Source organism: Dromaius novaehollandiae, chromosome 12 (assembly GCF_036370855.1).
Source record: "Dromaius novaehollandiae isolate bDroNov1 chromosome 12, bDroNov1.hap1, whole genome shotgun sequence".
Taxonomy (NCBI): Eukaryota; Metazoa; Chordata; class Aves; order Casuariiformes; family Dromaiidae; genus Dromaius; species Dromaius novaehollandiae.
This window is the reverse complement of record NC_088109.1, coordinates 13,970,631-14,114,809: the sequence shown is the minus strand read 5'-3', so window position 1 is coordinate 14,114,809 and position 144,179 is coordinate 13,970,631.

The following is a 144,179-nucleotide window of genomic DNA, read 5'->3' as shown; positions in this document are numbered from 1 at the left end:
CCATGACTTAACTTCCAGTGCTAAAATCTTTGGGGGCAGAGGCAGTCTTTTTTGTTCTACTTAGCCTGTGTCTAAATCCTGGTTATGGTCTCTAAGTGAACCCACAAGACAAATGTCAAGAGAAGCAGCAGCTTTTTAAGGAGCAAAGCTAGAGTCAGACTGTGAGGAGGAAGAACCACTGAGGAAAGGGAGTTATCCTCAACATGTTTTTCCTAAAAAAATTTCCTTGCTAAAGCAAAGGGGCACTTTAGGTTGGGCCTTATTTTTTCAGTGTAAAATACTGTGAAGTGGAGCATGCTAGTCCTGCTGTCCCGCTCCTCTAGTCCTCAATGGGAACTGAGGTGTTTTACACTTCCCTCTCCATTACTTGTGACTTCTGTGATGCACATGCTGCTTTGGGAGCCAAGGAAGAGGACAGCTCATAATGAAAAAGAAAAAATTAAAAGGGATGATTACACATGGGGAAGAAATGCTCACTTTTTTCCTCACAAAGGAAAGCTGCTGGCTGATTGCTTTAGGCAATACACAGAGGTTACTTTGCGACACGGTTTCCTAACCAGGCCCTCTTTTAACTGCTGCCATAGAAGAGGAGGGAAAAAGAAAGAGTGGAAATGGATTCAAGGCCTCTTCACAGAGAAATGCCCAGACCACTATACAGGGCTTTTATCCACTCTTGTAAAAAATAACTAGATTTGGCTGAGACTCACAGAGCTCCCAATTCTCATTGTTACCAACAATCAAGCCCTGATGGCCAGCCTGCTTCCCTCCGGAGTCTGCCAAACACCTCTCATCCCTTCCTTTTCTTTCAATGGCTGAGTTTTCCTTAATCTTCCTTGCACAGATATCACTGTGTCAGGTCAGACCCGCTGGGCTGGCCGGTGTCTCTGCATATGGTGAGAAAACGGGCGTATTTTTAATGCTACTGTCACTTCATCTAACTAAGTAGGGTTAGAGGTGATGGGCGGGGTGAACAGCTAAGATATTTTCCCTCAAGAAAAAGGGCCTCTGTGTCTCTCCAGAGCAATGTCCCTCTGGAGTTTCTTGTTCCCCACCTTCCATTGAATCCTATATTTTACACCATTGCCATTCTCATTGGCATCACATACATTATTCCCATTTCCAGTAAAGATTTTAGCTGCTGAGAATGGAAGAGGCCTCCAGAGTGCTGTTCTTTTCATGTGCATGAACTTCTCCATGTTATCTACTTTAGGAACCGATCCAGGATTTCCAAACCCCCCAGCCCCAGTTTCACTACACAATTATTTACTAGTCTCCCCATTGTCTTACCCATGGACTCTCTTTACATCCTGTTATTTATTTTGGGGAAGCAGATTTCCCTTTTGAATGATGTGAAAGAATTTGCCTGGCATGGTGGGAATTTATGTGTCGTGACTCCCAGCTCTTCCCCAGGGCCCATGAAAGCAGTGCATTACAGGGGCTAGGAAAGGAGAGCAGCATTTGCAGATAGAACCGAATGGACGTGGCTTCCTGGTGACAGGAGATATTTATGTATTTGCCAACATTTTAGTACAAAAATAAGGAGAGTTACTGAGGTGTGTGTGGGAGTGCAGAAGGAACAGTAAACTAAGACACAGCCATCAATCTCCTGCCTGCCCAGGGTGGGAAGTGGAGGATGGATCTGAGCTACTCCTCTTTGCAAGCACTTATTACATAAAAATGCAGCTGATGGAAAATTTTCCCAAGCTCCTGCTTTTTTCTGCAAGGTCTTATGCCCTAAGACCACAGCATGGACAAATGGCTTGAAGTGGACAAGCCCTGTCTGTGCTAATACATTACCAAAAGTGGTGCAGGAGCATAGAGAGATGGGGTGGTGCTTCTGGTGCAGAGGCTACATAAAGACGAGAGAGAAATTCTGTGGCTCTGTGATGCCAGTAGTCCTTGGTCTCTGAGGCTATTCAGACCTATGTGTGGTGGGACTGTTTGTCAAGTGGGGTGTGGGCCATGATTGTCAACTGATTTCAAATTAATGGCCATGTGTGGTTATTAACTAGCAGCCGCTTACAGCAGTAGAGTTGTTATTACCATTTTGTCCCTTTGAAGAAGTGTTCCTAGGTTGTTTCTCTTCCTCTTCTACCCTTATGGCTTTCTATCTCCTTTCTTCTTTCCTTCTCTCCCAGTGGTTGCTTTCTTCCTGAGTCTTCACTGCAGGTGAAGGAGCAGAGCTGAAATTTCTGCCTTTCAGTTCCATACTCATCATCCTGCTTTGTTTCACCCAGGTCAAGAGCCTCTCCAGCCTCATGGGGATGTTATTGAGAGCACTTCAGACTTTTATGAGCTCGGAGAACGTTCCTGTGGACTCATGAGCTGCTGTTTACATGCTCTGGTGTGGAATGCAGCTGCCCTTCAAGGCTGTAGTGAGTTCCCCCATCACTAGGTTCCTCCCCGAGTCGTGTGCTCGGGACCCTGGGTAAACATGGCATCTTTACAGCATCTCTATGAAATGAAGATATTGGCACAGAAGGATCAGCCAAGGTCCCAGGGAGCTCAGCATGCCAGAGGGAAGGTGCTATAAATGGGGGATCATGCTGTCAAGAAAACTTGAAACAGAACAAAAAGCATTACTTATTTTCTATGGGACTTTCTTACCTTTTCTGTCTTTTTTTTTTTTTTTTCTTCATACTGGCTTCAGTAACAAATGGTTAAACTTTTGTGTGTGTGTGAGTATGTGTGTTCACAAATTCTTTATGGATAGCCATTTGGCTTGTATCACTGTGCTTTAATTGTTAAGGATGAACACTTTATATAAGCATATTTCAGTTTATAGACTACCCATACAGTGTACACTGAGGATACAGCCATCTGTGGGTTTTTGTCATTCACACTGTGCTGCTGGTCAATGAAGTCTTGTGATATTTATTTTACCTATCTGCAGAAAGAAAAGTTCCTTCACAGAAGGCTGATGTGTTCAGGCAGAAAGAGAGGATTCTGGATACCCACATTTACATCCTCTTGACTGCATCGTTCATGCAAGCATTCTCAAGGAGCTAATGAAAGAGGCATAAATATGGGTCAGTCAACCCACTGCTGCAAATTCAAGACATTCCCACCCACCACGGGTTGTATTTTTCTGACAAAAGCACCAGTCAGCTCCTGAGACAGCACATGTTCTCCTGAGGGATCTGCAATCCAGTTGTGCGCATCACGATGCACGTGGCCGTATCACACTGGTGGCTGGAGAACAAAATCTTTTGACTACAGGCTTTGTGCTACTAGATCGCCATGAGAGGCTGAGGAGAAGATACTCCTATGACAAACAGTGCCCAGATTAAAAGGAACAGCTCTCAAAGCTGTATGGCTTTTTAATTTCCCTTTTTTCATTTGGGCCATGCATTCTGGAGGAGTGATGAACTGCTGGTTCTGCTGTTAAACTGCCCTTCCATCCTCCCCTCCCACCCCTCTGTTCAAAATCGACCAGCTGTGCATGGAAGACACAAATAACAACTCGAGCGAGAGTCAGCAGCAGAGAGATGGGGAAGGAGGGTGGCTACGTGGCACCCTGGGACTCGAGGCGTGCAGTTGCCACATGAGATCTGAAGCATGCCAGCTGTTGGGACCCACCCCCACAATCTGCTGGTGCACACAGCACTGCAGCCATGGGCTTCAAAAAAGGAGGAAAAAACCCACAGAAACAGTAAAAATTATTTACCCAAAGTTCAGGAATTGGTTATTAATGATTTCTCCAGGATCTGCATGCCAGTGCAGTTATGAATGCCCACCCTTTCTTTGCTGCAAGCAAGAGTGAATACAGAGCAAGGCAGCACAACACAAACAGCTTCCGAGCACCACTGGCATTGCTTGTCACCACTTGCCCCCAAAGCAGGGATATGGGCAGAGTGCATGCAGGCAATGCAAACCTTTGTACCTTAGAGCCCCTTCAAGCCTTTTTAATTTGAGGCTTTCCATCCAGACTCCCAGCAGGTGTACAAACATATAGGCAGAGTGTGTTTTCTCAGTGGCTCCACAGTTCACGTACTGAAAAGCAGTTTCAGATTACTGCAGACATGGGGCACAGCAAAAGGCTTTCCCACAGAGCAGATACTACTGCTAGCCTGCAGCATACAAGTCTGATGGTAGCTATGGTCAACCCATGTTTGCAGGTGCAAAAATGTGCAAACTAGAGGCCAGGACTGTGGGGCATCTGCAGTAGACATGCTCAGACACCCCAGCTCTGATGGGCTTCTTTGATATATTTATCCTCTAACTCCTAATTAGATACGGAATATTATAGATGGTGAGCTGAAATGGAGAGACTAAGCAAGGAAAGAGTTGTATACTGGATAACTGAATTAGGGAGCTGGTCTCTCTGCTCTGAACTGGTCTCCTGAGGAACCCAGTCCAGGCACTGGGCTGACACTGAGACTAAATCTCACCTTCACCACAAAGCAGGTCTCCTCAGGATAAAGATCTTTCTTACATTCAGCACACCCTACAAATCTATCCTACCAGTGGCCTGCAAATATCTTTTCTAGGGATAAAAAAAATCTTTCTGGAGTAATCTTTCCTTGGCTGAGACTGCCACCCAAGAGTTGTCCTTATCGATGTATTTGTAGTTCTTGCCTAAAAATGGGAACCAGATTTTAATCAACAATTTGTTTCTCCTCAGGGCTTCCAGTAGAATTCGGGATATGACCAACACTCCCCTATCCTTCATTCATACAAATGAGCAGTGCTGTTGCTTACCAGTGATTTCTAAGAAGTTACAAGTCTAAAACTGGCCCTTTAGACCATTTCCTCCAACGAGACAGGAGGAAAAGCAAGGTCAATATTAGGGAAGGAAAGAACTGAAGCTTGTAGCTCTCAGTGCCAGCTGTTGGCACCAGCCACTGACTGAAGAATATGGGGAAAAGAAACGGTAATAATGATCTTGTTCCCAGGAGTTGAATTCTTTCACTTTTCTTTTCTTTTAGGTCCATTCCAGTTGGGGCATGTTTCCCTGAGAACAGATCTAGACAAATCTAGGAACAACGCCATGGGACATGTCATGGGAGGTTCCTCCATTCCATACTCTAAGCCAATCATGACAAAACGCAAACCAATAGCTCACAGAACAACACCCACACAAAACATTTCCCTCTAACATGCCCAGTTTCCCGGAAAAAAAAACCTTGAGGCGATTATTGATCTTTTTTCTGGACAGAAAGAAAGATGATTTTGATTCTCTTCTGCAGCTTCTTCCACTGCTGGGGGCTGGCTTTCTTGTGGGACACCCATTCCTCATTCCTGCCCCTGCAAACTGCCCTACAAGTCTCACCAGTGAACACACACATATTTTGGGAAGGTAGTTCACATTTCTGCCTCTTGCGAAGGCATGACCACCCTTGCTCACCCTGCAATTAGATTGTGCAAAGGGACTGGAGCCCTCACCATGTTAGTTTACTAATTCTCAGTCTTACTTTGAGCTTCCTGGATTTAATCTGAACTTTTCTGTGTAACACTAATGTTATGGAAAATCAGTTGTAATAGACAAGAACCATTATTGTTCTTCAGGTCAAGCAATCAATGCAGTAATTTCCTTCCACTTTAATGCTATTATTTGGCTGTAATCATTTCCAGTTGAGTTTGCATGAGAATCAAGTTGAAACTGCTCCTGGTCACATTCACCTGGAAAATTTTCAAGACTGTCCTCTAGAAAATCAAGACTTTCTTCTGATGAGCTTTAATGAGCTGTGATCATGACTCTGCCACTCTCTGAAGATTTCTTAGCTTCCAGATATGTCACTGAAGACACTCAGGGGATGATGTAGCTCACTGTGTAGTTCTGTCTGAGAGAGAGCTCTTCATGGCCTTGGATTGCAGCCTGCCCACTTTTTTTTTTTTTTTTTTTTTTTTATCTTTTTAGCAGTAAAGCTAAAACAGAAACAACCTCTCTCTTTTATGGATGGTCACATCAGCACTTGGTGATTAAGGAAACCCAGAATACTGCCTGGAAAGCAAGGCTCAAAACACTGCCAGTTTTCTTCCATAAATCCTGTTCCTTAAACAATACATTCATATATAATAGTTAAATAAAGCAGGGCTAGATACAGTCCAGAAATGGAAAGTAGCAAAAAAGGATGCCATTCTTTAGGGCCTTTCATGATGCAACCAGCTTTGCTTACGTGCTGGTGTGGGGGGTCTACAGCCCTTTACTTTTTCTGACAGGCTTATGGCCAATTATCCTTTCAGAAACTGCTTGTGGTGTTTGTGCTGCGCTATCTGATATTGCAAAAGTTACACAGAATTTCAAAAAAGATCCCAGCCTTTTTTGACCAGATTCCCAGATACATCTTTCCCCTGGTTTGGCAGATATGGAGTAGGCCTTATGCACAACATACCCAGGGTTCTTAAGTCAGCAGGAATTTATTCCAGCTGCGTACCTGATGTGATTTGACTGCCCAGGATGCCAGCAGATCCTGACCTACTTGACAGCAGGATGAGGAGAAACTTTGACCCAGTTGTTTAAAATCAACATGGAGACGTGCTCCAGTAGTATTGCTGAAAGCAGCAGCACTTCATAAAGGCCATTGTTTGCTGAGATAGATTTGGCCTGGCATCCTTGTGCCTGTTAGAAAGCGCCTTCTGCATCACAAGGATGGTGTCCAAAAGCAGAGGGACTGGTGGAGCAGAAAATTTGAGGCACACTCGGAAAAGCACGGAGTTGACTTTGCTAACCAGGTTTCCCTTGTGCTTAGCAACAGCTCCAGTGGGCCCCTGGGAGTTTTCAGTAGTCAGGAGCCTTGTTCCTTGGCAGGAACATAATGTTGGCTGTTTAGCATGCTGCTGAACTTGTAATCTACAGCCAAGCAATGGCAAATGTTGTAGCCAAGTGAACAGCAGGCTTGGAAGGGGGCTGTTTTCGAGGGTTGATTTCCTCTGCCATTTGCAAAAGGGCATCCTGCAGCCAGGCCATATGATTCAGGATTCTGCCTCACCATGGATGTGCTGCTTCAGTGCTCTGCATGTATAAAACCCTACACTGCACATGGCAGATTCAGGTGACATAAGGTGACTCTGTTCTGCAGGTGTGTAAGAGGCTAAAATCAAAGAATGCATAGCCCCAAAGCATGCACAGCGATAACAGAGACAGAGTATGTTTTTTCCCCAAAGTGCTGACCAGAGCATGGGTCCCTGATGCACCTAACACCTTCTGCAATTCTGTTTCATTCTCCTTTTTCTCCCATGACTGTTACTAAACTTCCACCCTATTCTGGCCAGCTTTCCTCTTTCATGGAGCCACTTGTGGGTCTACCCCACTCCTAGTGCACACGCATGTATATCTGCCTATCCAAGACCGTCTTTGTTATGATCCACAACATCCTTCACTGCTCCTCTCCCGAATAGGTTTGAAGCAATGGACACCAATCACACTGAATTGCTTCGAATGGCACAACAGTTTCTTGGTATGGAGAATGATGAGCAGGACAACAATAGATTCATTTTCACTTGTATACTCAGCCAGAACTGGTATGAACTAATGACTATGGCAAGCTGAGCAAATTCATTTTCAGCTGTGACCTCTGCCAGGATTTGGATGCAAGAAGGTAAAAGTCTAGCGCACTACATGGCTACCAGAGGAGTACCTGTATGTGTGTAGAACCACATCAGCGTGCACACTTCTGGAGAAGTGTGTGTGAGGTATATTTCTAATGTAATCCAGACTTGGGGAAAATTTAATTTTCTTCTCGCCAAGAGCATGTCATTTATTTGCATGTAGTGAAAATAGGCACATCCTCTGCTTGTTGAAGAGTTCCCCTCCTCCCCTCTATCCACAGTGAAAGGTGAAATTTCTCACCCAGAAGCATTCTCTGCTCCATTATGTCCGTATCACTGTGTGTTCCCACACCCCTTTCCCTTCCTGTCATTTCCAGCAGGGAACTGGGATCGCTTGTACTAAGCTTTGTTGACTGAGGCAAGACAAAAATAAAATTGACTACAGCATTCTGCATTCAAAACAAACCTGGGCTTCCTTTTTAACTTACTGAACAAAAAGGCAGGATACAAACACTTTGGGGAAATTCTAGGCTGTGTCTGAATTGTCCTATTTTCAGTCCCAGGCCAAAATGAGAGGATTAATGGGCTATTTTGAGACAGACATAGTCAACCCTTTTGACCTTAGGAGTTGTACACCAAGTCTCCAGATGGGCAAGAGCTGCAAGACAGCATATGCATTGAAGAGCCAAGGGGAAAGTGGCTGATGGCTGGTTCACATCCAGGAAATGACAGCACATCTCTCTGCATAGCACAGGGGTCTAAGCTAGACTGAGCTTCAGCAGGTTATCTGGGCAACCCGCTGACTTTGGTATCACCAGACAGTGCTGGGTCACTTCCTTACACAGGTGTCAATGAGATTACCAAGCAAATACCACATGCTCCAGATTTAGACCAGCAATTGCACATGTATCCAGTGCTATGGGTTCCAGGACAATCTTCCCCTGGCTGCCATATACCTCACATCTCATAAAAGAGCTAAGGTGGGTCTGCAGGTGGGAAAACCCAGGCCTTGGAGTGCAAAATCCTCCTGGGGTTTAGGCAGCACCTTGCACAGTCCCCCACGCCAAGCTGCCTGATGAAGTTCTGCTCTCAGCACCAACTGGCTGGGCAGGAGTCTGGTGCATCCAGTGTGAGCCCTCATTGAAGCAGATACGTGACAGACAAGTGCAAGGGAAAACATGAATGCCTTTGTCCAGGCAGGTTAAATTCTCACTAGCTTCCTTGAGCTTGTTTCTTCACACTTCTTCTCCTTCTCAGCTCTCCCTCCCTCTGTCTATGTGTCAGACCAGTCACTACCCCAGGAATAAACTCCAGCTGACAGCTAGCTTGCAGGCTGACAGCATCACAGGTGACAATAGAAGGTCCATAGATCGCCCTTTTGCCCTCATTAACATCTGTATTACGAGCAGCACCAATGGCAACATGACAAGTCAGAGATACATGGATGCAAACCAACTCCCAGCAATAGCCATGAGAGAGTCACTTGCATCATTATCTATTTCCTCATTACCTGCCAAGGATCAGGGCATTTATTTTTTCACCATGTGCTGCTAGTCAGTTTAGTGGATGCAGGTTTAATTCTCCATCCTTTGTTGAAGAGAAGAAGGAGAGTACAGAAGGATGAGAAAGGCTCACAAGGGTTGAAGGAAGGCTGAAGTTCATCCCCAACAGTGGTGCCAGTCTGGTTATGAGTTAAGGGCACAAGAATTAGAAATATTCAAGCTGTAAATCAAACTTCCTCTTAAAAAAAGAAGAATTGCAGAAAACAGGAGATTTCTTGGGGCAGCAAATGATAAAGATCATCTGTGAAATTCAGTGAGTGGAAACAAGGGGAGCAGATGGTAACATCACACAGGCTCCCAATCAGCATCACAAGATATTGAATTGAAGGGAGAAAGAGTAATACTGCCCAGGTGTGGAATTTTCCTCTACCTGGGGTGGCAAAGGGACATTCTGGTCAGCATCCAGGTCTCTCATGGAGAGATCTTGCAGTGGGACAGGAACAGACCTGGAAAATGCAGCCAGAAGCTTCTCTCCATAGGAGCTATAAGAAGGGCAAGAGCTATGTGAACTGGAAAGAAGGATGGGCCATATCTCATTTCCCTAAACATCAGCCAAAAGTCGGGGTTATCCTGGCATTACTCTCACTCCCATCATCTGGAGGCCTCAAAACCAGAGGTGAATGAAGAATATTTTCCTCAGGCTCCTCACCAGCTGGAAGAACATTCTGTCACTTTTAAGCATGGGATGCAGAGGTAAGGAAATAGTGTAAAGCACAAGCAGCATGTGAACATGTACTATCTTCATGTTAGACCATTTGGCCAGTCCCCTGGAGGGGGAAAGTGGCTTGCAGAGCAGGAGCTCCACAGAGCCAGAAGCTAGAAAAACACTGAGTACATCTGCAATTAGGTCACCTGCAAAGAATGAAGAGTGTTAAATGGAAAGTCGAGAAGGAGAGCTGAAGAGAAGGTGCAGGGGTAAGGTAAGGTTCCCCATTTACTCCTCAATAGTGGTTTTTGATTGTAAGAACAGTTCACCTTTTGTATCCTATTCAGGCCTTGGCCTCTGCAGGCTTTTAGCTATGCTGCCAGACAACATGAATATTGTTGTCTTTGCTGAAATGGGCAGCTTCGTGCTGGAAGCAAGACAAAGGCCAATAGTTTGTTAGACGCAGGCCAAAGAGTATCTGCAAAGGGGCATATGCTGGAGTGCCATTGGCCCTTAAGCAACATCAACTGCTGATGGACATAACCAGATAGCCAGGCAGTAAAAGCTCTATAGCCCAAATGAATTCTTGCACTTTAAGCCGTGCCCTTCCTAGTAATGCCAATGCCCCTATTTCTCCACACAGGTACCCAGAGTCTGTCTATATAGTCCTGCACTGTACATGAACTGAATCTCTTATACTTTTCTTGACATTAAAGTCACCACCTCAATTTTAAGGCAACATTTTTAATACAGGTGGTGTTACCTTTCACAGGGCTCCTAATTAATTACTCCAAAGATCTCCCCAGGAGCATCAAAGCCTGATTAGAAACAAATTTGCCCACTCTTGTCAGTAATATGAAAATCCCATAGAACCCGATCCATCTGGGAAGTACTGAATCATGGCATGCAATACAACTACATATTTTTACAGAAATCCAGCCATCTGGATTTTTTCTAAGGTGCTGGAAAACATTTCCCTATAATAGAGCTCACGCCTTTATATGCTTTTCATATTTAAAAACAAAACAAAAATACCCCACCAAAAACTGAGATTATGCACAGGAAGAGGTTAAAGAGTTTTACAGAGAAATGTGACAAACTATTTATGATCTATCCTACACTTCAAGAGCTATTCTATGCTTTTACTGAAAGACCCTCAGGATTTTCTTCATTTAGATTTATGAAAGGACAGTATATTGATTATGTAACTGCCACCTGAGGTTTAATAATATATACAAGAAGTAAATGGAGTTGCCAAGGAATTTAACTGGCCTATAAATAGAGAGTGGCATCTCCATTAATTCATTAAAGGTATATGGGAAATGTAAGGTATTCTAATTAACATTTCATAAGGTGGTTGTAGCAAGTTAGTTATGAACCGGCATTTGTCATTTTCTTTTTAGCAATTAAATGATACCTAATTCCCTTGCCAGGCTGGAGCTGTCTCCTTTGATAGTTTTCAAAATTCCTAAAGAGGGTTTATACAAAAGGTAAAGAGATATTTCTCTCTTTCTCTCTTTCTTTCTTTTTTCCTTTTCTCTTTTTCTCTCTTGCTTTCCTTCTTTCAATTAGAAAACATTGTACAGTCTGCATGGGTTTGTTCACCCATCATCCAGTTAAATATCCGCTAGCTAGATGTATCTTATTTAACCACAACAACTGGCCTGGTACCAGATGAGCTTGATATTTATTTAACAAACAGCCCTGCCTTCGTAGATCTAAATTAGAGCCTTATTTGAAATACTTAAAGTGTACCCATTACTGTTTGCCCTCAGTGAAAATCCAAGTTCTGGTTACGTCCCTGCTCGCTAGGATTAGAACTGTCACAATATTTATTTAACAGGAGGAGGCATGCTAAGCCATGCTGCAAACATTGCTGTGCCAATATGAAGAGGAACTTACTGCTTTTAAAGTGTTTCTTTCGCTGTACGTGCTCTCTCTCCATTCCCTCCCCCTTTCCTCTTCCTCCTACCACGGCTGCTGGCCCCATGCTCTACCACCCCACTGCCCCTCTGTGCACCTTCCACCCCTCCCTCTCTCAGGTCTGGCATTTCTATTGCCCATAAAGTGAATTTGAGGGAAAGACATGTTTGAAATGAGTCTGAGAAACCTGGGTCTGGTGTTGATGGAGGAAAAGGGGGCCATGCATGGCCTGTCTTCTCTGTCCCTGCCTCTCCTGGTGTCCCCTGCACCCTAAGCTGCCTGATCAGGAACAGCAGAGAGGGCGCAGGGCGCACTGTCCTGTCCTTTGGCTCCTCATCCTCCTGTATCAATCCACCCTTGGTGAAGCTCATGCAGCACCACAAAACACTCTCCAGCTGCTGGCCTGAGCAGCAAACACCCCTTAATTGTTAGTTTGGATCCATTGCCACATCAGCGGGGTCACATGCTGACTAACTGGGCCATCAGCAGGCTGGTATTAACGGAGAGCCATGGAGGGGAAAGAGTCCAGGATCAGCCCAATCTGAGAGTGACAGGTCCACCAAGAGGGACAAAAGCTCTCCTCCTCTCTTGCCCCGGCACCGACATTTTAACCACCCTGTGGCTTGCTGCTGGCACCTATGGGCCCCCACGCTCTGCTCTGGCCAGAAGCAGGATTAGCTGCTGCCCTCTCCAGCTTGCCTTTGTTACACAGGCGTTTGCCCCATGGGATTGCTTTGGTTCTCTCCTGACTTTCTCCTTGGGGGCTCTTCTTGTGGGGCTTGAGCTGGGGAGACTGGTTGTGCCTCTGAGCTGCCTTGCTGCCTTGGCATGTCCAGGGAAAGCATGCAGCTTGTTGAATTTCTGTGGCTGACCGTGGTATATCCCAGCAGTGCTACTGCTAACCTGGCTCTCGGAAGATCCCTTTCCGCCTCAATGTCATGACAAAAATCTCAGTGTAAATTATGTTTTGTTTTGTTTTGTTTTGTTAGTTTTTCTTCTGTTTCACTGGGCAGTGCAAATTCACATTCCCTATGGGGAACGTGTAAGAAAATGCTCTTAATATTGGCGCTGGGATAACCTAGTGATTTCCCCTTCTTTCCAAGATACTAAACACAAATCCCTTCCTCTGCTCTGTGAAGCCTGTTGAATTTCTGGAGTTAGACAAAGAGATAGAGAGATAGGTTCACATCTCCAACCGTCTAGATAGAAAGCAGTACAAGGGAAGGAGAAGAAGCAGTGAAAAGGTAGGAAGAAATCTGTGCTAAGCAATACCCTTTTATTTTATGCTGATATTTCTGAAAGAACAAAGTTGCTATCTCAGGAAGTTAATATTTTTAGCCTGATTTCCTCTGCAATCATTCTGTCTGTCAGTTCTCCTCTAATAACTTTTGAACCAGTTGGCCAATTTCAATCAAACTTGACAGACAGCTGAAAATCGGAATGGTACAAAGTTCCTACAGGATTTATTGAGTTCGGTGCCTGTGCTGAGTGGAGAGACCACAACCCCCCACTGAAGGAAGCATCCCATAGGAGCTGAACTCTCACTAACACACAGGAGGACCTACACCGCTGATATAAAGAAGTCCTCTGTACAGGAGACCACCCTGTATGACATTAGCACCTGGAGCCACCATGATTTTGGATGATGAATAAAAAGGCTTCCAAACCCAGAATGAAAACTGAGATACTGCAATGAAAAGAGGAGCAGAGGATAGTGCAAGTGAAGGGGAGGGAGAAGGTTTATCAGGAGCCCTCTGGGGCAGATGTACTGCAAAGGGAAGGAGAGTCAAGGCGAGCTCCAGGGAGTGCTTTAGGCCCTTGAGGAAGGGTAGAAGCTGCTTAAAAAGCAGAGTAAACCCTACAGAATCACAAAAATGATAGGCATGGAGAAAATACTGCCATTCAATCTACTAAGGGAATAATGAGGAAAGCAAATCCAACTGCTTTCAGATTACCCACCCGGTCTCTGGGTAAAGAACACTCCTTTCAAGGGCTGAATTCCAGAGCTGACAGACTTGTAACAGTCAATTATTGTTACAGCTACAGATGGGAAAACCTGATAAAATGAGTCCTGTATGGACAGAGGATTGAAATAGAGCTTGGGCAGGGATTGTAGCCAGAGAGAGATTAGTGGCCGTAAATACATCAAAAGGAAACGACTCTAAGACACAAGCATAGCTCACCATAGCACCACCATTTATAAACTGCCATGTATCTCAATTCATACTTCACCATTCATGGGCATTCTAGGAAAAGCTGCACAGATCAGACCCACAGTCTGACTGAAGAAAGACCCATTTCCTTTAATGTCACTGCAGTTTTCAGAAACACTGGCTTTTTTTCCAAGGCCAACCAGAAGAAGCAGCTGTGCCTGTTAAGATATTTCTCATATGGTGTGCTAAGTCCGTGTTAGAGTTAACTCTGCCGTCTGTATCTTCATCAACAATGTGACATCCTTTACACCAGTTTGATTTTACCTTGTCTGGGAGATGAAAGCAATTTATAAGTTTCAAAGAGCACAATCTGGCTGGGATCCAAGCCCAAGAGAGTAGTGTTGAAAAGAGAATTGCTGGAGACTTTTATGTCTGGCATATGGCATGCTAGTTTGCTTTCTAATCTGGATAATGAAGGTCAGTACAAAGTGCTGAGCTGGTCTTGTTGGCCAAGACGTTTGATGACCTGCTCACACAGATGAGGATTTCAAACCCCCGCCAGCATGAACTAGGAAGAGGGAGTCTAATCACTCACTTCAGTGACAGCTCTGAAATATGTGTTTTCTTCATCATTTTGGCTATATTTTTTGAAAAGCAAGACAGAAGTCATGACTGGGCTACAACAATGCAGATTTCGTACAAGCTATGCCACATGGGGCTATTTGGTAGCTCACCTGGTGGATCCTACTAGCATCTGTGACTAATTGCAAAGATAAATCCATTTTGTTGGAGTGAGTTAGATTTCCAAAAGTCCTTCATTCTATTCCAGCTGAGCTGATTAGAGTCCAGCTCACTGGGAGTCATTACTGTCAATCCCATCAGCTGGCCTGATTTCGCAAGGAGAAAGAAGCAAGAAAAATACATAAAAATGAATAAATCTATATTTCATGACTTTATGCAAACTGATTTCCTCCAAAGGGGGTCCTATTCCTAACACTGTCACATCCCTGTGACACTCTTCTATGGCTTGGATGGGTAGTCGATCTTCTTCAGAAAGAGAAGAAGCATTTCAAGAGTTAAGTGACAGCAGCAGTGTGTTTTGGATATAGATGAGATAAGGGCATATACAGCCTTTGGATATAGACACATGTAGAAGTAATGAATTCAGTATCTAACTCAAGATCTAAATTCTTGCATTCAGCCAAGTTATATTTATCACAGACTGTGCTTCTTAGAGTACAGTCATAGCTGGAGCATGATTGGAAGTGCAGTTCACTCCAGTTACCTCAGACTACTTAGCAGCTGTATCTGCCATAGATTTTGCTTGTCTGCCAGTTCCAAGATTTAGTGGCATCTCTGTCACTTCTTTTGCAAAGAGAAGGAAGGAGTTTTTGGAGCTAACCGAACCAGCCTGGGAGCTTATGTTTGGATAAACCACCACATCTTCTTACAGAGAATTATTTGGTGGTTGTTGGTTGTGATTCCAGTAATTGCTTACTCAGCAACAAAGGAGTGGGGAAGATCCCTGGGAAAAATGGACTGAACTGGAGGGGAGGCTGGGATTCAATAAACTCCATGTGGGTCTGTTTCAAAGAGTGGACTCATGTTAGCATGCCCTAAGGAGCCTGTACCACAAATGGTGGATCCATAGGATCGTGATTGCTCAGGACCTTCTGATGCAGAACTGACTATTGAATGACTACCCTATCTCCTACAGCAGTCAATACCAGAGACCTATTTCCCTCGTCTCCCTTTAGAGATTGGGCAGAGAGCTCCTCCATGTGCTCCCTCCCAGGGTGGGCTGTGGGACAAGACCTGGAGTACTGCCCCCCAGTCCACCCCAGCACGCGCACAGAGCTGTTGTGGGAGCCCTGTGCTGAGGAGCATCCGGTCCTGACCAGCGACCAGAAGGGTTGCTCAGCTGAGGAGGAGTACTAAAGAAACAGAAAATACACATTTTTGTAGTTCCACATATATCTGAGCAGACCCTCCACTTCATGAGGAATAAAGAGATTCTACTGACATAGAAAACCCAGTCAGAGGGAAATGAACAAAGATGAACTAAAGCAAGTTTCTACCTCTTTTTTAACAATTCAATTTCTCTTCAAATACTGACGGCAAACTGGTGTTTAGGAGTGGCCTCATGAGAGGATCAGCCTCCCTGACAACAAGGGTGCCTGTAGCATAAATAGCTACAGGCAGTTGCCACCTGATTTACCCCAGAGCAAACCATCCCCTTTGGTGATACACCGCCTCTTTCAGCACATGCGCAGGTGACATGCTGGAGAGGTGTCCTGGGTAAGCAGGTATTTGTCTTGCTGTGGTTATGTCTACACTGTAGTTGCTGCAGAGTAAATACATGCTGAGTGAATTAACCCATGCTGAGCTCCATGCTGCTGCCATTAAGCTATCACTAGTATCCAGGCATCCTCAGGCATTTCTGCTCTCTCATATTTGTAATCTAAAAGAAAGCCAAGGAATGGGTGTGCAAGTCTAAGGAGGAGTTTAGGGAAGAGGAGGGAGAACTGGAGTAAGTACACCAATTTTAATACCTACTAAGATTCACTTTCTGGTGCCGTGTCTTCCTCCACCTCAAATGTGTATGAGTCTATAATTTTTTCCAGAGTCTAGTGGGCACCAGCATGAGATCCTTTTCCGCTTCAGCATTAGTTTAAATTATTCTTCCCTCAATCTCAGACACTTCTTGCCATTCCAACAGAGGGATCTGTCACTATCCCCATCCCCATCGCAGGGAGATGAGCCTCCATCAATCCCAGAGAAAGGGTCAGGATTTTTTTGTCACTCAGTTTTCCTTTTTTCTTGTTCCCTTTTCCCTCTAGTAGCTTATTCAAGCCCAGAGAAAGAGCTTAGGCCCCAGCTCATGTAGAGCTCTGATATATGCAAATCCTCCTTGTGCTCCCATGGCCCTCTTTTTTTCCCCCTTCTTTCCTTTTAATTCTAGATTTGAAAATAAAATGTGAGCTGGCTGCACAGAGATCTCTCATGTGTGCAACTTCCAATTGTGGCAAATTGGAACTGTCGATGCAAGCAGCTCAGATTTATTTATATATTTAAGAGGAAGGAGGGAGGAGAGGGAAAGGGAGGGGGAAATGCTAGTGGTGGAAAGGAAAAGAAAAATAACAGATCCAAGCAAAAAGGGATTTGAATCTCAAATACTGCTCCCTGGCCCATATTACCCAAATCCCTCCAGCCTTGTCTGTGACTGCCTCTTGCCTAGTTAAAAACAACAGGCAAAAGATCAAAAACATTTTTTTCCCCTGAAACACTAAGAGTTGTTGAGTTGTGCAGCTGCCATTAGCCAACTCGGAGTCTAACACCGAGACTGATGCAATTAATACTTGGTGCTTCAAAACATTAACATAGCTATTTATATAAATTAGTAACCTTAAGCCCAGGCGGTAGCATTATTACAGCATTACTAATTAAATCACAATAAGCTTAGTTTGCAGTAGTATTAATTATGAAGCTGACATAGTGATACTGGAGATCCAATTGGCCCATTGTCAGTCATTACCCGATCGGTAATGAACCAGACAGGCAATGAAAGTCAAAGCTGCCACTCCAACAGTGCTGCTCCCACTTCCCAGGAAGAAGGACCACTGTTCCAGCAGAGAGAGCATCAACATCCTCAATCAAAACAGCCTTACAGTGTACACAGTATTCATCACTGTGGGAAGGCACCTGGGGGAGGTTGTCTCTTGCCATCTCTACAATTCCCAGACCCTGGGAACAAAAGTTACTCTTTTCTATGGCTAACAAAGAAGTTGTGGGCCTCTTTTGTGAGAGCAAGTGATTGAACATGCCTTTTTCACCTCTCATGGAAACTCTGATTTGATTGGAATAGAGAACATCATTTGGGGATTTTTTTATGGGTAGGCAGTTATTGTAGGGAAGGGCATTGATTGGATCAGTCTGTTGTGGTCACCTCTGTGTTAATTTATAAAAGGTTGTTTATGCAGAACTGGCTGAAGTGCTGCTTTTGACAGAAATGGCAGTGGGACAAAGCCACCATCTCAGGAGAAGGAACTGGTCCCGCTGCAGGAAAATGGTGCTTTGCACAGGGACAGGAGGAAAGGAGGGTCTTACACAGCAGAGGTGGCACCAGAAACCCAGCAGTACCAAATGGAGAGAGGGCAGGCCGGTTGGCAGGGTCTGTAGGGATTTACACTGAGTGCATTCCCCATTGAACACGTGTTCTCCCAATGCTGAGGCTGAAGAGAGGGCATATGGGTAGTAGGAGGCCAAAGAGGAGTCAGAGATGTGGAGCATAAGGATGTCTGAATCTACCCTTCTTTAATAAGGCAGTAAGAGATGAAACTGGGACATCTGCAGAGCAGTGGCAGCCTCTGCTCTAGATAGGAGGTGATGGACTGTTTCATGACAACAGACTTTGCTGGGGAAACTCGAAAATCAGCTTCCTCAGACTTGGTTGGGGCTGGGGTGTCCCAGGCAGACATGTAGCAGCAATCTTCTCTCCCGTGTTGCAGAAGGACTCCTGCCCATCCAGAGCTTTTCAGAGTGAGCAGCCCATAAAACAGAACAAGAGTACACTCTATGACAGCCTATGTGCATTTCATTAAAGAGAGAGTAAATGATTGATGGGTGTCAGTCTGCACCTGCCTCTCCTCTTTCCTGATGGGCCTAAAATGATGAGTATGCCATGGCAGTGCAAGCAAGCGAGCTGTCTTCCCCTCCTGTTATCCAGGACAGTGATTCAAAGCAACAAAATACTCCATGCTGGGGACAGGGAGGGCAGATCCCACTCTCTGATTCAGAGGTATAGTCTGAACTCCTGCCCACAAAAGGGAACTTCTTCTGAAAAATGGAGCAAAATGATTTGGGCGTAAACTTCCAAGCAGGTGGAAGGTTACTGTGGAAAGATCTGGTACTGTGGAAAGATATGGTCAGCTTATGGAATTGGAGAGGAGAGAGAAAAAGTCTCACTTAGCTTCTGCACCACTTAAATATACAGAATTTGCAAGGTTTAAGCAACTGGGGATCACCGCCAGCCATAGATGAGAAGGGTAGGTACCAGCCCCTGCTGCCAGCTGGCAGATTTCTCCTCTCTCTCAAGGGGGACTCCTTCCTTCCTTTGACGAAGGGCAGGAGGATGCTGCAGGTTACATTTCTATCCCAAATTGCTTCCTTATGACACCTGATGCCAAAAGCTGCTCTATGTTCGCAAGCTGTATCCTGCCAGCCCTCCCCCCTCCAACACATTTCTTAAAACACTGACCTGCAGCATCAACAACAACAACAAAAGCTTTGGTCTATCCAAAACAGGACGCAAAGAAAATGCAATGTCAAAACGAAACAGCACAAGGATCCCAGACTGCTTTATCTGTGCTGGGGATACAAGTCCCACCACACTTGAAGCAGGCACACTCAAAGCTGCTATGGATTTTTTTTTCAGTGCTGCAGCATACAGGGCCACTGCTGCAGATTCAGTGGGGCGGCAGCATTATCTGGAATAAATCACTAGACATGCTGTCTCCAGGACACCTCTATGAGTTTATGCCAACTGATGATCTGACCCTTTCTACGTCTAACCGATGATAGGGGTCCTAGAGTCACAGCCCCAGACCTATGGGCATTCTGTCTGCATCAGGCTCTGCAAACTAGCAAGAAAGGGAATGACGGATACGCTCTTTCCGCAGGTCCTGACTTTTACAGGCTTACATTCCTGTTATTGCATAGGTCAGCAGATGGCACTGCTACATTTAGACTTACAGTTTTTTTTTTTTTTTTCTAGCACGCAAATGTGTTTTCGGTCCTAGAAGAAATGCTGCATTGCTGTTACTGCCCTCTCATCGCTGTCCAGTTGTTGAAAGTCCAGTGCTCCGCTGGCGTCTTAGAGCTCCCTAACCACAAGACACTGTTGAACACTGGGTGATGGTATTTGAGTGGGACAGTTTGGAAGTGGGGACTCTTGGCAGGTTAGTTTTGGCCAGGTCTGTTCCAGGACAGTAGAAAGACTCCTATGCTAAGGTTATATCCAGTTTATATATAACACCAGTTTCTTTTTCAGAGTTGCCACTTGCTTAAGGTGTGCCACAGTATAGCAATATCTTTAGAATTTCAATATCTTGAGATAATGTCTAGGAATAGCTATAGTGGTTCAGATCCCTCTAGCTCATCATCAGGTCTCTAAGCCTGGCAATAAGCAAATGCTTAAGGAACAGTAAGCACATAGGATATTTCCCCTTAGTATTCCCTCTGCTGTTTACATCCCAGGGGGATCCTGAGCCAAATGTGATCTCTTTTATGCCCTTATCCAGTCTCCCCTGAAGCCCATGTAATTTGGTAGTACCCACAAAATCATTGAACAAGGAGTTTCACTGCCGAGCAGCCTGGTGCATGAAGAATACCCCTTTTGCTGGCTTTAAGCCTGATTCCTGCATTTGGAGGAAGCAAAAATAAGCTGAGGCAGTGAGATAAGTAACACAAAACGTGGACAAGAAGATACTCTCAGCTTCATACAGCCAGTGTCTTTTGGCAAGCTTGGTTTCATTGCAACGACAAAGTGATGGACAGGGAAGCACAATAGGCATGGGATGGGCCTGGGCAAGATGGGGCTCTGCATTACAGTCCATATGGAAGGATAAGGAGCCATTTTGCTGTGAGGTTTGCCAGGCCCAGCCTGCAGCATGGCCCAGAGCCAGGGCTGCTGGAAATGTGAGGAGCTGCCTGAAGACATTGGCAGGCATTTTAAGAAGGCAAAGACTGAGAGCAAAGAATAACAGGAGTCCTAGGGGAGAGACTTAAAGCTCATTTAGGCTTGATGTGGATGGGAAGGTAAGGAGACCCTGGAGGGATACCTGCCCTGGCAATCCACAAACTGGGGCCAAAATCCAGAAGAGTCTGCTGCTTATCTAAGGCCAAGTTGAGAGCTGTTGGAGTCCAAGGAAGCTGGTAAGTAGCTATCAATGAGCACAGAGAGCCCTTGAGAGGGCAGGGACACTGAAAAGTGGTGAAGGCAATGTGTTTGGAAGGAAGCCTCAGACTCTCAATAAAATTTGTGTTCTTTCTACTTTATGGTCAAGGAGTTGCTTTTGCCCCAGAGAGCAGGGAAAGCCAGCTGTTCTCCAAGAGCTAGTGCAGGTGTTAAGGGGAGATCCAGTCAGCTGCAGATGCAAAACAGAGCTCTTCAGTGCTCGTCTGGCTGAGCCTACCACAGTCCTACATGTGATAGGTGTGTTCACAGCACCCAGGCTGTCAGCAGTGTCCTTTTGACTAAAAGGGTAGTTGAGCCCATCTCCCATACCCTAAGGAGACACAAGTGATAACAGTACATGGTTGAAACAGCTCCGTTCTTCCCCAAAGGGGATTATTCTGGAAGTTATTCAAAGCCTTTGCTTTGCACTTGTGGTGAGCTGAGTGAATGCCTGCGTGCCTCACCACACTGCATGGATGTCTGCTCGAGGGCAGGGGGCTGCAGTACCAAGCAGATGCTGCTGTGCTCAGAAATTTAGGAAGTGGAAGCAAGGATTTAAATGAGGAGAGAGAGGTCTTGCAAAGAGCATGAGAAAACACATGCCCAGACCTCAGAGGGGTGAATATCAAGGGTGGTTTGGTCCTACCCCAGGTGAAGACAGCTTGCTGGGTGTGTGGGAATGGTCTCTCTCAGAAGCCTACATTTTAAGCAGCATCATGGCTCCAGCACGTCAGTACTATATCGTTAACCTAGGGAGACCATGCAGCCCCACAGAGCAAATAGCTAGCCCTGCCTTGATGTGTCTGTAGCTCTCGGAGGAACATCAAACCTCATGACAGGCATGAAGTGCCAGCAGCAAAGGGACACCCTTTGGGCTCTTGGAGGGGGATGTAGCAGTCTGCATGCCTAAGCATGTCCAGAGCTCCCTCTGTTCACTCTGAAGATCCTTCCTCCCCTCTCCCACCACCTCCCTATTTTAATTTGCAGATTATAGGAGCAGGAAGGAGTACAGGAGCCAAAGGATTTTGCCAGGCTAAGTTGAAAGCAGCAGTCACTGTAGCAGCAGGCAGAACCCAACTAGAAATGACCTCCCCAAGCTGCTCATCTTCCTTGTGTATTTTCATCCCTGACAAAAGCACTGCCAAGCCAGAGTGCTCGCTGAAGACACCAAGAAAAAGCCTCCAGTCTGCAGGAGGAATCCACCATCACTGCTGTATCACAGCTGCTCTTCATGTGCTTGTTATAACTGAGAGACAAGGCTGAATACAACAGCCAGGGCTGTTTTTAAGTACCTTGAGAATATCTTGAGAATATCTGAGGAAACACAAGATGGTCACAAAAGCATGCACCATGTTTTTACAGATGATTAGAGTTATGCATCAGTCTGGTGAAGGAAGGAAGGTAGGGGCTGTGATATGAAATGAAAGGCTGCATATGGAAGCATCGCCCAGAAGAAACAGGTTTAGAGTCCCTGGAAAGCATAGTTGTTTTTATTCCGTGCAAGGGATTTTATGCGAGAAACAAAGTTTTGCTTGGCTTTGTTTTGTTTTCCCTGGAGATGGGATCCAGATTCAATGCTAGAATATGAATTTCACCCAGCCCAGCATTTTGGGCTACCTCCTTTGGAAAAGCTGCAGCTATTGGAAACTGGATCCTGATTTAGAGCTCATGTTTCATTTTTGAACTCGGAGTGTATATGGTGGGAGGTTTGGGTTGGTGCCAACTCCAACACACAGGGAGGCATGGCAAATACAATGCAAAAAGACATAATTCCACCAGCATGGCTGTTAGCGTGGCTACAGATTTAGGGTCATTTTGGGCCCTGAGGCATTTAAAATATGATGTAAAGCAGCTCTAGTCTGGGTATGAGAGAGGAAGCAGGCAGGGCTGTTGTCAGTCACTTCCTGAAGGGCTAGATGAAGGGCTAGATGAAGGGCTAGCTTCAGGGATAGATGGAAATGGTGAAGGAAATTTCAAAAACAGTCGGTAATTGAAAGCCTGTAGAAAGATGATGAAAAGAGGATTTTTGAGGCTTGAGACTTGAATATTTGAGTCTTATCACTATAGTAAGTAACTGTGTCCATGCTATGGGGCAGGGGCACTGAGGTCCATGCCCTCCCAAGTCCTGATTTCCCAGTCATCCAGAACAGGGCACCTATGAGGGCACCCAAGGTTCCCTCCTTGCTCACATGCCCTTGCAAGTTAGTCCCTGGGAAATGAGCTTTGCTGGCAGCTGGGGGCACTCCTGGGTCTCTCAGGTTAAATAATCCCAGTGAGAGCTAAATGGTGGCAATTTTTTTCTGGAATACCAATGCTCAGTGAAGACCTGTGCCCAGGCAAGCTGTGATGCCTTAAAGCACAGTGTTTGATCAAAAGATTACTAGAATAGGACTGGACAAAGGACAGGTCCTAGTGAGGCAGCAGCCAACTTTTGATAAAACTGTGGAAAAGCTGGTATTGACTGAAGTTTCCGAAACAGCCACACAAACTTCAAACTACAACTCAAAATGCTAATTCAAAGACATCTGGTTATGTCATGTCTTCCTACTCTGTGCCTTGTCTCCATGCAGCCTTTCTGCATTTCCTGCTCTTCTACATTTCTAAGTTGGGCTTGTGACAACAATAATACCATGTTAATATGAGGTATTTTTGTCCAGAAGGGTTAGAAAATGTAGAAGTGCTCAAACCTGAAGAGACCTGAGCAGCACAAATGGGCCAAAGTTCATGGAAAATAAGACATCGCCTTACAGGTAAGGCTTGGAAAGTAGAGGATGTGGTGGGGGAAAGGGCAACAGATTAAGGAGTCAGTGGATAAAAAAGGAGATGGTTTACTATAAGCCAAGGGATGGGATGAAGAGTCAGAGGTTCAGGGGAGTGGGTTGGTTGGGGAAAGATGATGGCACATCTTAGGTCATTAAGAAAAGCAGGTTAGAGGTAAAGAGGCAAGGAAAAATAGCCAAGGTTTGGGTTCTTCTTCCACCAAAAGAGCACCATCTTTATGTTTGTGAAATTCTTTTAAGTGTTGCATTAATTCACATACAATATTTAACTGTCATCTCTGTACCTGGATCCCTTTACAACTCTTTTAAATTCTTCTGGTAGCACATTGTCCCTGTGGCTGGCCACTTTCCTCTCCTGACCTGTGCCATGCCATCTGTCCCTGACCTCCACCCTCCTTCGAGCAAAGTGATCCATGCGATTGCCAAGAGGCAAGAGAGGTGGAAAAGGAAGGACAAGAGAAAAGAGATTGTTTGGGGCTTTTTTTTTGAAGCAGGACAAGTACTTACCATTAATATGCAGAATCGTTGTATATCTCAATTATACACCTCCCACAGGGGCCTATTACAGCTACCCTGGGCAGCCAACATGTGTCAACAGAGCAAACATCGAAGACTATCCCAGTGTATTCCAAAAATAAAAAAACAGAAAAAGCAGGGCATGAGCCTCTTGGCAGCTGCTTCTTTCTGTTCTCTCCTGCCCCTTCCTCATGTTGTTTTCAGGTCTAGCAGCCAGACTTATGCCTTATCATTTTAATGTGTGCATGCAACTGCAAAGCCCCATATTTCCCCCTAAAGGGTGGCTAGTGAGAAATTAGCACTCCCGCATGACAGCTTATTTAAATTCATGCTACAAGTCAGGTGTTCTTTTTTTTTTGTTTTGTTTTGTTTTTGGTTTTTTTTTTTTAGTGGAAGAGATTGGAAGCAGGAAAAATGCCTTCCCAAATGAAAATGACCTTTGGAATACTGATCCCCCTCCATGTTCCCAAAGCCTGGGCACCTGAAAGAGAGAAAAAAAGGGAGAGAGAAAATCCATCCTTAAAGACAATTGGACCTTACCCTCGACAGAGATCTATGCCCAAAAAGGCAAATGCTCCAAGCAATCTATGATCCAAGCAATCTATGAAGTTCTGTGCTTTCGTTACTAAACTCCACCTAAGAGATTCTCAAAAACAGCCATGATGGAAAGAGCACAAACCCAGAGATGGATCAATCTGGAAAAGCAAGTGCTGAAACTGATGACCCACTTCACCCTTACAAAACCCTTTTTAACTTCTTTAAACTTTAACTTCTTTAGACTTTAGGTCTTCTCCTGTCTATTGCTATCTCACCACGTAGACCTGTGGACAATACCACCATGGTGTTCAGCAAGCTGAATTTTCTGATAGAGTTTTACACCCATGCCAAAACTGTTAAACAGCAGCTTGAATGCACAAATCAAGCATGTGAGAAAGGGCAAATCCAGTTTTACTAAATGCTTGGCTGTGCACTCACCAGGGACTGGCTGGTAGGGCTCATTGCTTCCACTGTTGCATAAGCCATGCAAATACACTGTCCGTACACAGCACAGCCAAGATGATACCTTTGTAGACTTGCTGAAACCCAAATGGAGAACCACGGCTGGTGTCATTGCCGTGGAAAGAGAGTTAATATGGAAAGGATGCTGTGGCAGAGAGGCTGGGAATTTGGGTGTCTTTTCTGTTTTAAGCTTGATTTCCTGTGATTGAGCAAGAATGAAAAAATATTTGGAATTACTTCAAATACGTGCAGAATATTTTGAAGTTCCTGAAGAAGGACCTGGTCTCAAGGCAGTCTGTTGACTTTATGTGGCCCAGAAATAGCTCCTGTCTTCATAGGTGTTTTCCTGATGTATCATCTTCCACATATTGCTGCACATTTTCGGAACTATCCCGCTTGTCCTTTCACTGTTTGCTGTCATATCTTTCCATTATCTGAGAACATTGTATTGTTACCATTAGACTGATGCTTATCCACTCTTTGCCTCCCTTTTTTACCTTACCTAGCCTGACTGCCTTTCCAACCATGCAGAAAAATGTTTGTTGGCATGAAGAGATTTTTTTATACCTATTTTATTTTATACTTTTTGGTTGCTGACTCTGGTGGACAGGAAGTGCCTCTTCTGTTGCTTTCTACATGAGGATAGCACAGGCAGGAAAAGAGACGTGGTCTTCCCATTAGGCATTTGCCCAATGGCTAGATTCAGGCTGTTCAGCGCCTAGCATTTCTGAGGTGGTTTCAGTTCTCCCTCCTGTTTTAATTCCTAAATCAAAGCATTGATCTCTTTTGAAAATTTGATTTACTTAAAGTATCTGAAGGGAGGCAGAAAAAAGAGCTCTTAGTGTGACAGGCTCTATGAAGAGAAGAGACCAGGCTGTTTTACTCTGCATCCCGAGAGTGCCAAATTGCAGTAGTAGGGTACCCTACACCTCTAAAGCTAAGGGTGAACTCGGAAATCTGGGAAACCACCTGGAGTCAGTTGTTCCAGTGTGCAGGGGTTCATTCACCCAATGCTAATTGACTGGAACAAGAACGCAGCAGGCAGCTGTCAAACTTGGCTCTGGATGATTTCTGAACATCAGAAAAAGAGGCTCTATTTTTCCACCCGTAAGCATCCAGAGCTCCTGGGGAGATGGGAACACCGGCTGAGGGGTGTGTGCCATGAGGTCCTACTGCCTGCTGCCCAGCTTGGTCACAGCCCGATTGATTCAGACATGAACAGCTATGTCCATAAATGTTAAGCCCCAGTGATTCCCTTATGTGATACACACACACACCCTACATGTGATACACGCAGCCACTCCTATGTCTTCAGCCTTGTGTCAACCATGGGCAACCCAGCCTGAGCAAATGGGTTTCCAGCCTGAAGATGTTACAATCCTCTTTCAGGAAACTGCTCACAGTGTTTATATTACCCCAAATCTCATTATTTCCTTCATCAATTTCCTCTTTCATTGTATAAATTAGACTGAATTACAGTATTCATACAGAGGGATGTATAGCCATGAACAGATTCACATCAGTTGGAAAGGGCGCATTTATTCATGAACACTTGAGTGTTTATTTCAAGAATATTAGCAGGGATAAATGAGCTTCAGAGATACCGGTGCTGTTAAGTAGCTGTGAGTATTCCTAGTGGAAGTGTACTTGAAGACTTTTTGAACAGCTCCTATTTATTACTCGCACAATGGATTAGCTGAGCAGTTCCACATGCCTGCAGACTTTTTTTGAATAAAAAGGATTTTTTTCCTTTTACCATGTTCCTCCCATCCATCCCAGGAGTAGAAACAAGACTATACAACATAGATGGCCACTCACACAGCATGAGTAGTAAGTCAGAAATAGCTATTACTCATTGCAAGCCATTTGTAGATGCAGCAGTACTGACTACAGTTTGAACAGTTGCAAAACTGCAAGTAATCAACCCTTTAATAAAATTCACGATCTGCTTGCAGATAATCTGGCAAAGATAAAACTGCTAAAGGAGATAAATTAAATGGAGAAATCGCTTGCAGTGGATAATTTGACCAACTCCACCAAGATGGCATTCATGTGCAAAAGCTCTGGAAAATCCTTTATCAATGGCTTGCTCCAGCAGAAAATGACTACAGAAGACTTCTTATTGCTAAGGATTAGAGCTGTTTTATATGATCGCCGTGTAGATACAGCATTTTAAGAAGACATCTGCCAAAAGGAAGCCTCTTTCTGTGGAAACCACCGAGTTTTTTCAGTTCCATGAAAATGGCCAGTTTTGCAGTGTTTCAGCAATGTTTTATATAGTATCTCTAAGTTACAAGCATGCACTAAAAGTTCAGGTATGTTGTGCAAGTACATGAATTTATTTCTGTACTGAGCTGGATTCTGTCTGAAGTCTGTAGAGTTACATCAGGCTACACCCAGCTGAGAATCTGCCTCAAAATACTTAGCTAATAGTTTACAGGGTAACTTAATAATTTAAGAGGATTAGTAGGTAGAAATGAAGCCTTGCAGCTATGCATAACTTATTTAGTTCCACTCCAATTTTACAAATATCTGATGGCTCTTTGGTGGCCTAGGTGAACTGAATTGCCACCTGCGGACCATTTTGTAGGAGACTGCTGTGTACTTGTCAGACACCAGATCACCATCACCAGTGGTTTGGCAATGTATCAGCTGAAAAAAAGGCCTGCTCGAGCACTGCCCTCTCTGCTAAGACCATACATGCAGAAGCTGTGTAAGAGATTTGGTGGTGGGGCCCCAGCATGAGGACCCCCTGACACACTCCACAAGGGTGACACCAAACTGCCCTTCAGTGCGAATGGATAGCAGTCAGCATCAGTTTTAACCTGATTTAGGGAGCTGGAGGTAAAAAGGTCTTTATCCCATTCCAGTTGCTGGGGCAATTTAGTCTCCCACTGCGATATTTCCAACCCTCTTTGCAATCTCTGTTCTGAGCAGTAGAGTTATTATAATGCCCTATTTTAGTGGGCGAATTTTATTAACATGCTCTACTATCACCTTGACCTTCTTAGTACTCCCTCAATTGATTGGCTTAGCATCACATGACTCCTTCCAGGTGGGACTGAAAGAACGAGTACCAAATCAAAGCACCACCTACAAGAAAGGTCAGTGTGGCAGAACATGCTGCTGAGGCTCCCATAACCACAGAGAAACGTTTACAGTCACAGGGCTTATTCCCATCAGTTCGAGCTGCGACCTAGACTGGGAGCTGGGAGGAAGTGACAGATCCTCACGGGGGAGGCAGGGAGGGTCAGGAAGAATGGAAGGAAAATGCAACCGGTGTTTCAGCCTTAGGGAAATAAAATTCAGCATTTTCGGCAAACAGCCAGGCTTATTAATGAATAAACAATATGTGAGGAGGGGTGTTGCCCTGCTTCTGGGTAGATTAGAGAGGTTGTTGTCTCTGCAGGGAACAGAGTTGAAAACTTGGAAGATGTTTGAAGCAAAATGAGTTGGGTGGAAATCTGTACAGAGCACAAAGCCCCTGAGCTAGTGTGCCAGCATTGGCCGTCCGCTCAGAAATAGCAGCAAGCCAGGCTCGCTGTTTGGGCAGTTGGAAAGGGGTCCTCAAGAGCATTGGTAATCAGGCAGAACAGGGCCAAAGGGATTCTTCCCCTCTGGAAAATCTTTGGATGTTTTTTTACCTGACAGTTCTATCCTCTTCATACTATGGAAGTAGTTCAGAAAGGCTCTAACAAGCTCAGGGCTGGACTGTCAAATATTTTCAGAATCAGGTCCTATCTGTCATAATAGCACCCAGAACTCATGAGTTCTTCTGATCTGTGCTCTTCTGAGATACCTCTCTGCTTTTCCAGGCCTTAGGAGGGCCATTTAGCCTGTCTCTAACTGTCTGCAGTGATGAGATGGCGCAGCCATTTCAGAACTGACTCACTTGAGATGGTGATAAGGAACCGACTAATTGCTCACCCTCGTTTACTTAGACCTTCTTTAGGCTCTAAACAAAACATCTGTGCTGTCTCAAAATGCCCCCTTTTTCTCCATATGGCCTTCATACTCTCAGGGCAGTTTTTTGGGGAAACGACTCTCAACAAGGCAAACAAAATGTTCTTCCTACTTTTACTGAAACACCCTGTCTGCCATTTTGCTTTCTTTCTTTAAAGACATGAAATTGGTATTTTCTCCTAAACTTTGTACAAGACACACATCACCCAGCCTGATGAAGCATCTGCCAAGAGGATAGCTTCAGATACTGGTTCTTCAAAAGAACGGCCCTTGAAAGCACTACTGAAACAGATGGACCTTCCTGTGGTAGTTAAGGAATGAAATTCAGACCTGTTGGATCTCGTGGATCTTCCTTCATCCCGATCCCTTCCTACCTCCATCATACAAGTGCCTTCAAACACAAAGCCAATAAGAAGAGTTCTCTGGCAAAACAGAATGAACTAAGACACTTGATGAGGTTGTCCAGGAAAAAGAGCAGCCAAGATTTCCAGCTGCCAGTTTGTTTCCAGTAGACATTTGTCTAATGCTGAAGCAATGAGCTGCATGCATAGTCCTACTGGGGTTCACTCCAGTGGTGTCAGTAAAAACATAATGCTTTTTTTTCCCCTTTTCAGCTGGTCCTCAGTGCTGAGTTCCCCTCCAGGGCCAAGGTCTTCCTATATATTTTTGGTTCAGCTAGCACAGAAGGAAGAGCCTGACTTGAAATTGCAATGTTGTTTGACAACTGGGGTCATCACTTCATTGCTTCCTGCACATCAGATGTTTTCTGAGGCTGTCTGACCCTGTGCTATCTTCATCCAGCTCTTCCAAGGATCTTTTTTTGACACAGGGCCTGGACCTTTGGGAGTGCCTGTCCCACCTAGACTTCAAAACTGATTACAAATCAGTCCTGGCCCTACTTTCCTCCCCCTTCACCACCTTAGGATGCCTCTGGGTCTTCTCTGCCTGCCTCTTTTTCTCATTCACTGTTCCCCGGAGGAGGATAGCACTTCAGAAACGGCTTTAGGGATTCTCCGCAAGGAGAAAACAAGGAAACCCAGCAACAACAACCTAATCAACAAACAGCTGAGCCAGGGATAAATGCACATGGAAAGCCTATGTTTGTTTATTACTAATGGGTAACGGAGATGATAACCTTTTAATCCAAAACCATAATGAAATATGCATATTTGTTAATGTGCAACTATAAAATGCAAATCTTGCAAGCACAATGGGGAAGGGCAAAGAAAGCACTCGGCACCAATCCTAATTTATTCCTTTGGCTTCAGACATTTATCCAAATTGAGTTGTGTATGTAATATAAAGTCAAATGAATATGTAATTGTAATGTATATGTATAACCATTTTCATCTCAAATATGCCAACTGTTTATCATAATAGAAAGTAATACATATTTTGCCGAATAAAAGGTTACCTATTAAAATATTTTTACACCCTCCCCACCCCAAGCTTTTGTGCTCTGTGTAAAAGCTCTATTTACATAGAGACAATTTCTGATTTTCCCTTTTGAGCTGCACTACCTGAATTCAAAAGATTTAAGAGATTAACAAAGTAGAATCAGAGAGATTTTTTCACAAAGTTCTTTCTTTTTCACTCTCCTCTTTTCCAAAGCAGCATAGAAATTGCTCTCCTAAATATCAATTTGAAACAATAGCTAAAAAGCTCAGCAATTTCCCCCTTTTATTTTCAGCCCCCAAAGAAACAGCTTTTCCCTGTTGCTGTCAGAGCAACTACATATTCATCTACATATTCATGCAGTAGCAACTAAGCTTTATTTCTAGTCCTGGTCACCACTGCTTTTGTACATCATCTCTTTGGCAGCCTGGCAGACTGAGAGCTAGAACCAGCTTCACACTCTGTATGTGAGAAGATCTGCATCAATCTGTGAATATCTTGATTTGGGAAGAGACCAGGAAAATAAAGATCAAAGATGAATCCTCTTTTCCTAGACCCACCTGAAATCAAACCTCTACCTGCAATGGAAAAGTTCGAGTAGTTTTTCTTCTTATTCTGTGGGACCGTAATGTGTATGATTCCTGGGTGTTGTGAGGAGTATTTCTGACTGAAATTTAGCATGGCTTAATTGTCTGAAATTTGAGTGCACTGCCAGGAAGTTAATAGCAGTATTTCCATTGACTTTACTGAATAGCAGACCAGAGAAGTCAGGGCACAGAGAGTTTTGTAATCAACCTCCACCCGTTTGTTGATCTGTCCCTCCTGACTCCTTTATTCACTTTCCCACTGCTGTCACACCTATGCACTTCATTTATTCAGTCCTGCCCAGCACATTCAGCGTTTTCCTTTCTTGTCTTTCAAACAAAACATTTGCCACCTCTTTGTGTTTTCTGACCCTCTTGAGGACCAGAACAACATACCAATAGCCAGAGGAGCTGAGCAAATCCCATCTCTTATAGCCCCAAATTCTATGAATTCAAGAGCTTTGAAGACTATGGAGAATCTGGTGACTTACTAAAACTGAGGAATTCTCCAGTCTCTTTTAACATATTCCTGAAAGCCACAAATAAGACTATTCTGACATAGAGCTGTAACGGAGTCCCATGAAATAAACACAGAGTTTAGAGATTTCCTCTTTTCCCTGCTGCCCTGCTGTCCCTCTAGTGAGCTAGACTAAAACAGCCATTCAGGAACATGGCCTGAAACAATTCAGGTGCTCATCCATCCCTAGCCTGAAAGTTCAGGTCTCTGCACTGTTGGGTTTGCAGCCCCTTTTGCTAAGGGAAATGATCTCAGGAGGCCAATAGGAAGTTTCCCTGGTGAAGTCTCTCTGAACTCCGAAGTGGCGTTGGCATGAACCCACCCAAGTCACCGTGTCAGCTGATGCTGCCAAATCCAGCAGCAGCCAGAGCCACAATAAGGTCACAAACCTTGGAGTGGAGCCGACGTTTCCAGCTGGAGCCCATCCCGCCACCAAGGGCTTGTGGAGAAAGAAGGGGGTTGTTTTTTTTCCCTAAATGATTTGAAAAGCAGATAAATGTTATAAGGCTAGCACCATGCTTAACCTATTTTTTCCCATTTAGACCATCCACAGAGCTGGGTGCTCTGCAGAAGGGCAGCATGGGAGAAGAGGCCTATTTGATTTTGACGAAAGCGGGTGAAGGGGCAAGGCAAAAAAGCCAGTAGGCCAAAAGAGAAGTGTTCCACTAAAAGTCTTCCATCATTTCAGACTCATAAATCATGATGCAGATTAATGAGAAATTAATGCAGTGCAGAAATTACTGGGGGTGAGGAGCTGTCAGTCAGCAGCAGGAGCGACTGTGTGTGAGACAAAGCAGTGAAGATCTCCAGAAAGAGAGAGGGCTCAGAAGCCTGGAGTTGTCCCTTAATGAGGAAAGACAGAGGGGTCAGCATGGGAACAAGATAGTGTGCGTCTGCATCTGGGAGACAAGGGGCACTATTTAAAAATCCTGTCAAAAGACTCTCTGGACTGATTTGTATTAAAGCCTTATTCACATCTTCTAATGAAAAATCCTCCTGCATCAAATCATAATATATAAGCCTTAAAAGAGAGAGGGAGTGCATGTGCACAAGAGAGAGAGGAAAAAAAATCAAAGGGGTTAAGGTTAATTTCACTATGTATCTCCTCTGTTTGGGGAAAAAAATATCACAGATGAGGAAAATAGCCTACTTTACCTCCTGTTCTTTCCTCTCCGATCCTCCAGTGGCTTTATTTTAAGCATTTAACTTTCTGATAGCAGTTAGGCTGGTCACATTTTCACTCCATTTAGTGGCAGGTTTTGAGTGCATCATTTAGTACTGCAATGGAAGCGATGGAGCAGGCATATGATAGATGACTTGCTTTCCTGGTGCTCAGGCATTTTGAGGCTAACAGGTAGCTTAGCATGTTGCTGGTTCAAGTGCTTTGAGGCTCTCTGCAAAGTAGGGCATGCAAAGGTGGGGGGAAAGTGAAAGCTGACCTTCCCTCCTTATTTTTTGATATCTAAGGGAGGTGACTACTGTCATCTTCTAAGGTAAATTTTCTTTCTCTTCTTCATAAAAAGCCTTCTCACTATGAATCCGAGCCAAAAAAGTATAAACTGAGCCTTGATATCCCAGCCCATCCATGCAAATTTGCAACAACAGTGGCAGAAACTCGTGGGAGTCATTTTGGAAAAAGTGGACGTTCCATAACAGGTAGGGAGTCTTTATGCAAATGCTGCAGTAGTACCTTCATTTATGGCTCCTGTTGATCCCACAGCCTGCAGGATGCCTGTAACCATAGCAATCGGCTCAGATAGGAAGGTTCTCTATTGTGCATAGAATAGAGAGTGGCAGCTGATGGTATCTGCAGAAAGAAGTATCCAGACAGTGCCACTGTGGATGATCAGTGGATAATGGGAGAGCACACTCATAGCCCGGGAAGATGATAATCCGTAACAATCATGGTAAGTCAGGTAGACAGCAGTGTTCAGACACCATGGGGATGGGCATGAGAAAAGAACATGAGGAGAACAGAATAAATGAGGAAAAATGTTCAGCTGACTCAAATGTGAACACATCCAGACGTCACTATACACCATATCTAATCGAGTTATATACACACAGTCTAATTCCTGCTCAGTCCATGCAGGTCTTTCAGCTCTGGAATGGGACTGTGGGAAGTCAGGCCACTGCTCCATCAGTCAAGGCAATTCAGGAGCACAGTGAGGTGAACACAATCTATTGTGTTCATAACAGACATGAGTGACTCTGAGATACAGCTATGCTGGAGAGGGTGCCTTTATGCAAACACATGAGAACTGGGTGAACCATATCCCAAAGCATACAGATTTCATTATACGCTTGTTCTAAAACAATATGACAATCCTATCAACAAATGGATCTTAACATCTTTTAAATACTCCAGCTACCCAGAGCCCCTCAGAGGTGTAGGGACCCCACACAGGGGGGATTTCTGATACAGTGGTACATTATAAATAGCTGAAAGTGGCACCTGGTGTCTTGCTTGGCACCTGTTGGCTCTAAGAGGATGTTTCACACAAAATGTGAATGTGGCCTGGTCATATCTCCCATTCTGCATGCTGACTTGTTCACTGAAGGAAAATAAAGAAAGTCTCCAAGTCACAAATATTATTTGGCACATCAGCACTCCCACAGCTCTTTAGCACAAATTAATCTCTCCCTTTTGTAGAGGGGGAAACAGTTGTACAAATCAATGTCTTTGACCAAAACCACTCAGGAGGGCAGTAATGGAGAACCAGAATTATCACCAAGAGACCTCCAAAGCATGTGCCCAGCCCTCTGAACTGTGTGGAAGTCATAAATCCTCATTGCTTCTACATTCCTGCACGCAAAGCTTGGATGGTTTCTCAGCTTTTGTAGTATAATCCTGTGACTTTCTGCTGCCAATGCATGGATCTATGCCTTCTTGGTCACCTGTCATTATTGAAGACCATTCTCTACAAAACCAAGTTTCTGTGTATCAGTGAGGACTCTTGAAGTCTGTATCTCTTCCATAACTAAGACTGGAAAACTAGGTAGAATGGACTTCTTGTAGCCTAGGTGCACCACGAGTCACCTGGACACCAAGAAGGCCATGCAGTCATGTAGGTATTCCCCTCTGACAGTGTCTTTGGCTTTTAAGATATGTACACTCTAATATTGCACCATTGGGTGTAACATTTTTTTTTAATCTGCTCACATGCACACATACACAACAGATGAAATAAAGGTAGGGAAAAAGAAATCACCAAAAGAATCCTGTTTATCAAAAAGCAACAGCTCAGGAGCGGTGGTGAAATAGAGATACTGTTACTTAGTGATAATAAAGGGAAAAAAGCCATTGTCAAAATGATAAGGCCATTTCTGTTGTCTCCCGAAGTGATAATATCTCTGCTACCACTAGTGCATGAGTATTGTTAGGATATTTTATGACAAGTGCTAGACAAAATAAGTTATACACTAAGGCCACAGCTAACTCCAAAGCCTACAACTTCACCTCCCCCCCATATCCCTGCATACACACCAGCCTCTTCCCTAATACTATTGCAGCTGTGGTTTGTATTCCCTATGGCTTTTCGTCTGCTTCCGTTTAAATATAACACTGCTCTTGAGTCAGTTGACAAGCTACATTCCAGTGATAAGCAGCCCAACTTTGTCTTCAATAGGTCATCAGAAAGCCAGACAATCACATCTTAAAAAATGTAGGAAATGTTTTTAAAAGTGCCAGTGAAATAGGTTGGGATAAGGAAAGCAAAAAGAAAAAAAAAAGAAGTAATAACATTGAAACAAGAATACAGAGATCAGCTGAAAATCTCTGGTAGAAGCCCTGATGTACAGTCTAGAGATAAAATTTACCCATCCGCTAAGAAGCAGAGATTTTCTGCTTGCAGTGACTTGACACTAGTGCGCTTTCAGTGCAACAACTTTTCATTCTGTCATTGCGAAGGAGAGGAGAACCAGTCCCTGCGATAGCTCCATCCCCGTGCATGAGCCTAGCAGGATAAGTGAAGGTCAGTACTGCAAGGTCATTACCTGCCTGCAGAAGTAAGCAGACAGGGACTAAAGAGGGATGAGGGGAACAGTCTCAGGCATGAGTCAAATACTGCCTTTTTTATATAATTTCCTTTTTTCATGTATATAATTCCTCTGCATAGGAATATGCCAACTGGGCTAGCACACTTCAGCACACCAGGTTGGGGCTGGATGCGAGGCTTGCAAGGAGGTGAGCTGAGCAGCCTCTGCAGTGATGTCTCCAGTGGGGAGTGAGACTGGGGATGTCAACACAATCTTTAGCATCAGCTGATGGAAATTGCAGGCTCCCTGCTACCCATAGCAGTGTCTCCCTAAATGCTCTACCCTCCTCCAGACCAACAGGCTAAAGTGGTCACAGGTGCACAGGCTTTGGCTTGTGGTTTAGGCCCATTTGCTATCAGGGATGGCAGTACAGTGCAAAGAGGGGTTCCACTACCTCACAGGACCCTCACTGAGCCACAGGTTGTTGTGATCCCTACTCCAGCTGCAGACCACCCAGCCCACTCTTGTAGTCCAGGAGTCACAGCTCTCCAAGAGCTCATGCAGGAGGAAGAGCATGCCAAACCTACCCAGGAAAGAATATGACATATTTAAAAATTTGATTTTTTTAAATTAAAAAAACAGAATTAAAAGAAAACAGCCTCATCCCCTCCAGGAAATAAGAACTATGCCTCCATACTGCGCCACACACAAGGGTCCACATGATCTGGCACAGGGTTGGGGCCAGGAGCCTATCTTCTGCTCCTGTTCAGAGAGCCCCTGAGAACATGCTTGCTCCATCTTGGAAGGCAGGGGAATCCAGTGTCCCAGACAAAAGATGTATAATTACTTGTCTCACAGGCCATTTGTATAATACGGGATTACGTAGTGTCTTGGAGACTTCCTTCCAACACTGGGAAAATGTCTGTATTCTAAAACTGCCTTGGACAACATAAGATGCCAGGTAATATGTCTAATTTCTAAGCACACCCTACTGTCAATCAGTAAGTAAAATCCTGAATCCTGGGACAGATGGCTGCTCAGCACTTGTCAAATTTTGGCTCTCAATATTTGGTATTTCATAAAGAAGCAGCAATTCAAATATGGAGCCATTTTTGTCACTTTTCTCTCCTCTAGTTGAAAGCTAAGGAAACAGAGTTTCTGGTACACCTGCTAGAAGTGTCACTTTAAAAAAGCCTTTGTTGAAGGTGGATCTTTGCCCCATCCGCTGCAAAAACATGAACAGCTCCTGGCAAGCAAAATGCAGATACGAGCTCCCCTTTGCTAGAGTGCAGCCAACTCTGGGGTGGTTGTTCATCGACAGCGCAGCACACAGCAGTTTTAGAGCAAAGAGTGGGCATGCTTGCCTGGGCATAGCCATGATAAATGTTTATGAATTATTTTCTCAAATGTCTGTGCCCCCTTCTTTGGAGGCAGTAGAAGTGATGCTGCCAAAAATAAGTGAATAAACAAAAAGATCATCATCCTGCAAGCTCCCCACGGAAAGTGATGTGAGAATCTGTAGCAGTAAAGTCTGGAGAAAATAGATTGGGGGAGGGTTTTTTTCTTTTTTAAATAAATATTTGAGGCACACCATGGGAGTTGAGCAGCACTGTGGTAAGTATATCAAACACTGAGAATCCCCAGATTATCAGCTCCGAAAGCATTAGCTGGCTGCAGAAAACAGCCATCTTGAACCTGCAGAATTAGAAAGGGCACAAAAACACAGAAAAGTAAATAAATAAGGTGTGAAGCCGCACTAGGAATAAAACAATCCCTACTAAGCCATCTGAATAAACAGGGTGAGGAAAATCAGCATTGCTGCTACTGTCTGTCTGTCTGTCTTCTGCATAGTCTTTTTCTCTCCCCCCCCCCCCCCCTTATCTGCTTTTGAAATCAAGTTGACAGAGAGCTACACAACTAATCAGGATGGGGTGCAGCTGCTCTTTTCAAACAACTCCTTAAATGGCTAGCTGAAGTCATCCATCTCCTCTTTGTCTGTGCTTTACATCTTCCTGAGGCCTTTAAAGAACACAGGGTAACATGTGGAGCTTAACAGTTGGCAAACGCTGATTTTAAGTGTGTTTGTACATTTATGGATTGATCCCAGAATGATCAAAGATAAATAATGTCCCCAGTGCTCCTTTGTAAAAAGCTAATGAAACTTGGGGGGGGGAGAGGGGAAAAGGCTGTGTAAAGCAGGGTTTAAGTTTCTAGGATTTTTTTAATCACTTCATTATAATTACAGGAACAACTTTTCCCACCCATCCCCCCCTTTCCATTTCTCTCTTACTAGCACCTTCATTCCCCTCATCTCCAGTAAATACATTTACTAATAATTACACCCTTTGCATGTAATATGTCCTAACAATAACAACCTCAGTATCCCCCTTATCACAGCCCTCAAGTCGTTTTTTGACTTTGCCGTAGGTTTAAGCTGGGCCCAAGCCCACCCTCCATGTCCACCCTCCATGTCCTCCGTAGGCAATTGCCCTGAGCGTGGCTGAGCTCCAGGGGGAAAATCTAAGGATCCTGCCTTCAAATGCTCCCGTGAAAGCCCAGGCTTTCCTTCCCATGCCTGGTGTCATGGGCAGGAGCAAGCTGCACTATGGCTCAGGCACTGGAGGGCCTCCGGTGCTCAGCTTCTCCAAATCTGGAAAGGGGAAAACTCCTGAAGCAACCATTGCTCTCCATTTGTCATGCTCATACACATCTTTATAGATCTCAGAGTGGGCTGATATGGTTTTACAGAAAGCTACATGATACTTATTCTGCACAATCCCTGCAAATTAAATAAAAACACAAAATTAATGGCACTATTAATGCCATCCCTGGGATGAATAAAATGTCTAAAAGGAACCTTTTGTTAGCTGTTTTAGCCTGCAGCTCTTCCTGACATCTTTGGGTTACCTATCCTACTCATATAGTGCTCTAATGAGCATCACTTCCAGATCAGCCATGAGGGCACTGAAGTCTATCTTCTGAAAGTTCATGCTACTCTCTTAGCTTTGCTAATTCATTAAGCAGGAGGCAGGCAGAAATATTTCCTGGAGAATGACCATGAAAGAGTGCAAACCTGTGAATTCAAAGTCTTTCCACTACAAACTTCAAAAAATTTTGCAGTATTCATAGGCTGTGCATATATAGACAGATTCTATATCTGCATATATAAAAACACATTTAAGAGCTCTCACTCTGCCTTTTATACAGGGAAGGGACTCATAAGGAAACCTGCACCTAGAGCACTTTTAATTGGCCACACTCTCCATGCTCCATCACCATCTGAACGTGCCAAAGAGACAATACCAATGTCAGGACTGAATTCAGGCAACAGCACAGCACGCTCATTTTCCCTGTTGCCTGGTCCAAACTCCTAGAAACAAATTACTGTGCCAGTATTTATGGAGCTGGAACCAGGTGTGAACTTTTCATGTAAACTCAGTATCACATTCAAGTAGATGTAGTAAAATAAAGAATTTAGCAATGATGTTTTTCCCACCAAAGAAAAAGCAGAACTAACCCAAAGCCTGTGATCTTGTATATTGTGATAGCTGTTTAGACTCTACACATATGCCTGCACTTTGGTCGCTGTTGGATTTGATAGACTTTATCCAAACTTCAGAAGTCATCTCTGAATATTGATAGGGAGGTTTTAGTGGAAGCATTCAGCTAAAAACAAGCCAGCAGAAGACAAGGAAGCAAGGCAAAAAAAAACATTAGAAAGGGTCACGGCTGGATTTGCTGAACAAATGAGCTCTCTTGTGACTATGAGATCTCATCATACTCCTCTCAATTTTGTTGTAGGAAGCAGCATAAGACAATGACTGACCTTCAAGTACAGTGTGGGAATATGCAGGCTGACTCTCAAAAAGAAAATCCACCTAAAAGGATATAATCAGATTTCCCCATAGGAGATCTTTTTCTATGTTGCTGTTTAATCTCTCCTAGCATATAGCTGTGTGCACTTTTAAAATAGATCGATCATGCATTAAAAAAATAAAAAAGAACCCCAAGATATTATAGTTTGCACCTGCAACATAAAATCAGCTGGGGTGGAGGAGAGAATTGGAAGCAGACTCTGCTGGCCTACAAAATCCTTCAGTTGTTTGGTTACAGGCAATAGATACAGATACAGTTATAAATATATGGATGGGCAATGCATGCAGACCTGTGTGGTGAATGTACTACTGGCTGCATGCAGCCAACCCTCCTCATTCCTTCACATCTCATTAATGTTGCTTTTATTGTAACAACACATTGAGGCCACAAAGACTGGAGGCTGCACGTGAACGTAGGATGAGACGATCCCCTTCTCAAAGCTTTTGCTATTATAACCGACAAGTCAAATGATGGTAGGAAGGTGAACATCAGCCCAGGTTTAGAGGGAGAAGCAAGGCCCTAAGACTGTAAAGGTGAGCTTTAATAAATTGCAGAAGGGGCCTATCTAACCAGTTCCCATTCATTTCTGATGGGATTTGACTGCTCAATTATTGCAAACCTGGACAAAAGGGGTGAGTCATTTCCACAAAAAAGGCTTGAAGAAGAACTGAGATTTGAACCCAAACTTACTCCAGACCCCTAATCACTAGGCCAAAGTCATTTGAGAGAGGTTGTTTCTTCTGAGGTCAAGAATGACTAACTCCTTCAAGCAAGTAGAACATCAGGTCTTAAACCTTATTCATTCATAGTATAAATCCTTTTATCCATGTCTCTAAGGATTTAATTCCCACCCCCACTTGTAAGTGAGGAAGAAGAGTATGACGGGAGAAGCTTGTGGGTTGGGTTTCTCTCAAATCTGTTTTATAAACTGTATTCATCCTTGACACAAACATGATAGGTCACTGAAAAATTAAAAATTGAACCCCATACATGTCAGTGCTGGACCAGACAGGAATACAATCAAACTTTACTCACCATGGTTTAGTGGGGGTTTATTTTTCTTGGTGTCTCCCTGCAAACAGGTCCCTGGGTTTTTTGATTTATATTTTCCCATCTGAAATGCATAAAAGATGTGGTGCTTTTGCTCATCCATGAATCTTATGTGGTTTTGTTCAAAATTTTACTAAAGGTGACATGACAAATTACCACCAGAATCAATTTGTGCTGGAGAAGGGCATCATTTAAAAAAAAAAAAAAAAAAAAGACCAGAAAGGGTAAAGGGAGGATGGGGATGGGGGAAAGAATGAGTTTCTGACCTCTTTGAATATGTCATACTCCAAAGGCAGCGTTACTAGGATGAGACTGGCAGACTAATTACCCACATGGCAGGTTCATAGATTCAGGAGATGGGGAGAACTCAAAAGAAAATTTGACCCATTCAAAAGGACTGGTTTGTTTCTTGTCATCTATTTTGGAGGGAGCATGGGAGCGGAGGGAGGTGGGACGTTCCACAGCGTCACTCACAGCTAACCCTCTCCAACCTTCCCATGTCTCTGTCACAGTGACTGTGCCCCAGTCCCTCCTTTGAGAGACTCTTCTCACTGCCTGGTCCCTCTAACTGCAGGGAGATATTTCTGCTGTCTCTGGCTGAAAATTTTCCATAGGGGCTGCTGGAAGCTTTCTGATGCTGATAGCATGCCTGGTGTAGCTATGAGGATTAACTCTCCCTGCTAATTACGGTCTGCCAGTCTCATGCACACTTTGATGTGATCTGTCCCAAGACCTCTTCCTCCTTTGTCCATTAGCCCTTGATTCACTGACTGTAACTCTCTTATTTGGAAGCCTGACATGATCTCTGTGTTGGGGAAGGGCCACCAAAGATAGAGAGGAGTAGAAGATAGTTCCCAGCCCTGGATACACACCCAGCCTGAGCTTGGTCAGGAGAAGAGAGCAGCACTGGAAAGACCACTCCAGCATGTCTCCCCATGAGGTAGGGGAGCCCACTCTGGGACACCAGCAACCATGGCATTAAGCCCCACTCTGAACTCTGTTTCCTTGCAATGCTGCACTAATTTATATGTGGGACAGGAATACTTTTGGGATGACTGTACATGAAAATAGCGAAGAGCTCAGCTCCTCTTCATGCTACCAGGGGAATGATGTGAAGACCATTGCTAACAGCTTTATGTACCCAGACCTTTTCTGCGGCAATAGGATGCTTTGGCAGAGTCCTGCCACAGGCAGAGGAAGGCTACATCCTTGTCACCATTCCTCCTGCAATGTGCCTACATTTGCAGCTATCCCTACTAGCCAGCCTTTACATGACTGTGATCCCAAATTGGGTGGGCAGGTAACATACCATTTAGTTATGGCAGATGCTTCACTGTTTGTGCAGTATAAAGAAGGCTTTTGTCTTTGGTTCAGCTCAGAACAGTCAAGTAGCAACAGGTAATTTGATATAAGGAGCAAAATAAATGTTTAACATGTTCATTTTATTTTCTCGAAGAAAAGCACCATAGTAAGCAGTATTATTATGAATCACATTGCCATGTGTTACTTCTCCCACATCTTTCAAAGGTGTTGGAAAGGGGAGCTTGTTTAGGTAGCAAGTAGCATCCCTGGTGTTTGCTTTTGCATCTTGTTTTGACACTTTCTGCAGACAGAAAACTTGTCTCCCTGTTGCAGATCTGGGGACACTTCCCTTTGTAAATGATCATTTTCACCACAAATGCCAAGATATAAGCTGGGATCAAATTCTGAAATACCTGTGAAAATACCTGTTTTCACACGTGGCTGCTATCAAAGTAAATATTAGTTGGGTTACACACAGTAACACTGGTTCTTGTATATTTGGTCTCTACAGGCACTTTACCTTGTTTAATTTTTACTAGAGACAGAGGCATTCTGAAGTGCCTGAAGTCATGTTGATTTAGTGTTGGAATTCCATACCTGGAGACAATTCATTTCAAGGGAGACTTCATACTTTACCCCTCATTTACTGAGGAAATCTTTCAAGGATGTTACTTTTGCACACAGATTACATGTTACAACAATTAGAAGATTCCAAGTATTATTTCTGTTTGCACTTGGCTTAATGGGAAGAGAAAACACAAAAGAACACATGAGTTTTAGCACAGGCAAAATCTAGAGATCTTTTTAAAGCACTGCACCAGGCTTAGCAGATGCATTCTGCCTAGACACACCTGGAGTGCTGCTGAATTTACAACACACAGTACGTATGCTTAAAAAAGTCTTCTATTTTAGGTACACTGACTGCAGGAGACAGCTGCTGTGCTAGTGAACATACCAAGTGCACCTTATTGGAAACAGTCTGGCATGCAACCAACTTATGTCCAGGTAAAAGCCATCCTAGCTTACAGCTGGACTTTGAGGTAATACGACACTAAACTGTAGCATTTACCTAGCCACTGCTCCATGGAGGCTCCCTGTGGAAAACCCTGCAAGGTAAGGAGGATCTCAACCCATCTGGATTTCACATGATCTAAAGGTAGTCGGAGCAAGATATTCCAGGAACATACTGACACACTGTTAATTTCCACAGGATTTTAATTGGAAAGGACTTCCTGAGCAATCAAAACCCACTCCCTTATAGGTGCAGGCATCAAGTCATTCAATACCTTTGTAGGAGATTGGCCTCACTGTATTTGTTGAAAAGAGGTGTCCCATAACATGGTGGATCTAATGATTAAAACCTTCTAATTGCCCTCCTAAATTCTGTAAGCATATCTGTAATATGTAATACCTGTAAGCAGTTTACTACCTGTCTTTCCCTTTGCAAGACCTTTCTAGCACCTGTATTTTCCTTTACTTCAGTCTGTTGATTCCACATCCTGGTGTTCATCCACACAGATATTTATGAAAAGCAATATCCTCTTTGTTTTTCCTCGTCCCCTCCTGCAAGATTAGAGCAGCCCAGCAAATACAGTGAATAAGAAGTAATGACAGAATCAAACCTACTGTCACCTGCAAAACAGCAGTCTGGGCTCTGATGGGAAATAGGGCATCTGGGCTCTATGGGAAGAGGACTTTTCCCTTCTTTCTTTCACAGCTGGAGAGAGGCAGAGAATGGAGATAGAGGGGTGAGCCTGGTAATGAGAGTGGAGAGGCTGCAGTAACCTCTATACCTTTTGCACACTCAAGGACTGTAGGCTGTTGTGCTCCCAAGGAGATAAGCTTTTTTGCTCACTTGGCTGGAGGAGCAAGCCTTTCAGGAAAGACAGAACAAGCATGGACATTGGATTGCCCCAGCTCTCTGATGGCTGCTGTTCTGAGGAGGAGGTTTTGGATGCAGTGTAAAGTCTTGTGCCTTAAGGCTCTCTGCACAGCATGGGGCACACTGAGATAGCAGCTTAGCAAGGCATCAGCCCAATTAGTACCAGTTCATACAGGAGCCATCTGTGCTAGTGCAAATCATTAGCAGCAAAGACGGAGTCCAGATGCATTCGTCTGAACAGCTGAATAAAACAGCAGCAACTGGAGATCTGCACAGGGCAGCAGAGCCAGATAAAGAAAGTAGAATGGAGAGAAGGGTCCTCTTGAAACCTAGCCTGAGTTTCTGCATGGAATGCAGGATGGCATTGCTCCTCCTCCATCATAGCCTGACAACTGCTCTCCCCAAACACCTTCATTTTATAAGATCTTTTCCCTCTTCAATTCCTGTCTCTCTCCATTTCTAGCTGTCTTGTGACTGAACGTAACACACAATCCATGCCTTCCCCCTTCGTCATGCAATACACCCTCTGTTTTTGAATTCCTTATTTCTGTGACTAGCATTTGGGGACACAGATTGACTGAAAGCTGTGGTGCAGTATAAGTAATACCAGAAATAGACTCCAAATGACCCAACAAGAGCCTAGTACCCACTGAAGGATTGAAAACACTTTTCTCACTCCTTCCAGAGAAAAATGAAGCCACCTGTCTTTGAATGCTCACATCAAGCACTGCCTGATAAGGCTTTTCGTAACAGCCTCCCCGCTCTCTTGTTCTAAAGCTCCCCTTTTCTCCACCTTCAAACCCTTTGGACCCACTACTGTTGCCACGTTTTCTCCTCCAGAGGAGGAAAGAATGCCAAATGGAGGGCATCTCCCTCACCACCTTAGATCTGAGTTGGCTTCCCTTCTCTGCTACATCACTGGAGGAGGCTGTAATCTTCCAGGGACAGGTTGCATTGCTTTAGTGGCAGTAAAACATGTTCTCCAATTTCTTCCTACCCTGTGTTATCTATTCTACACACACCCTGCTCTCTAACAACAGCAGTGCACGGCCAGCAGGTGCTTTGTTATCTTTCCAGAGGTGGCTAATAAACTAGATTGGATGCTCACTCCAGTCATGCAGCAGGTGACCCGTAGGACCACTGATACCAATGACTTCTCCCAGGACACATAAGATGCAATCCTCATTTAACACTGAGTTTGTTTTACACCCTCCCTGTTACTAGCAGGTAACAATTTCTGAGCTGTCACATTCGAAAGGGAACAGAACTGGGTGTTTGGGAGTTTTGGTTACTCTGAACATGTCTGGACTCAGAAGAGATACACTTCCTCTGCCCAGTTTCTGTGCAGGTGGCAACCGGGCTTTTAGAAAGGAGGTCCTTTCTAGGCTTCTCCTTCTTTATCATTAAAATATGGGATGGTTGACCATCATTCACTCCTTATTCACATTGTCCCTCCCCTGTAAAGAGAATGTGTTACAAAATATCTAGGGAAAAAAGGTGTCCAGAAAGGCTCCTTTCCTTTTCATTTATATCTCAAACATGTTCTAAAGGAGACTCAACAGTACAGCTGGGGACCATCAAGCCTGCCAGGAAAGAAAAGCAATTGGCAGAAACCACTGTACAGTCCAGATGATCCCATATTCCTGGGCTCAAATTCATGCCCCCCTACAGAAGTTCAAGGGTATTGAGATCAGATGTTTTGATTGACCTCATTATATAGAGAGGGACCATCTGCTAAAGCTCAGATCTGGCTCCAAGCTTCTTCCAAGTCCAGGTTTGGGATTTTGATTTGAACCTCTGCCTAACTCATTCAACCTCTGCCAGTGCAGAGTGAAAGCATGGCGCAAGATGTCAGGAATCCTTGCTTTAGCATAAGTGCTAGGCCAGATTTTCTGCAGAGCGCAGTTCATACTCTAAACTCCTATTTCTGGACTGCCTTTCAGATGTCACCAAGATCCTATGGCTCTCCTGCAAATCTTGGCCTCTCCATCCTCGACTATTTCACATCCATCCACCAGAATAAGGAACCCATCCAGATGCCTATTATTAGAGGGCACAAAGCTGACACAGTGGCCAGTGATTCACATCTGAACTGTCCCCACTTGCAAAGATATATTGCAAGTCATCTATTCCAAAGGGAATGTGGGATATCAGCAGATCCTGCAGTTTCCCAGATTCCCTACAGGCCTCACAAAGGCAAAACATTTCATAGAGAGCAGCCATGACAAGAGGCCTTTTCTCTTTCCTTTATTTCTAAAAAAAAAGAGATACATCTTTGAGATTCCATTGACAGCTGTTCTCCCTTAACAATCTGCTTGACTCAACATAGGCCATGCTCTTGAGACTTGTTAAGGGAGGGGTGGGGAAGACATCTCAATACCGTTCTCTTCTTTCCTTCTTTCTTTAATCGAAGAAAGAAAACAAGGGAGAAAAAAAAGAAAGGGGGGCAAACCAATAGCCCCCTCCTCCCTACTCCTTGTCTTTCTCCTCTATCTTGCTGGCTGTCAGATGCTCTGACATTCCTTGCACGTAAGTGTTTTGCTTCAAAAGTTAGAAGAAGAAGAGAGGGAGAAAGAGAAACTGCATTGCACAGTCCCTGTTGATAAGGTTCAAAGCAGACAGAGACGCCTCAGAAGCACATGCAGTCTCTCCCTCTCTCCCTGTTACAAGGAAAAAAGGAAGAGCTAAATTCCATGGCAGTCTTTGCTTTCTCCTGCTGCTGTTATCTTTTCTTGCACACAGGCTGGAGGTAGGAGGAAGATAGAAACTGTCCTGTTTACCTTGCAATTTCTCTCCACCCCCAACCCCCTTTGAAATGTCAGCTCTAAGCTGCTTTTGCACTCCCAATTTCTAATGGCATTTGTAAAAAGAAAGAAAAAAAGGCTGGACACGCTTGTTTGACGAGTTTTTTTTTTTTTTTTTTAATGGTTGTTTTAAAATTCCCAGCAGCTGGGTTGAGTCCAGCTAAGGTTACTCCAAGAAAGACTCTGCCAAAAGTATTCCTTGCTGTTAATATTTCCCCAGCCTTGTCATTATCTGAATTTCCCTTTCCTCTACCCTTTCATATATCCCTCTAATTTTCTCTTTCTGCTCAGCATTGGAGTAGCACGGAAACACCACTAAGTTATCACCACATTACTCATGTGAGGAATCCAGCCAAGAATTCTTAGGCCTAGCAAAATAGTCAGAGCCATCTGTCTGTCTGTTGTGGTAGAGGAGGAATAAGCACACAAAAATAACTGAGAAACACACATGTACATTTACAAAAAAGAAAGAAACCCAAGAGCCATGAAAGTCAGAAACTAGCCACTGGAACCTGCAATCACAGAGAATATTAAGATAGAGTTTCAGTCACTTCACTGAGATATTCCAGATGAGCCCTATGAGCTAAAAGCCCTTCCTTTATTGTCTTCAAAGGGGAATTAAAATAGCTAAGAGATTATGGTAGAGAAGTCAGTAAAAGTCAAAGAGCTCATCAGACTGTCCCCTCACTTCCCTTCAGTCTAACAGAAGTATCAATCTGCTCAAGGTACTATATCCCCTGCAAGGGCACCCTAGGACAAACCCAGCTAAGGATGCTTTCCCATCCAAGTGTGTGTGGCTGAAGAATCAGGTGTGGACTGAGTGCCTTGGGATGCCCAGGTGAATGTTCTCTGCTCCTGCCTCTGTCAGTGGCTTTATATCTTGCAGGGGAGGTGCAGGTGAATCTCTGCTTATGTAGTGCAGCCTGGGGGTAGTAAGGCTTTGACCACCTCATCCTACTGTGAGCTACAGGTTCAATCCCCCCCCCCCCCCCCCCCCCCCGGAGCTGGTCTGGAGAAGGGCACCTCTTATAAGCCTGCACCTTGAACATGCTCTTGCATGCCCTGTGGCCATGCTTCCTCTGCACCCTTCAGCTGAAGAGCTCATGCCTGAGAGGGTGGAGATGAGCGGATGGAGCAGATTTACTTCAGCAATGAGCATCGGTGTGTTTATCTTTTCCCTACTGTTGTTGCATTGACTGCCTGAGATGAGTTAACAACTCAGAAGCGCGTTTGAGGAGCACACAAAATAGGTTTGTCAAAATACAAGTGATAAGAAAGGCCCTTAGTGTTATCAGTATTTACTAGTGAAAGCTGGCAGGAGAAGAAAATATCCCAACTTATCCCAGGCTGTTAACTATATCCAGATTATCATCAAGTTGATAATTTATACCAAACATGAATTTTTTTGTTCTTTTCTATACAGTCAGGAACTAATGCTATAGATGGAGAATATTTCCAGCCACAGCAATACAGTGGCTCCAGCAGGGCAATGGCAGCTGAAGGCTGCTGTTAGCCTCTTGTGCAAACAGCAGAGCAGGGCAGGAGAATGACTGCAAGCAATGAAATAGTCCCTGTTGCTCCTGACTGGATTTGGTCCCAGCACATTGAAAAGCCCTTGTCTCCCTCCCTGCTTGTTTTCTAGCTAGAAGATTTGAAACTTGGAAAATTCTAAAAAGTGAAGATCCAGTCCCACTTCCAGTTCCCTTGAATGTCTGAAGAAATAGGAGATGTAAGCTCCACCCAGTTAAATGATAAGGGGCGTTGTTACTGTTGAGCTCTCTCCAAGTTCAGTGGATTTCATTTGTGTGACGAAGGTATCGCATGCGCTGGATATCATTTAATGCTTCCCTAACCTTGGCTGGCCCAGAGGTGCTGCTGGGGAAAGACTTTCCATTAAAAACAGCCTAATATTGCTTCACAGAAAGCCTTTGTAGTGGAGAACACTGGCTGCTCATTCCAGCAGACTAACTTGTGCTTCATGAAACTAACTGGACCAGATCCATGACTATACCTTTGTCTGGTTTGGCTGGAAAGATTCATCTGATGTCTGAATTACAAATGTTCACTCTAAGGGCAAATGTCCATATCTGAGGCCTTTAAAATATCCCAGCAACACAGCAGGAGAGCTGGGGGCCCTGGGGTCTTTCTTTCCCTGCTGCCGAAGAGGAAAGTTTCACTGCAACAGCTTCCGTCCTAGTGCCAGAACACATCCCTAACTTCAACATGACAGTGCACCACGTTTCCCCATACACACATACTTGTTGCTAAGGATTTTTTATGTGAAATACAGTCATCAAGAAACTAAAAGGAGTGCAAAAGTCATTTCCCCATGAGGAAGAGAGACAAAGAGAAAAGAGAAGGGGATGTGCTGGGGATAGTTCTCCACAGCCCATGCTGCCAAATCTGTGTTGCAGCCAGCAGAGCAATCCTCCTCCGGAGCAGCAGGATACGCAGAAAGTGAGTCTGAAATCATTTCATAGCTACCTATACCACTTCCCTTTTTAATTCATAGGCACAGAAGTTCAAATCCAAACTTGAAACCCATAAGGGAGCAGTGCAGGAACCCATATATAAACCAAGATTCTGGATTTAGTTCCCCACATGCCCATTTCTGAGCCTCTGCTGTAAAAAAATCGTTTGGGGCAGGAGAACAACTTACTACAAAATAAGGAAAGAGGGAGACTTAGACTTTGTCATCTACCCTGAGGAATTCGAATTCACTTACCAATGAAACAGCAAAAGCCTTACCAGTAGGTAAAAGTAAACCCATGCTGGTTCCTGCAGAACGGCTGTCTCTTCACAACTGGCCTCACCCACCCTATCTTCCTTTGGGCCTGAGATCAGCCTGTTTTGCATGTCAGGTAGCTCTTGATGCCAAAGACTGAAGTTTCTGCCCATCACACACAAAGCAGACATTTCAAAGCTAAATATCTGGTCTGTTTTCAATTTTTCCTTCAAATACCAGAAGTGATTGCACCACATTATGGACTAATCGCCTGTCAAATTTAATTTCTTAAGCTAAGGCTGCTTTAGAGCCAAGTGAATGAAAAAGAAAAAATACTCTGTCCAAACCCACTAAATTATTATTTTTATGCTTGTATAGTTACCTAGAAATGGGAGCTATTCCTTAACCTCTTGGTTTAACTGTACAGCAAATACATTACTGTCAGACTAGGTCGTTATATGCAAAATTTTATCTTCCAATAGGTCTTCATATCTAACCTGTAATAAACCCAATTTTATGAAAGTAGCAGTAGCTCCAGTTAGGAGCAAAGTCCTGCTTTGTACTTATCATTGAAGACCAAATACAGACTTTCAGCATCTTTTCCTATAGCCTGTGTCTAGATCTTCTGTGAGAACAAGCACTTCTGTCTCTCTCTATACATATCATGGTCCACCTGAAGTTCCCATAGTGACATACAAGGTTCAGTGCTGGTCTGTCCTAGGAAGGGGCCTAGACAAATTATCTGCATATTGTCCACCATAGGATGACAAATTGGGGCCTAAGGGTGGATTTGGGTGCAAACCCAAAACCAGTCGCAAACCCAGGTTCTGGTTCCCCAGGACTCCGAAGAGTAGGCTTTGAATTTTGGCAGGGGGATGAAGGAAGGACATGGTCTACTATAAATCCACATACATTTGGCAAAATCTCTGACAAGTCTCTGTGCAAACATTTGGTGGGAACTTCCTGTAGCTCAGTGCTAAAATACCTGAAGTTTGGGTCTGACTGAGCATGGATCCAGAGACTGTAAAAGAGAATGACAAGGATGAAGAAAAGGGGAAATGAAGAATTCCTTGAGGAGCCAGTGGGAGATGGGGAGCCTAAGGTCTGAGTTAGGAAACTTTTGACTGAAAGAGAAGAGAAATAACATCAGAGGCTCCCAGGAAAGATGATAACCTTACTTCTGTCAATAACTATGTTGACTTTGGGGTAGGGATCTGTGCAGTGAACCTATAATTTCCAACCTTCCTGGTGAACCACATAGGTATCATTGGCATTTCTTCTTTTCAACCTATTTAAGAAAGTACAATACAAAAGCTAGCAAATTACTTGGGAGGAAACTTGCTATCAAAAAAGAAAGTTATTTTGGACAAATGCCAAAAAAAGAGGCAAACAAAAATTAAGATTGCGCACCAGTAGAAAAACCTTTGAAGTAACTATAATCATTCTTGATGTATTATCAGAGAGATCAAGTCCAGCTCTGATCTGCTAGTGTTTTTCATCTGAAGATCCCAACATGCTTTATAGCTTCCCTCTGCCTCCTTTCTTATAGGAAAGCAGAAGAGAAATTTGTTACAGCTGAGTGCCTCAGGTCGCACAGCCAGCCTGTGACCGGCAGAGTTACCAAATTTACTATCTCCCAGATGCAGTCAAATTTATTAATTTTCTCATGTGGGTGCAGCATATACTTAAAAAGAAGAAAGAGCAGTGAAAAAGGATTCCTGGCTCCCACCAACTAGCAGAAGTGTCCACCACATTTTGTTAATGGCTGATCCACCCAAAAGTCTCCTTTATTTCCACCCTGTACATCCTTCTTGGCTCAATCCTGTCTCCTCACCAGCAATTCCACCTCCCTCAGTTGTGCTGAGCATTAGATCAACCCTTTGTGTAACTAGAGGTAGAAATGCTTAATGGGGAAAAGGGTGGATCTTTCTGAAATGATAAGAAAACTTGTAAATCCGAAGTTTTCTGTGAAAACTATAATCCCTAAACAGGTTACCAGCCAACAGGCCAAGTTCTAAGCCACATAAACAGGGCCTGAAAAAGATGCTTGAGGAAATTAGACTAGGCTTCTTCAAACCTTTTAAAAGATAATGGGGCTGCATCTGAAAGTAGTGGTTTCGCAGTACATATGTTCTTACACACACACCTGTGCACAGTAAGATAAAGAAGGGTTTTGCTCTCATATTGACATAGCGGAGCAAAGACAAGGAGTTCTGCTGACATTCCCACAGAGCTCACACTTCTCCCAGGTCTGCTCTGCTCCTGTGTGCAGCCTCACAGGCACAGGGGAGTGAGGGGGAAGCATTTCTGTACCCTCCTCAAAGGCACGGAAAGCTACCAGATGTCCCTGATAAAGTGAAGAGTGGTGTACCTTCATCCGTTGATTAAGGTCTACCACCTTTGTTGATGCCGGTTTTATGGTGTGGCTTCCATTTGAAGGAACTGGCTATGATGCTCAGGGCAGCTTGGTGCAGCAGGATTTTAGAGGGAAGGATTGCAACAGCAAAGGCAATGGGTGTAGGTGAAGCACAAAGTGTGCCTGCAAAAAGAGGCTGGGAATATGACTGTTCCCCTCCCCCAACTCTTCCCTTCTATTTCAGCACAAATAGAACTGATTTTAATAAAGCTGAATTCAGAAAGGCAGCAAACACAGCAAGCATGAAGTCTGAGTATTAGTCTGGAAATAAGATGAATAAATAGCCTTGGGAGAATGCTTGCCTGCTATCTCTCCATCCACAGCCCCTTGCCTCTCTAGGGGATTGCTACTCCATGTACAAACCAGTTACTCAGTTTAAATTGTTTCCCCCTCCTATCCCATATCTACCCCAGCCTTAGTGGCTCTGCCTTCCCCACCCCAGGCCTGATCCCCAGGGCACACACTAGCGCTGTCCTGAACGACATCCAGAGCCATCCTGGTGCCCCCATCACCTCCTGCACCCCACTGCCCTTGGGACAGAAACCTTGGTCCCAGGCTGTGCGGGAGCCACGGTACACTCTGGTAGGATGCCAGTGCGGACACCCAGGAACGTAAGTCTTGCTGAGGAATATACCTGCTCTGCTCTGTGGACACAGCCTGTGCCTGTTTTCTCTTGGCTAGGTGCCTCTGAAGCCTTAGAGCCAGCTTGTGGGAAACACAAGATAATGGGAGCTTGGGTGGAATTTGTGCTGGCTGAATCCAGCTCATTTAATGTGTCCAAAGAAATTCTTTTTTTTTCTTTTCTTTTTCTTTTTTCAAAAGAGATGCAGAAAACAAAGGTCTGATTCTCCATTGTTCTGCGAGTTACTGGCAGCAGAAATGGAAAATATCCTGGGCCAAGCCAAGAGCTGCTCAACACTTTCGGGAATAGGAAGGTGTAAAAATTTTCTGCCAGCTGCCTTATCCCTTTTTCCTGCGCTTTAGTGAAAGGACAGGGTTTTATTGTGCACCTTGCAGCTGGGTGTCCCACCCATCCCTCCTGCTCCCAGTCATGGACTCCTGTCTTCCCCCCTACACATTGCTGAGCCTCCTGTGAGCTGTCTTAGGGAATTAAACCAGCAGATTATTCACTTCTTTTGTGGGGTTACTTCCCTAAAACAGTTCACTGCAAGCACAAACAAGGACCGCCAGTACTGATATGTTGTGAGGACAGTCAGGGGAACAGGGCAGGTATCACACTCATAATCATCAAACTGGGTAAGCTGTAAAATAATCCCCAGCCTTACCTCCCTAGCTTTATTTTAGGATGGGATTAGCTGTCCTTTAAAGGCAGTTTTACAGAGCCTTAGATGACTAGTATAAACAAAATACCCAACTTTTAGATACTGTCCTTTAGATGAGATAAATCTTATCCTACCACTTTATGTTTGAAATTGTTTCCCACACAAATTAGTAGGCTGCAGGGCAGTTTGAGACCTGGGTATGTATCATAAAGTAATGTCAGCACAGAGGCCCAGCCCAGCCCATTTCCCTCTTAAGGGTGCCCCTGACTCCTCTGAGACTCCTCTGAGAGGTCCATCCTGCTGAAGTGGCTGAGGGTTAGGCTGAAGGCAGAAGAGAAAATAGGACAACATAGGGTCTTAAAAGGGTTCAGGCTTCTAAGTATTTAAGTAGTGGAAATACCTGCAAGCAGAGAGCATCAGAGAGGAATTTTTCTGAAGAAATGAAGGCTGAGGGTGGATTGGTGTCAGCAGCCACATCTTCAGATAGGATAAATCAGTGCATCTCCTCTGAATCCACTCATCTACCTCTACAGGAATGCTGGCCCTCTAAAAGGTTTGTGTAAAGGAAAAGGGAAGGTGGGGATGCTCTTTTTATGAACCCAGGCATCCTGCTTGAGAGTAAGCGAAACCCCCATTAACTTCAAAGCCTGGCTTGTTTGTACCTTCCTTTGAGAGGAGAGAGTCCTAAGAAAGCATCTTTATTCAAAAAGCTCCAGAGAGACATTCTCTACTCAGAGGCAAAGAGCAATGGGCTGAGAACCAGGAAGCCAGCTTCCCTGTTAGTGCCAGCATCTATAATTAGGTATGGCTGGGTCTTGCATAGGAAGGGCTGGCAGCTCCCTGGGCCATTTGAGAAGGGATTAGAAAAAGTTGCCACGAATACAGTGTAATGAACAATCCTACCAGCCTCCAGGGGACCAAAGGGAGGTGGGGAGGCTCACACAAGTTGATACCTAATAGGTCTTTTCCATCTCTGGTTTCTGTGATGTGCTATACACAAAGCAAGAAGCAGCAGCTAAAATCGATGCACAGCCAGAGCCGAGCAGAGAGGTTTTAATCAATCTCAGAAGCCGTTTATTGTGAGGATCCAACAAAGCAACAGAGATTATCACCATTACACACAAAACCAGAACATGGAAAGCAAAAAAGCAGCATTGAGCTCTTGCTTAGTGGGGGCTGGAATGCACACCCGTTGCCTCTTTCTTGGACTTAATAGCAGCGTAGCAAGGGTGAATAACTTGGGGAGGGGAGAGAGGGAATGATTAAGTTCCAGTTACTGATCAATGCTGGGCTTAGAACAGGAAAGATTTTTTTGCCTCTAAGCTTGGGAAGAAGAGAAGAGCTTAGCCCTTAAGGTGAATGATGTTTTCCATTGACCCATCTGGGTAAAACACTGAGAAGCCATGAACAGATTAGGCTTGTGGCTGGAACGGCAGTCTGTGTGAGGACAGATGTTTGGGCCATTGCAGGAATGTCCCATACACCCATCTGGTCTGCAAAAATGAAGGGTTGGGAGGAACTGGGAATTTCCTGTCACCTCAGCAGAGTTTTGGGAGAATGGAGGTTTGAGACATTTGCCAGTAGGTGGGAGCAAATGGTGACTGCCCAGGATGCAGAGATGGGCACTCAGGTCTCTGCATGCTCCTGCCTGTGGAGGAAATACAGCTCTGAATCCAGACATGGGAGGCGATCCCCCTTTTGTGTTGTGTTGTGTTGTCCAGGCTAGGTGCTCAGGCCTAAGTACTTCTGAGCACCCAAGTTAAAACTGGATCTGACTTCACTTTGGGCTAGTCTTTTTCTGAATGCCACAACACTGATGACCTCCAGGCTCAAGCAAGACCAGTGAATGCATTTCGTTAGCAGTAACTGTCTGAAGTAGCCATGACGTGTCACAGAAGGTAACTGTACTTTGTAAGTGATGGCTGTATAAAGTATTGGTGGTTCTCACAACATGACTACCAAGTAGATGGTAATTAAGCTTCAGCAATTTCAGGAGCACAATAATTATCATTAAACAGTATTTGTGGGGGCTGCAGAGGTAGTGGGAGGAACCAGATAATCTAACAGACCTTTTCCATCTCCAACTTCTTTGATGTTCAGAATGTAAATACTGAGCAGGGCAATCAGTCCATAGAAATAAGAGAAAACGCACATTGTAGCAAAATTTCAGAGCTGCCCAGAAGAAGATGAGAGGAAACCAGAGTGGGTACTTCACTGAGTAGGTACTACACTGACTTGCCTCACTTCTCTGTTCCACCAGGAGATGCCCATGGTTCTTCCTCCCTTGCTGATTCCCCATTATCCCTGCCTTGTTGCTCCCTTCTGTGAGGAAGCCGAAGTTTTGTCTATTTGCTGCCAAACCCAGCCCAGAATTACGGCTGCTGGAGAGGCTGCACAGGTAAAGGGGCACTCAGCAGCTCTGCATATTTGGCAAGATCCAAAGACTGAGCATACCAGCGGTTCTGGAGCTTGTCCCGGCAGCTGGAAACCCTCCCAGCAAAGTGGGAACCAAACCTTTTATCTGCTACAAATCCACCTCTTCCAGAGAAAGACACCCACTGAATTTCTGGGACCTTCTGGTTCAACTGGCCATTGGCCTCCCAAGCAGCAAAACCTCCCCTAATCACTTTGACCAAAAACAATCTCGCTCAGAGAGAACCTCCCAGTTTCCCTGACCAGCATGCCTACTGGACCTTGCACCAGGTGCCAGAAACAAATTAAACCTTTTCCTCTCTAAATTGTCCATGTCCACTTTTATAAGAAGGCAGTGCTAGCAGCTCAGAAAAATAAAGGTCACATTGTCCCATTCAGCCCTCATAGTCACTTCAGCTGGCTCTAGGACAGGCAGCTGTATATAGAGGACAGCAGCATATAGAGAACAGCAGTCTCCCAGGGCTGCTATATCTTTCCAATAGTTGAATGGGCAGGGAAGGAGAAGAGAGGTGGTGGAGGCTGCGTTAGGCTTCAGGTGTTGTGCTTGTCATTGCTATACAACCAGATGGTCACAGCAGTTGCAGTCAGCTTGGCTTTCTATTGCCAAAGACTGAAGTGGGTTCAAGGCCTTTTCACCACTGTGGTACCCTCCCAGAAGTCAGCTGGCCCCAACAGCTGTCCCTTTATCTATTCCTAGAAGCTGCCTTGCTGGAGCCAGCAGTTACCATGTTATTGGTATCCAAGCAGTCTATTTTAAAGGCGATTGATTAAATGCCTGTGGGGCAGATCTGTCTCTCTGTGACTGTTTGCTTTCTGGTCTGCTTTAGGATAGAACAGGAACTTAATGCCCTGTGCACAAATTGGGTGGGAAAGCATGATCGACTCCACTTTCATAAAATACTAGAAAACACAGTGCAACAAGAGCCATTCCTTTGCTGCTCTTCAGCCATGTCCTTATTTGCATCAGCTCATATGCATTTTTAATCCCCATTTTCATTCCAAAACTTTCTGCACCACGCCTATGAGAAATGAACAGCCTGAACAAGCACCTGAGAAATGCATAGAGGAGAAAACCCAAACAAAACAAAAACATTCATTAATCTCTCTTTAATGTATCCTTCCCCCGCCCCACCCCCCCACCCCCCCACCCCCCGCCCAAAAGGGGAGATGATGGGGGCTGGCAAGGGGGAGGGAAGATCCCAGCAGAACATCCTAACTATAAAAATACAACTGCAGTTGCTAAAAGCCCAATCTATTTTCAAATGATGTGCTCTAATGGAATGTTGCTGTACATCTTTTGATGAGACAGGAGTCTATTTAAAAAGACAGGCGCTTTCGAATGTGCTTTTAAACCCCGTCTGTCAATTAGAACAACATCAAGGGTTCAGTGGCTGGGAAAAAAGATGACAGTAATGAAAACCTAGGAGGGCAGGAGAAGAAAAGAAAGATAAAGACAAAAAAAAAGGTGGAAAAAGAAGACAGGAGGAAAAGAAAGAAAACAACTACAAAAAAATAAGAGGAAAGAAAGAAAATGAAGTGAAAAGAAGGCAGAATAAGATTCATGAAACAAGACTGCACTCATTTGTCCCCTAAAAGAATATATTCATTCATGGCCCAGAAGGATGCTGAATTCAGACAAAACAGAAAATGCAATGCATCTTAAAACCTGATTCCCCACATTACTCAGCATCTCTTTTTAAATCAGTGGGAAGAAGATGGTGCTCAGCCTCTGCCTGGACGGATGCCATGCTGGGAGCTCTCTCTGCAGCTCCACCAAAGATGCACATGAATGTAGGAAGATAACTTGATCTTTGATAGGCACTCACATACTAAGGTGTGGAGCACCATAGGAAAAAAGCCCATGAGGAAATTTATAACTGGTATTAAGAGCAGGAGTGAGAGAGCAGTAAATAAGGCACTGGGCCACAAACTGAGTATGGGAGAAAACAAAACATTGGGCAGGGTGCTCTCTGAGAGAGCAGTATGTGGCCTGTGCATGGGAGGTGATGGGCAAAATAAAGGTGAGCACTGTTTTAGCAGGGGGTACAGGGCATAGAGACCGAGGGCTGACATCTCTGGGTGTGAGAGCACAGCTACTGCCATGCTAACAGTGCTTTTTAAATCATTTTCGAGCATTCCATTTCCTTCTTTTAAAAAGAGGGAAATTTAAAAAGGAAAATGCCAAAAATCTCATCATTTAGCAAGATTTTGCTCCCTTCTCCCCTTTGCCTTAGGCCACTGGCAGGCTGAAAGCCTTTTGCTCCAACAAACTGAACTCTGTCACTTGAACTAATGACAGAGATTGAGAGTGGTAGTAAGCTGCTGAAGTCTGCCTGGATAAAGACTGAAGGGAGATGGCACGTACATGCTGCCTTTAACCCAGCGTGCACTTCCCCCATCCTTGGCTACCTCATGGCAGTACAAGAGAGTCCATCCCACCCGGCCTCTCGTGGTGCCTTGGTGACTTGTCCTCGAAGTGGGAGGTTGTGAGCTGAGACATCCCCAGGCTGATGAGGGTCCGGCCAAGCTGCGAGAGTTTGGCTTTCCCCAATGCAGCGGCTCTATTTGTGTTCAGCAGCAGACCCCTAGGCATGTCAGGGAGCTTTGTGGTACAAATCATTGGTGGTTTTGGTTTGCTCTCTCGAGTTCAGGGCTCAAACTCATACTGATGTGAGATTCAGACGTCTAAATGCTTCCATAAATGTCTGTTGTAATGTCTCTGTGCCTCAGTCCCTCTTTTTCGAAAAACTCTGCCACATGGAGTCTTATCAAGCTCAGCAGGAGTAGCAAGGTCTCAGACACTGGCAGAGGAGTCCATATCCACATCTCACACAGAAAACACCCTGTCACCTCTTTGGTCTGTATGAATTGCTGTCCTGGAAGAAAAACAGAGGTTTCTGCAGAACAAGTTGTGGTTTGCACTTTTTGTATTGCAAGAAAGAGAAGCACTTGTCAATGAACGTTTCTGAACTCTCGCTCTTATCGCTGTGATTTAGACACTTCTGTTTAATTACCATCTATGACTATACATTGGTTGTGGCTGCTGTTGCAGTGAGCCTTAAAAAGTCACAACTTCTAGCATATCCAGCTCTTGGAGAAACTAAATAAATCCTCTGCCTCCCCCCTTTCCCTCTGTGGCTTGCAGAATTGTTCATAAACTCCAGGGCACTATTTCTTTAGGTTTAATTACAGACTTTCACTCAGGCTACAGCAGACCACAGTCTGCCTACAGAAAGCTGTTTGATAGATTTAATACTATGCAGCTATATCCATTTCTGGAGCTCACAGGCATCCCAGTCAGTACTGGTATCTGTTGGGCTAGGTGCTGTACAAAGATACAAAAAAAGAGTGGACATAGAGTTGTAAAACCAGCGTCACAGGGAATCCTCTCTCCAGAGTAGATGAAACTGGATATACACACCTTAATGAGTGAAACTTCAGGTTTCATGTGTCTTTTCTCACAAGGCAGTTGAAGAAAGGCACCGTGGGTCCCCCAGGAAAACTACAGTCTCCCTCATGTGCTCTCCATCCATGGCAATGTAATTAGTTTAGCCTGCAGGGAGAGTGGTAATAAAAGAGGAATATGCTAACTTGAATTACTTTGCATTTTTGCAGGATCAGCTGAAATATGGTACATTGTTACCTTTTCAGGCAGCTTTCTTATATACCTCGATCCTGTTTCTGCACAAAATGGTGCTTGTTCACCATATGTCTCCCCAAGAAAACACTTTGCAAGTACTAACTGTGCTAAGAACAGGCACTCATTTGGTGTTAAATACTGAGGCTGGGGTTTTCTAAGGCAGGTGAGGGAATGAAGGAACATAAAATGCCACTTGTGCCTAATTCCCTTAGGCCTAGCTCCAGCTGTAATAAAAATACCCCAGGGAAACAATGGCAGAGCTGGCTGCTGAGGAAAGTTTGTAGCCACAGAAACATGAACCTCATATCAGACCTTAGCACCCAATGCCATTCTTTGAAGTTCACTGAAGGCAGCCCCAGCAGCCCCTATTTTCTGTGGTGCACATTACCCTTTGGGATAAAAGAGCCACTCCGCTACGTCAAGGCCTGCCTCTGTTCAGTGTCTGCACGGTGACAGGCCAGCATCCCCATCCCTAGGGGACCTGGCTCTTTGTCCCTGTGCAGAAGCAGTCTCCCCCTCCTCCGTGTCAGGGAGCAGCTCTAGGGGAAGATGTGGGATGTTGCACACACCCCGCCATGTAGAGTGGGGACCAGGGCAGGGTGACACCAGAGCCCACGGTTGCTCACAGCCCCAGGGACACTGTGGGGTGCAGCGTCAGGAGGCAGCGATGCGCCGAGCTCTGAGCGTGCGGGCAGGCTGGGATCCTGCACTCCCTGGGCTTGCCAGCCCAGCTTTCCTTCCCACGTGGGAGACATGCAGCCTCCCCAGGCCTCAGCTCCCCACCTGTACAGCAGAGACAATATCTTCCCTGTTTGGAGAATAATCCATTACAGTCCCTGAGGCACTCAGTTACTCTGGCAAAGAGGGCCGTGTAAGTGCCTCAGCAGAGTGGGTATGTTTAAGCAGCCACTGCTCAGATCTTCAGTCATCATTACCTAGAGAAACCAGCTGTTCTTCTGCTATTTATGATCCCCCCCTTAAATCTACCCTCCCTATGATTCAACCCACAGGCTTTAAAGTGTGCAGTGTATTGACATTTATATAGTTCATTTCATACACTTCCTCTCAAAGCTTTTTACAAAGCCATGAATTACATACCTGTCACCACTGAATTCATTCATCCAAAAAAGAAGCAGTCATTACGCACTCGGCAATAAGCCTCATAACACTACCTGCCATCGAGTATGTATATGTGTGCACCAAAGAGATAAAGTTACTTTAATGCCATCACTGCTATTAATGCAACAGAGAGCAAGGGAGGGGGGACAAAGAAGGACATAAGTGATGGGTGGGAGGGCCTGGGTCTTTCTCTGTACCTAGATGTGGAGATGCAGAATATATTAACTTCTTAAGAGGCTGCAGCTGTAGGGAAGTAATTATGTGAATGGCAAGGTGCCTTCATCCTAGTCTCTAGAAGAGATAATAAAACAATAGAATACTTTGCATTTGTTTTGCTCCTTTCATTCTGGAATCCTGAAGTGCTTTTCAGATATTAATTAATTCTCATTAAAGAAAAAGAAAAATCAACAACTCTGGAGCAGTTTTCATTTTGGGGATGGAGGCACTGACAGGTTTGCAAACTTTCTCCAAGCTGCAGAAAGAATTAGTGGCAGAAATAAAACCCTAGGTTCTTAATTCCCAGTTCACTGGTCCAGCTCATAGGCTCACCTCCTTTTTCATCTACTCCTATCAACCCTGTTTCTTTTTAATCAGTATTCCACTACCCAGGTAAAAGCTGCCTTAACTTTTGTCTCAATGTAGCAAGCAGATGCAGAGCAGCTAATTAATATCCCTCGGCTTGACTGCTTGCAGACAAAAAACCTTCCCCCAGCAGATTCCAGTGATTTTAGGGCTTTTTTTCCCTGACCCTTTGAAGCCCACCTGTGTGGAGAGGGATTCTAGTTGTGGACTGGCAGGGAGCTGTACTGACTCCAAAGCCATCAGGACCAAGCTGAAACTGCCATGTCCTGCAGTCCCAGAACATCATTGCAGCACACTGTGCTGGGGCAAAACTTTGCACACAGTTAACACACTGCAAGGTTTATCCTTTTTCAGGGAAATCTAGGACGTGCAAATGTGAAGCCATCTTGGAAGCCTGGAGCAACTCAGAGGACTGGGACCTTGGTGAGTCATACATGCCCAGTCCTGATGCTTTTTAGATGCTCAGATCCAAGGTCCTTATCTTCTTCCCTATAATCTCAGATTGTGCCAGAAGTTCCATCTTCTTGTAATGGATGTGGTCAGTGCTGCTTGTTACAAGTAATGGCTTGTGCAAGAGTCACCAGATCACTTTTGGATCAGAGTCCTCAAGCTTTACTGACCTTCACAGGATAATGTGACCGTGATTCCTTCAGGAGATCTTGCCCTTTTTCCGGGGGGCTGAGAAATCAAGGTACACTGCTAAGTGAGAGAGCATTATGATAGCCAAAAGCTTGTCTCACCCTCAGTGAAAAGGGGCTAATTCTGTCCAGAGGAGATGAAGAAACTGGAGAAGTAGAACAGGGTGTAAGTTCAACCCCATTCAATGAGGCAATGAGTCATCATTGGATCTTGAGATCTTTGGTGAGTGACTGAACCTGGATGGTGACAATGTGACAGTCCCTGATCTCACTTGAACCATCTGATCTCAGCAGAACCTGAAAGCAGTGTAGAATGAGGGAAGTTAGTTTAACTGGGGAAAACAGATAATTGTTTTCTTCCTCTTCGTTACTCCTAGCCTGACTACTGCAAGGGGAGGTAGACTAGGTAGCCGTACCTCAACATTCATCCTCCAACCATAACAACTTCATGGAATATGTTGCTCTAGAGGAGGAAATTGCAGGAAAAGCAAGTGTGGTAAAAGAAAGGTTCTCTTGCTGAAGGCTACCAGTCCACTGTAGAAATACCATCAGCTCATGGTTTCCAGTCCACAAACCATTTCCTGAATTGTTCTGTCAGCAGCTGGAAAGGGTGAGTCCACATACTCAAAAGATGCTCAGGGGAGCTGCTTCTCTGCCTGACTCGTGCTCAGGTCTCTCACTGAATTCTGCAGTCACTAGTGATGAAGGTCACCCAGATTCTGATGAAAGCGATGACCCTCATAATTTCTGGTCAAGAATGAAGGAACCAAAATAGCAATTCTACTTTGCATTTTGTGAGTGTCTCCTTGCTCAGTATGCAACCTGCCAGGAACTCTCCCAGCTCCGACAGCTTCTGGGTGACACCACCACTCAGCTTATATCAAAGCACCTTCGATGGGTGATTAGACAGACAATCCAGTATATGATTAGACATACAGACAGATAAATGAGAATATACAGATCCTTATTTACAACCCATCCTGTGTAGCATTGCCTGCAATGTGGTATCATCAGTCATTTCTCAGGAGTTTCTGCTGCCTATGCCAGGTAGATGATGCAAGTACAGTTCATTCAAGACCTTGCTGTGGCATATGGTGATACAGACTGTGTTACAGTGACGACCAACCTTTTGCGGAGAAATATCCTATCTCACCAGATATGATTCAGGCCCAGAGTTTGTAAATTAATTTGTAAATAGCTTGTGGTTTCTCTAGGAAGCCTCTTTCTAAAATCATGTCTTTTACTTTTTAGCATTAGTATCACTTAAACCTCCCTCCCTATGCTCCTCTCTTCCAGGCTTTAACCACAATGCTGAATAGTGAAACACTATGCAAGAGTGCATTTGCAAAGCTGGAAAACTCATGTGGGAATCAAACACTCCAAAGACCAAATGCCATACTTCTCCTTATCTCAACCCAAAGACCCCTAGGGAACAGGCAGGACCAGGACTGCTGACTCTCTTGTAGGTTTCAAAAGCAACGACAATATTTCTGGAGAAATAGCTTCCCTCTATCTGTATTAGCTGAAAAGCACAAACGCAAAATTGTTTTTTCCTCTGTGCACCAAATCGCACTTCTCAATGGGGTTTTGGAGATTAGATATGTTTAAAATCACTCAACAAATGGCAAAATAGAGCATAAAACAACAAAGAGAGCATTGCTTTAAATCTAGTTAGATTGTGGTTATTACAAAAAGAGATATTTTACATTTCTTCAGTAACTTCCACTGCAAACCATTCAGCAGGCTACTGCTGAGATTTTAAAAGCAATATGTTGGATTATATGCCTAATACCCACTAATTTAAATGAAAAATAGAGATAGATATTTAATTTCCTACATATTCCATTTCTTTCTCCCTGACACACACACATGCAGACTCTCATAGGCATATAGAAATCCCTTTGGCCATACAGTGGTTTCTGGAAAGGGACCACCAAGCTGGTTATCAGTATAACGGAATGACCAAACCATCATTGTCAACTGGAAGTGAACAGGAATGAGATCTCTAACTGGAAATGCAGGAAAAAACAGAGAAGACTGAACATTTTTCATTACAGGGTGAGAACAGAAGAGCTAACACCCATGCTCTGGAAAGGACACAACAAATTCTTTGAGAGCTAAAACGTATGAGGCATTCAGTCTTGCACTTCATCTCAGATATCTCCTACAGAGAAAGACTTGTCATCCTCTGTTTGGTTGGTCCTGCATCTCAGCCATGACCAGAATTTCTTATATTTGTGGATCATCCCACCGAGGGATTCCTCAAAGCCTGTCTCACAGTTCAGCCCACACTAATCCCACCTGTAGGTACATTGTGTATTGAGTGTGTTACAAAGAAGAAAGCTGCTGCATGAGGCATGGTGTGTTGCAGATGAGGGCAAAGGGGACTGAAAATTGTAGGAAATTTAAACCTGGTTCCAGTTCACAGTGATGTCAAACCGCAGGAAATGAAAATAGAAAGTGAAGATTTATGAAAAAAGTGGCAGGAGTCATTATTATGTGCACGGTATTGATTGAAGAAGATCGTGTTGCCCCCAAATCGAAATGGCTTTTACGTGTTTGGGCCCATCCTGACAAAAACACTTTCTTCTCTGTTGACGAGGCCATGTTGCCATGGAGATGCAGGGCTGGATGCTTGGCAAAAGCACGTTTCGATAAGGCAGGTCTAATGGATATATTTTCACAACATTCACAGTTCCTTTCTGCTCATTTTCTCCTGAGCAGACTCATCCACTCCTTCCATTTTGGTACTTGATGAAAAAATATCTTTTTAATCTTTTAATTTAGCTTAGATTTCCCTCCCTCCAGCACTAGAGCTTGGCAATTAAACTACTTATCTTTGATGCTCCACACCAAGGCCAAGTGCCTGCTTTTCATTATCAGGTTGGGCAGCTTGTTTACACCCTCCCTCCTCCACTTCTGAACTTCTTTGCTGCTTGCTGTACACTATAGTTATTGTAATATAGGTAACGTATACTTTCATGCTCTTGCTAGTGAAATGAGTCATAAGTTCAGCTCTTCTGGGGGACAGGCCCTCTGGAGAGTTTGGGACCATACAGCAATACAATGTTGGCTGGCACATGTTCTGGAGCATACAACAGAGAACCTTGTCTATGCCAAAACCATGGCTACTAATACAGTGCCATCTAGAGCAAAGGCAATGTTTAGCCAGGTGTTCTTCATTCGGGAGGTCTTTGGTTTCTGTTCAATATAGTCAAATGTAAATTTCTTTTAAACTAGCACGAATGCAGGAGCAACTTCTCTGATCATCTATGTGCACAAACACACACATTCCAATACACAGGTAAGCTATTTCACATCCATTTCTATTTGAATATCTTTTGGCTGGTAATTTCCATCTGAGTATCTTTGGACCAGTTCATGGAACCTTTTTAAGTTTCCTTTTCAGGAATTGGCAACAATAATATATACTAGGGATGTTCACAAAAACATCCTGTTTGAGTGGATAGAATATTTTAAAACAATATGTTCAGTAACTGAATTGAAAAAATATGTATTCATGTCACAATTTGCATTTATGCCTCGTGGCCTCTGTGACCTTTTAAAACCAGTCAACCCCCTTTGGATTGGGGATACTCTTAATAAACTGCTCCTGAAGAAAAGAGCAGACCAAGAAATACTTGCATCAGCAAACAAATTCAAAAAACTAATTAGCTGGAGAAGATCAACACTGCAAACATAGAAAATTCACAAACAGAAAAAGAAACAAAATTCATCCAATAAATTATTTATCATGAATTATTTGCCCAGTTTTCTTCATATCAGGTTCAAGTTATTACTAATTATATATGGAGCCTCTCACCTGATGGGTCAGACTTGATTTGGAAGTGGAGGAAAGCCATCACCTCATGCCAGCTGGTATTGAATAAGCCATGATTCGAAGGCAGCTCCTAGGAGTTGGTAATACAAAGCTTGCGTCACAAGTGACTCTTACGGGGTCTCTTGTTGCAGCTGTCACTAACACAGCCCGGTTTTGAATGGCACAAGTCAACAAACATCTTCCCCCCACCCCAGAGTCAGGGCTGAGACATGCTGCTGGGTTAATATTTTGGAGGCTTCACTGTTCAATGTCTTCAGTGAGAGCCCAAAGGACTGTAGACACCAGGGCTGTCAGTCAAGCATAGTAAAAAAGTTGGGATGTTTCTTTCTTCTTTTGTACACACTAGTGGTCTTGGAAAAAAAAAAGAAGAAGAAACAAGATTGAGTATCAGAGGTTTCCTCATTTCTTTGGCTTCACCTCTGTCTGGGTTGTATGTCACATAATGGGGCTTTGGCCCAGGACATGGGCAGTGAGATGTGAGGCAAATCCAATAAAAGAATAACCATCCAATAAGCAAACTATTTCATCTCCTCATGCTTCAATTTTGCCATCCATAAGGCGCTGCTAATGATACTTCCCCTGCCCTAAGATTTTTGGATGAAGGGGATGTGTATGTAAAAAAAAACAGCCTTAACTCTTTAAAAAGGCTAATCCTCTTTGTTTGGTTCAAGTACAGAAGCATGCAAAGCTCAGTGTTAGATGTGATTTTGCAGTGCAGAGGAGCCATAATTGGGAACCACCAAAGGTGCAGTGACAAAGATGATCAGATGCAGGAGATGGCTCCAGCAGGAGGAGAGACTAAGTAGGACCCTGTGGGTCAGAAAGGATCCCATGGATGCCATAGGATCCCATGGCTCAGAAAGCGGATGCTGAGGGAGAGGTGTGTCTACGGGATCATGGCTGGTGAGAAGGCGGTGGAGCAGGAGCAGTTATTCACTTTGCACAAGAACTAGAAAGGATTGGGTAGCAGATTTAAAACATGCAGAAGAGAGTCCTTTCCACAGCACTCCTAGTTACTCTGGATAACACATTGCCACAGGGTATGGGAAAGCCAAAACTACAGACAAGCTCAGGTATTATCAGACCAGTTCAGGGAGGACAGGTCAAAGCGTGGACTTTACACTCAGCAGTGTGAAAACAACCTATGCCTTGGGAAGCATGTGAAATGCAGCTAAAAAGATATGCCAGGGAAGGAATAGTCTATAATGTCTTGTTCTTATATCCTGATCTGATCTAGATTATCCCCAAGAGATTATTATCATCGTAGATGGAGCTGGATTTTAATAGTATCTTTGACCAGTCTACCAACTCTGAGAGAAACTGCTAGACTCCTGCCAACATGCCTAGGCTAACTGTCAAGTTGTGCAAGATTTGCGAGAACTGCTCACAGTTATTTTCCCAAATACCAAAAGTTTGCACCCGCATATATGTGTTTGCAAACTCCTCTGGCAGGACAATGATAACAAGACTGAGAAGACGTCCTGTTAACAGGTCATCTGCATATGCACATGGCCACATACAGCCACTGGCTGAACACACATTTTGCTTTGGTTATCGTGCCCAGCTGATTAAAGTAAGGGAGTGACAATGAAGGTAGGATAGGAGAAGGTGTAAGTACATTGATGGCTTCCTTGTAGCTTTCCGTTGTGGAATTTTCACATGGTCATGCTTCATTGATAAAATGAGTCCCAGGAAGGTTTATTCATTTTGCTGCTTATTGTTTTCTCTAACAGGTGTGATCGCTATAATTAGGTCTGTATAATGGCATTTTCTTTTTACTCGAATTCCTTCTGTCTCTTTCAGATGCTCCTGGCTATGGCACTACAGTAGCTGCTGCTTAGAGAATGAGTGGAAGTAAATTGTCCTCTTTCCCTCCTTTTTCTTCATTCATCCTTATTAAACCAGGGAAAAACATAGCCTCTGTCTCTCTCAGATCATTAGCCCCTGGTCTTTGTCTGGCCCAACAAAAGGTGTTGCAAAACACCCTCCTACGTCTCTGAGATGTGCATCTCTCTTGAAAACAGATCACAGAATAATAGTGGGGACACAGGAAAGTACAGAAGCAGATTTGCAGTTGGTGTAAGATGGTAAGGTACAGAGCGGTGCTGTCCCTGGAGAGCTTCCGTTTGCGCTGGGGGCTGGGTAGCGACGCTATCGCCTCTCTGAGTTATAGCATGGCCAAAGGGAGTACGGGAGCGCTGTGCCTGTTGGCCTCTTCTGGGAGCTGCAGAAGTGGGACTACCACACACAGTATTGCAGGAGCAATGTCGTAGGAGAGACTGATATCGAATGGTTGAATGGCTGTTTACTACATCTTTCCCTGATTTAGAAGGTGCGTTTCTTTCCTATAACCCACCAGATGAGCGGTGTAAAAATAGGCAGGGCCCAGTCCAAATGTCTGGGAACGTGCAATGTGTCCGGTTTAACCAGCAAGAAACTAACCTCCTTGGAGGCCCCAACAAACTGATACCTTCCCCCTCAAAAAACAGTCAGTCTGCATAGAAAACAAGGGAAAACACTGCTCTGTTGGCACTATTCAGAAGTGGGATATTTTCCCTGTCATTTTCTTGTCTCATTATATGATGTGCCAGAAATGTAAATTCAAATAGTGCTTTGGAGCAGGGTCTTTCCGGGAATGACGGGGTTGCATTTTGGCAGCAGCCTCAAGGTCTGATCAGTTTGAAGCTACAAGGAACGACAACGCATTGAGAAAATGAGGGTCTCAGGATAACAACTGTGGGGCGGGGGTATGTACTGCTTTCAGTCAATCAAGCCCAAACTCAGCCACGGAGTAATCAAGCTCAATTCAGCCGACTTTTGCATTATTATTGTTATTATTTATCACTTGAATTACTGGAGCACCTTGAGGAGGCGACTGAAATGAAAGCGGAGAGCGCTGGTGCTACACAAAGATATAATGAGAGAGCGTGGCCGTCTGGGTGAGCACACCGGCTGCAGGGATGAGGCTGGCGGCAAGCAGGAGAGAAACGGGGTTGCAATTACACATTGTCGGGGTTAGTCCGTCAGTCCCACGGGGAGGATGTTGCTCCCTGACTTTGGGCAGGCTGCTAAGCATCTGGCAAGCTGGAAGCTCACTTCGTAACTGCTGGAAACAGAGATGGCAACGCAAAGCAGGAGCCCCAGGTAGGTCCTCTGCAGAGCTGCAGACTCACTGAGGGGCAGCACAGGGACACCATCCTCCTATGGGACAGGGCTGAAGTACGGCACAGAGATACCACCATCCCAAGGCTCACACTGAACTGGTAGCCTTGATAGCCCAGGATGCATGCGCCCTGTTGTTTCCATCCCATATCCTACACATACAGACACACATCCCTATCTTGCTCCACTGGCCCTTCAGGGCCTTCATCTTTCCCGCTCTTCCTCATACGTGGAGGAACACAAAACTTGTTGCACACGATGTGCTTCAACCAGCCCTTCCCTCAACATCCATTCTCTGTAGCAAAGTTGAGACATCCCCAGGCATGTCAGCTGGGGCCTGCCCAATTGAGGCAGGAGCTGTCCCTTCCCTTCCCTCTGGTTTGCTGTTGAGCTCACACAGACTGTCATCTGTAAGTAATATGCTAGACATGTTTCTTTTTTCATTAAAAAAAAACTAATTTATTTTCTAATTACAAAAGAATACAGGATAAAAAAAAAGAAAAGAAAAGAAAAGAAATTATGACTACCAGATGGCGAATCACCATTTAGCAGGAGCAGGCAAAGAGAGGACTCAGTCAATCACAGGGTAAGTGATAAGACACCAGAGTGAACTACTGAAAAGAAAGGCAGCTCATTACACAAAGTACTAAATTATTCTTACTGGGACTTCTCCTCCTTCTTTCCCTTCTTCTATTTTTTATTCTGAGCGATAAAGCAAGTAATTCTACTGAGACCCTCTTTTAAATGATTAACATTTCCATTTTAACTTTTGTTTTTGATTGTGTCCCTGCCATTAATCTTTCTGTCTTTTGCTATGCCCTGCTATTCACCTCATCTCCTAACTTTCTAATTTGCTCGGCCTGTCTCACGAACAGAAAACACAAAAACCGGCACAACCTCTGCTGCTGGGGGGAGCCACAGCAGGAGCAGGCCAAGGTCATGTGGGTCCACCCAGCAGTGACGTTGTCCAAGACCCCGGCAGCATCGTGGCCCATCAGCAGAGGCACCATCCCTCCAAAGAGACATCTAGCTGAGATTAGCTCTCTACATGTGTTTGGATGGATGTTCAGGGGCAATTTAAAAATCCCAGGTGAAGAGATAATCCATAGATAAGCATGGCTAGCAATCCCTGCTTGACTGAGATGGGAGCTGATAATATCTATGGCTGGCTGAGAGCTATTTTGGGCTCTATTCCTTTCTGCTGAGCAGCTAATTCATCACTTGTACGGCTCCGAAAAGTTTCAGACAGCACAATGTCCTCAGCCAGTGCCATGACGGCATCTGTCTGTACTGTTCCCCTTTCGGCTGCCTGAGGAGGCTGGGCTCAAAGCACAGCTCCTGCTGGGAGAACACTGGAGAAAAGATTTTACGTTAAAATGGTGTATTGCCCATTTCTTGGGGAAACTGAAGAGTCTTTTGCACATATCTGGGTAAATCAGAAAATGGAGGCAGCATTAATTCCTCACAGATGGAACACATTTTGCCATAAGTCCCAAAAGACTTGCAGGTTCTTGGCCTGTCAATGAGGAGACTTGTGTTCCCATCCTGCCGCTGACCCTGACTTGCTCTGGGATGGTCCCAGAATCTGCTCCTACCTCAGTTTCCCTCTGTTATGAAAAAAACAAATATTGTTGCTTTCCTTTGTAAAGCTCCCTGTGGAACACTGCTAAAATAGAGTTAGAGCTCAGATTTTTGCAACTGCTCCCTTCCTGCACTTTATAGACGAAATCCGTACTCATTTATTAGAGAGTGGAGAGTGGGGTAATGTCTGACCCACAGGCACCTGCAGCAGAAATGAGCAGACCCATATTTCTCTGGGGAGGTGGCAAACTGAAGCTGAGGGTGTTCCTAGAGCATTAAACCCTTCCCAGGATTTTTTCTTGCCCTGTTGGCATTTATAGCTTGTTGATGTGTTTTAGGAGTATTAGGCAAAATACAGATAGTCTGGCATTTTATTACTCGTGTTTCTCTGGTCTTTATGACTGAATGGAACACGACTTTGCTAATGAACTAGTCTGAATTGAATGCATTTATAGCACTAACTGAAATGAACCCAAGGTCTTGCTAGAAGTAAAACTTCTAGCACTCTCAAGAGAGCCTGCTTTCTGAGTTTAACCCCTGCCTGCTGTCTTTCGCTGCCATGAGAGCTACAGCTGTGCTGGGGCATGACAGAGCAAGGCAGTCTCTATCTGTAGGAACCAAAGATTCATGGTGTAGGATCCTGGGGAAAGGGCTTGGTGTTACTCCCCTCTTTGCCTATAAAAGTAGCTTAACAGAGGTGGTAAAAGTCTTTGCTGGAAGGGGTTGAGGAGGGATGGGGAGATGATTAGGGAAAGCTTATTCTTAGGCAAGACTGTAGCATTATAGGCTATGTATATCCATGAGAAATCTAGGGATTGTATCTTGTTCTTTGCTAGAAATTATGTAAGCAAAAGAAGTGGTTTCAGTCAATATGTAAAGTACTTCTAGCAAAATAGGAGTTTTAGCTTTTAGCAGCAAGGGACACTGTTTAATTGTAGCAGCTTACAAAAGTGGATACTTGCTTGTCAATAAAAACTAAATCTTGCACTTGAAGTGAAAACAAATTAAAATTAATTAATCAGTAGAAAACACTTCATTTGAACTGGGAAAAGCAGATGCAACTAGCAAGTCTAGGTGGACAAACAAGATGATCAAATCAATACCCTACTTTTCTTACTGGCTCACAGCCACAGGCTACAAAGTGAGAATAGGCATGTGGTTCCACTTCATTTCTATTAGCTATCAGCTGGTTCTGTAATTAAGTGGAATTCAGACCTGCTTGGGGAGTTTTTGCCCTCTGTCTGGATAGATCTTTCTGTGCAAGGGGGCAGCCAGTCCATGCTGACACTATCCTATATCCTCCTACGACTCATCTTGCTTCTGCTGCATATCTCATTCTTTCTGTCCTTCTATCCAAACCAGAGCTTGCTGTGAAATGGAGCTTCTAGGAGATTGCTAGGTACTCAAGAGATCAACCCAGCCTATTGCTGTAATCCCTAATCAGTGCCATTGTCAACAGGAATTGCTGTAAAGGAGCAGCGCCAGGCATATGCCTTAATTAATAATGCTCTAATTGAAACTAGATTATAGTGCCCTGACACAGGGGCAGGGATGGGGGAAAGCTTTTGCTTCTTTTGAGTTTTTAACTGCTTAAAAATGTTGCTCATATTTTGCAGAAGACAATTGTCTCTCTCACATGCAAAACCGAAGCATGTCCTCTCTGGGGACAACCCCCTGTGCCAGTGGGGTTCTTAGCCTCTAGGGGTGCTCCTATGGCTACAAAAAGTACCTAAAAATATCTAGGAACAGAGCGGTGTCCTGGCCAGTGCAACACATCTGATCCTGAGGGCTGGAAACACTGCTAGTTTTAACCGGTTAAAGATGCCCTGTGAAATCTGGGCTCTAATACTTGAAAACCTGACATCAGGGAGTCTGGGAGTTCTCCTGGATCTTACCAGAGAGCCCCTCAACAGAAGAGAGCAGATCCTTTTATTTTTTTAATTGCATTTTTAATTATTATTTAATATTTGCTCTCTGTAAGAAGAAACTAGCTTGGTCCTGGTTCTGGCTAGACACTGAGGAGAAAGGTTCATAAATATTCTTTCGAAACTGTTGCAAATTCCAGTGCAATTCTTTGTGGTTTTGCTTGCCACAAACATTCAAGTGAATGAGTTTTTTCTATGAGGGGCAGTAACCAAAAAAGGCAAAATTAAAAAAAAATACAGAGACCATTTGTCAAAAAAATAGTTTTTTCATTTTGAATTTACAAGCAGTTTCAGCAGTGATCAGATCAGAGCCTGAAGAGTTATTGTCACCCTGCTGGGGTTGAGGAACATGCTGTATCATCTAAATACCCAGGCTAAATGGGTCACACTGCAAATTTCAAGTAGCACCAATGACTCATAAGCCAAACAAGTGACTTGGAAATTATCTGAAAAAGAGTTTGTTTCTGTTTAACAAAAAATGGACAAATCACGGGCAGAACAGAAACTGTTCTTCCTAGTGCATATTTCATTGCTAGCGAGTATGTTGCTCTCCTCTATTCTCTATGCCTTTTTCCATCCTCTTTCTTAATTTTGCCTCTAATTAGTTACACTTCAAGCTTTTTGTTTAGGTAACAGAAACATGTATTTCACCTGCAGCACTTTCTTATTCCTGAGATGAATGTGGGTCTGTTTTAGAGGCTGGAAAGAATCATTACTGAGAAATTCAGGGTCTATTTGCTATTCTAGAAGCTTATGAAAGAAGAGAAGTTGGATCCTGATGATCAAGATTGTGTGTGTGTGTTTGCATGCACACCTTAATGTGCGTCTCAGTGGCTCTGTTCCTTCCTCACCCCCCTTCCTTCACCCAAGGTCTAATTAAAACAAGAATGCACCAGGCTGCCTTTTGCTCTGTTTCATCTCCTGATATTTTTATGTTAAATCCACCAAGGAAATCTCCTGAAGGCTTTGAAGTCTTGGGGTGTGTGAATAAAGATGTCACAATGGTAGACACAGGGCTTCTTAATGAGGACAGAAGGTTTGATGTTGGAACACTTCAGTGCCCAAAGGAAAGAGATGCTCTCCAACAGGCTCACTCGCTCTCTCCCTCTCTCTTTTTTTTTTTTTTTTTTTTTTTTTTTTTTGTATTCTTACTGCAAGGGCTTACTTTTTTTTTTTTCCTCTTCTATATTTTTTTTCTCTCCACACCCAGACAGGAAGAAGGGCACAAATGAGAGTAAATGCACAGTTTTAAAAATCCCAGCATTGTTCCTGACACCATTTCTTTATGCCGTTTCATCTTGGTACCATCTCAGATGCCAGCCCCATCCACAGTCCTCCTGCCTCTTTTCCTGTCTCTGCCTCCCACCAGCCAAAAAGTTCTGACTCAAGGAAGGGAAACTTCGCTCTGCTGAGGGGAGTTTCAGCTTGAAAGACTCCCCATGAAGTCAAAGGTTAATTTAATGTAAGTGAGATGAACATCTGGTCCCTAGAATACATAATATATGATCACAAGCCTGATCAGAGACCACAGTTCCAAACACTCCTTGAGACCTCAACTCAGTTCTGTCTGGGCCACATCTGCTTTGGATTTGCTTCCCGGACCCTTATCCGTATTGCTTTTCCCCATTGCCTCTGAGAAGTGAGTTTATAAAATCACAGGACAAATAAAAAACAGAGAAACATATTTCATTTCATCATTCTCACAGCCTATGTAAACCAGCTGAGTAACAGGATATCATTAAGGCAGGATTGGGCATCCTCTTGGGGACGTCAGTTTTATGGTGGAGAAAACTTCCAAGTATCATGGGAAGAGGCACTTCCTAGACGTGGGAAATGCCTGTTAGAGGCAGGCATCCCCTTCCCTTTTGAGTGTACTATTCTCTAAGGGGCACTGAGCTGTTGTCCTGTTACTAACCATCCAGGTGGGATCCAGTTCACATGATGACCTGTCACTGCTAAGCAAAGCCCCACTCTCAAATTTCACATCCCTCCTTTGTGTACTGTCCTTAAATGTGGCCACAACATCCTGGACAAGGGCTGTTTTGGCTTGCTACCCCTTTCTCTCCCTGCACACAGGGTTTCAAGATGGTCTTACCCCCCTAAAGACCATTTGGGAACCTACTTTCTTTTATCATTTCTCTGCAGGATCTTAAATCTCCCTCATTTTCACAGTATCCGAGCATCTTCCACCCTAGTCAGCACACCAGTGCAGAAGTCTACCACGTGTGACACAATTCTCCTGGAAGAGGGAAGCATAGGTCGTAGTGTGTGTTGTTTTGGTGCTGTCTACGTATGTGCGCTCTTGTGAGTTTAATAGCAGAGAAAGCAAGGTTGAAAGAACATGCTTCTGCTTGGAGTGCGAGATGATGAGGTTTGATACAGGTTTCTAAGTGTTAATGGAGATAATTTCATCATCGGGTAATGGCTCTTGAGCAACCCTGCAGTTCTGAGTGCACTGCAAGGTGCATGGGTTGCCCATGTGTGTGATCTGCCTCCTCAGGATTCAGGCTCTTGCTCTGATACCCTGGAACTATGCCAGTGAGCACTCTGAACATAAGGACTGACACCTTGAATCCTCAATAACTCTGAAGTTCATGTCTATGTGAGAGACCGGGAGGAGTACTTTCCTTTTTGTACCAGAGAAAGGAAAGCTTGGGGCAATGTTGTAAATCCAACACAGTGGCTTCGGAAGCCAATTTAGCTCCTGAGGATCCAGTCTGTGTACTTTTTCATGAAGCTCAAGCATAGCTGGAGTTTTCACTGCAAACCTCAGAATTTCAAGCTCAGCATGAGTCACTCCTGAAGTGCTGAAATATTTAAGGTTTTTTTCATTCAGGAGCTGGATTTATTGACACCAAATGAGCTGTATCATTTTTCATCTAAGAAAACCCTGGTGTTTGGAGTTGGTAGTGATGATGATGATTGTTTGAAATTAAGCTTTGCATTGACTGACCACATCTGCTCAGTTCCATCCTTGCCAAATAAGACACAATCTTCCTTCCCCATCAGGATTCCTCTGCAAAACCTATTGCCTTCTAGCCCCCTTGGGTGATGCTAATACATTTTAATAGGAATGTGGGAGTACACACACCTCTTCTGTTTGTACTTTGATTTAATCGCCTAGGCCTATAATCTGGCAGACCCATTGCTGTGAGGTGGCTGGAAGAAGGGAGGTGATTTGGGAGAACTGACTGAGGAAGTATTGGGACCAGGCATAGCAACTGAGCTAGAGGTCCCAGATTGCAAAACATCTGCGCACGCACAGGATGGGTGGTCCTGCAGCAAGGGGAAAGTGGACAAGGACCAGTGGACTCTGTGTGCTTTGGCTTGCTACCCATGTTCTCCCTTGCTTCACAACTTTGTATAAGGGGAAGGTGGGTTGTGAGCCCTTTCTGTCACTCTTGAAGAGAGTTTTTTATTTTCCTCTTATTTCAATAAACCAAGTATATAGACCCACATAATTTACTTTAACGATATGTATTCCTCAGACAGGTGGAGGTTCATGATGGAAAATGCAGGAGCACAGGAGCTGAGCTCTGGCCCTTGTGTTTATGGAGCAAAACTGCAGCAGCAGCCAAAGGTGCCCACCAATCTCCTGCCAGAGGATGCTCCCCCTGAGGCAGAGATCTGGACAAGGTGTTTCTGCCTAAATGTTATCCTCTCCATTCCCCAGACAGTGATTTACCACCAGCCCTCCTCATTGACAGTAGAAGTTAACACAACAGCAGTGAGTGGTTATTTCAGGCAGTGGAGCAAGGAGACAGCTGGGTTGGTAACCTGTTAAGGCAAGATTTGCCAGAGGCTGCCTGTCAAAGCAAAGCCACTCTCTGCCTGTCGAGCTCAACACTTCTGTGTTATGATCTGGCCTCAGACTGCGACTCTGACTTTGCTGCGCTCGAGACGATGCAAATTCAGCAAAGAGAGACAACCAAGTTATTTGCTCGGGGGCTGGCAATTATGAAGTGAGTGTTAACTAATCTGATGTGTATACGCTAAGAGCTTGCCCAATGGTTGCTGTGTAGTTTTAGCTACCTAACAGTCCCTTTGCGAACTGAAGTGCCACAAAAGCCTGTTCTGTTAACTCAGCAAAAGCCTAGGGAAGTACAGGGCCACATATCCGTTTCCCAGAGATCACCAAACCTGGTCTCCAGATCCAGTCATCCTTGGAATCAGAGAGCAGTTGTTTAAGCAGCCCAGATCCCTACCACTGCTGTAATGAATGCACCACTTCCGTCGGATACAGTGTTGAGTCCTGCTCAGGTTGAAGGTCACCTCCTCTCCCAGGCTGTGTGAAGCCATCTGTTTTTTGTGCCACTGACCTTTGTCAGTCCACATTAATTCACAGAGGCTGATGAAAGAGCTCAGAACTTGCTTTATGCAGAGCCATGAGTCACTGCTGGGAGTTAGATGGGTAATGAAAAAGCTGTTCAGGTTTTTTTTTTTTTTTTTTTGATTTCCAGATCTTCATGAATAAATTCCTGCTCAGATCCAATCAGAATGTTGCCTGTAAAATCCCCTTCCTATTACTCTGATCCTGCTTGTCTGAATCTCTAAACTCTACAGCACTGCAAGCCAGTACACTACCAAGACCCCTCGTAGCCCCAGTTACCAGTTCTAGTGTATGGTTGTATGTTATCGACTTCACCCCAGCATGCCAGTCTTCTTCCCTTGCATGTCCACTTGTACCTGAACACTTTGGCATCTTTTCCAAAGCCACCCCTGTACAGGCAGTTCCCTGCTACACCTTACAGTAAGTGTGTGCAGTTCATTGCCTCCAGTGGATGCCTGCTGGAAACCCCGTCTAAACCAAAACTTTAGCAATATACATAGCTGGCTTGCACAGCCTGAGCCAGACCTGTCAGTGACTGCTGGAGCAAGTCTGCTGATACAAAGGACCAACAGCTTATGAAAATGATTGATTGACACTAATTGGAGAGGTTTCTGCAGGCATCCCCCTGTCACCAAAGCCTCTGGGAGGAAAGGTCTCCGTCCGGCAGTGCTGGTAGGAGGGAGATCAGGACAAACTGCCGGCAGAGGGAGCTTCCCGCTGCACATGCCATGGCCCGCGCTGCATCTCATGGGGGGAGCTGGGCAGGGAGGGAGGATGTGCATTGTACAGCACTTAGCCTTTCTTTCGCCTGGAGCCCCAGGTCGCCGCAGTAACACAAATGCCATCAAACTGCTTCAATTCGATTTGCTGAACTTCAAGGGGTCCTTTGGTATTCACAAAAAACATGGAGTTTCTTCAATTCATTCTGGAAAGTATTTTCTTTCTTTTGTTGGTTGTGTGATTGTTCGGTTTACTCTGCTATTTTAAAAGGTCTGTCAGGCAGCCACAGAGGAAAAAGATTTCCACATGACCAGTCGTGTGCCGTGCAGAAAGAATAGCAAATAGTTGTACTAAGCAGTCTGCCAGCTCTCCGTAGTAGGGAAGTTAACTGTTTGAACTACTCTCTCCATCCTTGTGAATAGCATCCCTTAGGATCAGGGATGCTTTTTAAATGAAAGACTCCCCTCCAGTGGACTTTCAGTTTGGGAAATCCCATTTGGCATGCTCCTGTCACAGCATGCTCTTGCTGTGCCCTGAAGTACTACACTGGTGAGAGATGGGAGAGATGCTTCTCTTGTCCAGATCTGCAGAACCGCATGATTGCAATGCGTTTCTCTGAATGAAGGGAGAAAGCTGTCAAAAATACTGATGGGTGGTCAAAGGTCAGGGTCCCCTAGGGGAATGACCGATGACCTCTGCTTTGGGAGCAGACATAAATGCAAGCAGCCTTGATTACATCATTTATAATTAATCACCAAAATTGACATGAACATGAATAATAGGAAAGGGTCTAAATTAGGTGGGGAAGGCCAAGTTATTCAGGGCTGACCATGCTGTTGCCTCCCTTTTTCTTTGCCTCTCTGTAACTAGATAACTAAGGAAGATAGCCCTGGGGCGATGAATGCAATATCCCATGTTCTTGCCCCTGCTATAGCTGATGGTATTGTCATCTTCGCTTAAGTAAGCACAGGCTACTGGACTAGTATTTGCAGATTTTGTCTCACAGTTTACTTCACAGATTGAATGACTACAGGAGAAGGGCTGTGGTCTCATCTCAATGAATCTCGTTTTGCCCAGCACACACGTCAGGAGATGGAGCATTTACATTACCTGCATGTAAAAGCCCTTGGTTGCCTCTAATGGTCTTCTGTGAGTTCTGATGTTAGAGCTGCATGTATAATTTCTGCCATCTGCAATATGGACACCAAGGAGACCAGGCAGCTCAGATTGCATGTGGACAGACATTCAGATCTCAGGCCAAAGCACATCAGCTAAGAGAGCTGGGATGCACTGTTGCTTAGATCTCTCTTGTCTTTGCAGTATCTTTACAACAGGGGGTCCGATTCATATATTTCAAAGCCTGGTAAAAGCCAGACCAGTGCCACTTGTATGCATAGAACTGAATGTAGCTGGAGCCAGTTGCATCCTCTCTATGGGTGAAAGCTTTCAAAACTGCTTCAGACTTGGGAGCAGTGAGAATGTGTCCCTTGAGGAGTGTTTCTACAGCCACAGGTTGTCCAAGATCCTTTGGTGTTGTCACCAGCTGGGAACCAATGTGCCAGAGCAGGTCTGTGTTCAGTTATGGAGAAACTATTGATGCATATGCACATCTGGGCTATTTCCCTAACAGAGGAATATCTATGTACAAGAGTTGTCCCATCTTTAGACTACTGTAATCTACACATCCTGACTGTAGGGATACTTGCTATGAACCATACCATTCCTGCCCACTAACAAAATGCACTCTCTTCTTGACTAGTCTGGGGACTGATTAATCTTGATGATCTGAAAAAGCTCCTGACAGAAAGGAGGCAAAACTGAGTATGTTTTTATTAGGGCCAGGATTTGCACAGAGAAATGGTGTGAGTAGTTCCAAGAGGGAAGAGCAGCCTAGTCTTGACTATGCCAAACTTCTTTAACAAAAGCTTCATATAGACAACAATGATGGGATCAGGTGAGCTGGCAAAAAGTTTATGTGTTCAGCAAAATCGGGCATCCCCTTTTTCCTGTAGAAATTAAAGCCATTTGAAGTGTCTGCAGTGGAACTGTGAGCCAGACCAGCTGTGTCTGGTTAATTAACTCAAAGCTCAGATGAGGTTTGTTCAGAGAATTGGGGTGGGAAGGGTGAGTCAAATGAGGTTTTCACCAGAGCTAGAAAAAATTTGTAGCACTGTAGAATTTTGACCAAGCATTTCCCCAAAGCTCCCCCAGGTGTAACACAAGGAGGCCTGGGTGTGATTTAACTTCTGAGGTGACCTCAAAGCAAACATCATCTTGACATTTGCACCTATGTGAGGAACAAAACAAGAATCCTCTTAAAGGAAAACCAACACACATCAGTCAGCTGCAGCAAGTGTCATAATGAACCTGACTGATGTCAAAGAGGAAACCATGGCTGTAAAACACCTGTTTAGGATTGCTGTGGATTGCATTACTAATAGTGCCTTAGTTTCCTGGCCTAGAAATATTCTTCAAAGCCAGATGTACTCTGCATTGCTTGCAATGTGCATGTGTTCTTCCATGCAGTATGACTAGTGAAATGGGAAAGGCCAGTTTCCTATTCCGTATCTTGGCTCTGTTTTGCAGTTGTCATGCTAGAGGCTGACCCAGCTGAAATCTGTGCTTTTTGGCTCTGCAGAGAGAACTGCAAGCCTTCTTTCTGTTATTGTTATTGCTTTTTCAGGAGCAGAATATTTTAAATGTCCTTGGTTCTTTAAAACCTCACTAAGGACAGAAGTGATCAGCAGGGAACTATGAAGTTTCAAGCAGTAATACTTCTTGGAGAATGCTCCACTTGTGGGAGTCAGTAACTCCCCTGGCACCCAGAACAAGAGTTTGACTGGCTTCCAGAAGGTAAATACACATGTTGCCAGATCCTGATCTTGATTATATCTATATAAACTTGATTATATCTATATAAAATACCATCGGCTGCAATGGCAGTGCAGGATGTGAGCCAGATGCTGTATATTACACCTGATATTTCCTGCTTCCAATACAGGGAGCAACCTCTGCTTCAAAACCTCTCTCCCTTTCTGGTAGCCTATGTAAATGAATCTAGGAAGTTTTTGGTTAAGTTTTTTGTTTGTTTGCTTGTTTTCCCTTAACCTTACTGCAACTTCTGGAAGCCTCATTCAGACTTCCTACATTGCACTGTCACTCCCCTAAACCTAACAGTGGGCTGCTCGTTTTAGCATGTCTGCTGCTTGGCCTTTTCCTTCTCTGAGAATGAAGTAAGCAATAACCCACATCTCTTCTCCTCTGGCGAGCAGAGCTTCTGATGCCTGGCCTAGGGTTAATCTTAGGGTTAACCAAGTCATGAAAAAATATTCTGGCAAAATGCAGAAGATTTCTCGCTTGGTTGGGCCAAGCAATCTTTCTTTTTTAAATTCAGTGTCACAGGGCAGCCAAACAGATCTCTTTCTCACCGTTACTCCCTTCTGCTGTAGGTCAGCTACACAATGTGCTGCTTCTTCCTTGTGGTTTTGGGCCATAGCAGAAAGTTTAATTTGCTCTAGCCCTTTCAGAAAGTCAGCTCAGTTTTGCCTTCGCAGTGGGTTAGCAGAAGCCAACCAACAAGACCCACCACGCTTCTGCCCTTGCTGTGGTTTGTCAGCCACAGCTCAGATTGCGTGTACATCCCCTGGAAGAGGCAAAAGGCAGTTTCTTTCTGCACTGTCCCTATTCCAGTGGTGATCAATACAGTAAAGGACTAGAGGCCTCTTTGCAGCCAGGTATGTTTTGGGAGCTTCTGACCCACCCTGTGTTAGCACTGGTGGCAATAATTTGTGCCTGACAGTTTACCTTTGTCTGCCCCCTGTACCATGGGAGGGAAAGCTGTGACGGGATGGTTATAAGAACTGGAGGGATGGAGGAATGCCTGCCACGTGCATATTTAGACCCACTGAAATTACCCAGGTAAGAAGCAAATGGCACCTTCCACTGTGCCCTTATTTCTCAGAAGAGTTTACTGAGGCTTGATGTCATTTACCAGTCCCACTGATGCCTCTAGCCTCCTCTCTGAGATGCTTATCTCTTTTCCTGAGGATTTCCCATTAAGAAGGTTGAGGTACCCTGTAAAAACTGGACCTAGACAAAATCCGACAGAGGTATCCTCTGCTGTCCACCTTTGTCCTCTGATGTCTATTTACTAGCTTCCTACTTTTCACCTGTAGCAGGACTTTCTTCTGACTTCTCCTGCCCTAGTCTGATTTGTCCTCCTCCTCGTTCCTCCCATCCTTTGTCCATGACTGCTCCCATCCTTGGGGAGGAGCAGTGCTTGTTCACACTTAGCTGGGCAGCCTGCAAGGCTTTCTGCAAGTTTCAGGAATGATGTTCAAAGTTGTTGTTTATTCCCTACGTCAGCTCATGCTACATTCAGGAAGGCAACACGGTCTGGCTTTCACAGCCAGCATCTACCTTTTGCTTAAGGTCTCTGCACAGTGAGGAAGCCTTGATGGGTGTGGATGTGGCACTCAAGTAAATGATGTAGTGCCCTCATGTCACTTGCAGTCTCTTGTTACCTCTCAGGTTGCTTCCTGCTTCCATAACCATCATACTAACGGTGGGAGCAGCCACGCTGAACATGCTGGCTCCAGATTCAGAGACATGGACACCTTCTTTACATCTTCAGAAGAAGCAGGATGTGCTGGATAAGGGGAAGCTCACAAATCTTCTAAAATCTGGGTTTTCTTGGATAGGCAAGTAGCAGTCAGTATTGCACCATTTAACACTAGACACTGTAGCAAAGGAGCACTTAGGAGTGCTTAAAGAAGCAATGAACCAATCTCAAAGGAGGGAGGAGGAGATGGTATCATATTGCTGTCTTAGAGCTGCGTCTGGGCCAATATCTATAAGCACCACTGGAAGGATGGGTGAGCTGAGGGCTTCAAGCGAAGGGTATGTAGAGGGTAAGGAAAAGCAAGAGGAGTAGTAGCACTCCAAATGATGAATTCCTCATCCTGAGAGCTGTTCCTTTCCAAAGTGATTTCCTTTTAAATGGCCTTATCTGGCAGGATTTGATCCTTTGCATCACTAATTTTAAACCTGCTTCTGCTCATTAGCCTTTCTTTTAGATTTGAGCAGAGCCACCTTCATGTCCTGTCCTGACCTGTTGATAAACACAGGATGCCACTGAGCAGCTGCTATGTTGCACCACAGAGAGGACTGTTTTCTTGGGGAATGGGGATGATATCTATAGACTTTAGGTTTCAAAGTGCTTTCTAAGCTTCTAGGGTAAAAGCCACTAGAGAAATGTAAAAATATTAGTGGTATTTTAAGAAAGTGCGTGGGTGTGTAGACACAATTAACTTTCCTTTTTATAGGCCTACATGGAATATCTCCATCTCTGATGAAGATGCCTAGATCTACAGAGCAGTAGCATCCCAGAGGAGGGCAATGCTCTGTTCATGTTACCAGAAAATGCCATCAAAATTAACAGTGCAAGAATGTTGTTGTGGTCAGGCAGTGTCAGCCTGATAAGTTATCATACAGGTGAGAGACATGCAGGCATAGAATTGCTCTGTCCTTCCTAGGCTGAAACATCTCTTTTCCTTGTTAATGTATACGGTAGTGATCGCCATAGATTTTTGTCATGTTAGTCCCCTAAGATCAGAGAGGAGCTGATACGACTTGGAAATACATCGTGCAGGATTAAACAGCAGAGCGTATGCGCACTCGCACACACGCAGGCAGAGTGTCTGCTCGCATGCTATGTATTGTTATTGACACACTGCACTTTAATGGCTATAATGTCAATGGGCACTTTGGGACCTTTACTTGTGGATTATTAGTGCATTAGACCACAGCTTTTATGGGTTATTGTGTCAAGAGCAGTGGGAGTGAATGCCTGCAGTATATGGACAGAATAAAGACGTTGTTTAATCAGTGCTGTGTATGCCACAGCCCTGTAAGTACTGCACCTTAGAAATCCTATTTACTGCTCTGTAATACCTGCTCTTTGCAGGTGTGATCTCACTGCAGCTTAGAGGACAGCTTGGAAAAAAGGAGACCAAAAAGGGACTGAAAATACAGTCTAGAAAAAGGAAGAAATCCTTGTGACTGTAACTAGGCAATTGTGCATTGCCATCCCAGGCTGGTAGGAGGTTATTTCCTGGCACTAGCTGCTCATACCCTGAAACATGAAGATTAATAGGCTCTTTACTTTATTATTAGTAATTGTAGGTGCTGCTTTTATTTATATAAATGTGTACTGCTGTCCTTACTGTGGGCTCTGCCCAGGATGAATTCTCCCCTGGGAATTCAGAGAGAGAAACTTTCTTACGCTGCCTCTCTGCCTAAGAGCAAACATCACACCACAGGCCTTAATGTGAGTGTGGGCGGGTGTCTCCAAGTCCTCTGAAGATGAGGAAGCTGCAGGTGACAAGCCTTGTTCAAGGGCTAGATCCTATCATTTGAAATGGCCTTCTTGAACACGTCATAATTTGCAGGAGAGACTGACGCCTGGAGCGCAAGCAGTTGTAGCTGGACTCTCCAGCTGATCCGTTCCAGATAAATAGCATACGTGTATTTGCCAAAGCCTCTTTTGACAAGACAAGACATAGTGGTTAAATCTGTAGATGAAGTAGAAAAAGGGCAATACAACATGTTAAAGCAGTCTGAATGAAGCCCTGACTGCTGCTCAGTCTTGATGCTGGCGAAGAACTAGAAGAACACAAATCCTGAGAGCAGTGTGGCAGGAGCCAGAAGGACACACACCGCACTGCGTGCAGTGAGAAGTGTCCTCCGTGACATTTTAGCGATACATTTTCTTCCAGGTCAGGCAACTCCTAGCAGTGAGAGAATGACAGCCCCACTGAAGGGCTCTTAGGAAGAGCCCATGTTTTAAGTTGACTCCCTCCTGGCAGGAAATGCTGTCTTTCTCAAAATTACTGCAGCTCAGTTACGATGAGACCTGGAGAAATTATCCTCAGAACCAAACTACCTGTTGGGCAGTAGAAACAATAATTAGCCAGTACTAGAAACAATGACCGTAACACAGGCCTTCCTCCTGGGTCTGGATTCTAATATCCAGGCTGCAATTGCATGAGAGGCACAGGAAGCCTGAAGCCAGATGGACACTTGGTCCCGTAAAAAATGGAGCGCAAGAGGTGGCGTTAACCAAGGAGAGAAGTTTCTTCTCTGCAGGCTTGTATCATTCCACTAAAGGGCAATGTCTTTCATTTTCCTGGGGTCTCAACTTCATTTCTAAAGGAGCAAAGAAATCCCCTGATTTTCCTGACAATGCTGAACACAGACTTTTCATCATGTCATATCTGGGCCATGGAAAGGCCCCTGCTTTTATTGTGTGACGACATGGAAATTACCAAGTAATTACAGGATTATGCAGCACCCTGTAAATTAAATGTTACCTCTTTACCTTTTATAGAACAAAAAATAACCATGTAATTACCTAGTGAATTAAGCTGTTAAGGTCTCATGGTAATTATACATGGAGTCAAAAGCTCTGAGTTCTTCTGGTAGTTACAAGTAAAGAATTATCTTTCATTTTTAAACATATGTTGCAGTTGGATCCCAAAGCCTGCACATTTCCATTTTAATAACACTATGGCCTGCCCAAATGAAAAGAGGCATATGTCTCCCATCTGAGTGTGCAAATAGAGTGAACGTGTATATATAAAATAGATTGGACATATGCAAAACTGACCCAGGTTCATACTAGCAAAATTATATGGACTGAAATGGAATAGAAATAGAGGTAAAACATGATTAGGTGGATGATAGTATTTAAAATTATGCTTAGTTTCCTAGCGCAGGAACTTGTTTTCACAGGAAGCAAGTCATTGTGATATTATTTTTAACATATATGTGCGATTATAGCTTGAAAATAGACATTCAAACTGGCCAGCAAGAAGGTCTGTTCTTCCTAAAGGAAGATTCAAGACTTGCAGCATGTAGGTGGGCCTTGCTGTGTATCAGCAAGGAGAGGACAGCTCTGTGTGGCAGGAATACAAGGAGTGAATACCATAACCAAACACATTGATGGCACAAGCTTGGAGAACGGTCCTGGCTCTGGCGAAGGGTTTTGCGATTGAGTCGAATATCTTTCTGCAGTCATGGGCAGAGGTCTGGAGAGTGCTAGCCGGGGAGCCAGCTCACACGAGGCAGCCAGGGAGAGACATCACAGCAAACAGCCGCAGAAGGAGAGGAGGTGGTGAGGAGCAAGAGTTTGTGGCTGGAGCCTGTTCCTATCAAAGGAGCTCCAGGGAGTGCATTTCCCTGCTTAAAAGGCATCACCGGAGACAGCGATCACTGCAGCAAGTGCTGAATGTTGAAGAAGCAGTAGCGTGGCCAGCGAGCAAAGCGGGCATGTCAGGCAGTGTGGCAAGAGGTGACTGGCCCATGCTGGTCCTTGTGTCCAGTGTAACTTGACCAAGCCTGGCTGGGATGAAGGGGAAAGCTCCACAGCACGAAGCAAGCAATAAAGGGGGCCATTTGAAAGGTGATTGCGAGTGCTGTAAAATACATGGTCGGGTCTGTATTTGGGATGAGGGTCTGAAGCACGTGTGGATTACTACTTTTGCACTGCATATTCTAAGCTCCAGTCACAGCTGGCTAAAAAAGTGCTTTTGTTTTTTTTTTTTAAGACCCATGTGGATTTTTAATTGTTCTGCACAAACTTTCTTCTTGATTAATTTTTAACCAGAAAATAAGAGCAGAAGCATTTTTTTTCCTTAGCCCAGACACCAATGTGTCTCATGTTTTCTTCTCCTTTCCTTTAGGTTTCTATCTCCAGTTTTTTTGGGAAGACATTTCAATGAAATCCTAACAAACTTTACTGATGAATTGATAACCAGCTTGAATGTCCTTTCAGCCTGAAAACAGGCATTTTTATAGGTCCCAAAGAAAGATTCTTCAGCTTCATAATTTTAGGTCCCTACATTTGAATAATGGGACCTTACACTATGCCTAGCACAGTCTGAGAAGTACAGTACATTCACCTCCAGCGCTTCAAAGAGGTGTTATGTGCACTTACTGGCTAATTTTATAACTTGCTTTGAAATATGTAAATTATAAGTGCTCACTGGTAATCATGGAAGAAAATACAGAACCATGATAGGGAGTTGGGTGCTTCTTTTAATGAAGCTTAATGCTGACATTTTAACTATTAACATTGTGTCTGCAGTCTCTGTTGCAGATCTAGCTATTTCACCTACAAGTCATCGCTAATCCAAACAGTAATTGCTCCAGGTACAAAATGAATTGAAGTAATTATCTTCTAATCTTTTTATTTTGCAGTTTTTCTCATTTTGGTTTTAATATTATCAGCAACTCTCTATATCACTATGCTAGTGTTTAAATCCTGCAATAATGCTGCATGCTGTAAGCAGTAACATGCATTTACTTCAAAGATTCATTTATACCGCATGGTAAGCAGGTAGTCTGTGCTATAAAGATGCAGGGATATTTTGCTGCAAATGAGCTTTTTTACATGTGTTCTTTGCATGATTTTTCACCTTGTCCATCAGCTTTACTGTTTTACAGTTGCTATTTGGCAAACATTAAAAACCACCCTTTGGGATTAGATCAGAAAATTAAAAAAAAAAATATCACATTCCATCTCATTCCTGGTTTCTTGCGTAACATCCCTTCATCCTGACACAGATTACTGCTAGCATTGTACTTGCCCAGTTCCTCTGCCTTAATAGCCTTACGTCTCGTTCGAAGTGAGATCAAAGAGAGAAGAGTACCAAAGGGCTTACATTCAATTAACGGGAAAGGGGGCAGGCTTTATACGTGCTCAGCAGAAGCTCTGATTGCAACAAACTGCTGACTGCATATCATGTACTATCACTATCAGCATGTGTAACACCAGCTCTTTCCCTGCCACGCTGAAAGGTGGTCTGGCAAAGCAAATGGCATTTCTGTGCTTGCTCTTGCTGCTTTGGGATGGAGGAAGCTGGAGTAACCCATGCCCCTCCACAGAGCTGCTTGGGGAAGGGCGGGAGGGGTGGTTCTGCTTCCCAATCTGATTTTTTTGTCAGGGCTCCAGACTGGAAATTCTCTGTCAGCCCTTGACCGATGTGTTGGAGAAGCTGAATTTTTAACGATGAGTGATTTCCCTCTGCTCTCTTACATGGATCTTGGAGTTAGAGGCTTAGCCTGCGGCAGTCAGAAGTCCTAGAGTAAAAGTTGAGACTTTTGACCCCTTCTGTATACTTAGGGTGTATCACAATAAAATAAGGCCCCTCTTATCTCTCAGAACAAACTATCCCCTTCTTCCTTTCCCCAGGTAGCCATGACATTAGCAAAAATCAAAGGGCAGGAAGGCAGGATGTCTGACAGCTAGCTTGTACCAGATATTTAGGAAAAAATTTAGAGGAGAGCAATTTTTTTTTTTTCTAAGAGTGGTGAGATAGCATGGATCGCTATTGGTATTAGACCACTCTCTCCACAGAGCTGTCTGCAGATAACCTCAAATTGGAGCTATTTGAACTGATGGTGACCTGGTTACACTTGTGTACAGCCTTGTTTTGCATTCTCTTCAATTTACTTTTAATGTAAACCTTGCAGAGCAGAAAGTTCCTGCCACACACACACACAAAATCTGTTCCTAGGGACTCCGTAGCTGCTCTTGCCAAGAATATCCTCAACTACTTTAACCTTTTAAAATTTCCTGCATTACCGTGGGAGATGACCACTCCACACATTTCTCACAGGTTAACAATGCTATAAAGAGCTTGGCTGGTCAGTGGAATCAGAAAACACCGAAAAGGTCAAAGCATGCAAGTACTGTAGAGGTTTTTCTCTAATTTAGAGTAGCCTGTGACCTTCACTTAATCCTTACTTTAAATGATTGCAAATTAACTTGGGTAACTTAACCTGAGCTCTAAAAATCTAAATGAATTGAAAGAAGAAACTGTATCAAACAGCTTTCCATCAATGTCAGGCAGTGTTCTCCAACACACCGTGTACCAGATAGACTTTTATGTCTGTTAGCCTTACTTAGTCAGCTAGCTATATTAAAATAAAGTCCCATTAACTTCACTAGCACTGAATGGTATATGTGCGTTTATACTAAAATGCAGTCATCCAGCTGGGGCTCTTTTCTACAAGGTGGTTTTTTAATCTTTTTGGCTTATACAGAATTTAACAGCTATAATATATGGTGTTTGCATAGCAGTCAAAGCAAGGATTTCAGCACTGTAAATCCATCACCTGCTTCCCATCAGCCGACTGTCTGTGCACTGGCGTTCATAACGAAGCTTTCTTTGACTTCAGGAGGACAACATCCAGTCTTCCAGGCTATAGGAACCAAATGCCTGCCCATGATTAAATATAATTGACAACATGGAAGAGAGCTCTGCAGCAAAGCATCCTGTGACACTCCCTGCCTTAGAACAGCTGACTATCATGTGACTCCGAAACAAAACAGGAGGTGGGGATGTGACTGGATGACCTGAGGTCTGCAGGGAGACCTGTGCTTGGGCTCCTCTGTGGAACGCTGTCTTCTGAACACTTATCTGTACCTAGGAGCTGTGGAGCTGGTGACATCTGCCTGTGGCAAGGAGATGGGATCCCCCAGCCAAAACCATGAATATTACTGAGCCAACCTATTAGCACAAAGGGAAGAGTCCTTAATGAGACGTAGATTTGCACAACACTGGCAGCCCTTCTTCCTGGTATTCTTTCATGTGGCCTTTATTTTCTTTTATTCCCTGCATGGGTACCTACTTCACCCTTTTTATTCAGCAACAAATACAGGGAGAGATCCATTTGCTGAGGTGCAAAAACAAGAGTTTGGGCTTTTTTTCCCCCCCCCCCCCCCCATGTAAATCTATATCCCAATAATAGCACCTAAAGAAAAACATTCACAGAAAGACCCCATAAAACAAGTTCTTAACTCAAGTGGGAACCCAATTCTTCACCAGTTTTGTTGGTATTGAGAAGGGGGGAAAGGGAGGGGAAGATATGTCTTGTCAGCAGCTCAGATTTGCTCAATGCCATGGTCCAGGAACAGCTGCTCAGTGTTTGATTTACTGGCCAAGAGGATACTCTACTTGCTGAATTCCCATGGAGATGGCCTGATTTCCATAGCAACTGGATTCTCTCTTGCCTTTCTCTTTAACAGGTAGAAACACACTTACATCCTAAAAATGTTAGATTGTTCAGAGTATTTGTGTATTTTTGGAAGCCAGTACACTTTCTGGGCAATGCATTGAAATACAGGCACCTTAATTATATTTTTGTATCCCCTTTTGGAACTGGCAGTGACATTATCTTTCATCTCCTGCTCTTAGGATTTGTTGTGATGTGAGCATGAAGTTTTCTTTTTTGCTCTCTTTCTATTCTTATTCTTTTGTCATTGTTCCAATTTTCTATTGGATAACCTGCAATGCAGGGTGATTGTTGAAGAAAGCTCTCGGGGAAAAGGGAGCACTGATAACACCAACTAACAGCACTATCCAAAATGCTTGTTGTATATGTCTGTAGGTAGAGCTTGATCCAATCTCTGTTCCAAAGATGAATTAAAAATTCATGTCATAATGCAGTTTGTTAGATATCATGTTGGCAATAAGTATATACATTATTTCTCACCAGTTTGTTGTGTTTTTAATGGCTTCATGTTTTGATGTTATGTTAACTTAAAGTATCCTCTTTTTAGCTGTGTCCTCACTCGGGTTTATTTCAACTGCTGCTGCTTTCTAAAATATGACTTGAAGGAGTACAAAGAACAAAAAAAATCCACAAGTAGATGGATTAACTGGGGAGCTTCTTATAATCATTGTGAAAGAGGTTTTAGGGAATTAAGAGGAAAGACCTTGCAAACCATCTCCCAAGGATCTGTTGAGGATACATGCAGCACAAATAGTTACAGTAGTAGGCATTCACGTAGTGATGATATCACATGCCAGTCTGGTTCATCACGGATGGGAGCTCCACAGATATCATGAGCCAAGTCTGAGAATTAGAGGGTCTTAAAGGACAGAACTAGTACCTTAAATTGGATTTGTGAAGGACTGGGGAGTTGGTGTGCTCTGGAAAGCATTATGCACAGTCTGGCTGCCTAGAAGATAACTAGCTTCTGCATAGCAACGTGTGGTGACACAACCCAAGGAAGGAAAGCTGGATGAGATGAATGCAGATCCTGTGCCTGTCAGGATGGCTAAAAATAGTGAAGAGTATTCCTGATAAGTAAAGCCATTAGGGGAACTGGGAAGAAAGACAAAACCCGTGAGAGGTAGGGACTATAAACAGTGCTGTCAAAGCAGTGCTTCCTCTTGGCTGTGAATCAGAAGAATAAGGTGCCTGCACTGAAGCAGAATTTCACAAATATCCATTTCATGCAGCCGTCCAGCCCCTACCCAAAACCCGCCAGTGCTTAGCTCCCAGCAGCAGGCTTCAATGCCACCTTTCTCTGAGCAAGCATTGCCCTCATCCCACTGAACTGGCAATTAAAGAGTCTGCTATAGTCATCTGAGAGGCTATGACATTGCCCTAAGGTCCTGACAGCACTTTGCCGATTCACTGACCTCCGTTATGTTCTGAACTGTGGGAGGTTACACCCGAAATCAGCCTAAAAATTTGGCCTATTTTCCTGTGACCCCCCAGTCTGACCTTACAACTGAGTTTACATTTTTAAATCTCAGCATGAGCCAGCAGCTGAAATCCAGCCCTCTCTCCAGTTCCCACGTGGCACGTCATCTGCCTTCATCTCCCCGTTAATGCAACCTGCGTCCCTTTTGTAGTGCCACTTGCCTGCAGGCGCTGGCCCGCCTCCCACCCATGCAACAGAAGGGTTTCTCTGGCACTTCGTGCATGGACCTCCCCTCTCCCCTCCCCTCCCCTTCTCTCCCCCTCCCCAGTTTATGCTGAAAGCCATGGAGGAAAGCATAGCAAATTGAAATAAATGAGAGTGGAGGAAGAAAGGGGGAGGTTGGAAGGGGGAGGCGAGGAGTGAGCTCCCAGGGACCTGTCAGTCCGGCTGCCTCAGAGGCCATGGGAGGAGAAGGGAAGGGTGAGAATCAGGCCAAAGCTGGAACAAAGTCTGATCCTTGGCAGTGGCAGGAGCTTTATCACCTGTGACCTTCAGAGCACTTAGCACTGATGAAGAATATTCAAATGATCATATTAGGCTTGTCATAGGGGTGGGAAGGGCATATTTGTGTGTGGGAGTAAGGGGAGAGCAGTACAGGGTAAAGGGGGCTGGCGCAAAGATGAACATGCATTTGCCTCTGATGAACCAGCACAGGGCTGCACCTCTCACTCCACCACGGTCTCTCCTTTCCCTGGTTTTCATTTCCTCTGGGGAAAACACCATGGCAAAGAAGTGAGGGAAAGAGCACAGCTTAGCTAGCCGTCCGCGTTGCACCGCAGCAGTGTGAAACCAAAACAGCAGCCCCCGCACTGCCCACCCCTTTTGGATGGGGGTCTCAGCTCCCTCGGAAGAGATTTCCACCATGTTGTGCAACAGCAGTGACTATGTGAAGGGAAGAAGCCATGCAATCGTGCAGCCATATCATCTCACTTTGCGGGCAGATGATGAGATGGTGATGAGCACATTTGGTTAGTGTAGAGCCCAGGGCCTGTGCTGCAGCATCTGCAGTGCTCTCTGAGCACCCCAGACCACAAGAACAACTGGAGGAAATCTGTCCCTTGGGGTTTTCAGAGAGATGCCAGCAAAGAACCCATAGAGGGCACTGATTTGTCAGCAAATCTTAAAGGAAAACACGCATTTGGGCAAGAAAGAGAGATATGAAGGGCCCAGGCATGCTTGAGTGTCTCCTGTAGGCGGGTTATTTCTGAGTTAATGAGGGACTGCTTCTTTTTTTACTTTCCTGGTCTTTCTTGAAAATGCAAACATCACTAAGAGGTGGGAGAGGTGGCTTCCATTTCCCATTTGCTAAAGGAGCAGATGGTCCCACAGATGATTTCTCCTTGCTTCCCTCTGTTGGTAAAAGATATGTAGCCTAGCTCTGAGAATATCATTTATGGCAAAGATTTTCCTGAAAAATAGCAAGGAAATTCCCTGTATTGTGCTTTCATGCTTCTTTATCCTCCCTTTTTTGTTTTTAATTCCACCAGTAATGGCAAAGTGCATAGCTGCAGCTGCATTTAGTTACTTAGAAGACATGTGTGGTGCTCAAACAATGCTGCCAACTAGCCTGACCCCAGAGGCTATCCTATAGGAAGTCTTCAAATACCTGACCTTCACAAGGATCCTTCTGGTGGCTCTCTGGGCTCTGCTAGGTCCTTTGCCCCAGAGGCTGGCACACAGGAAGTCAAAGATGCCTCACTCTGCCCCTTAAGGCAGCTTAGTGATCAAACCCCAGATTTTCCATCTACATGGGGCCACTGCATGCATACATAGAGGTATGGTGGAGCAGAGGAAAAGCTCTTATCATCCCCCCTTTCCCAGTGGCTCTGCTTCCCCCACTCCCAGCTGATCCTACTCCTCCCCATGTGAGGCTGTCTGGGAAGAGGCCCATTAGCAGCAGCTCTACTGCAATGTGTCTTTAAAGGAAGTGTCAGGAATAAAGATTTACCTCCAGGTTTAGGACGACAATTATTGTACGTTAATTAAATATGAAATGACACTTAAGAGCATATCCATTGCCTTAACAGCGACTCTCTGTAATAATAATAATACTTAGCACTTACATAGCTCTCTCCATCTATACAGTGCTTCACAAACATTAACTAATGAATCCTCGCAACCTCCATGTGAAGCTAAAGAGGCTGCTGGTGTGATGGGGAGGGGGGAAGAGGAGATGTATCAGGGGAATAACCTCTTCTTGGCCTGCTGATGCTGCTGCTTTTCAGGTTGCCGTGGTATTAATTCACCCTCCTCTCTGTCAGCCTTCCTCTAATTGTGTTTCACTGTGGCACCATGTGGTAGGTAAGTTGAGTGATGAAAGATAGTATCAGCCAAGAAATGAAGCGATTCCATTGTCACCATGGGGGTGGGAGCTGGATCTCCCCCAGCTCTTGATGCTATGCTCAGGGTACCCCAGGGTACGGTGACTGGTCTGCAGCACCCAGAACTCCCTCCTGTCCCATCACCTTTTCTTTGTGAGGGAAAGAGGGCTCAGCTCAGGAGCTTTAAAGTGGGTTTGATTGGAGCTGGAGCATGTTGAAGTGGTCATGGGAAACAAGGTGGACATCAATGTGTAAAATGCAGGAGTCCAGTACTAGGACTGAAATAGTTACTGTATCTGGCTATTAGCAAATCACTGAAGGCAAAGCCATGCCTTGCTTTTAAGTCATACTGCAGTCTTCCAGCCAGAACACTTTTCCTGAGCCTCCTTCACCTGCCATAGAATATGATTTTGACCTGAAAGCACAGCTTTCCTGGCCACTGTACTTCCGTAAGAGTGAACTGTCTCCTGGAAGATGTGCTCATTCTGCCCTTTCTGAGCTCCCTCCATGCTGACCCATCCTTCAAGACTATCTCTTTACCTGGGGGGGATGACAGATGTTATGGTAGTCTATGTTTTCTATCATATTTACCTTTTCCTTATTGGAGCTGTCTGTATGGTGGTGCCCTTGTTGGAAGAATCAGGAGAGAGAGAAGAAAGAAGCTCCTTTGAAGGCAAAATTCAAAAATATAATACTATTACAAAACAAAGTCATTGCTTCTGTGACAAAAGTCCTTGGACAAATTGCTGCTTTCCAAAGGGAAAAGGCACTCAGGGCTGAGCCACAGTGTGCTGTCGCTGCTGACACTGGTCTGAGCAGAAACCTGCCTTGCAAAGCAATTCCTTTTATAGGTCCACATATATGCCAGAAAAATGTTAATCTTCCATATGAAATTTTCCGCATGGGGCTTGAGCTAACCTGGTATTTTCCTCTCTCCGGGACACAGAAGGAAGAGGGGATCACAGTGAGTAGGGTAGACGCTGTTCCGCAGGACGTGGGCTCCTCTTTCAGCACTGCCCTGTCACCTCGAAGAAGGATAAATGAACTTGACTCTCCAGAGGTCTTATCATCCGGTTTTGCCCTGCATTCTCAGTACTCTACCTCCCCCATCCCCCATGGCAGGCCGGGCTATGTCCCTGTTTTGGCCTTAAGGCAGCAAAGCCCTATTTTGCCTGTGCTTCCCTGGGAAGAACTGACAGGGCTTTGCATCTATTCCCTGGCCCCAAATGCTCTTCCATGCCTGAGCTGTCTCACAGTGACTGGGACAAGGGACTGGGAGGGGAGGGAGGAAGGGAGCAATGAACATTGGGGACTGTTAGCAGGAAAGAAAGTGGTTATCTGTCCCTTTTCATGACAGGGCTTTCTGCATGATCCACTTCTGCATGATCCAGACTCTCTTTTTCCCAGGCTCATTCCTCATAAAAAGGTAATAAATATTCAAAACATGCTTGCTTAGATTAACAGCTACACGCTAACAGTTTCAGCACCTACAAGGCCAATGCCTGTGTGTATCTGCTAAGCAGTTGTCAAACTGCATTGCTTGTAACATTTAGGACTGGTTTGGAAGCAGGTCTCAAGGCTACACTCTACAAAACACTCTGTATTGGCCAAGGGGGAGAAAAAGACAACGTGACCTAGAAAAACTTGTCATCTTCAAAGCTCCCTGATTCTGCAGTTATTTATTTAGCACTGTAACCCCACCAGATGAATCTCTAAGTCATTGAGGGTTGTTTTTGTCTTCCAGGAAGGTCTCAAGCAAGCCTTAAAGTTTGAACACACTAATAATTTCAGACATAGTCCTGTCAGCACCAATGGTTTGAAGTATCTTCCTGGATAATTCCCTGGTGGGCTTCTTGAGGCTGCATTTAGATATGAAAATGTCACATGGTGCTTCCTGTAACTTGGTGTAATATCAAAGATTGCCTCTGATATTAAGCAACATCAGAATCTTTCTGTAGATCATAGTTGTCTTGGCTTTATGTATTAAAGAGCTCTAGATAAGTCAGTGGGAAAATATATTTAATGTGTGAGAATTCACCTGTCCAGCCCTAAAGGTACAGACTGATGGAAGCCAACCTCAAGTAATTTATTCATACCTCAGTCCTTCCTGTCTCAAAAACTGCCTTTCTTCTGCTTTTGACTTTGTTTGCAAACCCAGCTCCTGATCTAAGGGCCTTTTGTAAGATCAGAAGATACCATAACTCTGCCACCTTCCTTTAGTCACAGGCAGGCAATGAGGCTGGGCATGTTTGAATTCAGGTCTCCAGGAACAGAACCATTTTGTTGCCTCCTCAGGCACAGTCTGTATGTGTGGCAGGACTCTGCAGGACAGCTCCCCCATTGATGGGGGACTGTGCCCTGTCGCCAAAATGATGAGAGGAGAATTGCATGGTGCACACCAAGTCATTTACCCCTGTACAGGACAGGGAGAAAAACGCACTGTGTCTGACTCACCCAGGGCTCATTCCTTTGAACTCCAGCTTTGCCTGGTGTGAGCCCAGGCGTGCTGGAAACAAGCAGTCCCCCACCTCCTTCCTCCTGTGCACATGGTCTGGAGCTGGGATCTTTCTCCTCCTTCACGAGTTAACAAATTGGCCATTCCCTGAAAACGGATAATTTCTTCTTAATGGTAGCCATTTCTCAGCACGTACTTTGGCTGCCAGCTTTTGAAGGTAATTGCATTGTTATTTAGGAAAGTCAAAGGTGCATTCTTCCAGAGAGGCTGTGAACAGGCAAGCAGAGGGCTGCCCAGGAGACAGCTATGCGTGCTCTTGTTACAGCAAGGTGTCACTGCAGGCAGCCAGAAGACAGGGATAGATGTACATCTGCCTCCCCACTCCCTGCTTTTTTTCTCCCCAGATAAAAATCAGTAGAAGTCTTTCACTGCAAAATAAAGATGGACATTGTACTGTTGAAAATACACAACAAAAAATGTTCCTTTTCTGCTAAGAAAGTGATGTCACAAATGACCTTATTAAAAAAAGGTAAAATGCTTGTTTACTTAAAGCACTTGTTCAAAGAGAGCAAGGAAAAATGTGGCTTTAGGACATTTTTCTTTCTTCTTTCTCTTTTCTCCTAAATGAGATTGAAATACAGTTTCACATTTGCAAGGCCCAATGCCCTTTCTGCCAAGAAATCCATTGACAGTCCAATCAACAGACATGTTCTGGTTACAGGAATCAAGCATCAGTCAAATGCCTGAAAGCCAGATCCAGCAAATGCAGCAGATAATAGTATTGAAAACAGCCAGTGGGGGAGATGAAAAAGTAATTGGAGTATAGGTAAGAGCTGGTATAAGCAGGATGGATCGGCGTATTGCTGACATGAGAAAGGGAGGAGGCAGAGGGGGAAAGCTAATGAGAGGGGTAGTTCTAATGATGGAAGTAGTTCAATGTGTCAGGCTTTTGTTTTTTGAGGACTGAGAGAAGGATTTATTTGTGCAGAGGCAATTCAGCCCAGGGGATTTATATGCCACCTATACCATGAGTCCCCACTAGCTTCCAGAGCAGGTTCATCTTCAGGATTTTACAAGATATATTTGCAGTAAAAGGATACATGGCATTGACAGGGAAGACTGTGGGGCCATCCTGACCATGGAAATGCTGATGCTGGTGCCAGCAGTTGGAGGTGGTTTGCAGTGGGAGACCAGAGCTGGGTTAGCAAACTTAGCAGAATGCGGTGAAGGGCCTTTGCAGCAGCCCCAGGAAGATGGGGCTACAAACACCCCAGGGACTCGTTAACGTGAGCAAAGCATTGGCCTCTGTGCATTCAGCGGCTGCATTGCTAAACAGTCATTTCAATCTCTGCACGCCTTAAAATTTGCTGATTTCATCCCAAATGTAAAAATCTAAAGAAGACAGGAGTGAAAATGAACAGAATAGAATTTGATTATATGGACTATGTCTCCTAATATATTCCAGAGCCCTAGCTAGTAAAATACCCTGACTCTGATTAGAACAGTAAGAGCGGGAGAATTACTCGCTTCCTATGGGTAACATGACGAGCAAATTACCTGAATTACTTGTAAATCTGTAATCCTCTTTTGGAACACAGCACTATGGAAACTGAAGAAAGGGGCTGTTGATCTTTTACACCGCGGTAGGTAATCCCTGGTTTTGAGGCTTGGGTGGATTCAGCCTTCTTCCATCTCCCTGCCCCAGTCCTGTTTATTTTGGCATGTCTTTAGATTCACCTTCTCTGTCCCGCTACCCTAAGTACCCATTGCCTGGCTGGCGTGCCTGGCCCAGGATGGACCATTTGCAGGAGCCGTTCCTTCTGCAGGTGCATCAAGGGCAGAGTGGAGAAGGGGGCAATGGGGACGGTAGAGGAAGAATTGAATATTCTGTAAAGATGGCACAAAATCTTCCAAAGTAATTCAGATCCGACTTGAGCAAGTGATAAATGAGAGCAGCATGGCAGTGACAGGTCAATCAAATATTTATAGAAGTTCATCCATTAGCATTGCAGCAGTAGAAGGAAGGGATGAAGTCAGGGTGCTCCCAGATCTGTGAGAGGCACGTGCACCAGTCAGCTCCCAAAAACCTACCAGCATGTGTGTATCTCTTATCATGATGGGGGTCCAGAAAAGACAAGGTGGAAGGAAGAGCTAAAAAGAGGTTGGGATTATGCAGCACCAAGTTTTAGAATAAATTCCTCTAATCTCTTTGGGCGGATTAATGCGTTTGCGTACTAGTGAAGACATCTATGCACCAAAAGGATGGGAAAGAGAGTGGTATGTGTAGGTATATACATATATGTGTGTGTACAGAGTGGGAAAGGGCATCAGGTTTTGCATTCTCTGGAAAAACAGTTGCTACAATCAGTGAAATGCCAGAAAAGGTTAAACCACAACAGCTAGAAACCACGCAAGAAACCTTAAGAAGAGACCAGAGTGAAATCAGAAAGCCTATTTTTAGGATCACATGTTATGATTTGATTAATATTTTAGGAGGCAGTTATCATATGCTAAAAAGCTGAAGGATTATTAGTAGCATCCTAATGTGCCTACTGTCAGGCTTTTAACAAGAGGATCCTGTCCATATTTTTCCCTCTTCACCTTTGGTCAGTCTCCATAAGCCAAAGGTGCAGAGAGGTGACATGCTGTTGCACTGAAATGTGCAAAGGGCTGTGGAGAAGATATTCATTTGATTTCAGCATTTAAACGAAACTGCCACGGTACAGCCCTTGCTGAGACGGGAGGCAGTATCACACTGCGAACACGTGCAGGTGGAGCAGTGTTTAGCTGGGACATCTCCACCATGTTGCCAAACACAGGCAGAACCAAACAACAGCAGGTTTGTGAGGGGACTACCCCTGGGCTCTAAGTGGTTAAATAAATGCTTGATTTTAAGCACAGGAAGGATTGCACTGAAGTCCCTCTGTGTCATATTGATCAGATCTATATGCCTGGTCGCAAAAAATATATGTTCTACCTCCTTTCTCAAGGATTCCTGGGCAGTTCCCAGTTCCTTTGGCCATTTGGGCTTCATTAAGTATGGTCTACAAATACGTGTTAGCGCTTAACTGTTGTGCGGGACTTGGGACTCATGTGATGCCCGTTCTGATGCTGCTTATCAGGAGCTGAATTTCTGTGAGTTCAGGAGGAATCTGAGAAGGGAAATGAGCTCTTTCTTCTTCATTCACTGATCTCCTGATGAAGTTTCATTCATCTGGCCTGGGAGCAGCAGGGTTGCCATGTGTCAGAGGCAACCAGTCAGCCAGGGGAACGAGGCAGGGCCCGACACTTGCGAACAGCCCATTTGCTGAAAATTGATGGTCCGAAGTTGCATGGGGAATTTGTATGAATGGGAGAAAAAGACAGCTGGTAATTGGGATCGGTGGGTGAAGTGTCAGCAAACAGAAGAAAGGGATACATTGGTGACAGTGATAAATGCTAGCAGCTTTTGGTCTCATCTGGAGGAGCGAATTGGAGCGAAGACTTTGTAAGAGAAGGAAGAATAAAGAGACAGAGGTCTGATGAATGTTACACTGGGAAAAGGGCTCAGAAAACAAAAATTCAGTGTTTTTAGGGGGAAGATTAGAGGCAAGTTACAAGGGTCCTTCCCCAAGGCTGAAAGACAGTGTCATAATTTTTTGCACCCTCAGTAATAAGTCAGCAGGCTGGGAGTGGGATCTTCTTTACAGTCCCTCCATTTCTGTTCTAGATCATCTCTTAACGCACTCCAGTCCTCTGACGGTGGAAATCATCATGACTTCACTGAAGTCCTTAGAGCTACTGCACATCGCAGCACCTGAAGAACAACCCCTCCACTAAGATTTCATTGCTCTGACAATTCACGGATAACAGCACTCCCAACAAGCAGCCCCAAGCACCATCCTGTCTTTCCACCATGTGGTAGCCCTGGACCACCTGTAGCGTCGTGCTTGGTGGTGCATTAAGTCACCAGACCACCCATGCCTGGAGACTGTGCTCCACCTTTGCTGGTCACCATGCCTGCAGGTGCAAAGCCACTCTGCTCTGGAAAGTGGCCATTGCAGGAGGGCATCCTGGGGTAATGGACAAGGCAGCCCTGCAAACATGGGCTCTTCTCAGGCACTGGAGCACTGACACTCAGGGCTGGTTTATTTTTGTCAGCCAGTGTGGCAGATATGACTCAGAGAGGAATTTGCCTACAAACCAAGTGTGTGCAACAACAAGGTGCCATTTCCAGAGTCATTTTTCTGACCCTTGCCAGCGTTTCAAAACACATCTCAAATGCAATTGGCACCTCTATGCTGCCAATTTTAGAAACATTTTGCTTTGGAGGAAGGAATGAGCACAGAGGTGATTATCCCTCCCCTCCTGGCAGCTTTAGGAGTTGTGTGACTTGCAGGGAATGTCAGAGAGGAACAGCATGTAAAAAAGGGTTTCAGCAAATGCTCTTTCCCAGGGTATCAGAATGTGTCTTCATCCTGCTCATTTAGGCTGTAGAGGATCATTGCCCCTTACAAGAGGAAAGATCCTGGCGAAGGTACCACAGACATCTAACATGCCCTGAGACAGTGTGTACCGGCAATGGAAAGAGGGACTGATTCTGCTGTCAGCAACACATGCGGAGGACCAGCAGAGTCAATGGAAGTCGATGTTTACTTCTGTTACGCTGCCTCATGTAGACACTGATAAATGTTATGAATTTTAAAAATTGAAATTCGCATTAGTTTCCTTTAACTCATTTTAGATTTTCTGCTTAGCTTTATTAACTGGCTTTTAAAAGCAGCTTAGCCTCTCTGGCTGTCACTGTGACAACCCTACCTCCCAGTCTGGTTTGCAACAGGAATGAAATAAAATCAAGCTTTATGTGCTTGCAGGGAAGGGACACAGCATCCGTCGAGGGTGACGTGGTGGGCACTGGCACGTTGCTCTCTGAAGGCCCCTGTGATGGAGCAGCCCGTCAGTCAGGATGGCAGCGCCTCGAGGAGCAGGGAGGGGAAGGCAGGTGGTGGGTGGTGTGAGGCTGTGTCAGCAGCACCTCGGGGGCAGGTTGGCCAAGGTGGCAGCAGCAGAGTGAGATGAAATGAGGAAGTGTCAGGAGCGGTCCTTCCCTCCATCCACCTGACTCAGGCCGGTTCCTCAGTCCCTCCTTTGCATGGTGAGGAACCACAGCTTTCACACTGTGCCTTTCTCGCTCTCACCCTTGCCAGCGGTTCCTTACGGCCCCTCCAGTATAAGTCTCTTCTCCCATCCTCATACCAAAGTGCTGTGCCATTCTAGGACTGGGGTCCCAGAAACAGCAGGCTACAGCATCTTTTCTAGCCCTATACATCAAGTTTGCAAACTTTAATCTTCCCACCTCTTTTCAGAAGGTTGCATCATGAGGAATCATACAAAACAGAGGATCTGGAGATACTTCTACAGGAACAGGAATATTAGTGCACAGGTTTTATTTTTTGTTTCCTGAAGGAAAGTACAGCTAGGCGTGTCTACGCATTTGCAAGCAACAGATCTCAGACTGATTTCCTGCATGTTGGTGTAAATCAGGGGTAGCCTCAGTGGAGTGAACTCAGCATCTTCCTGATCTTTTTGGGGAATGATCCAGATTCCCCTGAAACCAGTGAAGAGATGCCAGCTGACTTCACTGGTCCTGGATCAAGCCCTAAATGACTAATTTTAATATCCATAAGCTGCAGTAAAACAATCGACATCTCCCCTGTTCCACCCTAAACTCTGTCTGCCACCTGCCATTTAATTTTTGCATGACACAATTATCATTTTTAATAATGCCACTGCATTTTCTTGGCTAAAGAGCCTCTGGAGACCCTGTCTAAAAGAAAAGCTTCCCATCTCCTCTTCTCCATGCCTGCAGGTGTATCTGTAGCATAGCAAGCCCTTCCTAAGCATCTCTTCAAAGGCACTCACGGTTTCATCTCCTCTAATCTAGATGCACTTTTGACATCACTAAATAATTACGCAATTACATAGTAAACTGGTGGTGGGAGATATGGAAGTGGCAAACCTCTGTTCTGGTGATTAAAAACACTGTAATCCTGCCTATTGTGTGAGGCAGCAGAGCTCTCCCTGACAGCTTCAAAACAGAACCATAGAGAAACTGGGCGCTGCATGGAACAGGAGACCAGTACCGATTTCTGGGAGATGAACATCTGAGACAGTGATTTACTCCTTTGAGACTTTTTCCGACAGGTGACTCCACTCATCTGTCAGGGGCAGAATGGAGACCAAGCGAGTTAAAAGCCTGAGCTGCTATAACCAGAGGTGATAAAACTCCACCATGGCCAAACCTCCACCAGTGATACAACCAGAAGACAAAGCTGTGAGATGGAGATTTGTCTCAAGGGACTTAGCGCTCTCCCTAAATTGACATTTTGTTTTTTGGCTGTTGATTATAACAATAGAGGAGAGATGGAAAACTCATGTCCTTGGTATTGTGGCCTACGGGAAGTTGGTACTATCTAATCTAATAGGGATGAGGTACAGGCTGGATCTCTCCTCTGATCCTTTGGGAGTCTTGTCTGAGGAAGGGCTGAAATAAAATTACAGAAAGGAATTAAATCTCTGCTACAAAAAAAAAAAAAAAAAAAAAAAAAAAAAGCTAATTTTTCCACTTTCTTTAGAATGAGGGGGTCAATGTGTTGAGTGCCTGGCAGCAACTGAAGTGACATGGTTTTCTCCTCCTCCACAAGGAGTGACAACGTATTGCCAGCACCAATGTGTCCCAAGAGCTGGGTGACACATGGTGACAGTGGACTGACTTTATGTTGGTGAGCTTGTGTTGCTTTGCAGGGAGATTGCCTAGCAGCTCTGCTAGGTGATCACGCTGCAGTTTGAGGACACTGCACTGCCTCCATGCCAGGGGGAAAAGGCCAGGGCACCAATGTGCTGGGGTGGTAGCACTCGGGATCAGAGGACAAGGTTGATGGCTGGTCTGCAGCAGGCGGACACCCTCTCAGTGTGGGGTAAGGCAGGCTGTAGTCATGCAATGGCCAGCTCAGCAGATTAAAGAAATGCCCTTAGCCCACTTTGTGCAGGTGGAGCCGTCTGGGACAACGCAACACGATGTCTCAGTGAGATGTGCTGTGACTTTCACTAGCCCTAAGTTAAAACAGTCCTGGTGTACACCTCTCTCAAAACAGCATCGCTTAGCAGGAGACAGAATTGGCAAAAGCCAGAGGGTGCCCCCAGACCCATGCTGGGTGCAGCCACACCAGCCTTCACCCTGCCACCTCCAGTTCACCTGCTGTTACAAGGCATGTTTCCTCTGAGCCCATCTCTCTCTTGGGGTAGGAGCAGAGTGTCAGCTGCAGATGTGGACTGACATGCCAGACAGTGGTGGCAGGTGGGAAAAAGATCTATTACATCCCAAGATGATGCATCTTCCCATTCAAATCAACTCACTAGCACACACAGCCCCAGATCTGCAGAGAACACTGTTTGGATGGGGTATTTTATTCAGATGGCGTATGAAACTTATTTTTTGTTGAATTTAGTTTTAATTAATTGTGCTGCCAGGGGTGAGCTGAAATGGCCTCTGTTTTTTATTTTTTCTCCCCAGAGTGGGTGTCCTTAAACTCCTTCCTATAATGATATGGTTGTAGCCTGCAAAAAGCCACTCTGGATTTATTATTCTGCCTCTTCCCTTGTCCCTTCTAATCCTAGAGAGAACATTGCAATGACTGCTGGTTAGAAAATTAGTTAAGTGAACTGTATACTGTATTCTCTGCCTGTATTGCTCCTTATTAAGGAGAAAAGATAATATAGTTCCCTCTTGCCTCTCTACTCACCCTGCATTTCATCTAGAGCTCATGTTGGGAGCATTTCAACTGAGTATTGCAGCTTGCTTGCAAAATGATGCACATCTCAAAGCCCTTAGGATAACTCCCAACTTTTGGTGCAAAATGCAGCATGTAGTATCACATGTGCAGAGAAAGACAGCAGAAAGATGTGCTACTGATGCACAGGTTCTAAAGAAACAAGCCTGTTGGAGCTGATTCTGCATTAGGCAAGCAGCAATCTATCACCTGTCTTGTATCTGAGCCCTGCCTCTGCAAACAGTCAGTATTTCAGGTGTTTGCAATACAACCCTGCAGTTTTCCTTCAGGCATGTATGGCTGCAGTTCCCCAATTAAATGTGCTTGGTTTGATGGGTCGTAAAACAGTACTATGGTGGTGAGCTCTGCCCCATATTGGCAGTCCCTGTATTCAAGAAAGCCCTGGAGGAAGATGCTCTGCAATCTGGCGTCAGGATACTGCCTGCCATGGGTGCCTCCTCCATCAGATGCTCTGTGCATCAAGTTTGGAGATCAGAAATGCAGAAGGGCTGCAAATGGGGTCATGTATGAAATAACTGACCTCTTTAGCAAAGTGTGCACAAGACACCCTATAGCTTAGTTAAAAATATGGCCAAAATTAAAGTATATCTGTAATGAGTAGAAAGCCAGAAAGGAAGGTCCTGTAAAACATTACTACTATATAGTATATAGTTAATAGTCTGTTCTGCTTGTCTGTATGGACCAGTTAAGGGGAAGGAATTTTCCCAAACTAAGCCAATTTATTGCACAGAAGCCATTTTAAAAGAATATCTGACAAAGGGATAGATGAGCCTGTTATGAGGATACACTTCCAGACAACTAAAAGGACAGCACCAAGGAAGGCCAACCTGATAGGAATGGAGAGCTATTAAATGAAGATACTCTTTGTGCTCCAAATCCAAATATATCTCATGCAAGAGCAGAGCTTTCTAAAGTAAATCCCTGTGACACATGAAGGATTTAGGCACAGCCAGGTTGTCTGTTTAATGAATTCCCAGCATTTACCCCACTGAGGGAGGACCCAAACGTCACAGTTTAGAACCTTTATCATGTGGATTAGAGTAGCTGCAAATGACAGAAAAGTAATTTTTCCTTGTAACCCTCCTTTGGAGCTCATCTATTCTACTTTTTATTTTTAAAATAGTGAGTAATTCAAAAAAACCTCAATATTTATCAATGCCTCTTTCGGGCTCACTGAATATATGTGAGCCATGAGCCTATTTACATGTTTTAGGCACTAGTCTTTGAACGTACCTGGAAAACCTTGACTTGGAGAAGAGGCAGATGGCTCAAAATGAAGTTATTCACCCTCTCCCATATCAGGTCATATCCTCTCCTGCAGGAAACTTTTTCATCTGGAGACCCAGCCCCTTTGTGGTTTATTCTTGCCTCAAGCCTGGCCTGATAATAGGAGGTTTATGAACCAGTGGAAAATGTAGACTCAGTGGTTTATCTGATACACCAAAAAAAAAAAAAGAAAGGTACAGATCAGTCCAAGAGAATGGCATTTGGACTGCACAGGGTGTCAGCAACCTTCCAGGAAGTAACAGGCCATATGCTGAGATCCTCTGTGCAGTGGGATTTTGAGTCATTTCTTTCTTTGATTTTGTTTTGAAAGAGAAGATTGAAGCACTGAACTTGGAGCATTTAACAGTTGACCTCTGGTCACAACAGATGCCCAGCCTCATGGCTAACCCCAAACAAATCATAAAAAATGAGAGTCAGAGCCACTTTTTAGGTTATTTAATGAACTGATCCACCTGACAGTTGACAGAGAGACTGCCCAAGCCCTTTTATCTTAGAACAAAATTGAAGCCTTCAGTGCCTTTAACTCTAGAAGCAGCCGCAAGATAGTCCTGGATATTTGTACTTGACTTTGCCATTTGGCCTGGTTGTGCAAAAGAGACTCCAAAGAGACTGATGTGGTCTGAAAGCCTTAACAAATGCTCAAGTCCCAAATGCAGAAGTCTGTGTGTGAACCTGATATGGTGCAGCCCAGACTACTTCTGCACTTTTTCATGCAAACAGATGTCCTCCAGATCAGCACCCTGCAGTCATGGGAGACTGGCAGCTAAGAGCATCCTAGCTTAAACTCAGATCAAAAGTGGTTTCTTCAGAGGCTGGCAGGTACAAGATTATCTTACTACTTGCTAGCTGCCAAATTCCTACTCTCCAGGAACGACACCTCATGTAGTGACCACCCGGAAGGAGACAAGCCCAATGATTAGGAAGTGGGGTCATGCTGCTGCTCCAGAAAGGTTAGGTTTCCCTTAGATCCTGTATCATATCAGCCCTGTGCAGACGTTTCTGATAGACTTTCGTGTGTTTTAACTGGCTTTAGGTGCCTATTTTTGGCACCTGAGTCTCTCCCCTAGAATCAACAGTGAATACATGAAACTCCTCTTAGGATTCACAGAGGCAAAACACATTGGGGAACCTAAATCAAAATCCAGACCGGATTTGCCTTAGGATTAGCCCTGCTATCTGTCTTCATCCTTGACCTTGTTTCCTTTCCCTTGGCACTAAGCAATCCTCTTTCCCAGACTAAACAGCGCAGGAGATGCTGGGACTAGATGTTAGCAACCATCCAAGTGAAGAGTTGCTTTAAATCCAGACTGACTTTTTGACTTCTCCTCCTGCTCTCCTGAGCCACCAGCTATGGAAATTTTTCATCTCTGATAAAGCAGATTAGCTACTAGAAATGTCAGATACAGGCTACAGATGGCTGCACTGTGGGGAAATATTTCCTTGCTAGCCCTGGAAGCTGTTGAACGCTGGACCCCAGGAGAGATTCTCCACAGTCCATTGCATAAAGTGACTTGGCCTGTGAGGCTATTAATGCAGAAACCCCCTATGTGTTTTTTTCAGTGAGGTTAGCTAACAGCATTGAATCAAACCTACAGACAGCTTTGTGGAGGGGAGGCGGGGTGGGTTTTTTTCTTTTTCCCACTTCCATTTCTTTCGTTTTTAATTTTGGTAATGGATCAGAGTCAAATGAACAACATCTGGCAATTAGCACATCTCTTGCATGGCTCCGATCTGCAACCAAGTTCTGAGTGTTTGCCTTTATTTTTAAATGGGTGGCTGTCAGAGAGAATTAAATGGTGCCTAAAGAAGCACACAGACATTATAATTAAAGGCACGCCAACCTTGACAGGTAGCTGGGAGTGGAGTTCAGATTTTCAACTTTTCATGGGAAAGGGGGCCATCAGCCTGCGCATGTGCTTTAAATTCCATGTGTTTCCCCTGGCTAATCTATCCCCAGGTGCTTTTTATACACCCGTACTTGCAATTAATTGTCTCTTTGTCTGCTCTGTTTCAGCAGCAATCCAGACCAGTATTTAAAAGAAAACACTCTTTAAATCTAGGAATAAAATTGGAATCCATTAGCTGTGATGGCATGTGCTTCTGTGGGGCTCTGCTGTTAACAAGGATAGGAGTGATTTAATGGAGAGCAGAACAGGGAGCATAAACCTGCCAGGGCATTGAGCATCCTGAAACCATGTAGTCTGTAATCCTGGGCGAATGCCTTCTAGCTGGGAACAAAATGCCTGCTGCTCTAAGCACTTTCCTGCCAGACTTTATTTTTCTAATTGTGGTCCTCCTCCTATTCCAAGATGTCTCAAACAGGGTCAAATCCCCCTCAGTTCAGCATAGACCCATCCAGTTCACAAGCTCAGCTGACGGTTTTAGGGGACAAAGGTTCAAAAGACCCAGTGGAAACTGGGTTCATCTGTTACCTGCTCAGCTTTGACTTTGGGGATGGATGAAGGGCAAATATCATGGAAATAGAGTTTAGCCTTGGTCTCACCCCCGTACTCAGAGGATTTCAGGCTCTGAGGCTGCCAGTCCAGCATCTTCCAGGGCATATAAGGTGGCGGATTCTAGTTCCCAGTCAATCTGAGGAACTGTTTCTGTCTTTACAGAGGTGGGCAGAGGTGGAGAGCAAATAGAAAGGACTGTGCTGCTATGGAGTTTCTATGCTGTTGCAGATCTGGAAGTTGGGACATTTCGCTGAGCAGTACTTGCAGGGAGATTGCAGTTTACCCACAACACCTTCCTCTCTAAATCCACACCTGCCACATTCTTTGGTTACTTGGTGGTTTTACCTGTCTGTAGATTTAAGTTGGATGGGCTTTTTACCAGATCTAGGAGCCCGGACATCCAACAGGGATGGCTTCAAGTAAAATCATGCTGAAAATCTGGCTCTTAAGTTTTCAAGCAAAGTTTAGAACAAACTCACTCCGCTGATCCTTGCAGTACCTTCATACTACTTGCTTTGCTGACTGTGCTTCCTGAGATCAGCATATCCTGCTAGCGCTGAACAACAGAGCACATTGGAAATGTGCTTCTAGCTGCCCACCCTTGATGGTGGAAATTTAATGTGAATTTGGTGCAACTTCATTTAGCTTCCCAGGGAAGAGTGGAGCATAGAAAAGGAGTTAGGAAAGAAGGATTAACACAGGCATGGAAAAGCAACCGCAAGGCTCGTGAATGCTTGAAGTTGGCTACCCTCTCCACTGCTTACAAGCACTAGCAATATTTATACCCCACCTCAGAGCAGCCAGGAAACATCCATTCCCCTTGTGAATCCAGCCCAGTACCCCATGCCTCCTCCCCACTGTGAGAAGGGGGTGGGACATCCAACTGGTCAGAGCTCACCTGACACTTCAGCATGACAAGAAGAACCTGCCTGTCCTGTGACTGTCAGGAGAACGTCACAGGTCACTTTGGCACTTGTAATGGGTTTGGTTAGCAATGCTGAGGGCTCGGAGGTAGGCCGATCGGTGATACTGTGTTAGGCAACAAACTCTCTCCCCATCTGCCTGCTTCAAAAACGCCTGCAGGGAAAGATGAAAAATGACTAAAAGAAAGTAAATCTGGGGAGAAATACACTCAGGGAATGGTGCTTCCTCTCTCCGTCCCACACCTTGTAGCTTCCTCCCACCGTACTCCCCTACCTTTTTCATTTGACTTCCTAGATCTCTCTCTTCTCTCCCCTCCCTTGCCTGCTCTCCTCCCCAGTCCCTCTCCCTGTCTCTGATGGATGGAAGCATTAGTGGAATCACTGTAAATAATGTGTAAAGTTAGAAGTTACAACAAGGTATCTCATTAAAGCTGCTTCACTCATCTTACTTCCCAATTAATGTTTAAGGCTTCGCTGGAATGCGGTGACAATATGTCACAGCATATCATTGTGGCAGGCGACAGGAAGTTAATAACCCACTGGCCCTTAAAGGAGCCTTTAATGTCAGCTGCAGAGGAGTAAATAGCATTGGTTTCTTCCTCCCCTCACTTCTTTTCTTTCTCTCTTTTAATTCGCTGCAGGAATGAAAGAGTTTGTGCTGAAATAACATCATTATCTCATAAAGCCATCTTCCTGCAGAGACAGAGCACAAAAGGTGTCGCCCAAGGGACTCTGGGATTTTCAGCATCATGACAAAGTTGCTCCAGCTCCCCACCCTGTAAATATGAGAACTCATGGAGTGTTTGCCTTCATCACTCTTTCCTTGCTCCACTCTGGTCTTCTTTCCTTTTTTAAAAAAATAAATTCACTCATCCTTCTTTTCTTAGTATTAATTTCTCCCCGACCTCTGCCCCTACACACCTGCAAGCCCCTAAACACAAGTTCACAGCTTCAGTGTAGTGGAGAGTTTCCTTTGGTGTATAATGGTTTTATCTATCATTGTAACTTTCTTCCTTTAACTAGGCTGCTTTCCAGGGGACGAGTCATCTTTGCCTTTCATTCCTCTAAGTAACTTTTCACTTTGAGTGCAGTTGCCATTCTTTACCCCTCTGTTGCCTCATGATGGGCCTTGAGCCCTCTTGGATTTCAGCCATCACAGGGCCCAGATGGAAACGATCCAAAGCGATGCCACTGAAGTTAAGAAACTGCTCTGGTTCACCCCAGTGCTGCCAAAAGTGTAAACTGAGGCCTTGGCTTCAGAAGAGGTGCTGTGGAATCATCATGACCAGTCGGATCCCCACGGTGAATGTTAAGATCTGTTAATCATGCTGCAATAGGAAATAAATGACCCAATACTTTAACACCTTTTGTAGATGTATTTCTTCCATGAGGAGGAAGAATAAAAATGTACAGATACAGCATTTATTTTGAAAAATTACAAGAAAAGTGTCTAGGACTTGCAGAATGAATCCCAGGAACTGCCTGCCCAACTCAGCCACAGATCCAGTACTTCACATCAGGCAAATTGCACATGAGTTCTTACGTTCCCAATGTTCATCTGTCGAATGGGTCTAAAAATGCTTGCTCTCCACACCTAGGTTATTGCTTTAATGTTTGGAATGGTCTTTAAAATTTCAGGCTAAATAGTCCAATGTTGAACTGTGACTATCAAATACATATTCTACTTGTTGTGCAAGGATCATTATAAATATGTCCCTGGACTTCCTTTCCTGTAAGATTAAGAAAACTCAGGATGAATATCAAGAGCAGGGTCCCAGCAGTGACAGTAACTGTTATTGCAAAAAGCTCCCAAAAGAAAAGTCAATGTGTTTTTTTTCAGTGCTTTTAGAACTCTACTAATCTCAAAACTTTTGAAGGCTGGTGGGATCCAAGAGAATAGGGATGGCCAACTAACCTGTGTTGCATGTTCATGTCAGGATGCATGAGCCATAAAACATACACTGAACATGGAGAGAGTTTAGGGGAGGGCCACAAGCAAGAGAGGACCATGGATCCCAAGAGTCCTATTGCAGATGATAGAAGAGTGATCATCTAGTTGGATCTTAAAGGAGCCAGTGTTTGATCTCAATAATCCTGGAGACAGACTTTAGCACCCAAATTGGAAACCGTGAGTAAATTGAAGGAGATGGATCTAAGTGTCCTATGGGACTCCCCAGTAAGGTTGGAACTAAGAGAGCCCAATCTTATGGGGACCATGGGCACCTCATGCAGGGTGAGGTCCGCCACAAGCCTAGTAGCAGGTGTCAAGGTAGGGCCCCATGACATGCGTCTCAAGCCCGGTCTAGATCCAGACCTTTGTCCCTCTGCCTGAGTCAGGCCATCTGTAAAGGGGGTTAATTCAACCTCCCACTTCTGCCTCCCTGCACTACTGGAAGTTTAACAAATTGAGAGCTCACACAATGCTTTGAGATCCTCCATGAAAGGCACTGCAGATATGCAAATGTGCTCAGTTCCTTCTCCTTCTCTTCACTAGCTGAAATACATTATTGATTTGTTCGTTTAACAGGGGCCACTTGTCAAAAGTATAACAGCATTAGCAGCACTTGACGTAATAGGGGAATGGAGAGGTCTGTGATTAAGTTTAGACAGCCTTGTTTGACTTAGTTAATTGGTTAAATATATTCAGTTACATGTGAGGCTTCAGTTTTTCAGCTCCAATAAGGTATAATATTAATTTTAATTAAAGCTCAACAGAGTTGGCCAAATATTTCTATTTTCTGAGTATTTTTCTTAATCATATAATTCATATTCCGATATAACAGAGATTACAGTAACAATAGAGGCCTGGAACCTTTTTCTCTGAACATGAAGAGGTCAAAGAAGAGCTAGAGAAGCTAACATTGAGGAGAAGTGAATTTTTAAAAATCTGAATAAGCTGAAGGAGAAATAGGGTGGAGCAAAGATTAATTTCCCTCCTCCTCAAGGCAGGATTAACCTATGTCGTTCCTGACAGATATTTTTCTAGCCTTCTCTTAAATATCTAAGGTGCTCATGCAAGATCTAGCTACAAGAAGTTGCACCCCCTCCTGAGTTTCCTAAGGAGCATTCATTGTCAGCCTTAGACAATCCCTAATTATTGTTCAATGTTCCCTTTCTGAAGATCTGCATCCATCACATCATGAAGGACAAACAACATCCTACAGGCTGCCTTAGACAAAAGCCCCAGAAACTGGGGACTCCCACCACAGACCCCAGAAAACTTTCAGAGTCAAGGCTCTCTTAGTTCCCACCTTGCAGGGACTCCCATGGGACACTGGGCTCCATCTCCTTCAGTTCAGGCCTTCTTGGGGAGAGGGGGATATTTGTGCCAGGGAGCTGCTCACGAGAAGGTCAGATTTGCAAAGAGATGTTCCAAGTAGCCAAGAAAATTCCTTCACATCTTGCCTAGAGAGGCTTCAGTCTGGCTTGCTCAACTGCTGTCATCCTTGGGCCACAGAACTCTTCATCCAAAGCTCAGCTGTAGTTATATGAGGAATGTGCAAGCCCCAGCACCACCATCAGACTCACATAACTGGAGCAGATTTACCTGACCTCTAAAACATAGCAGGGCATCCAGCAGGTGTTCAAAAGTGGGAGATGGCTACCTCCAATGAACCATGTTGACGTAATAATTGCAAGAGTCGGTATTGCCTTCTTAATGACAGCAATTGAAAGTGAAAATACAGCCATTGCACATTAAAAATAGAGCACTGCTCCCATGAAGCAGCAGCTGCATTTGAGGACTTTTCCCAATGCAGAGCTCACAGGACCGCCTCCCTGGATTTCCTGCCAACTTCCCACCCCTCAGCTTTGCATTTCAATTATTTTTCCCTCTCTCTCGCTTTAAATGCAGACCCAAAGATCTGAAAGAAGAAAAATGGAAGGCAACTCTTGTGCTGCCTACTAACTGCAGTCTGGATTTCTTTACATTACATACACAAGCGGTCAGTTAAAAAGATGTGTCATTTTTCTTTTACAGTGTTGGGATCCAGCTCTGCAAGCCATTAATTATCTGTATAGGTGGAGGCAGGACTGGGAGAGGGTGGAAACAGCATCTTTTCTTTCTTTCAGCAGATCTGTCCCTGAGAGCTTTCAGCTCAGGTATTTCGAGCCTAGTGATAAACAATAGCTCTTTTTCCATGTCTTTCCTACTCTTCTCCACTGCAAGACCATCAAGGTTCTGATCTTCTCACTTCCACAGGACCTGAATGCTGAGCACATACATAAGCACTGTGTTGAACGAGGGCCTCAGCTTGGCCCATGGGTCACACCTTATCTGAAAGATGAGTTTGCAAAACTTTAGAGCATTTATATGTGTTAAACCATATCCCTGACATGGCTGATAAACCTCCATACCAACTTCTGCTCATGTGCTTTTGACTATATTGAATGACACACCCTACCCTGACTTCTTGTCATCTACTACTTGTACATCTGCCCTTTAGAAATAATATGGAAGGGTATCTGTAATGCAAGGTGCAGTGATGCATTTATTCCTTAGGGCTCTGGCAGAAATACCCCATGGGTCTGAAGGACATTCCAGGTGAATTGCTCTCCCTGCTCAGATCTTCCTCTAGTCCACAGGCCAGCAGCCCGCATTTGACAATCCTTTCTCCGTCGGCAGGATGGCTGATCGGGCAGTCTCCAACATGAAACAGAGGAGAAGAGAACAAAATCCCTGCATGGTATTAGGGATGGATGGAAGCCTGATTTGTGGGCTGTGCAAGGTTCAGTAGAATTGCATTGTTATTTGCGTTTAACAGGTACTGTAGTGGGATAAAGTATAAAAGATCACAAGCAGGTGGGACCCACTGCGTAGCAGCCCACAGGGAGAATCTTGACACCTTATTCTTGTTCAGGGTGTCAGCGAAGCCAGTTCTGTTCTTAAGGGAGTTCATCATGGGGCTGGAACAGAATGAGACATAATTGTGGAATAACGCATGTTCTTCTCTCACAACTCACCCCTCCCCCCTAAATTAGCTGTCACGTCACAAAACACATTTCTGTGTTCCACAATCAGTCCACTTAACTGTAACAAAGCAGTGCAGATCTATCACACTCACAATGAGCTCAGCTAATGACTGCTGAAATTACCAAATCGGTCCTGCTTCCCAACACCCTGGCCTACCTCCATACCTTCAATCACCTCTCTGCTTCTGGCCTGGCTCGGTGGGGAAAGGATCGTGTCAGAGGGCACTAAGGGTCGCATCCAGTCTCCAGGTACATTGCCACTTTGCCTTGCAAAGCTGTTCTCCTAAAAGCATGGTGTTGAGGCTGTTGAGTTTATGCCTTTTTTACTGCAAGGGGGCTGACGGATGCTGGGGAGGGCCCTGGGCAGTCATTGGAGGCATAGAAGGGAAAGCAGCAGAGCTAAAGCCAGCAATAAAATACCGGCAGAGTGCATTGTTCCTGGTCCTTGATTATGCATTTAACTGCATTGCTAAGCACATCTTTTTTTTTTTTTTTTTTTTTTTTTTTTTTTTTTTGGTAACCGCTCCTCGGAAGTGCAATCTCGCTGCTATTCAGATACAATGTGGCTTCTATTCTCTCTCCCAGTTTTAATTATGTGTCCGCCACTGCTCCTTCTCCAAGCTGGCGGGCTCTGAGATTCATAATTTCAGCCTGACACCATAGTAACCACTTAGTTTGATTCAAGACTCTAATGTCATCACTGGCTGGTCTTGAATAGAACAGGGAGAGAGGGTGTAATTTGAAGGCAGCATCACATAGAAACTGCAATTATTTCTCCCTTTCAGAGGGAAATGTAAACAAAAGGTCATCGCTGGTCAGTGCTCTTCACTTCCATCCTCACACACTGACAAGCTGACTTTTTTGTTTATTATTTATTTCCCCACCCACCCACATGCCTCCACACCAACACCAGGGCAGCAGCCACTGTTAGTTATCGCTTCTCCATAGGGCCATGACTACATGCCTGGAAGAACTCCTTTAGGATTTGAAAATGGCCCCAGGCAGCTTGTAAAATCCCTCCAGGATCCCATGAAGAGGCTGGAGGGGACTCTGTCTGCTGTGGGGTACAGCCTCAGCAGCCCTCCTCCATTAGGTGCTACAACAATCAGCACACACTTGCAGACAACCCTATCTTCTGCTGTCCTTGCAAGGAAGGGATTTGATTCAAAATCTCCTCTTTCCCTTGTTTCCTTCTCCCATGCAGCTCCCATGTAGAATTTTTTGTGTCGTTCCTTTGAGTTAAACATGTGTGTCTCATATCTGGAGATCAGACTCTGTAGCTCCAGAAATGACTCTCTAGAACCCAGGAGCCTCTCTGTCTTCCGCCAACACACAGGGCTGCCTTGTAGTCATCACTCAGGCTTATAAGAAAAGAGTTGCAGGGCAATAAAGCCACAGTCCAAGTTATTAGCCTGTGGTCTGTGGGTTGCCATGTCTCTGGACACAACCTTACTCTGATCCCACTGGGAAAGACAGAGACACATAAGGCGAATATCAGCAAGATGGATGAATGTGTGTCCACGGTGGAATATAATTCACTCAGCAGCATTCACTGCAAATCCCGCTGCACTAAATGAAGCTCTCTTGCCCTCCCTCAATGGCTAGGTGATAGAAAGGAGTTAAGTGAAAATAAATGCTCATATCAAATCACAGGTATTGATTTTCCGAGCTAGTAAATGAAGGCGCTTTATCTCCAATGGGAGATTGAATGTCTGTGTGCCATGCTTTGCTCCATTTTCATAAAAAGGAAGGCATGGTGGAATTATTTTACCTGGCTTCTCATAAAGTGTAAGGGGAGCAGATCCTCATTTCAATAACAAGAAGTATCAATTAGGAATAACTCCATGAAGACAATGGAGCCGTTATGGATTGACAATAGAATAACAAGCCAGGGATGCTATCCTTGGGCACTGACTTGTCCTCCAGCAAACATGGCAGTGTCTTTCCTGGGTCTCCATACCTGTTTTTCACTGTTTGGCGATGGACACAGGTGGAAATCTGTTCTTCACAGTTTAACTTTCTTTGCAAGAAGTTAAGGTTACATCTGAATAGTTTAATTCTACTGGCTGGTTTAAGATGAGAACAAGGGTTTCATCGCTACTTATGCCAGTTTTGAGTGCTACTGAGTTCTGAGCAGGACGTGATATTGAAATTGCAGGTACATTACATTTAATAATCTGCAGAGACCCCTTAAGTGGAGCTGCCCATGGCCTTGGGGAGTGGTTTAAAAGATCAAAGTTGACTGATGCAATGTAATTCATGTAGGCAGGGGGAAGTCACAGTCACAAAGGTCCGTTTGGAAACAGAACATCTTTTTGACCAGGTTCATCTACACAGGCATGCCTTGAAGTGAAAGAGCTAAATTTCTGCATCCGAGATCTACAGATCTGTGCCCAAACCTTCCATCTCATCTGACAGTTACCCATCTTATCAGGCAATTTTCTGGCACTAGCAATCCATCTCTGCAGCCCTCCACCCATTTCACTATGAAGTCAGCCATAATGAATTTTGTTGCTGATATTTTTCAAAGTGGAAGAGACGAAATATATAAAAATAGATGCAAAGAAGCAAGTCACTAAAAAGCAGGCCCTGTGCCTTTGCTGCAGAAAATGGATTCGTCTGGTAAAAAATTGTGCTAGTTACTGCATTTTCATTCCCTGACTTTCATGGCCTTGCATATCAAGACAGAGATCTGAGAGGATCCAGTTTAACTCACTGGCAGGCTGAAATGAAAGGTCTGGTGGATTTCAGCCAGAAGTGACTTTTGCATGATTGAGGGATGATTAGGAGAAACTCATGTTCTTCACTTGGATACTGGCTACCTTTTATATCCGCACATTATCAAGCAGAGAGCCAAGACCTGAGTGCAGAGTCACAGTTTCCAGGGGCACAACCACTGATCTCCAATCCTGAGGATTCTCTGTGCTGACATGAAGAGACGTCAGATGCTATCTGGAGTTTAAGAGAGGCTATCCCATCATGCTTACATGGCTGGAGGTTATTGCTCTGTCTGCCTGTAGCCTGACAATTTCTACCAAACACTGAGGGAGCAAGGCCAAACCAAGTCTGTTAGTTCAGTGGACAAAAGCCCATGTATCTTGTCCTGGATTTTCCAGCACTGATATGTAATGAATGAGAAGACTGACTGTTGAGACAGGTTTCCACTGCATAAGAGCTTATGTGGAAGACAAAAAGAGACACATTTGCCTCTTGATTATTAATGGTTGAATCTAAGTGGTGGGAATTGGCAGCATGTTTCTAGGGTAGCATTAACGTATGTTCAAATGGCTGGGAAGAAAATCCACAGTATATGGCAAGCATATCAGACACTGTCCCCACTGGCCTTTCTTCCATCAGGTATTGAGAGCGGTCCTTTTGGTAACATGGACTTGATGTCAGGCTCCCAAAGTGGTCTTCTTGCTGTGCAGCTGCAAAGCAGCACTGTGATAATAAGAAAAGCGGTTTTGTGACAGCATCCTTTGAAATTTACTTTAGTATGTCTTGGTTACTGTACAGCCCTTCTCGAGGTGGTATAAGAGCATCTCCCAAGAGCTCAGATCTACTCAGGGAGGTGGGCTCTTGAAATAAATAAATGGAACAAAGCATTCCTTTGTAGATCTTGATTGAAGCAGTCAAGCCACCCTTGTCAGAGCTACAGGGCAAGTAGGTGAGATTTGCTTTTTTTATTCCCAGTGGGAAGGTTGAACATACAGTGTAGTGTTCTGTTTTGGTAGGATTTTGATTTTCATGATGACAATCTTTTTATGCCACCAAGATTTGTTAGCCTCCCTTTCTACCTGTTTCTTTTCTTTTCTTTTCTTTTCTTTTCTTTTCTTTTCTTTTCTTTTCTTTTCTTTTCTTTTCTTTTCTTTTCTTTTCTTTTTGGTAGTGGAGGAAAAGGACAGGTTGCTTTTTATTATTATTCCCCCACTCATGTCTGAGGCATCTTTTTCAATAATCTTACTGCAACAAGCGGAAACATCGCCCTGCACAACCTCTCCATAAAGTGCGAACATCAATCCTCTCTTATTAGGCTGAAGCTAAAATGCTCATAGACAAACTGCTAAAAAGAAGAAAGCATCCACGCTGTGGTAGAAAAGGTAAAATGCAGTAATTGTCCAAACCTTTCAAGGAAGAATATCTCAGTGGGGAGGGGAGGACCTTTCTCCTTTCTGTGGCAAATTGCCAAAAAACTCCAGGAAAGCTCACTTCACCAATATATATTTATTTTTAGGTACAAAAATCACCTTTATTGCCCTTGATTCCTGCAGATTTGTTCCAAATGCAGAGAGGAGAAGCAAATACCTTTCCCTACCCAGCTTCCTGCACATGCTGTCCCTATCTCATGCTGCTGCTCTTTTTGAGTGCTTTTAAATCTGATTTATTTGCGGTCTCCCAAAGTAAAAAAAGCATTTGCGTTAATGCCTTCATGGCAACAAGAGGGAGAACTGGAGCGTATGTAGGCATATAGGGTGGAATAATCTGATTAAAATCAGGCTTCTAAATCTAAGCTAGTCACCCAAAGCTCCTTTCTTATTGCCGACAGACGTCTCATCAATATACAGTCAATGGAGCCAGAGGTGCAATTCATCTCATTTCAAAGTAGATGCCTAAGGTAGGTCAAATGAATCACATCCTTAAGAGCCTATTTCTCCCCATTGACTATAGAGGTATCCTAGCATGACTAACACGTTTGTAGATACTGAAACCAAAGTTGACTGAGATGACTTCTGTCAATTGCACAAGGCTGCTCTGTGCTCTTGAATCCTCACACAAGTAGCTCTTCTTCCCTGATGTGCCTGATGTTGTGGTTTCACTGTTGTTACTCACTGGGAAAGTAGGGCTGGTTCAACTAGGGAGAGAGGCCTAAAAACATAGGTCTCAGTGAGGTATCCTGAAGAAACCAGGAAAGCATTGCAGGCAAGATGGAGCAATGTGGAGAAGAAATACAGTGTCCCTAACAGTATCTTTATTCTGATCTTGGACAAGCGCCACTAGACAGCCCAGCTCTGGTCAGGGTAGCTTTAGGATGGTGGTATGGGTCAGTCCCTCTGAAGGCATCTTTTGGCAGTCAGAGATGGCTGGACCCATGGAAGCATCTTCTCCTGATGAGACCTGAAGTAACCACAGGGCAGAGAAAAAACGGGACATGATTAAAGCATCGGAATGAGAGAACTCAGCTCTATTTCTCTGCGATGCTGAATCCTTGTCACTTGGGGCAAGTCACTATCTCTGTGGCTCCATTTCCCACCTGTGGCACTGAAATAATAGCCTCTCTGTTCCCCTTCCTTAGGCGCCTCTCTTAGATCACAAGTGCTAGGTTGCAGGGGATGAAGATATAAAACCATGGCCCAGTGGGTTGTTGATCTCTAGACCTGACACACAACTTTAGTCCAAATAGCGATAAACAGTCTGGAAAAGCATCTGAACTTGATTGAGAATGTGAAATGGATTGGGCCATTTTGGTGGGGAAAAAGCTTTTTTCCTTATCCTGCCATGAGGTTCTTTAAATGACCTTTAGAAAAAATGTATTATTTGGAAATTTAAGCAAGACAGCATGAAAACACAGAGCTACGAAATGCACACCAATCTGCTCGGGTCTAGCCAGAAGTCTTCCAAAGCAGAATCCAAAAGTCAGACATGAGATTTTGATGCCTGGTGAAGAAAACTTTTTAAAGCAAAGGAAAGCAGCCTGTTACAGGCTGAACAAGTCAGTGCCTCTCACGGCTGTTCTCACCAATCCAGAAAGACAGTCCATATATTATTTAAACCATCCAATTTATTGAACAGCTCACACAGGTTCTCTCTACAGCAGTCAGAGCAGATGAGGGCTCACAGAAAACTTTGCAAAGCATTCTGTTTTCAGCCAATTTTGCTCCAGTCGTAGAAAGTTTCTCTCTTTTGCTAGGATCATTTGCATGAATAAAGGTCTTTGTTCCTGTCACCTGTTCCCTGCCTCAGAGCAGATCCTTTGGCAACAGCAACATAGTCACCTATGCCACTTCAGAGGGCAGTCTTGTAGAGCTTCATGGCCCTAGGCCAGTGCCTTCAGATGTAGTGATGACTCTACTGGCGACATCATAGCACAGATATATCAGAGAGAGAAGGCAAAGATGAGCCTTTAATAACATCTATTCTGAGATCTGTTGGAACTGGAATAGCAGGCATTAGCTGGAAGGCAAGTGCTTCCATCCATGGTTTTGAAAAAAGAATTGTGTTTAAAATCCTTTGCGATATCCAGCCAGCAAACTGCCCATCTGGAGTTCCTTGGGTACCAAAATGACACATATGCCATAAAAGAAGGGGGAAGTCCACATGTTTCCAAATAAAACCCACACAGGCAAGCTCTAAAAAGCTGTGAAACTGGGAAGAAAACCAAACTTTCTCACCGTTCAAATAATTTTAGGTCTTAGTTTTTCAGCCTATGCTTGGATGAAAGTTTGCATCCATTGTTGTGATATCCAAACAAGTTCTTCCTTCCTTAGTAACAATCCTTTGCCTCTTGTGGATTTTTTGATGTCTGAGTCACAAAGTGATGTGTTTATATTGGAAATGCATGTGAGTAGATCTTCCCTAACTAGTAGGGGACTGGAGAGAAACAACTCAACACGTGCATGCTCAAACATGCACAGGCACACACACAGCAGACCTAACACAGCTAGTTATAAATCTAATAAACTGGCAAGCACTATGATCCTTTTGCTGTCCATAAATAATTCACTGCCAAGATGCTTGTAAGAATGACACCTTCTGGATAGTCCATGGGAAATTGTAATGGGTGCTGAGCCCTTCTGGCTCCATTTATTAATCGTGTTTAGTACAGAAGTGCCAAAGGGTCAACAGAGAATAAGCCCCCTTTGGGCTGAGCACTGCATAAACACAGGCTCTTGAGTTTAAAAGGGAGGAGAAATCACTGGTATAACTATGTTAGCCCAGCCCCAGAACTGTCAAGATTCAAGATTTCTTTCCTCTCCAGGAAACAGCAATACCTTTTAGGCAAAACTCTCTGCTTTATGTTAGAAATAGATCCAAGTTGCTGAGTTTGAATTCTGCTAAATATCTGAATGTCTCTAGGATCTGGAAATATCTCCCTCTGAATGTTTGAGGGATCTGGATGGGTCATTCTCATAAGGATGGTCTCTCTGCCTTATCAGCATGTTTCTCCCCATTGGAAAAAAGAGGCAGGAAAGGGAGAAAATTTTGCCCCTTCCTTCTGGGAATGTTTTGTTTCGGAAGTGTAATTTCTGTTCCAAAAGGTGTATGTTCTCAAACTGAAGGACTTCCCTCCACTACTAACATGCAGAAATCTCAGACCTGGTGGCTTTCCCAAATGCTACTTCACTAAAGTATTTTTGGGGAAGAAGAGGGGCCAGTTTCCGTGGCTCCTTCAACCCTCGTTCGGTTTGCCACAAAGAGTCAGGGAGGAAAAACAGGGGAACCAGTAGTTTCTGCAGTGGAGATGTTCAGTGATGCGAACTAAACTTGTTTCAAGGGGTCATTTGAGCAGCTGTTAGACCATTACCAACCTTGACCAGTGGCCTAAGGGTAGAAAAATCTAAAAATATCCCATTATATTGGGAGCCAGCCTATACCCTTTTATTGCGATCTCTAAATATGCACTGGCGCAGGCTGAGTTTTCAAAAGTGTTGAAAACACTCACTTCAAGGGATCCCTCCTTCTTTTCCTACCAAAGAGAGAGGATTTAGCAGAGGTTAGCTGTAATCTCCCCTCCACCACTCACTCTGCTGCAGCTTAGAAATGGCACTTCAGTTGCCTTAGCTGTAAAATAGGGGAGAGCTACACCTCTACAAAGGTCTCTGAGATCTACCAGTAAATGCTCTCAGTCAGTGATGATGAATACCACAGAAATTTTCTTCGATCCTGAATCAGTCATGATTTTTCCAGCGAATGACTTAGGAGAGGTGGCTGTATGTCACCCTCAGCAAAACTACTTGCTGTGACTGCCACCAGTCATGAAGTGCAAGAGAGGACTTTTGCCTCCTGACTGAAGAGCTCACAGCATCACAGGCTACCAGAAGGGTCCTGTTCATACTCCAATCTGCAAATCAACCTGTCTAAGTTCCCCTCCTGCTCACTCCTCATGAAACAAGCTGCTTGGGCTGGTTTCATACCAGCTTCCTGAAATAAGGTCATTAATACTGCTGACCCTAAGCATTGGGATTAGGCACGCCTGCAGAGCCCGCCCCAGGATTTAAGGCTGGGAGCTTTTTTAAATCAACTAGACAGAAATGCAGGGGCCTTGTTCTTGCAAAAGGAGAGTGATATTGGGACTCCATGTCAGTAGGTTTAAGAGGGATGCTGGTCCCGCACGCAGTAACAGCTCCAAACAAAAGGGGATGCACGGAGCGAGGGGGGGTCAGTCACAAGAGAGCTGGTGGTCTCAATGTGATGAACAGCTCCAGGCTGTGCCTTGAGTCTGACTCTGGGGACTGTGAGTGTGGGCTGCAGCCATTTAGGCTAAATTCCCTGAAATTAGACATTTATACATATGTGTATAATATAATCTTGCAAGCCATAAAGCAAAGGTTGGTCCTACCTCTTCCAAGGTGGATTTTCCAATAACACCTTAAATGAAGTGTCTCAAATAAGGATTTAATTTAGACTCAATAAGGAGAGTTATTGCTCTATAATGAAATAGCGAGTAGTTATTGCAAACACATTTAGTGTGGTTTAATGGCCTCACAATAGGTATGTAGAAGCTGTGGCCTGGCTAGGAAAGTTCAGTGAATATCTTCTTAATCTTATACAGGTATTTTCTCTCTTTTCAGTGTGCAATTACTATTTCATTAAACTCACATTAAGCAGTTGCCACAGATGGGAAAACCCACCTTATTTCCCAGCATTGCCTGTTATTGCCACCCCTCCAAATGACTACCAGTCGTGTCATTTGGAGTTAAATTGAACACCGCTGACCACTCATCCCCCAGCCTGTTCAATGTATTAAATTGAGGCTGGTGCCAGGAAAACTGGCAATATGGATAGGATCAGGTCTGGGATGTGCAGTGCTGATACTTCACGAGCTGCATAGGAGGGATTTCTAACCTGAAGTATGGTATCTGCAACACCTTCAGCGAATGGGCCTGATTTGCTTTGGATGAGAACAGAACACCTACGGAGTGACGCTCAGATCTGAGGACCCTGTGAGTCTGAGAGAAATAAAGCAAGACTTGGTTTAGGGCATGGAGGGTGCCCCAAGACCCAGGGGGCAACAGAATTCAAGATAGACTGTGTCGCTGTCCCTGCATTCAGCTGCCCATCTCTGGGGTGCACCATGAGCACTCTTCTATCCAAAACATGAGTGCAGAAAACCTATGGGCTGCTGCCAAAACAGTTTCCTGGGATCCTTGCCTTAGCCTGCTCCTATTAGTTGTAGATCTTTCTGCCGCACAATTGCGTCCCCCAAAGACCTCCTTCCTGCTTGCTAAGTGTTAATAACAGCTAGATGATCCCAAACCAGGGGGAAACCAAAAGCTTCGTCTTAAAGGCAGCAGGTACAATCGGGGCTGCAGGTAGAAAGCAGAATCAATGATTTTAAGGGGAGAACTACAGTCACACCTCATGTTGTCTCAAAAAAGCCATGCCCCAGCTAACAGAGGAAAGAATCATACTTTCTTTCTACCAGCCAATGACTTAAATTGATCTAATTCAGGAAGTCATCCTGGTTAATCCTAATTTTATAGAGTCTAATGGCCATCGCTTAGCTGTGATCACACTTTACCCAGTGTGTGAAAGAGACACAGCTCAAGTTAGGGGCAAATGTGAAGGCAAGTGCAAGATTATCTTCTTTCCAGCTGTAGAAAATGAAGCAGGAAAAGGGGAGGAGGGGGAGAGAGGAGAATAAACCCACCCTGACTAAGACAGTTTAGTAGCACATCACAACCTGCTCGAATAGATCCTGAGCAATTATAGAGATCTCTGCTCTGTATTGGCTTTAAAGATTACTTTCCCGTAGCCTGTCCTTTAGGATCTAAATGGCCTGTGACAAAAGGCCTCTGATTAAGCATTGCTTTTCCTTTTTTGCACTTCAGGATGAAACCTGTGCTCCTAAAAATAGAAGAACTGAATAAAGATGAGAAATAAAGCAGGCTAATTGCAAACTCCCAGTGCAGAAGACTCCTCTGAGTCAGGTCCCTGCCATGTCCTGTGACCTCAGGCCCGAGTGTCCCACGCGCCGCTTTGCATGTGTGTCCTCTCCCCACCATGCTCTGCTGAATATCCTGGTGCTGGGTTTCATAAAAGCCTGCCAGTGTTGTACAGGTTTCACCCATGGCACCTTCACTAACTCCGTCCTGAGCGTCTCTAGGGTCAAGACACACCTGCAGTGTGCCAGGTTCCCTTCCAAAGCTTATGGGAGGGAGAAGATTAGAAGCAAAATGGGGCATAAAGATTTCTTTCCATTTTTCTGCTTATACCAGGGTTTCCATTAACATGCTGGCCCACGTGATAGCATTTCTCAATCAGAGACATCCTGGATTTAGCTCATTTTTAAATGTTCAGACACAGACTTGCACACATTAAGTTTTAAGTGTTACACACATTACATACAACATCATTGCACACCAAGAATACTACTGGGGTACAGAAAAAGGCTCCACTTTACACTTCATACACATGAATTTTGCATCTCAGGAGTCCCAGTGTCACCTGATCAAAACTAAAGATGTCATCAATTTTTTTTGACAAATCAGGGACTGATTGTCAATCAATTAAATGGTTAGTTAACCATTAATTTTATGTTTTGAGAAGTTTGTTACAGGTCTGTAAAACATCCAAGTGTGTTTCTAAATCAATGACATTAAATTGTTCTACTTCAGGGAAAGCTTTTCAGATATTTTAAAACTGAACCCCCTCACCAAAACATGTAAAGGTGCAAAATTATTTGTCTGACTCATGCCTGCAATTATTCAACAGAAAATGCTTGTGAATGAATTCATCTACCTTTAATATCAAAGGGAATTAAGCTTCACATTTAAATTTCTTTTTCTAGTAGGACTTTAAGAAACTGAGTATAAACAGCAAATTTCTACTTTTCTTTGAAAAGTATCCAAGAAATGGTTTCATGGAGAGAGACTGGGAAATGGAGAATACTTGATTGATTGCATATTCTTCTTTTTTTCTTCTTCTTCTTTCTCCAAGACACAGCAGACTGCATCCATAGGTCATGCTCACAAACAAGCCTATTTTCTCCCCAGTCCGGACTGCCTGCTGGCTCTCACACTGGTCCTAGTCAGGACCAACCAGCCTGAACTCAAGGGTGAAGGCAGTGTGAACCCAGCAGGTTTGAGCCACTTGTCTCTGAAAGCTTTAGCACTCAAGCACAGCTGCAAAAGACATGAAGAACAGGACCAGGGTGGCTGCTGGGGAACCAGTAAATTAAACACACTAAAACCCAAACCAACAAATGTAGCAGTGTTGTTTACACTTGGGGAAAGGAAAGATATAGCCAAACCACACAGTGCACAAGGAAACCATCTTCTTTCCCTTTTAGCAATCCAGATGCTCTCTGTTATGTCAGTAAAGACATGCTTTTCAGCCTTTACAACTTGTAGCACTCCACAGGCATTTAGCCATACAGAACACACACAACCTTATTTTATGGCTCTGCTTTTTTCTTTCCCCTAGGACAGGCAAAATGCTGCATGACACAAATGTAATACAAGCAGGCAGCATCTCTGTTGAACCACATGGATGAGGCGCATAAGGCACGTGCCCAGACGAAAGGCTGAACTCCTGGAGCGATGGACAACGCCTGTGCGGAGGCACTCAGGGAGGGAAACTGCTCTTACCTCTGAGATGATCTTCGTGCTTCATTAGAGAGGAGATTTTTTTTTAAACATGCCATCCAAAACCACATACAAAATAAAATTGCCATGAAGTAGAAGATAGCAAGCTTGAATGTCTCTCGGGACTCTGTACTTGACAGATGTTTTTGGCAAATTGGTGGTGGTGAGAAAAGAGCAGAGGGAATCCTGTCCCCAGGCCCATGTCCCCAGCGTGAGACACAAATGCTTGGGCCAGCAAGAAGATAAACACCACTGTGGTTTGTCAGAAGCAAGTGTCAGGATAAACTCCTCAACCCGGTGAGGAAGGCAATGCCCGTTAGGTACAGAGCAATGAATTTCAATGAATCTTTCTAACTCTTCACCAATAAAAAGGTGATTCATAACTCCCAGGTCACTGAGCAGAGGGAACCAGGATTACAGAGCGTTGCTAGGTACAACATGACCGTGGGATAATCCAAAGAAAAGGTATTTTACAGACAAGGATAATTTTTTCTCCCTTGTCTCAGGTGGGAAATTTTCACAAGCCTCAGATCAGTTAGCAATCCAAATACACTTTCATTTTTCAAGGCCGCAACCAGTTCTTACTCAGGGAACTGGATGTGAAATCTAGCTATTGAAGCATTCAGAGTCTGGTCCACTTGTTTGTTCCAAGCTGGCTCCTGAAATAAGCAGGCAGACTGGGAGGCCAGAACCTTACAAATGAGAAACTGGCCAAGATCTTCCCCACTAAATCTGACAGGCCAAATTCTACTCTTCTTTGTGCTCTTACATATGCATCTTCATAAGGTCAGGGATATCACTTTACCCCATTAATTCAGAAGGAGTAGGTAAAGGCAGAGAAGTATCTGAAATATCTGCTTGGTTTTCAAGCTTGTACATTGTGTTCCAAGAGAGAAAAAACATTAAGCTGCTCCCAAGCCCCAGAGAGCTGAAGATGTGACAATGTCCTTAAGATGTCAGAACAATTCCCTCCATCCTCTCCTTCTTCAAAGCCCCATGAGGTCTCAAACTGCTGCTTCATTCCTCAAAACAAAAGAGAAGTTATCCCTACAACTGAATGATTTCTTTCTTCTCTCCCCCACCATATCCATCACCATTCTCTCCCTTGCAGTTCTGATGTCTAATGTGGAAGAGCAAATCACATGAACACAACCTTTTGCCTTTCACCACTGCCCCATCCCAGCCTTATCACTTGCAGCTTGTTAGAAATACTGCAGCTTTCAAAGCAGATATCCCATGGACAGAAGAGGGAGATAGCCAGAATTTCTTCTTTTGGTGGTGAGACTCTGTGTACACAGCAAGCCACAGCTTGCTTAGGAAATGATTAAATTAAATAAAATGGGATGCATGTCTGTATAATACACCTCTCACCCCTCAAAACCTCAACAGTTATTTCATTCGCTGGGTATAAACTTTGTGTACCCATTTAGAAAGAGCCATTTCCAAAGCCTGTCATTTAGAAAAGCCCAGTACACAGACAGAGAAGGAAAGAGGCAAGAATGATGACTTCAGTTGCCCGAGTTGAGCTTGCAGAGCCACCTCTCCTGAGCCACCCTCCACAAGTTGTCCAAGTCCTCCCTTGCCTTACTGCTAACCTACTAATGCTGCAGGTGCCAGAGCCCTGGGCTGGAGCACCACAGCCCTTTGATCCATCATTATGGCAGGAAACACTTGGGGAGGGCTGACTCCTCGTTCCTTCAAATGCACAAGCATCTTCAACACGATCTCTGGGAGAGAGGAAATTGTCAGCAAAGTAAATTGCTTTTTGGATTGCTTTTTGTCCCATTGTGAGGGCTTCACTTTAGGAACTATCATGGGAAGCAGTGACATGGTCAGGTGAAAATCCCACATCCCAGAGGCTGCTCCAGGGGGGCACAACGTATGAATAGACCAATTCCTTGTGGCTGAGGCAGGAGTGCAGAGCAGCCACTGCTCCTTTGGAAGACTACAGTTTTCTGCTGGAGCGGTGCAGAGAGAAAGACCTATTTTATACCTAAATAATAATAATAAAGGGAAATAAATAAATAAATAAATAAATCCTGCTTGATAAATGCATTATTAGCTGTAGTGGGAGCAATTATAGGAAGAATGGGAAGTGACAGCTGCAGGCCCCAGATAGCCAAGGCACAAAAGGGGAGTTTTAGACAAATGTCCTTCAAATAATGGGTTTGTTTCTCATCTAGTATGGGGAGGGAGGTGCTGGATATGGGAGGCATTAACAGGCTGCGCCACACGTAGGGAACAGAGATGATGCTCTTCCAAACCTCTGCAGGCATAATTTGGCCTTCTTTTCCCTCCATTGCACAGATTTAGTACTTTTCTAAAGCAATGTAGATTTCAGTGTCCTTACCTTCTCTTCAGAGAGCTGTTCCCTCAAGGAGAGGGGAAAAAAAAGACCCTGGAATTAGCTGCTTTATAAGCATGTCTGTTTTCAAGACTGAGAGCTCTGACAATAGGATTGTGGGGTGACTGAAGTACCTCGTTTAGGAACAGGTCAACAGCCTCTGGGAACATCTGTGTTGGGGGCAATGGAAACTTGGTAGCAGTAGCCCATTATATGCAATCCAGATGAATGGGGACTGCTACCAGGAGGTCCCTTCCTCCAGAATTCTCCAGGGGCTTCCAGCAGTCAGGTCTCCCCAGGAATCACTCAGCCGCCAGGCCCATGTTTGCCTTCTCCACTCAGCCCTTCCCACCAAATGAAATCCTCTTTCCCCTTAGTGTAGCCCAAGTCTGTTGCATAAAGCAATGAGTTTCTGCACAGCCACCTTGCAGCACTGGTACACAAAAATAACCTCTTCTCCACAGAGACTGGCTTCTGGATTTGTGACCTCCATGTAATCTGGTCTTAAATCTGTGCACCCCTTCTGCCAGGTGTTGATGATGGTGTTCCTCTGTCTCTGGAGCATTCAGGATGGCTAAGATAAACACATGAAGCAGCTCGATGGGGGTCATAGGGTTCCTCTGCTCTAGACCCTGGGCCAATACTCAAACTATGATGGCTGGGAGCTCACTTTGACTTCTTGCCTCAATTCTGCTCTGGTTAAGGATGGACTATTGACAAAGCAAAGCAAAATATCTTCTCATTTTTCTGCTGATCAACTTTATCCATGCCCGTAAAACTGGGATTCAGAGTCCTATAGATTGCCTATCTATTGTTTTTCTATGAGGCACATACCTTTTGCTGCTTTAACCCATGATGCTTTTCCAGTTGCACAATAATGAAAGCTTTCTGTCATTTCAGGAGCATAGGGAAGCATAGGTAATGGAAGACAGAGGGAAGATGACTCTTCTGTGTAGCAGTGAGCTCCATAATAACAGTGTGAGAACCAGTAGCAATTTGCTTGGGATGATGACACTGAGGTCAGACAAGCTGTATTGTAATTTACGTCCAGGAAAATGTAACCAGACATGACCAGAAAAGGAAGGATCACTCTTTCAGTTATTATGAACAAAGAGCATGTGAAGGGAAATCATAGAGGCCTCTCTACAAGACCCTTCTGCCTTCAGCTTAGTTCCATCTCAGCCTAATTACACAGCCTTGTTTGCGTTAGTATTGTCTACCAGCTCTCCAATGTCCCCTTCTCACTGTGTCATTCAGAGCCATTAGCACAGATTGCACAACCATGCTGGGGATTCCCTGAGGGCATATATAAACTTTTCACGCAAAATATAATCAATCCAGCCTGAGGCAACACCCAGGAGGGAAGATTCCAGCCTAAATGTTTAGAATTTGGAAAAGTTGCAAGTAACAGAAAGCAGGGTCTAATAATAGGAAGTGTTAGGCAGCCTTAATAGAAAGCAACATTACCAGGCCTGTGCTCTGCATATAATGTATTTTCTCTAAGTTAATTGCTCATCAGTTCAGTATATAAACAAAGACTGATGCTATCACTGTGCAAGTGGCAGGGCTCATTCCACTGTGACTTTTTTTTGCTGCTAAAAAAAGGCCCATTCCAAACACTGTCTTCTGCCTACGCATGAAGGGCAGAGCATCTGGGAGAACAGTTTCCTACAAAATTCAGTGGCCCTCCTGAACCTAAAGAGGTCTGTCCTCTCTCCCGCCCACAGACATGTCCAGCTGAAGCAGGGGTGCCACAGGGTCTCTTCATCTTGAATGCATTTCCATCTTCACCTCCAGGAAAGCTTACAGTAGCTCTTTGGTCATTGCAGCTCCTGGCTAGTCTTTTGAAATCTTCACTAGAGGCAGGGCTGGAGCTTTGCTTTTGCAAAAATAGGCACCTAGAGGCACTAGGACAGAAATGCTGGACTTGCCAGTGCAGTGTAGTTACAGTCAGGACTGAGGTCAGGGACAGGGAGCATCTGAAGTTAGGATGTCCAGGGAAACAGAGGCAAACTCAGCATTTTCTCTGCCTCTTTGGCCATGCATGAGTATTTTTAACTCTTTCCTTTGGCAAAAGGGAGCGTAGTGACATTCATTTCCTTAATCTTCTGCGCAAGAGATTAGACCTGGGACCGGGGGACTGGACATTGCAGATGGGAAGGGGATTTCGGCAATGTGGAGAGCAGATGTTGGAAGTAAGCATAGGTCTGAAGTTGAAGGTCTGATGGACTCTGAGGTGAGAGGAGTTAACAGGTAGGATGAATAAGGGTTGGAGAGATGATAAAACAGGACTACAAGAGTCTCAGGATTTAAAGATTGATTATTAGTTGATTATTGATAAAGTTGATTATTCATTTCTTACAGGGATCGTTATTCATCCTGTCTGAAGACAGGTGGGATAGATTCATCCCACGCAGTTCTCTGAAGGTGCTGTCTGGAAATATGTTGACACAACAAGTTGAGACCACTGACCAAACTTGCAGACAGTTGAGATGAGATGAGAGGAATCCCGTTCACAAGACCTGTTGGATTTTGTTTCTCCATTCCTTTTGCCATTCCTCTGTGAATGGGGCTCTGCTCATATTGCTTCAGATGCTGTAGTGCCAAAGTTCAGTCTCTTCTCGTTCTCTCTCTCTCTCTGCCTCTCTCATGCACAAAAAAATGATGGGAAAGAGCCAGTTACATTCACAGGGTTCAGTGTAGCCTCCCTGGGACACCAGCATGAAGGATGTATTGCAGGGAGGTGTCCAGGGACCAGATAATGACTGGATCAGGGGTTAGGGAAAAACAGACTTTGGTAGTCACTATTTCTCCACGCTGTGAAACAGTTCTCTGAAAGCTATCTCTAGCAGGACAGGAGAAGCTGTGCTGGCTTTGGAAAGCTAGGACTCTACAGTGCTTTCTTCTCTGCTTCCTTTATCTCTTGTCCATCACTTCAGCACTGGAGCCTCCTGCAGTCCTCACCTGACAGGACGTCAAGGTGAACAAAGACTTAGTGTCGTCTCATCTCTATTTGCTGCCCAGATGGTCAGGCAGAAATGGAGGAGAAGCAGCTGTCAGGTGCTGGACATGCTGTGGCAAGAACCATCAAACACAGGCAATTGGCTCCCCTTGAGATGCTACCATCACACCCATTCTCCACACATTCCCCTTTTCAGGGGAAAATCGATTGGCATGTTGGAAATTTCAGTCCCTAATGAAATAGCTTTGAGGAGTTGATGGTAGTGATGCTCTAATTTTGATTTCCAGAGATTTACCACCTCAAGCCTCTTGCCTTCCTCTGAACTCCTTTACCCTCTTCCCAAAATATCTCAACCTTTTCACCTAGGTGACTGTCTGGAAAGGGACAAATAGCAGCCCCAGGTTCCTGCCAATATGACTGTTGGTCCAACACTCCTGGAATGACTCCTCTTTCCCCATGCCTTTCCAGCTGGAGCACAAAGGCCTGTGGATGAGGCAGAAAGAATGCATTACAATATGGATTGCTTTCTTCATCCCCCCTAAGTAAGTTGTTTTTCCACCCTCAACCTGAAAATGAGATTTCTGGGTCAGGAAACACACATCACTCACAAAGATACAGAAATGCCATTTGAATACCATGAGATCTTGTAGGGCAGTATTTCAAAAGTTATTCTCTCCTTTACCCAGGAAGACATGTTTTTCCTGTGCTGGAGGTAAAAACAATGACCCCATCTGGGAAGTTGGAAGGGCTGGCTCCAGTGCCTTGGGTAGTCTGCCATCCTAGGCACCACCAACAACCCTGTGCAACATTTTCTCTTTGACCCCTGGGGCAGTTCAAAATATCTCTGCCAGTTACAAGGGTATATGCATACATCTCCTAAATAAGGATGCATGGACTTCGGTGGACAAGAGTAGGAACCTGGTGTTTACTAGCCAAAGACAGAAAGATCAGTACTTTACAAGTAGCCTGACGGGTCTGTAAGTCTGCAGCAAGCCTATGGACACCACATGACATTAAAGGCTGAATTTGCATGGCTTGCTAAGCATCATACTAACATCCCAGCCTGTCCCTGTTGGAACAGAGCTTCTTAACGCTTGGCTTGGCAACACTTTCTGAAGTAGCCTTAAGGGTTATCCATGAGAAATGCCAGAAATCTAGGATTCCAGATAGCATGAATGACTGGTCTCACCTGGAATCATACAGCAGGAGGCATAATGAAGTGTTGGTCTCTGGCAGCAAATAAGTCTAGACAGATCACCAGGCTGTTTCTAAACAGCAGAGGATGAATGGCCAGAGGTGAAAATTGTCTGCTCTTGGGAGTCCACTGTTTGCATTAGTCTCACTACCCAAGGAGGTCGTAAGTTATCCCGTGGCAAAATATATTCTAATTTGTCGTTGTCTCAGCCTGCAATGCTGAAATCAGTGCTGCTAATTTTTAATAAAAGGGGTTCACAGGAGTCTTTGTTTATAATGACATGGTGGGTGATAACTCTTTCTTGTTATAATCCCCTCTCAGAAAGCATCTGATGGGGAAAATGTCTCTCCTGACAGTTTGCTTAAATTTTCATTTGCCAAAACACTGAATAAACTTCTTATTTGTCTAATGGAACTAGAAGGAATTGTGACACTTTTATTGTTTGTTTACTTCCTCACTGGGGTACCAGCTAAATTGAAGATGTCATCACGCAGCACTGAGAATCAAGCTTCTTAATTTAACTGATTGGTTTGCAAACAAGGGTCTCGAAAGCACCACTGAGCCATAGAGACTTTGCAATGACCACAGACTTGAAACACGCCAGTGAACTGCAAGGAGGAGATGTAATGCAATGGCAAAGTAATCCAAGAAAAGATGCTTCTTTTACAAGGTATTGCACAGAAGCACCGTCAAACGGCATCTGTAAAACCAGCAGAGAGAAGACAAAGAGAGCAATACATTTTTTTCTGTAAATCCTGCATAATTAGCAGCTTCTGCTGGATTAGTGCTAGCTCTAATTCTGAATAGATGAGGGGACTGGATTTATGGCCTGAATTCCCTCTAACATTCACTCTCTTTATGCCCTTAAAATCAGGGATAGAGTAACTCTTGCTTTACACCGCACTAAGTAAGGACAGAGTGCAGCACTCAGGATGCAGATGGAGAAGTAGTCCCCCATGGATCAGTAAGATTTTCAGACAGATCAAATGTTGAGCTTCAGGTAATTGACAGAGATCCTTTAATGTCTGAGTTTAACACTCACCTGCTAGAAGAGAACACAATTAGGCAATGAGATGTGGAAGAGTCTGAAGTGCCAGGTATAATAATTCAACGGTAGTATGCTGTTCAGCAGAAAGCTGAAGGCTGAGTGCTGTCAATTACATCGGGGTGAATTAATACAACCAAATTCATGCACTAAAGCATCTTATTATTACTATGATCACATTTTGTCATGAAGCAGTTTGGGTTAGGTTGTTTTTTAAATTTATTTATCTATGTTAGTTTTGTACAGAGGCAAATAAGTTATGAGATGGGAATTATATTAATTTCACTGCTTGGAAATATTTTGATAGCCGCTTAGGTCATTTGTTAGTTGTTGGGTTTTTTTCTTTTTCCTCTTTCTTCTCATTATAAAATTGGTGTTTTTACAACATATACCATGGAATAACAAACCACAGCCTTTCTTGGTTCCCATCCCACCCAAAATTTACCAGTCACCCCCCCCAAACTCAGCTTCATGACCATACATTTCCCTTGCCCACCCATCTCCCACATGTACATTTTAAGGACTGGCCTCTGCAGTGCAAACAGGAGCAGATTTCACAGTCCAAAGGGGGATCTCCCCATTCCCCCCAAGGCAAATAAACTGCATTTCACTCTTATAGGAAGCACAAGAGGGCTCAGCGATCAGAATTCACAGTCGAGGAAAATTGTAATTCAGCCACATCCAGCAAATAATGTCACATACTGAGTACATGATTGCGCTGCGTTATCCCAGGCTCCTGTAAGCAACACTGCTCTTTGCAGACCCTGGAAGGCTAGAGGGGAATTGTGCTGTTAAGGGAAGCCGCTAAAGTGCCTTTCATTTCTAGGTCACAGGCTCTAACCCAGACCGATGCCAAGCTGAAAGTCACTGGTATTTGGTCGCTCGTGCATGCTTGAAATCAATGGGAATCTGTCCCTTCGTGGCACAGAGAGCCTGACACCAAGTGAAGCCAAGGACCATGCAGATAGCGCAAACGCAGCTGGGCAGGTAGCTAATACCTGCCGCACTTGTTCTTACAGCTAACAAGGCTCCAGGGCTTGCTAGTCAGCACCTTGTAACAGCACAAATTTAATTTCCATTAAGGAAGAGAAGCATAAAGGCAGGGTTGGGAGAGGAAAAAATAATTTCCATGGCCTCTTCTATTTGCTTATAAGGCTACACAGGTAGAAAGGACGGTGTTTCAAAGCCTGGCTGCCCCGAGATGATACCGAGAGAGCTTTCGTCCATCCTGTTCAAGGAAACAGAGATGTCTCAATATTTGCCACTTCTACATCTTAGACTGAAAGTCTTAAACAGTTTAGAGCCAATAGTTAGTTCTCTACCTTGAGAGAATAGTGCTCTGACTTATTCTTCCTCCACAGCTGTGGAAAGGCTGACATGAGTTTTGTGGTCTCAGCCACCCCATGCTTGGTATTTGTCTGCAGCAGAGCAAGCCCGTTGGCCAGCATTCACCCCAGTGGGCTGGAGCAGCAGGGCGTTTTCCTCAGGTGCTTTGGCACAAAGCAGGAAGATAAGCTGATATCAGCCAGGATGCTGCAGATAAAGTCTATGTGCGCAGCCAAAAATCTGAACAGAAACATCCTGGATCTACGTTGGATTTGGAGAGAGCTGGGGGACAGGCAAAAGGCAGAAACAAGGGACACAGGCAGATCTAGGCAAGGCTGGAGGTGCAGAGGAGCGGGAATGTCTGCAGATGACAGTGACAAGCCCCTACCTCTAGCAGGTCACTTGGACCCCAGGGTTGGCTCTGCCTTTCCCAGACAGCAGTTCTGAGGAGGAATGGCTTTCAAGTGCCCTAAAGGGAGAGAAAAGGCCACTCCATTGTCTCAGCCACAGATAATTCTGCACAAGCTCAACATCGCCAGCTGCTAACATCAGGAGCTCAGAAACATAGAGGAATCCAGCAGTAACATTTTTCTTTGGCTTAATTACTGAAATAGACAAATTGGAAATTGGCCCATCATGAAGATAAATAGCAATAAAAAATGCAGTTGAGAAAACTGTTTCTTCTAAATTATAATTAACCACCCACCAGCAGCTACCTGACAGAGGTGAGAGGGGAGGCCATGAACAGCCCCTCGGATCAGCCAGCAGCGTATCCCGTGATGCTCCTTGTTACTGCACCTTCAGGGCACTTAATGCCCCATTTTGCTTTCAGTGCAATTATAAAAGGCCACTTACATTTTCCACCCCCCCTTGTCTCGCCACCCCAAGATCTCTAATAGTCTAAATTATCAGCAAATTGCCTATTTGATAAGGGCAAGCCATTTTGCATTGAGAGCTGAACTATTTCCCACTTCTGGGGGATAATATTAGGCAAATAACAAGCATCATTCTTTTGACATGTACAATTATTTGCCAAGTGTATGTTTGAATAGCCTGCTCCTTTGTGTGACAGGGTCCGTTCCCCATTAGCATACTTGACAGATGAATATGCTGGGTCCTTGTGGAAAACCTGGCAGTAACCATGGTGATTTGGAGACAATGTTTTGAGTGAGGGATGTATTATCAATTTCAACTGGAAGTAAAAAAAGTGTATTGCTAATGAGCTGATCTGCAATCCAGGAGAAATACATTGTTCCCAGGTAATTAAGCCAATCTTGGTACTAGTTTTAAAACCACATAAATTAGAGACAGAGGTGTCTACCTGTTTTGTTGTTTCTCTGCTTGCTGATGGAGGTTTTTCTCCTTGATTTTTAATTAAAGTTCTCTTTTAAACAGCTGAAATGCGGTATTCTTTGTGCAAGGAAGTTCTGGAGGCTCCATGGTAAAATGGATAACTGTGACACTTTCTTTGGGTGTATTAGGCCGAGGTGAGTCACCAGCATTGCAAAACCAGTCCCAGGGCAGGCTGTCCACAGCCTTCTTGGTTATCCTGGCTTTATTTGGGGCTTTTTCTTTTCTTTTCTTTTCTTTCTTTTTCTTTTTTCTTTTTTTTTTCTTTTTCTTTCTTTTTTTTTTTTTTTTTTTGGAGCCATGGAAAGAGATGTCATCCTTACATCAATCTGTGAAAACACAGCTCTGTAGCAGCTGTAGAGATTTTTCTGTCCTGACCCTTGCTAAACTAAAGCTTTTGATCCTCAGGTTCTGCCTGCTCCATGTCACACCAAGGCACCAGTGTCGCCATGAGAGGAAGGGGCCGATTGAATCCCTGGAGAACTCCATTGAATGGCTCAAAAATACTGGTTGCAAGATACTCCCTAAACAAAATGATACCCCTCCTGCAGCTGGCAGAGCTGCCTAGGGCAAACTCCAAGGGCTGGATAGAAAGAACTGAAGAGGACAGACTGTTTGCATTCGCTGACTGAAGAGTAGCAGGGGAACCTCTCTTGTTCCCACCTTGCAGAGGTGGTTACATCTCCAGAGTAAATCTGGCATTTGCACCATGTCTTGCTGGTGTCTGCCAGGACTTAGGGAGCTCCTGCATCATGATGCCTGTGCCAGCTTTAGCCTGGCCTCTCCCAACATCTGATTTACCAGGTGAGCTTGAGGGCTGATAGCCCAAGCTGACTGCATGGGTCCGAAGGGACTGAGCTGTGGAGGCGGATGAGTTTCCCAGCACTCACCTTGATTCCTCCTTGCTCAGACTGGGCACATCATTTGGCCTCTCCTGTTCATGATCTGAGCTCCTCTTAACTTGATACCTGGCATCCAAACCACAACTCACAACCTGCTCAAGATCCTATAATACTGACCATGCTTATTAATAACTTCTTCCTCAAACGCTCCTCCCATACCCATGTGTGCACAGATTTCCACATCAAAGTCCTTTGGGGAGAGACTGACAGACACCATCACCCACTTATGGTTACCTGGTACATCTAAAGAGACAACTCCAGATGTAGCACCAAATCTATCAAAGGGAGAATAGAGATCCTCATGCCTTCATTTGATTAGGGAGGCTGCTCACATGCCTCTCCCCTTTGCGAAAGACAGACAAAACAACCTATGCATAGCAATGCTTTGCTTTGAATCTTGACCATTTAAGTCTATACAGAATAGGTGAAAAGCATCTCCATTTTGTCCAGGTTGTTAGTTTGCATCAGCTTTGCCTAGTGACAGATGAAACACAGACAGAGAGGAGCAAGACTAGCCTTTTCTTGAAATTCTGCTAATAGAATTGAGCAACCTATTTGGAACTATTGCCTATTCCCCCTTTGAACCCCCAAATCCCTGCAACACATAACCCTGCTTTACTGAAGAAGAGGCAGATTATAGAAACAAGCTTATTATTAGCAGTTTGATTAGGAACATATTCTCCACAGTCTTTCATCAACATGAACGTCCCTGCCTTTTCAGACACAAATTTGGCCTCATTTCCCACACACCTGGTGCTCGCTCACTTTTATTATTGTAAAATATTTACATGGAAAATGCTGAGTCAGGCACCCGAGGTCAGAGACAAAGTTATTTGCACTGGACAAATAATACGCTGTGTTTCAGGGCTATTTTTCTTGCCTTTTCCTTGTTCCTGGGTCTTTGTCAGGCAAACGCCTGATTTTTTCCCCCACCCCCAGCCTCTGTCCCCAACAATCTCCCTGTTTTGGACTTTGGCAGGTTGAGAGCTACAATTAGAGCCAGTGTTTACGGTGTCGGCCATATGGCTTGCAATGCAAAACAGCAGCTGCATGGGAATTTCGAAACGATCCCTGCTCAAGGTCACCGTGCACATGGGAGCGTGTGCCCACCCAGGTGGTATATGCAATCCTGTAGCTGGTTGCTCTATTATAGCACACGTACACATCGAGTGCCTCCGATGCAAGCTAATGCCAGAACAGCTGCAGAGCGCTAATAATGTCACAAAGGCATCATCTTGGTGAAGTGTCTAAACCGCTGCTTGCTGCAATAGCTGATGGGAACATCGGCCGCTTCTGCCTTCTCATCAAGAGACCAGCTGTAAATTCCTGCAAGTTCGCAGCACCGCAAAGCTACTCTCTCTCGGTGGAGCTCGTGTGGCTCCCAGAGCTTCCCACCAGCTTTCGTGGGCTGCGCTGGGACAAGAAAGTACTTCTGGTTTTTCTATGGGCTGGGAAGGAGAGAAATTAAGGCAGACAGACTGGCTGAAGTCACTCAGAAGTATACGGTGGAGAGGGCCTTAAATGTGAGATCAGGGCCAGCACTGTTGCTGAGGCTTGTCTCTGTTGCGTTCAAGTGCATTCGCTTTCATCAGAGGGGCTTTTGGAGCAAGTTTGGGTCCCTGAGTGAGTGTAGAGACTCTGGGCATGGCTCACGGGGAGCCACGGCAGGCAGTGGCTCTCAGGGTTGTGAGCACCTTGCTCTCCTAAAGCAGGCTGATTACTGTCCGTTCTGTGGTGACCCTGTCCTGCCTGTCCCAAAGACAAATGGCAATGTGGCAGCAGTTGTAGCTGCTTGTCTGACGACGCATGGTCTCAGCTGTGTAGGTCACGAACACAAGGCAAAGAAGTGTCATAGTAATCATGAATCCATCACACCCATGTCAAAAGAGCAGAGATTTGTCCCAGATTGGGCTGATTTGATGGCGGGGGGGGCGGTATTTAAATCACAAATTTTCTGTAGGAATAGCTTTATAAAAATCAACCTGATCATCTTCTGCAGCCAGCTGCTTTTCAGGAAATCCAGCACCAAGCTGGGATTTCCTCCGGGTCCCTTGTGGCATTAACAGATATGCTTTTAAGGATGTCACATTCATAAAAGCACAAGAATGTGACCTGACTGGAGCAGGCATTTCCCAGGCTGTTTATCACCCTCCTATAAATGAATGAGAGCATTTGATGCTTACAGGCTTTAACTAGACCAGAAGGGCACTCTCTGGGACTGTGCCAACTGCCCTGCTCTTCTCAGAAAGCATAAAAGTGTGTGTCCCAAAGATTGACACATGGGCTAATAAGCAGCTTGTCATCCTGAAGGGAACTGGGGAGCTTTACATATCACATTGAATGGCCCACCCCTAAAATACATCCATTGCTGCATTTCCAGGATGTCCCCATTTAACAATATGTGGCAACACCACACAGCAGTTCAGCATGGGGAGTGAAGAAGCCTGCCATGGCTCTCTAAAACTGCCAGGAGGATTTAGTCCAACAGACCACTGCTAGCCTTTGAGCAGGACACCAGCCTCCCAGCCCTCACCAGTCTGACTGTCATGACTGATTTAGGACCCTGGGCTTTAATTCTCGCCTAAAAACCAATAGGCAAAATCTTGTCTGCCTGTGTTAAGGATGCTCCCCAAAACTAAATCTACATGTGAAGGGAAGGGAGAGATTTCTCAGTATAAGCACTCCATTGCCAATGTTATTGTCTATAGTACCATGTTCAGTCTTTATGTGATGCTCACAGAGAAAGAGTTACAAATATAGAAAGAAGGTGGTACGTATAAAACTTCTCATAATATTATGTAAAAAGTTTTATCGATGGGTCTTCAGAAGACTATAACAGCTGAAAGCAGCCCGAAGCCAGAATAATTAAGGCATGTAATAGAAATGCTAAGTGAGAGAACAGAAAGGAAGAAAATAACTTAATCTCTTGAGTTACCATGTGACATCCCAATGCCCAGGCACAAAAACAGAAACTGGATAGCAGATAAATGTGAAGAGAAAAGGCAGAAGAGGTGATGGAGCAGGTGGCTCAAAACAGCTATTCTCCACAGCCCCAGCCATTGTCGGAGACAACTGGCATGAGGAAGGTGCCGCTCAGAGAGCTCTCAGGCCATGCTAGCCCAGGGACAGGCTGCAGACACTGTGGAGCCTCTCCCAGATTCACAAGGGCCACAGCAGTTAAGGAATATCCTGTTGATGCATGTCACCTTAAGGATGTGTTTCACCTTTCTTTGTACCTTTGCGACATTGTTGCAAAGTCTCTGCTTTTAAGTAATTTTTTTTTTTGTCTGTAAATCCTGACCAGTGATAAATTTGGTAGTTGAATAGTGACCACACCTCAGTACATCATCTCAAATGATTCAGCAGTCCTTAAACAGCATTGGACGACTCTCATAGCACCGCTCACCTCACTACAACATGAGTCCTCCAAGGGTAGCGTGATGCTCCCCCACAACTGTCACTGATCAGTTGGGAAGCTGATGATGCAGGAACAGGACCAGAAGCCTTTTCCGGGATCAGGCAAGTTCCCTCCCATGTAGACAAATACCTAAACCATGAGCATTTCCCTGTGAGTTTTTAACAGCACATATCTTAGGTTTTACACCATGTATTGCTATGCACGTGGCTGCAGCAGGGCAACTGAAACCACTTAAATGAGGTAGCTGGCCTCCTTATATAGTCCATGAAGAGAGCCTGGTGACTGACAAACAGCTAAGAAAGCCTGGGAGCTATCATAGCTTCTCTTTTGAAAACACAGAGCTCAGCATAGTGTGAACTCCTTCCCTTCAGGCATGAAATAATTGCCTGCCAACCCAAACCAGGGCGCTTATGTGCCTATGTGTCATTGTCTAGAGAAGCTTTGGGTTAAGTGAAGCACAAAATGGGAATTAGCCATCTTCAGGGTTAGTCAGTACAGGACGCAGGCTTTCTGGATTGCTCTCTTGGGCAGGGGTGCATGAGTACCAAATAAATCCTAGTGCAAGTGAAATTTAGGCAGTTCAGGTCTCAGTGACTCCTGAATTCATCACTGTTCCATAAGCAGAGAGTTTTCTTGAAGACTTTCTCCTTTCTAACACTGACCAGGGCCAAACTTGCATGTTCTGTGCCTGCAGTATGTGACCTCCTTGTCACATTTAAGTCCCCCTTACTGCCTCTCATACACTCCTGGCATACCTGTGCTGTAGCAATGGCCTTTGTTCCCAGCCTCAGTAGGACTGACAAAGGGACTGCAGAAATGATAACATGCAGTAGCTGGGACCAGTCTAACCCTAGCTGTGGTTCCTGTGGCCTGCCCTGTCTGTATTCCTCAGGGCTTTTCCTGGACACCCCTCCTTTCCTACTGCTTATAGAATGCCACCGCTACATGGAGAGAAGCGCTGGCAGAGACATGCCTTCTTCCTTGATCTTTTCCATTTCTCTTTCTTTTTGCACTGTGTTGAGCCCTATCCCATTCCACCAGTTGCATCCACATTCATTCTCCCTGCTTCCAGCAATGCTGCCAGACATCTGCACTGGATTAGGGGAGTGACATTCAGCTACTCCCTCACTACTAGTTTGCTGGGTCCATTTCCTCTGTGTCTCGATCTTCCCTGGGGATAGTGATACTCACCTCCTTCATGCTTTACAGGGTGGACAATAAGTTTAAAACAGAGATGCACTATGACAGAGTGGTTTGCTCAAAACACAGGTGATCCCATTAGCAGTCAAGGAGCAGGCAGCAAAGGGTGAATGAAGAACTGGTTTGCATCAGAGGCTGCCATAGCCCTGTAAAGGTCTCTGTTCTCATAAGGATCTCAGCTTTCCCAGCCCCAACAGGCAGGAGACATGGGGAGAGATGTCTATTGCAAAAGATGCTCAGAGGGAAGCATTTACACTCCCACAGGTGACTAGAGAGACAGTTCTGTGTGCTTTTTCCTCTAGTATCTAGAGAGGCCCTTCCAAAGCATTATTCAATGTGTCTAAGCCAGGTTCCCTCTCTGTGGGAGCTTGTCTTTCTGGTGACGACAGAAGAAACCTACAAGAATTAGATGCTGAAAGTTGGATGGAACAAATACTCTCTCACACTTTGACAGCTGGACCTACTCATACGAGGCTCTGAGGAACTGCTTGTTAGAGAGAAGACCATCTGGCAGTGCGTTTGAGGACTTGGGGCCAGAGGTGATTCAGGCCTTACTATTATCTGCATCGCTCTGCTCTGAGACTGACAAGTTGGGGGTCGAGGGGAAGAAACTATCAACCTAATTTCCTCCTGTGATAACCGTGCCTGGATGAGGCACTGACCTGTGCTGTCTCCAGCAGTGGAGACAGCATTTGGGATGTCCCACATGGCCCACCATGAGGCAGGGCTCTGCTATGCTGCCTAGGTCCAGGAGTGCCCAGCCAAAGCCGTGTCCCATCCCGTAACACAGGTTCTGGTGTGCAGCAGCAGGCTATTTCCAAAGAGATCCAGGATGAGTGTTACTGTTAGACACAGGCCTAAAGACACATTAAAACATAATAAAGTGTCTTAATCACCCTTTACAAGCTAAATTTATCACAGGGAACCCTATAAAATGAAAGTGAAAGAGCAATTCCACAGCCACACTTACCCAAGATGGATAGAGAGATATTATTTGTTGTTAATGAATGGCAAATTCATTGCCATCTCCTCCCTATGAATGAAATATGTGGGGATGTGGAGCAAGGGCTCTGGGCTACATACAAGGCATTTTGCAGTCAGCTCACGGCACCTATTTAAACTGCCTGGAAGCCTGATTACACTGATGCACTGACTAATGCCCAGACACAGACCTGTTTGCCTTAAAAGTTGCTGCTAACCTGGGGCTCGATATCTCTTCTGCCCCTCCAGATTCAATTGCCTCCATCAGCAGGATTTTCCTTCACGGAGCCCAGGGAGAGAGCGCAATGCTTTCTGCACCTTCTTTAATGAAGCCAAGACATCTCAGCCTGAGTGATATTTTTCCCCTGCATAATTAAATATTTGGCAGTGCCTAAATATTCAGGATAAGTACGCTAGGTACAAGGCACCTGCTGGGCTGCTAAGACAGCGGCTGTATCCTAGGTAGGAAGCACCTGCAAAGTTGCTGTGCTGATGTGTATCACCAGGTGATGCAAAGCTTCATGGCCTTTCTTCTCCTCGCTTCTCTCCCTGTCCCCCACAGTGCTCTAAGAGCTCTCATCCCTCCAAATCTGCGCCATTCACTGTGATCAAAGTGCGGGCAGCCAACTCACATGATCACTCCCTCCTGCAGCCTGGCTGCCTGGGCACAGCCCGGCACAGCCTTCAATGCTGTCCTGAAAAGCAAGTGTTTGTGGAGGGTGATGAGCTCACTGAGAGGATGAATGGACCAAATCCCAGCAGGCTCAGATACAGACCTTTGCACTCTTCATCACAAGTGGCCACCAATCTCCATCCTCCAGACATGCCCTGAACATGCTCTTTTCCTGTGGCTGTAACGATGACAACACTATGCATGGTGAATGCAGATAAATCCATAGGCACAGCAGAAGGGCTCTTCACTCAGATCCACTCAAAGTCTCCGTGGGCCTCAGGGCTGGGGGAGCACCCCATTGCCTCTCAATCTGAGCAGAAACCCTTGTCACCTATTCTCACCAAAGGCATGTTCTTCCCTACTCCCTCGGCCCTTGCCACGCTCAGGCCCTGTATTTTATGCTGGAGATGTGCTCTGAATGGGGCCAGACATCTCTGCTTGGCTGCAGGAAGACACAGGAGAACTTGCCAGCCTGCCTCCTCCAATGCCAGCATCCCTGCCACCATAGCCCCCAGTCTTCCTCCCAGGACTGCAGTATTGATCTGTGAGCTGCAACCCAGGGCAGACTAATATGAGGTCCTCTAAATGTAGGGGGAGTGAATTAAATAACTGGCTCTCAGGCTCAAATCCACAGGGCATCTCATATTCTTCCCTTGCTGTCTCATGGGTGCCCTTTCTGTATGCTCTTCTATCTCGTTGGCCATAAACTTAGGCTTATGTGCGCTAAGGCACCAGATCCCTGCTCTTTGCCTGCCATAGCCTTGGCCACTGCAAAGTTGAGTGTTTCATCCCACAACTAATTTCTATACAAAGGAGCAGGGCCAGGATCCACTTTCAAAGGGTAAATGTTTCAGGACCATTCCAATAGACATTTTGGGAAGCCTCAAAGCACAGCTGAAAAGGTCCATCTCCCTGCTTTACCACTGATTCATTGCATGACTGTGGACAAATAAATCTTATTTCATCTCTTTCTGCCCCCGTGAAAGAGAACCAATGGTGCTTTTCCTTTGCAAAGTACCATGAGATAGATCTCAGGGTAAAACAGTCAGTATTCTATTAATTCTTCTTTTGGGCCTTTGTTATTACAGTGATCTGTGTGGTCATGCACCTTTGAAGTAAATACCAGCAGGAAATAGAAAAAGAGAGCTCCCTTTCATCCTGGGATCAGACAGTTCCATCGACTGCAAACACTGAGCCTCCTTTGAAGGGGTGGGTGCTGTGTACACACGGCAGCTCGGAAGGTCTGATCCCAGCATGGCTCAGCTAGGTGTCCTAAGTAGCCTCTTGGACACACACCCAATCAAACTTACAGTGCAGGGAAAAAAAATCTTCTTTGCACGTTTTCAGCTCTGCCATTTTCAAAAGCTGATGGCATAACAGGACCTTCCTGCAAGGAGACACTGGCTAAACTGTGTATTTTTCTTGAGGGTCTCATATATCATCCTCTTCTGAAACGCGGCTGAGGCAGGTAACTCTTTGTTAGGCTGTGTTCTGTCTGCCTACTGGAAAATTGTACGAATACAGCATCTTCTTGTCCTTGAAGAGCCTATAAATAAATGGGCTCTTACCTTGACTGCAGGCTGCAGCATTAGTCAACACTCAAGCAGTTCATTTGTAAATTTGTACACAATAGAATCCAAGACACTTGAAAAAGCAGCAGAATGTACTTTTTTGTGTGCAAGTGGATTTAGTGCTTGAGCAAACTGCCGGACTAATAGACCAAGAGACTAAAGGTTCGTATTTATCCACAGAACAGGGCTGGCATAGACAGGTGTAGTGTACCTGCTCCCTCCTTCTGCACACAGGCAATGCCTCCAGAGCCCTCCAGGCCAGCTACCACGGGAGCTGAAAGGAACCTGGTCATCCAGCTCTGCTCAGAAATTGGTTACATTGCACCTTGACTATCTGTCCCTGGGATGTGGCATTTTTATTTAGCCTGGAAACTTGAGAAATGCCTGGACCAGCTCTCCCTACACTGTGTTCCCCCTTCCTACACCCCCTCCAGTAGCCTGGCTTCTTAACTGAAAACCTTATGTTTTATCTTGTCTGGTTCTGGGTATTCAACACTCCTGAAAACCAGATCCAAGGCAGTGCATGGGAGCTGCATACCAAAATGCAACATTTCTGTGCTGGTCACTTGTTTTTTTTTAATGCATAATGGCTATAATCATTTTTTCTAGCTGTTATTGGCCTTAAAGCTGGATGACTTAATCTATTCCTCATTAACCATTTTCATTCTATCATTTCAGTAATTTATATTGTCTATAGTATTGCCACTTCATATTATTTAATTTTGTGAAGTATTTTGGAAAGCTCCTTGTCCAGCACAACATACCATGTTATCCTGCTGTGTATTGCACTGCTGCAACTTCTGGTAGTCCAGCTGTACAGAGAAGAGGAACAACATG